Below are 144,179 nucleotides of genomic sequence, written 5' to 3' on the forward strand. Positions count from 1 at the left end.
CTTGTGACTGAAAAGTATTTAAAATTCATACACGACTGATATGCAGTGGCCTTCAAAGGATTTAACCTTTTTCCATCTTGTCACTTTACAACCACAGACTTCAATGTATTTTATTAGGATTTTATGAGATGAGCCAACCTGAAGTAGTAATTGGCTGTGCAGGGGAAACGAAGTGATGCGTTGTTTCCAAAAGTTTCTACGCGAATAAGGTGTGACATCCTTTTTCAGGAAATATAGCTGAACGTTTTTAGTGGAATGTCTTTATATGCCTCACATAACTGGATATAAAACATTTCTTTGAACTGTTTTTCTTTGCCAAACAGTTCAGGCTCAACCCACCTGGATGGAGAGCATCCTCGGACATTCATTTTCAAGTTCAGGAGCTTAGATTTAGCTCTAAGCTCTTCAATATCTTATGGTTATCATTCAACAATGCCTTTGTACTTTCCTGCTCCCCTAATGGTCAGAGTCCACAACTCATAGTTGTCTTGGAAACATGTTTTCCCCGTAGACTGTTGATCTCTGCATCTCCTGATTAATGCTTTCCTTCCCTTGACGACCATGTCTTGGTATGCAGGTATTCCATTCTTTATTTTCAGTTATCTGATTGCTCTGTGAGATATTCAAAGTTTGGGAAACATTTTTACAACTGGACCGTTCTCTAAATGTCTCCTCAACCTTCTCCCTGACCCGTGTGCTGACTTCCATGGTCTTCATGGTGCTGCTTGTTATCTGCTATCAAACCTCTCAGGCCTGTACAGACAAGTTATATTTACACTGATATTAAATTTCACACAAGGAGACTGTATTTACAAATTGAAAAGGCAAATGGTGGCAATGGATGTCATTTAGGTATAGCAGGCTAAAGGGGGCAGAGAGTTTTTTTATGTCTAAAAAACTTAATAAATGATTGTTCTTTCACTTCAAAATATTGCACTAATTTATGTTGGACAGTCACATAAAATATTTTTAAAACACAGTAGGTGTGCTTACCTTGTAATTTACTTTCCCTGTCTGTTTTTGTTTTTTATTCTTATGTGTTTTACCTTTATTTCCTGAATACTGTACAATTTGATACAGTTAATATCTTTTTAAAGTGCTTCATAAATAAAACTGACATTGACATTATATATATATATATATATATATATATTAAAAAAAAAAAAAAATTCCCCTCTCACCCTCCGTGGGTGGTCTCTTTCATCCTCTGAGCTCGGGTCCTCTACCAGAGGCCTGGGAGCTTGAGGGTTCTGCGCAGTATCTTGGCTGTGCCTAGAACTGCACATTTCTGGACTGAGATGTCTGATGTTGTTCCTGGGATCTGTTTGAGCCACTGCTCCAGTTTGGGGGTGACTGCCCCGAGTCTTCACCTTCCAGGCCTTCTCCAGTTCCTCTCTGAGGCCCTGGTATTTCTCCAGTTTCTCCTTTTTCCTGATGTTGTGGTCACTTGGTATTGCTACATCCACCACAACGGCTTTCCTCTGCTCTTTATCCACCACCACAATGTCCGGTTGGTTCGCCATTACCATCTTGTCTGTCTGGATCTGGAAGTCCCACAGGATCTTAGCTCGGTCATTCTCCACTACCTTTGGGGGTGTTCCCCACTTTGACCTTGGGGCTTCCGGTCCATATTCTGCACAGATGTTCCTGTACACTATGCCCGCCACTTGGTTATGTCGTTCCATGTATGCTTTCCCTGCCAGCATCTTGCACCCTGCTGTTATGTGCTGGACTGTCTCAGAGGCCTCCTTGCACAACCTACACCTTGGGTCTTGTCTGGTGTGGTTGATCTGAGCCTCTATTGCTCTGGTGTTTAGGGCCTGTTCCTGGGCGGCCAGGATGAGGGCCTCTGTGCTGTCCTTGAGTCCAGCTTTCTCCAGCCATTGGTAGGATTTCCTGATATCAGCCACTTCAGTTATTTGTCGGTGGTATATATATATACACACACACAATTTCACTATTGTATTGTTTCCATTAATTAAGAAATGAAATTAAAATCACAGACATCAGCAACTAGCGCTTTATACTTCAGAGCGACTAGGTATGCTGCGTTTTGGGAAAATTGTAGTCAGTGATTTTACATTAGAGCTGTGGATTCAACACGTTGTAATGCTCGTGGCTCAGCTGCACATTGTTTGAGAAAAACAGGAAGAAACCATCATGCTCCTACGACTTCCTGTCATCTTCTTCATAGTTTTTGCCAGTGGTTGTTGATCATGTGACCAGTGTGGTTCAAAAACACATAGAAACATGACTTTGCTCGAAACTGGCATGTTTTAAAAAAAGCAAATTTATTTTTGTAGTATCCATTTGAGCAATTCCATGGTTAATAAAGCAGTGAAATGAAATGTAAAGGCGTAGCAGGAGAGTTGAGCAGGGTGCTGCGCCGCAGTGAAGCTTCATTGTTTTTGCCTTTAGCTTGAACTAACAGAAGCTGCATTCAGATGTTCATTTTAACGCCTTTATTTTTCTCCCTCCTTTGTTACTTGCCAAGCGCTGATTTAAGACAGCTTAGAAGCAAAAAAAAAAAAAAAAAAATCTGTGAAAAATTGACATGGACATTAGATAAAGTACCACCTGCAGGTCCTGGGTGCCAGGCGGGCAGGATACTGGTAGACAGTACGATCAGTCATGGTAATGAGCACAAGGCTGACATACATGCTTTGAATTATACGACTTTGAGGCCTCAGCACCAGCAAACCACGGCCTCAGCCATTAGTTCAGCCACTCTCTCCTTATCTCAGAGTCAAGCTGTGAAGTTTTAACACTGCTATCATTCTCACTTTCTTTTTTTTTTCTCCTCTAAATTCCTCCACCTCCACAGTGGTGTAGAGTAAGAAGGCACACAGGGGTAAATTAAGTTTGTTTGCCAACTTATTTTGTGCGCTACATACATAAAATATTATGAGGGGCTTTTAAAATAAGAAAAGAACAAGATTATTCTGTAATATCTACAGTTAAAATGATATAACAGCACGTTAGTGAGTCCGTGTTTGTCTTATTTAGCCGGCCGCAGATGCATTTGCTAATTGTATCCTGCTTCCTCCGCCACAATTATTAATTTATCTTACAGCACCACTTTCAGCAGCGATGATCACTCATGTCGCCGCATCCGATAGTTAAGAAGTGAGCTTCCGTAAAAATCCATCATGTACATCAATGCACATTACCGAGGTAATTAAACAGGAGGTAATACTGCCAGATATCGTAAAATATCAGGGGGCGATCATACGCCCCTTAACGCCACACAGCCTCAGCGCATGGAAATGATGCAGTAGATGAGGCATCAGCTGCAGAAAATGCAACACAGAAATGTAAAGGTAATTTGTCTAATTTGAACTATCTGTACCTTTGCCTGTGAAAAATACCAATTACTTGAAATATACTGATTGCGTCTAGCCGAGAAAGTGGCATTAAAATAATTACTTGTGAGCCCTCTCAGAGTTTGTACATTTAGCACTGTACCACCATTAGGAATAATCTGTCCAATTAAAGGTTGTGTAATTAATTAAGTGCACATTCTGTGAAGAGGAGAGGGGAGAAAATTTATCAACCTGCTGAAATATGACCTATCTTGTCCAAAAGACTAATATGTTTAAACAAAAGATGAAAATTGATGACAACATTATTTGTTACAAAATGCTCACTGTGCAACTATGATGCATCTGTACTTGGACTGGGCTTCCTCGTATTGTCCTAAAAAAAAAAATGTGATGAATTACCCTAGACTGCCTGGCAATAACTTTCAATGAAGGGCGCTGTGCCTATCGCATGGCACAGTCTGTTACTTTTATCCCACTTTGTATCTAAGGTCTTTGCTCAAAGCATCACCTGGGAAAAGTAGAACATAGTAATGTCAGTGGAGGAAAGGAGTGCTGGCGCTGAGTGGACTTCCTGGTACCACCACCCAGAAGTGTAGTAGAGCAGAAAGCATCTTGCTGTGCAAAACCTGTCGGCTCATTTCTGCTGCAGGAACCGTGTGCAAACGTGCATGTGAGGAAGATGCCAAGTGCACATTCTTTCACCTACCGTTGGAGTTTGCTGCCAGCTGTACATATGGCCTGGACCGACACTTTGGAGGACAGGCACCTCTACCCGGGTACTGTTAGCAAAACTGAGAGGTGCGCACACTGGATGGTACTGTGACACGTTTATGTAAGAACCAAAACTGAGCGAATCACACAGGGGAGAAAATAACAGTTTCAAATTTAGGATCTGTTTGCCGAGAGAGTTGGAGGTTACTGCGTGGTTTACAAGTTGTGAACTTTTATGCTTTCCATGTAGGATAGACAAAAGAGAATCCAAGACTAGAAGTCAACGAAATATTTTGAAAACATGTCATATAATTTTGCCAAATTGCTTAAATTTCACCCTATGTTTTTAATTATGATTTTTCTGGTGATTTCTTTTTGTTTACAAGTCTTTCAGTTCTTCTCTGAATTGCAGCATCAATCCACACTAGAAGTTAAGCGACAGAGTGGACAGAAAGTGAAGGAGTCTCAGCCTGAAGTGTTTTGTGAAAGCAGCTGGAGGCTCCCTGACCGTCCTCTGGGTCTGTCTGTATCTGGTCATGTACAGACACACATGACCATATCACTTAAACTGTTTTCACTAATTACAATAGTTTCCATTGACCAAATAATTGTGCAATTTGAGATTTGGAAAATAAATTTGCTTGATGGAGACACGCCAATTTTGAAAAAACTCTTTGATCTCAATGAGCTGTTTTTTTTTTGGCCATATCAAAATTGGTTTATTTTGCAAAACTGGAATGGAAATACCTTTTTTCCATCACACCAGTCACATTAACCATGTGACTGGTGTGATGGAAAAAAGGTATTTCCAGTGGCAACATAAATGTTGCCATTGCACCAGTGGCAACATAAATGTTGCCACTGGTGCAAAAACCACGGAAAAGACGACGACAGGAAGTAGTTGGAGGATCCCGGTGCAGCTTGTTTTTTAATGACTTATCGTGAACAAACTTTTTCATGTGTGATTTAAATTGCGTTTCTTATTTAATGGAAACACAACAATTGCCAAAGTGAACTTTCATAATGTTGATGGACGATTGTGTTACAGTGCTGGTTGCAGTTTATAACTTTACCACCAGAAGTCACTGAAACCACCACACTGTCTCTTTAAGAGCATCACAGGTGGTCTTATCCAAAATTACGAGGCACCTAAACAACAAGTCCACATAAAACGATCTAGTAAACAACGTGGCAGATGCTGACCAAACTGCATCACACATAGGCCATAAATATAGCAGAAAATACTGAGACAGATGCCACCTGCACTGAGCAAAGAGTTGCTGTGGAGATCAGGCAGTTAATATAGCTCCCTTTAAAAGCAAAGTATTGAATAATGGATGATATTTTTTCTCACGACTGTTTAGAAATTGATTTATTTTAATGAGTGCAATGAAAGCAACTCAAAGGGCATTCTTCCCCTCAAAAACAAACACTGAGGGATTTTACAAAGATAGACAAAAAAAATAATTGAAAAGATAAACTCACCTAATACCATGTATTAATATATATATATATATATATATATATATATATATATATGATATACTTAGATGTTTTACTTAGGCACCAACCAAAAGGAAAACAGTGTTCACAAATATTTGTATTCACAAATGTGGAACAAAATAATTGTTCATTCAGCTGAATGAATTCAATAACTGCTATGAATTTAAAAAAATAAACTTATTAGATTGACTAAAGAAAAAAAGGATGTGAATTATGAGTTAAAACTATTTGGACTCATGAAAAATCCAACCATTACAATCACCAAAATCCAGTTTGAATTTAGTTAAAAACAATGTCCTTCATCAATCAGATTCCCATATTCATGCATTGCAGCTGACAGATAAGCTGTGCAGGAGGCAGCTTTGTCATCCAGTATCTGGTTAAGAGCCCAACTGCTGACCAGATCAGAAGAAAAGTATTAAAGCTCATTCTTTGATGGCAATATCCTGAAAAATGAGCTCATCACCAAATTTACTTTTGATTGATGGAATGAGAAGTGTCTAAAGTTTCACTGTCCACCTGTGCGCTTCCTGCAGAGGTAATGACTGCCATCTGCCCTGCTCCTTTACCTGACATCCATCAGTGACTGTGGAAAATTGCTGTAATCCTTATGTTTCATTGGGACGGCACCAAACAAACGTCCCGGCACCCTCTGCTTGGCCAGTCGAGATTCAGGATTCATTGCTGTGTCCCACTTTCATCCAATCATCCACAGTCCAAAACTGCTTCTCCTTAACACACTGGAACTTTGCTTTCTGCATGTCAGGCGTTAAAGATGACATTTATTGGCATAATGCACATTTTCTTCCATTGATTTCATGCGGTCAGAAACATGTGGCAAAAACACAAAATCTTATCTACTAATTTTTGTTTAGTTTCTTAGTGCACTTGAAATAAGACAAAACTAACTGACACGTAACTTTCCAGCAAAATTTAGGGGCTTGTTTTAATGCCAGTAATTTCTTAATTTTGATGAAAAAGTTCTAGTTCCATTGGCAGATTATTTCACTTATAACAAGACATTTGTCCCATGTTATAGGTGAAATAATCAGCTAGTGGAATAAGTACTTTTCCATCAGTATTAAATAATTATTTGATTATTTTTGTATTGCATTTACAACTGCTTCTGCCTGTTGGTCTTTCATTTCTCTTCTGGTGGTTTTTCATTTTGGTCTCTTTCTGCTTGTTTTTTTTTTTTGTTGCCCAAAACACATAAAAAAGACAATAATAACAAAAAAAAATCAACTTGCTGCACATCCTCCAATCCTCCAAGAACAGGGATTCCATATTCCCAATGTTCTTTTCTTTTAATTGGGAACAAGTGGCATCATTTCTACAAAGACAAAAATGAGATTAGTATTAAGCGATAATATGGCTACACCTTTTGCTGCGTATATATATATATATATATATATATATATATATATATATATATATATATATATATATATATATATATATATAAACCCCAGCAAGCTGTGGCATAAGCTCTATGAGCCGTGCGGTTGTGGGGTGCTGGACTGTGTGAGGCGGTGCACCGCTGCACCCTCCTGCACTGCCATCCAGCTGACAGCTCCCAGCCCTGCCGGGGCAGCGAGGACGGGAGGCTGAGAGGAGAAGGAGACATAAATCCTATGTCCTATATAAAAAGAAATACTATCCGTGTCAAGGAAAGGTGGGATGCCCTAAAATGAATGATAACAGACTCATTAAAAATAACGGCCGCCTAAATGATAAATAGCATGTCTGCTGAAAAGAGCTCAGGACAATGGCTTTAACAAATTGAAACTGCAGTGCTCAGCCTTAAGGTGTTATTGCCCCTCTTCCCTTCACACAAAAAAAGAAGAAAAAAAAGGCAATAACAATGTGTCCAGTTTCCCATTATGATTATCATACTCCCTCTTGGATATCAGAGCAGAAGCATTCTGTAGACGTTCGTTGCAATTTTGGAAAAGAGAAAACGGACTGAAAAAAATACTTGCAAATATATTTAACATTACCTGGCATTTGCAAACAAGCGTACAGCAGGAGAAGACACAACAAGCACACACAGCTGAAAGGATAAGCCTGGTGCTGAGCTTTAAAACCAATACTTGGTGTCTGTGACAGGTCTCACATTCCTGCTGATGACGGTAAATTAAGCGCCACCATCCTTCCACACACTCAAAGCTGCACACGCACATTTCAGGATCGTAAAAAAAAAAAAAAAAAAACATAGCCGACGTTTGTCGAGTGTAAACATTTACATCTGAGTGACCTAAACAGATTCCAGACAGAACAGACAGATCGGCTGGCTTCAGAAGTGACGGGCGTCTGATGTGGAGCGGGCCTGGCGAGGGCCGACGTGTCCGTGGGTGAACGCTCCGCATGTCTCCTCTGTAAACACCGACATTCCTCTCACACGAGCACATCGTCCGGCAGAAAATCTGTCAAAAATTCAAAGGGCCGCTCGGACAACTGTTATGTGACACTGCCAGAATGATGAGTTTTATGTTGCTATGAATTGTGAGAGGTCTGTTTGGAATACATGTAATCAAATTGGGGATGCAGTAACACAGCTGGTAGTTGAGCTTGAGGTCACGTTTTTTATATATATATATTTTGTCACATTAGAACCCCTAAATTTCTATGTATTTTAGCATCCAAGTAATGTATAATTGTGAAGTTGAACGAAAAGGATCGACAAAAAAAGACTTCCAGTGTAACTAGCGACCAAGCAGCTCATCCTCTGTCTCTGAAAATTAGCTTTCAGGTTTTGCCCCTGATTCTTAATTGGTATTAGGCCTGGACTTTGACTGGGCCACACCAACACATAAATATTCTTTGTTTTAAACAGCAGGTGACACACTGTAATCCTCCAGGCCCAACCTTTAGATGTTTCTCTGCTTCTGCACTTGAGGACTTTAGTTTGACATCTGTGAAATAAAAAAGGCGCCTACACAGAAAAAACCTTACCAAGTCATTTTGGTCTAGTTTCTTGTGCAAATATCATAGTACACTTGAAATAAAATATAACCAACTTACAAATAACATTTCACCAAGGTGTATGAGCTTGCTTTAAGTCAAAGAGTCCTTAATGTTGATTAAAAAATACTAGTTCCATTGACAAGACATTTCTTTCATATTAAAAGTGACATTCCTTAATCTGCCATTAAGGAATTATTGAATTAAAACAAGCTCCTACATTTTGCTTAAAATATAGGAGTTAAAACTAGACCAAAAATACTTGCTAAGATTTTGTGAGTAAGGCACAACAGCAAAAATACATGGCCATCCACAAACCATAGGAGAAGCAGCAGAACTGCCCACGGCGCCCCTTAGATCACACTTTACCCGACTGGTTAGGTGACATCTGAAGGAAACTGATTGTATTGGATTTTATTTAGGGGCATCAGAATAAACTAGGCTTAATATAAATGAATTCCACACTTCTCAAATTTTTTGGGGGGAAAAAGTTTAGATAAAGTATCTTTTTTCCATACAACATTATCCTCTACTTTGAATCAGACTGTCACATAAAATCCCAATGAAATACAGAAAAGTGAATGACCTTAATTCAACAGAATGTGAAAAGTTCAATACTTTTTTCAAAACACTGTATGTGGTCACAGAGAACGCGGCAGAAACCTGTTAGATAAATAATCTCTGAGCTTCAGAATACTCAGGTTGACACGTTTCTGTGGTGTTGTGATTCCAGTCTCAGTTCTGTCTGTGCCCAGTGGATCCAGTTCTTCTGTCTGTGTGTACTCACCCGCTCCAAGGACACCAACAGGAAACACAGCTTTGATCCCACTGACAGCTCGTTCCAGTGGTTTCTATATCTGCCCATGAAAGGAAAAAATAAAAGAAGTAGAAAAATCTAATAAAGTTAATCCAGCACTTGTTTTAATGTCAACATTCCTCTTTTTTAATTCATCAAATGCTAAAAGACCTTTCCGCCTCTCCTGTGGCTCATCTGGATGGTGGTGGTGCCTGTGTTTTCATATTGAACACAACAGTTATTTCCTGACACCTAGAAGCAAACCTAATCCAGCCTTCTGGGATTCAGCCAGTGTGTTTTCAGACAACGGGAGTGGACTGAGGGGCTTAGACACAAAGAGCAAACAACTGACAAAAACCCAGCTGAAGTAGGTCATCGCCTCTGAGCTCAGAACTACTCTTATGTATTGAAAGTTTTTTTTCTAGCTAATGCTTTCTGATTGCTAAAAAAAAAAAAGTGAGTCTCCAGTCTTTTTTGATGCTTGTTGACGTGAAAAACACAGTGAAGAGCTTTCAAATGTTCTTCTTTTTCCTTCTGGGTTTTGTCATTCCACGTCCTGATTACGCCGTTTAATTACAACACTGTCATTTAATGTGGCCTCCTAAAACTAAAATTTGGTACTACTGCGTTATTATCGAGAGCTCGTGATGCACTTCAGTGTATCCATTAAAATGTGCTGGTTCTGCTAACAAACAATGACCTGGAGTTTCTGGAGTGACTTGAAAAACAAAAAAAAACAAAAATCTGCTAGTTTGAGTAAAATTGTCGACTTGGAGAAGGCGAGGAGGGATGATGATGGTTTCCAGGCGATTTCAGTGCTTGTACAGCCTGATTATACATAGCGACGCAGCGATAAGGCTTCATTGAAATTTACAACAGGCAATCTCTACCATATGGAGTCACCAAATGGAGATCACAGACTGGCAAAAGCAATCAGCTTTTTAATTAACAGAATTAACAGTGCGATGTTAAACCATAATGACAGCAATAAAAACAGTTGATGTGACAATCAAAGTGCACCAAAAACATTCATAACCATTATTTTCATTAGTTGGAGGGGGTAAAGACACGGGGTGATATTGGAGAAAGATCTCAGACGTCCCACATTCCCCCCAGTCCTTTGTAATCACACTTGAATTAGCTGCAGAAACGGCCAGACTATAAAACACAGGGGTCAGCGGAGAACACTCGGTTGGGTTTATCTTGGATACTTCATTAGATGTTGGCCCATTCTCCGAGGGAGTGAGTGTTGTCAGAACCAATAAACGGCCCATATTTTCAAAACAATTCTGAGACGAGTCCCGGAACTACCAGGCTGGCCCAACTTGCGGGGATTCATCTCACAAACTGCTGCTGCAGCGTTGCAACCCCAGGATCTGATCAGCCGCTGAAAGACTTTGGGAGAGAGTAACTGTTTATTGACCATAAAAAGTTGTGCCCCGTGCACATGGAAGCACAGACGCACAGCCACGCGTTCACACGAATACGAACGCAAAATGCCTTCACACACACACACACACACACGCACACGCACACACACACACACACGCGCGCACACACACACACACACACACACACCCCCACACCTACAAACACACGCACACACACACGCACACCCACACACACACACACACACACACACACACACACACACACACACACGCTTAGAGATGAACAGTTGCACTGCAGCAAGGGCCATAGCCCTTGCAACAGCACACAAAAGAAAGTCAAATTATTAGAAATAATGAAAAGCCATCAATAAGAATTCTGCAGAGACTCATTTCATTCTGTTTTCGACAGCGCTTTTCAGCCCATTATTTTCTGTAAATGTTAACATCGCCAAGCCTGCCTATTGATTCTATTATTTTTGACCTTGCATTAGTGTCGGCTAATCTCGCATGCTATAAAATTTCATTCCATAGTGAAAAATACTCCAAGGCCCTAAGGGTGAGTTATACACAGGTTGCGGCACCCCTGGGATTCATAAGTGCAGATGCGGGTAAACAAACCGTACATTTAATGTTTCTTAGATGAGTGAGCAGCGCTGGGGCTTTCATTTCCTCGTTTTTTTTACCCCCACCCCTCCTGCTTTTTCTGTGAGGTGGCTAAAAAGGCATAAGTTAGGGACAGCTTCGCTCAAAGATGAATGCATGCATCTTCCGAAATGATACTGTATTTTCTATGCTGCACACAGACCTGAGAAGAATGCTGATCCAGTGAAGCCAAATGGCTTTTTTCCCCCCTCCGCTCTTATGTATGAGGCATCACTAGAGATTGTCACATTTTTCATATCACATTCTGGAGTGACCGAAACATGACCTGGATTGGAAAACAATGAAGCAGCACCTCCTGCACAAAGACTGTTAGTCAACTGACTCAAATGAAATCATCCTTTAGAGCTGCAGATAAAAGCAGTGACTGCTGCGTTTGACAAGAGGAATCCCTCATCTTTTACTTGCATTGTATCATGTAAACAAACTAAAAGGGCATCTTTACATCATGTAAGGGAGTTTTGTTAAACTCAACACATGTAAAACAGTCAGAAAAGACACAGAGTCCAATTTTAAGCAGTAAAATGTAAATATTTTTGTTTAGTTTTACAGTTGCAAGACTTCCAAATGTATTTTAATCTCCCTTCTTTATTGTATGTCATGTTGTAGTCTCCACACCAAGTACACTCACTGACACAAACAAAGACGTAAGAAGAAAGTTTAAGGTGCTTTAACACTTTAACATCTCTTCATGTATGTTGGTATATTTGAAAAGCATCTTCTGTGTCTGGATGTGACGAAATGACTGAATTTGTTCTCTCACATTATTGAAGCTTTTGTATTACTTTAAATGCACACCTGTTGCATGAAGGTGACATGGTGTGCTACTTTTTGGTATGGCAGTAAATTGTTTATTTTTATAGTGCAGTCCAAAGTGCTTCACATCATGAAAACATAAAACATTATAAACACATACAGTCACAATTGTGAAAATCAGTAACTTCAAGCATTTGACATGCAGAGTTGAGTGACTCTTCATCCCTGCAAACAGATCGCTTTAAGAGTGTAGTTGAAATCTGACAACATTATCACTACACAATTTGATTTATTTGTGATTTTATTTATATAACACCTATTTACATAAAATATCTCATCAAGGCATTATGCAACACTTAATGTTAATAATAATAATGTTACTACTGTCGTGGCTTCAACAATAATTATTACTACAACAACAACTATACAATTGTTTCTTCTATTACTACTGTTAATAATAATAATAATAATAATAATAATAATAATAATAATAATAATGTTTTGTGATCTGATGGTTTGCTTGACAGTAAATCAGACAGAAACTCTTCAGTTTCCAGTTTGAAAAGATCAAAGAAATATCTTTTATGTTTCCTACAACCCCAAAATTTCCAACAAGGTTCACAGGTTGCAGACAGTAACATCTAAGTAAAACTTTATTATTATTTATATAAACAGAAATTATTTTTATAAATTATCATTCAAATGTCCAAACATGACAAAAGTGTCACCATCAATGGAAAGTAATAATGAATAATAAATTTCAGGTAGTGCAATTGTGTCTTTCAGGGATCCAAAGACAGTTTGCTTTGATTTATGTTTTTGAATAATTCAGTGAAAGCAAACTCATTTCAGGACATCAATCTCTGAGACCAATCACAGATCTAACCTCTCCTTTTATTCCCAAATCATTTGATAAACAGTCCGTGATCTTCTTTCCTCCTTTTGTCTTTTGTTGTTGTTTATTTTTCTGCTTTCCAGATTAGTCCACAGATGTGTGTTTATCTATTTTTAATGTTCCTCCCACCTAATCACACTTTTCAATTTGGAACTTTGACACGAACACGCTGGAGCACTTTGCTGCAGCTCCAAAATTAGAGCGCCAGAACGGGAGCGGCAGAAGGAGAGGGAGGGAAAGACGCCCGGTGATTTTCCGACTGTGGAAGTCTGTGTTCGGGGTGTCACTTTGGTTAATAATCTCCTACCGATCCTTCAACTTGGGTGCACGTTCAGGACGCTTCTAACCATGAAAACAGCTGGCTTTATGCAGCCCGACTGTCAGAGTCTCCTTTGCTGTCGATGATGGAAATATCAAACCAGTGGGCCGTGAGTGGACGTCTCAATCTGAATCTCTTCAGCGCAGCTACGCTGAAGCCGTCCTCCCACTGGTAATTCATGCAACATGCAGCATTAGGAAAACACTGAACCGTTAATGAATAGTCTACACTTCTAAAGTCACATTCAGCTCTACAGTTAGAAAATTCTTTAGAATTTTCTAACATTGTTTAAATACAAGCTAAAGTGTCCCAAAACACACAGCTTCCACCATGTCAATTCCTACTAAGTAGCAACTAAGTGCTGCCAATAAAATTCATTGATTAGCTGATCATCAGCAAATATGAGCACCTCCATAAGAGAAGGACTTTTAGCAGTTTGGAAAGAAATCACTTCTCATCTTAGACAGTTGTTGCTTTGATGGGTTTTAGCAATTTTAAGTCAAACATGCTCCTGCAAGATAGATTAGTCTTAAAATGGAAAAAAGCTGAGACAGTAGCCAATCTTCTCAGGTCAATCTAGCAAAAAAAAACCTTAAAAGGTTGTGCAATACTTTAACTCTATAGGGTCTCTGTTATATTAAATATTAAAGGGGTATTATCACAACAATGCTTCTCCATTGTGCTGTTTACAGCTGTTTTTCTGTGTTTCTGATGAGTGAATAACACTATATATAAAACTCAAAAGAATTTATTTTACATTTATACTCCCCTTTTAAAGTTAACAGAACAATTAGAAAAAACAAAAACAGAACAAATCTGGCTTGTTTAATGCGACCCTCTTCACTCTGAAAAGACTACAGCAGCATACCTGATGTTTGCAGAGTTCAATTTGAAATAACTACTAAACTTTTGAAACTTTATCCTGTAGACAGAAGAGACTAAGGCAGATATATCTGGCCATACTGCAATGCACAGCTTCATATTTGGAGAAAACAATGCACAGCACATCATCGCTGTATGACATACCAACTGTCAAGTGTGGTAGATGAAGTTTGATGATTGCTTCCATGGCAACTGGACCCTTTCAGTCATTTTTCCCTTTTAAATGATTACCAAAGAAATGCACCTATGAATCCCAATTTATGGAATTTTTTTGTGATTTATATAATATTATCATCTGAGATCATTGGCTGCATTCACTTTGTGAGCATTGCTGAGCTAAACGGGGGTGAACAATAACTTGTAGAATTATTGTGGACAATTATTGTCGAAAATGTTCAGCTCCAAAATTTCCAAGTTTTTTGAGATTAATCACACAATTTCAGAGTTTTTCTAGCAAATTTTTGACTTTTAGACCTCAGAAATCTCCTTGTTTTTTTCTAGAAAATTTCTGAGATTAATCTGAAAAATTCTCATTACTTTTTATGGAAGTGTGCTCCTTTTTTTCTGTTGGCAATAGCCCTAATACACCGTTGTACAATTATGAACTCTTCTTTTTAGTAAAGTATTTTGAGTCAAAGTCCAGGCCTTAACTCATCCACAGTGCTGTTTTTGGATCTTAGGAGAGGTGAGTAGACACAGGTCTGTGAACGTCAATGAAATGAAGTAACACTGGAAAGAAGAATAGACTGAAAACATCCACAGTGATTGAATTGATAAAGTGAAACAGAAAATAACTACTGAGAGTTATTACTGTAGAAGCTGGTTCTGCAGGCTGATTAATCATCTTATCAGAGCAGATTGTTTCTATTATGTCCTGATGTGTAGAACTCTAGAAGTAAAAGAGGGTCTAGTTTCTTCTCCCTGAGGATACTGTCAACATAAACCTCAGTGATTTGACTTAACTTAGAATAAACAGAGTTTTATCCTGTTTTTAGCCTGGGACTTGATCTCAATGCACAACTTTCCAAAGAGCATCAGGTCAAATCATGCATGTCCACGCACATATTTTCTGTTTAGTGACTCCCAGCCTGAATGTTGTGGTGTACGTCTGTCGGAATGGTCCGCCATTCAGAGAACAAGCAGTTTGGCCTTGATATCGTCAAGTGAGCACACTATCAGCCGTTTTCAGCTGTTTCTGCTTTATCAAGCACCCATCAGCGGTTCGGCCTGTGCGTGCTCATCCTCTGCATTTGTTTTAATTACCACAGCAAACTAAGACGCAACGTGAAACGAACTGAGAAGCTCAGTCAACATACATGTCTAAACATTTCCGTGTCATTCATCAAAATGAAAACAGATCCATATCTGTTTGGAGTTCCTGGGTCTTAGATTTATTAACTACCAGATAGGAGGGAAATTAAAACCGAGCGCTGTTGCTCTGAGCGCAGATAGCAGTCGGACGCTCAGGAGACCAGAGAGAGGAATGCCATGTTTGTTTTTTCTTCTCCAGACCACCAATATGTGTTTTCAATAGATGCAGAGTGGAGATAGAAATCTCTAAGTCCCCGGGGCTCATCCAACTCTGACAAAGCACCAAGGACAGACAGCCCTGAGCCCACACAGTGTTACGCCGCTCCTCTCATGGAGACTGCAATAAATAAATGAGCAGATGAGTTTGGTTCTGACAAGTGAGGGACATGGCGCTCCCTGTGCATTTTTGATAGTGATCTAATTCATCTGGCAGGCCTGGATGTTGATTAAATCAGAATGTCAGCCACTTGACAAGACAAGACACAAGCCGGCGTGGAAACCTGTTTGAACAGCGTGAGCCGTGCAAGATGGCCAGGGAGATTTGCAGCGCTGCGTGGCCGCTGAACTCGGCACACAACCCTGTTATCATCACTTCCCATGACATGTCCGGAGAGACAGGCAGATGCACGGGGAGAGAGGGAGACGCAGAGGAGTCCGCTGAGGCCCACCTCTCCTGCTCTCTTCGGGTGACATCAGTCCGTCGACTGTCTGGGTAAACACACGGCTGAGCTCCTCTGCGCTCACATGCGCCTGATGCCTTCATCAAATCTCCCTGACAATCACAGAGCTGGAGGGAAGACATACGTACGTGTTGAAATCATCGTCCCTGTAATTAGGCGGAACAAAGGCTCTCCGAGCAGACTCACTGTATGAGAAGCCTTCAATGGCAAATCAGAGCGAAGAATGCCGAGGGCTGGTCTTCCTGTGGCAACATACAATAGGTGTGAGATAAAGGGGCAGTTTCGGAGACAGAAATTGCAGAGGCAGGTTGTTATTTAACTGATGAGTGCCTCTCCAGAATCACCGTTTCTGTGGAAAAGTATTGCTTTCCCCCCAATTCAACACAATATGGTGCCAAAATATGACAACACACATCGTATAAACACACTGGAGAAGTGATTGTGAGTCACTGTGGCCATGAGACACGAGTGATTCAGTTTTCCTGAGATCAAACCACTGTTTTTCAGTTTCATTTTTGTTCTTAATATGATTTTCAAAAATTCCTTCAAGTCTACATCAGTTCGAATTAATGCAACTTTAATATTTGGACCCCTAGATTTCTTCTGTTTTCTTTTGTTGTTGTTTTTCCACGTATTTTTCATGGCGTCAAACAACTTTTAATAGACAAATATAGTTAAAAATATGCCAGTATCAAATGATTATTGAAATTATTCAGGAAACCCCATTTTCTGCACTCTTGGAAAGCTAGCTTTAACTTCATCAGGTCTTGTTTACATCCTGGCCTGCAAAATCAATAAACCACTTAAAAAGAACCGGTCAGGCAACTTGAAGCAGGATAAAAGTTCTCAAAAAGCAATGTCCCAAAACCTATCCATATCTAGGAACATTTAGAAACAACTCAAAGTTATTGTCATCTATCAGTCAAATAGTCAAAACACCAGTTTTGAAGTGATGGAACTACATAGAACCACAGTGGAGGAAACATGTAACAGCAGTAAACCTTCACAGAAGTAACTGGATTAAATTTCTCCAAGAGTTGGTCAACAACTTGTCCAAAAAGTCACCAAAGAGCCCAGAACAACATCTAACGCACAACAGGCCTCACTTCTTTCAGTCAAGGTCAGAGGTTATGATAAATAAAATAAAATAAAAAACAGAGAATGGATGATGATTTAGATCCCCAAGATCTAGAGAAAGTATTTTATGAACTGACGAGACAGAAGTGGAACATTTTAATTGAAACTGGTGGTGGTAGTGTGATGATCTAGGCCTGTTTTGTTTTTGCAGGACCTCACTGTGACCTTCAGCTCATGTTTACTAAGCTTAGAAACAGGACATAGATCCAAAGCATAGCAGTCAACTGCTGAATGGCTAAAAGAAGAAAGTTATGGAGTTGACTGGTAAAAGTCCACACTTAAATCTTATTTATATACTTAAGAAACAGTTCTTGCTCAAAAACCTTCAATATTCCTGAATTAAAGAAATTCTACAACAAGGAGTGGCTCTAAATTCACTTACAAAGATGTGAAAGACTCACTGGGATAAAAAGTAAAAACACTAAACACTGAACTTTTCAGTGCTGTATCTACCTCAATCCCAAATTTATGATTTAACAAAATGAAACGGAGTAAAGTAGCTCCTGGAGCGACTCCTCTCCTGCCTCCCCTTCACCTTCCTGCAGCCCCAACGAGGTCAAAGTTGCATGTACAAAGTCACTCTACTAATCTCCTTTGTCACTCATAAAATTTACACAACATTTCCCTCACGGAGGCCTGTCAGTTTGCTGCTGGCTGTGGCTGTCAGAGAACACAGATAATTACTTGCAGGGATCAGGGAAGGACTTGATTATTTATGGAGCTGGATGTCTGAAGACAAAAAAAAGAGATATAAGCCTTATTGAACATTGGATCTGGTTAGCAGTAATACAAGATTATTATTGATTAAAACTTTTTTTAAATATAATAGATATGGGAAAAATTGAAAGTAAAGACGTAAACCCCCAAAAGCTTTTTAAATTTTCGACAATGTGACCAAATAAAACAAAACAACAACAAAAAAAATCGGTTTCTTCTCTTAAATGTATGAGAAGTGTCTCAGAAGTGCAAATGAGTGAACAGTGAGATACATTACAAATGTATTACATCCTGTCTGAGTGAGACTTTGTCTCGGTGTGACATGCTGTCTCTAATGGCCGGCCTTGACGTGACACGATGCCACACATGCATCATGCATTTATCCGAGCGAGCCCGGTCCAATGACTGAGCAGTCAGAGCATTTGTGGTGGTTTTTGATCACTTCCTTGTAATCTTCTCTGCTGTTTGTGTGCGATTCTCTCCCATGAAAGGAGCATAAATTGTAGGAAGCTTTGAGGGAAACGAGGGAAAAACAAGCTCCTCTTCAAGACAAAATAATGATCATGTTACAGCAACTACTGCTTTTGATTCACCACACCCTGTGATCTTGATTAGCTCTTCATGCTCTCCAAAAACAAGGAAAGTAAACAGGAGGTAATGCTAATGTGTAACATTTGAATTTCTCCTCTGCATCCTTTTGTAAAAGCATTTCTTAATAAGCATCAATTGAGTTTCATCAATTAAAATTGATAGCTATAGCTTGTATGTACATTAAAATAGCACTGAAAGCTAAATTACTGCTTTTATCCAACTCATATTGGAAAACTCATTTTATTTCTGTTAATTATGATGGTTATGATATATAGCTGATGAAAACCCAGTAGTTTGAGTGATACATGACACCAATAAAAGATTTAATAAATCAGAAATGTTGGCCTACTGAAAAGTATATTCATTTAGTTCACTGCACATGTACATGTAGTATAGGCTATACTTAAATAATAGCCTATTTACAATGTTGTTTTCATATAGCATTTATAAAATATTCAAAAGAAAAGTTTGGAAAGCTGGAAGGATGCTTCTTAACGTGCTTCTGAAATTTCAACGTATTTTTCTCTAAAATTTCTTTGTTTTTTTCTAGAAAATTTCTGAGACTAATCCAAACATTTCAGACTTTTTCTCTAGCAAATTCTCAACCTTTCAAACTCAGAAATATCCTTTTTTTTCCCCCTAGAAAATTTCTTAGACTAATCTCAAACTTTCTGTATTTTGTGGCAGAAATGTACTCCTTTTATTTATATCTACAATGACCCTAATCCAGGACACCAACATAAAGCACAGGATTTCAGCTGCTTGAATTATTAGACATGTGAGGAGCTCAATTGTGTGAGTGACCACTATTAAACCCGTTTCATTCTGTAATCATGACTCTTAAGACATGTGCATAGTTGAATCTTATACGGTACTTAAATGCCAGTATAATAAAAGATGGCAACTCCATGTGCAAATCAATTTGATATGTACAGAGAGTGAAAAGTGCACATCACATATTACGAGTCGGGATCAAGCTGAGGGCAGGTGTCTCTCCTCTCAGAATTACAAGGAGAGTTTGCAGACAGATATGAATTTACAATTAGTCTCATCCTGGCGACTTCTTAAGGTTTGTGACAGTGTCTGGGGTTTCTGTAAAGGCCATGTGTGTGAAGCCATGAATTTCTTGCGACAGGCTATGATACCAGAGAGGCTATATTTAGGGAGGATAACTAGTACTGCACGGTATAATCTGACATTTGTACCACAAGGGAGTCATACTGCATTGCTCACAAATGACAGTGTCACTGTTGGTTTGTGTCCCCGGTGGAATAGGTTAAAGAGAACAAAACATGTTTTTGCAGTGGAGTGCCGCGCTGCAAGACAGATCTAATAAAACTGTATTTGATTGTGGGGGTATGATCTGACTGGGGCTGTCATTGGTGAGTGAGCCCCCTGAGCTGCAGAGACAGCGGCAGTCTGCTTGAAAAGGAACAAAGAGTCCCTGGGAGCGGTCTCAGTAGACTCAGAAACAGGAGTCCGTGTGACTGGCCTGCTTTTGATGGCTGACTTCAGCTTCCCCTCCACTTCCCCGGCCCGGTAACCAAGGACAAAGAGAACAAGCAATGTCCTTTGTTATTCCACCGATAGCTGTAAACTTTCTAAAACCATAAGATTAAGCACATAACTTCGCTTTGTGTCAGTTACTTGTAAATATATTAACTCTGCACCTGTCGTGTTTGCATCAATCTGCAGCAACCTTTCCTATATGCTCCCCCCCCCACGTGCTGCCGAGGTTCAAATTATAACGTCAACCAGCGTATTTGAGCACCTGTCAAATCCCTTTAAAGAAAACAAGCATGATGCAATCCTGTTCAACCAGGCAGTTCATTACCTGGAGTCAAACACTCGTCCTTTCTGCCGTTAGCTGCTGCTGCTGCTGCTGCTGTCCTCCCTGCGGACGCAGAGAAACCACTTAGGTCCACATTCACCAAGGTGATCAAACCTGCGTCAGCCCACACCTGCCAGCCCCTCTTGGGAGGAACCGGGACAGGCAGCACAACAAAAGCTGCAGCGGCGGCGACACACTTAGGGGAGCTCAGCTAACGGCGTCCTCCATCACCACATCTCGGGCGTCATCTAAGGATTGTGGGCATTTGGGGAGGAAAACTCCGGGTTTGTTAAGAAGGGATTCTGCAGAGGCAGAGAGGTGTGTGGGGAACAACTCCAGACACTTTACTACATGAAAGATTTTACAGCCACAGTTCTCTACAAAAGTATTCACACCCCTTGAATGTTTTCACATTTTGTCAACGTACAGCTGCCACCTTTAATGTGTTTTAGTGAAATTTTATGGGATATACCAGAACTAAGTAGTGGGTGGAAGATATTTACATCCTTTTAAAAATAGTATTTTGAAAGGTGTACTGTTTTTTTCTTCTTCTTGTATTCAGTCCTCTTCATGATGATACCCCTAAATAAAATCAAATGCGAATAATTTCAAGCAGACCTTTGTTAGAAAACATTAGTAAAGACCAAAGAACACAACAGACAGGTCAGGGAGGAGTTCAATACATTTGCAGAAGACTTGATGACTGAAACGTCCAGCGGCAGCTCGTCTAAACATGAATCCAGTTGAAAAGGTACAACAAAATGTCTGTTTCCAGATCCTCTCTATCAATTCTGAGTCTGAGCTGTTTTGCAAAGAAGATTGGCCAAAGTCTCCAGATGTGCAGAAAATATAAACGTACCCCAAAAGACTTGCATCTGTCACTAAGTAGAGATGATGGTTCTATTAAATGTACAAAGAGGCTGAACGCAAACAACACTTTACAGATTCTTTGTAACAAAGAAAAAAACATGTCTAATTTTCCTTCAACTTATTTGTGCACCACATTGTGCTGGTGTTATTAGTAAAACTCCAACTAAATATTAAATATAAAAAACTTTAAGGAATATGAAGACTTTTGGATGTGTTTTATTTCTTAAAATGTATCGATCCAAACAAATCTAATGAAAACAGAGACTTACAGAAAAAAAATCCAAGTAAAGCCATGTGAACAGAAGCAGTAGAATATCTCAGTGGCTGCAGATTTGGACATCAGCAGTGTGCAGGATGTTTTTCTTTTTTTCAATGATATGTTTGAATTATTTCTTATGGGTGTGCATAATGGCAATATAAATCTTTCTGGGTGTGCAATTACAAAGACTGGCATGGTCTATTCCCCGCTGGGTGATCGCCTGCGAACAATGACATATTACCGGCTAGCCAGCAGTGGTCATTAAGAACTGATATGGGATTTATGGCCAGTCTTTAAACATGAGATGGCATTAAAGAGATTTGAATACAGTCAAAATGGCACAAAGGATCCTGCCTGAGCAAGATGGAGCTAATGAAGTGAGGTTGGAAAGCACAGGGACATAAAGTTATTTTGGGCAAAGCCAATTTCTCATCAAGCAAAATGAGTCTGATTTTAATCACAGGGTGTCAGAGCCTGTAACAAGCTTACAGTGTTGTTTTTCTGTTCTATTCTATAGCCATAATGAGCAAGGTTTATAACGAATCCACTATCTATATATCTTAACACTGAAATGCATTTTTGCAAAGCAGACAAAAGAAAACAAAAGAAAAACCCTCAATGTCTACACGGCGAAAACAGCTCAGAATGATCCCAACCTTTGCAAAATATTCAGCATTTCTGTGTGACGACTGAGCTTGCTTCATAAGCATTGTACTAATTTCCAAGTCGCAATTAGGAGTCTTACATTCCACTCGATACCTGCTGAGTGAGTTTAAGGAGCTTAAACATCAGATGTGTTTCATTTGAAAGAGAGAAATAAAGACTTTGCCTCATCATATTAGTGCCAGCCCTTAAAGTGACTGTTTATCATGAGGTAGTGCTCAAGGTTTTAATGAGCTCCCTGCCTGTTCTAGTATAATTCCAATTAGTCCCTCCGTCTCATATAATGGCATGATTACCTTGTGAAGCCTCCATTGTTTTCCGAACAAGCCTTGAAAGGAACCCTGACTATTTTAATCTGTTTCCCAGTGGCAGCACACCTGCCAGGCTGGCTACACCTCCTGCAGAATGATCACAGGTATTGGTTCATTAATACAGAGAATGGCAGTGTATGGATCCCCCTGCGCGGTCACACCTAGTGGAGAGATAGAAAATAGGAAGAAAAAAAAACAACATATTGTTATTATCTGGTTTTGACTGCATTTTTTTCAGCGAGAAAATTCACACCTTCCAAAATTTTATCTGAGAAAGAACAGGAGGTGGTTTCAGGACAGAGATTTGGTAAAAACACAGTATTGCTCCTTGTTTGTTTGGAATAAATAAAGTAAAATTCAGGAACATCCGACTCTCACTTTTTACTGCCCTCTCCCTGCAGGCTTAAGGCTATCTGAGGAGTTAGCTGCAGAAGGCTGGCCATAAAGGTCGGCCCATTATTCTTTGCAGAAATGTTTGAATTTCGCCACATCAGAGGGTTTCTGAGCGTAACTTGCCTGAGTAAGTTAATGCACAGAATCTCAACTGGATTTAACCCTTTAACAGTGTTTTTATCAGCATTTCACTGAGAAGTGGCCCATATAATAAGCTCAGCAGATGTGCAGTTCCACCTGGTGTTTGCTAATTGCTGCAGGCTAGTCTGAAGGAGTCGAGTGGGAGAGTCGTGTTTGAAACGGAATTTTTTTTTTTTCTAAAACATGAATGAAAGAATCAAGGAAACACTGCAGGTATGTTTTTGATGATGGAATAACATTATAGCATGATGTAAAGATCAATAACATCGATTTTAAAAATACTGCTCCTTTAAAAAGGTGAATTTCAGACATCAGAAGTGAATCAGATTTGGCCCTAATGTCTCAAGGTCTTAGGATTTTAGTTCTGTTTCATGAAAAAATAGAGCCACATTCAAAAAATATACTCTAATATCTAACATAGACATTTTTGAACACTGGGCTGACAGAGGAGCACCCTGGGAGAATCTGTGCACGCAAAGGGAGAATAAAGAGACTTACAGAAAATCTGCTCAAATCAAGGTTTAAATGGGAGACCGTCTGCCATTTCAGAAGTAGGAAAGATCAAAATGTAGCTCCAGACATTAGCAGCAGTAGTTTCCAATATTTCATTTTTACAGCCTAAACTTTCACTAAATAATAATTATGGTTCCAAGAAAGAAAAATACATGCTCAATCCCAATATTGTCCATAATGTTGCTAAAATGTATCATAATTCAATACGCTAAAAATTCATAAATATTATTTAACTTCATACTCAGACTGCATTGGGCTTCTACAGATTTAGGACCTTGCTTCCTTCAACTCACATTTTCTCCGTTTATTCACAACAACAAGCACAATAGGAGAGCATGATGATAGCCAAGACCTAAAACGATTTCTTTTTTTTTTCTCCCATATTTGACACTTCTGCAGAAGACAAGACAGGAGGAAAGAAATGGTAATCTGCTCGAAAACCCTTAAAAGAATCAATTTGGCAAGGTGTCTAAGAATGTGACTTTATCCGGCACTGTGATTCCGACTGTCTCCTGGAAGAGTGGGATGACTGTCTTTCTTCCCCGCTGACAGGCAGACCCAGGCCAAATTGACAGTTCTTTAAAGCGCCTGACAGAAAGCCGCATTAATTAAGTCATTGCTGGACTTTAATTGTGTTAAGAAGTTGAAAAAAAAATCTAATACGAGAAAAGGTTACCAAGTCCTCCGTGGTGTCAGATTTTCTTCTTTCTATGAATATTAATGTGCCTAATGAAGACAATCTTCGCTTCATCTCCCCATTGTTCTGTATTCAGGTGCCAAGCTTTCACAGCCATTGATTTGTTGTTAAAGAACAAATATGTCATGGAGGAAAATGACTGCCACGTCTTTTATCTTAAATTTATCAAGAAAAGTGCCTCTTTTTTCAGTTGAAGTGTGTGGGATTTTTTTTTTTTTTTTGAGCAAATCTAAAAAAGATTTTTAGCAGAGTGAATGTCAGACAAAGTTGTCAAGGTGCATTCGGGTGTTAATTAGATGTGGGGAGCGAACTTTGCTTTCTGCTGTTAACAAAGTGGAAGAAGAAATGTAGATTTTAGAGGCTTTGAGTCGGGCGACAAATAAAAACAAAGCTAACAAAAGCAAGCTGGTTGAAATTTGCGGCTAGTTTGGAAGCATTTGGTTATAATGTTGAAAAAAAAAAAGAATGAAATCAGGTTGAATAATGTCAAGAAAGAAAAAAGCAAACCCACTCGGAGGGTCGTGATTCGCAAAGAGAAGATCAGCCGAGGCTGAACTGTCTGCCTGTGCAGGCGGATAAAAATCATCTGATGAGATATTCGATGGCAACTTACAACTTCTTTGTGCCTGCCTCGGAGCCTGGGGGCAGAACAACACAAACACTCCCCAAACTTCAATATTAAGAGGGCATCATGATTGCCAGGCATTATTGAAGAGACAGAAATTCAAATGAACCTCTCTTCACGGCGATAAGACGACCTGAGTCCTTGTGAAAGATGAGCTATGGCTATTTCTGGAGAACGAAGTGCTCGGTCTCGCCACAGGGCAAACCCTGAATAGCCGGGGTTGGAATTACTTGAAAAGAGGGGCCTGGCTGATGTGCTTGGCACTTGTCATTAAAGGAGGGTCTTTTTTGTTCCCACTGTCACAGATCTCCATCAGAGGAAACTGTACAAAAGGGCCCCGAGTATTTATGAATCCTTTTGTGAAAAATTAACAGACGTCTTGTGCAGTTGGGAGAAGAAAAAAAAGAGATTCAGAAAATGAATTCTGCAATATCTTATCTGAATTTACTGGTTACATTTCAGGAGACCTGGCTTATAACACCCCCTTTATGTTCCTTTCATCTCCCCAAATGTCCTCGTCTTGGATGGCTGCTGGGAAAGAAAAAAGAAAAAAAAAAAAAAACAGTCGCCATGGCTAATTCATGTTGTGGGTTGGGTGTACACAAAGTGTGAAGGATGGGGAGCTATGCACATGTGGACGTGCCTTTATTGCATCTGACAGAGACGATTTCTCTCTAATGTCGTCCCTCTGTGCATGTGGGAGTCAGTGAAGTTCACATTGTTTCCCACCAGAGTGGCTCCACACAAACAGGGGCGCTCGCTGGAGGCATCGTTCAAAGCTGCTCCCAGATCAAGTACCCCACATTATCAATTTTAGACTTCCTGCAAAGAAAACTGTGCTTTCATGTGTTAGGAGAGTATACAGCCATTCATGTAATAAAGTACAGGCAAAACTTTTTATCTTAAAAATGCATATGATGTACTTCATCTCCACTAAAAAAGACAGTTAATGCATTTAATATTAGGATTTTAGTTTTTGAATATGTTTGAATGGAGTTTTCAGCTGCATGGCAAATAATTACCCAAAATGGAATGGATTTTCTCTACTTTTCCGCTTGTATCTGTCATGCATAGGCATCATATTGATTGAATATCAGCATTTTTTGTGGTATTAATCTTGTTAGTTGGAGAATGCTTAGAAAATAAATTGTAATTAGAAATCGTTACTGATCAAACGGACATTTTGCACTTCTTAGGCCATAAACAGATTTGGTGCCAAAACAGATTTTGGAAAATTCATGTAAAAGTGGAGACTTGTGGAATGATTGATGTATAAATGTGGTAAAGAAATCCAGAATTTATTTAAAAACTATATGTAGAGATTCGTGTTGTGTTTTTTTTTCTGAGTAAGAAACCCAAACAATCATTTTAATCTCTCACTTTGATCTGACTGTTCCCATTAATCATCAAATGTCAGCTGAGTGTCGCTTACATTTATGTAGCCTACATATGTAAGATTCGCATGGAAAGTGAAGGGCAGCATGTCAAGTAAAACACACTACAACTGTTTAAGAAAAAACATGTGACAATGCTTTAGCTATGCTGAGGACCACCTGTTTTTATGTTTTTTTTCTCATGTTTTTTTTCTCTGTGTAGCTCCCCCTTCCAATATGGCACCTGGTGGTTGCATGACGTCATCTTCCTGAGCTCCATAGAGCACATGTGTCAAACTCAAGGCCCGCGGGCCTTATGTGGCCCGCCATGTCATTTTATGTGCCAACCCCCCCAGCATTTCATAGGCCGATGAGTGACTTAAAATAGGTTTTGAGCACGAATTGACTACAAACTACATCTCCCACAATGCGTTCCGATTGTTACCACCCAATATTACGGCTTCTCGCCACTAGAGAGCAGCAGAGTCACCTCAAGCTGCTTATTGATTTTCCCAGCGAATAAAACTGAGACATCGACAAGCTAGCATCAAAACGTCCAAGAAAAGAAAAATCAATTTACAAGTAAGACTGTGAATGAAGATGTGTGTGAGTTGATGTCAGGGCGGCAGGTCTCGCTAGACTTTATTTGTTATCCTTTATCTTGACCGACAACATAAAAAAATCGGTCATGTACTATTTTTATCCGTGAAATTACAGTCATAATAACATCGGCTATTTAGTCGCATTTTATGCGGTTTAGTTAATATTCACCGTGAATCCAGATCCCATCACAAATTAAGCAGATAAATGTATCTACCTTTTTCTTGTAGTGACAAAAACCACTGACTGTTGCCCCAATAACTTTTAATAAATTAAATTAAGTGACTTCACTTAAATTAGCATCACTTCACCTGTTGGGGTCTGAACGCACTTCCTCTTGGTTCCCATCTGCAGAAAAATCTGCGCTAATTCATCAGTCAGTTGGATCTGTCTGATCCAAACAGATCAACTGAACTCTGTGAGTGTTTTACCCTGTGCAGTCCGGTGTGAGCTTTTACCAGGATTATTTATTTATTTATTTATTTATTTTTGCGTGGTTTCGCTTCTCCGAAACGGACAGATGTTACGTCTGCAGCTCCTCCAGACCGCCGCTCTCCTGGGTAACGTGAACCCAGAAGGCTCCATTTGTTAAAGCCGCTGGATGAGTTTCTTCCAGCGGTTTCTAATTCTTCGCAGCGGTGGAGCCGCGTCCGCAGTGGTTGAGTAGCGGACTGCGCATGTTACAGTCTAATTAACTTTTGCATTGTTATTTATTTCCTCAAGATAAACTGCCGGCTCCTCAAATGAATTAACACAACGTTGCATTCTCTTTAGTTTTCTCTGGTCTGTAATGGAGACTTGAATTTAACGCGCCATTTCAACCAAAGGTTTGTAATGCGCTTACTAAGTCTCTGTTAATGACATTTTCAATACAGTTTTTGATCCCAGGCTTAGTTTGTGGACTGAACAGACAGAAACAGTTACCGTTATACATTTTGAATTGTTCATTTTATTTTAGAACCATTTTTTTATTGTAAAGTGTTGATTTTATTTTTGAACCCTTATTTATTTTGAAGTGTTGATTGTCTGAAAGACCTTAGACATGAGTTGCCCCATACGGGGATTGAACCGACGACGTCAGCATTACCAGCACCGTGCTCTAGCCTGCTGAGCTAACCTACCTTACAAACTGTTGAGTTTCCATGGATTTAAGAACTTACATGATCTTACCACAATGAAGATTTGATAAAAGTGCTTATATTCTAATGTTTTTCAAAACAAGATACATAATATTTTATTTTCCAGAGATTTTGTATTTTAAAGTGTTGATTTTATTTTTGAACCATTTTTTACTTGTAAAGTGTTGATTTTATTTTTGAAACCTTATTTATTGTAGAGTGTTGATTTTATTTTTGAACCCTTATTTATTTTTGAAGTGTTGATTTTATTTTTGAACCATTTTTTAATTGTAAAGTGTTGATTTTATTTCTGAAACCTTTTTTATTATGAAGTGTTGATTTTATTTTTGAACCCTTATTTATTTTGAAGTGTTGATTGTCTGAAAGACCTTAGACATGAGTTGCCCCATACGGGGATTGAACCGATGACGTCAGCATTACCAGCACTGTGCTCTAGCCTGCTGAGCTAACTCACCTACCTTACAAACTGTTGAGTTTCCATGGATTTAAGAAGAACTTACATGATCTTATCACAATGTAGATTTGATAAAAGTGCTTATATTCCAATGTTTTTCAAAACAACATACATAATATTTTATTTTCCAGAGATTTTGTATTTTGAAGTGTTGATATTATTTTTGAACCATTTTTAATTTTCAAGTGTTGATTGTATTTCAGAGATATTTTTTTTTATTTTAATGTGTCAATAGGCACAAGTATAAGTCAGACAGTTTGTTCACCAAGACACTGCTCTCTGAGAGGATCTGTGGTATAAGTATTTGACATTGTTCCATGCCCATCGTTGACATTAGTCGCTAACAAAAATGTGGATCATCTACCAGGAACACTCCAAAGAGCATGAGTTTCTGTAGTGTAGTGGTTATCACGTTGGCTTTACATGCAAAAGGTTTCTGGTTCGAAACCAGACAGAAACAGATTTTGCATGTTCTATTCATCACAGGTGTTTACTAAAGGTCAACAAGGGTTCTGTGGTGTCATGGTCTGTACTCTGAATCCAGGCATCTGAGTGCAAACCTCAGTTGAAATTTTCATGTTGCATCTCACATCATCAACTTTGGAACCTCAAACTGAAACAAAGCAGAGAAGTTCAGTTCCTGTAGTGTAGTGGTTATCATGTTGGCTTTACATGCAAAATGTCTCTGGTTCAAAACCAGACAGAAACAGTTTTTGTAGGTTATGCATCTGTTGGGGTGCAGTGAGACAACAAGAGCCTTCCTCTTTTGTGATGGTTCATTTGCCAATCGACTTCAATGTAGGCTTCTTTGAAATCGAAGCTACTTTACTTCAATTACCAATTGGCAGTTCTATGGCGTAATGCACATGTGTCAAACTCAAGGCCTGTCGGCCACATGTGGCCCCCCAGCATTTTATAGGCCAATGATTGACTTAAAATAGGTTTTGAGCACGAATTGACTACAAACTACATTTCAACCAAAGGTTTGTAATGCGCTTCCTAACCAGACGCTCCAAAGCGTCCAGTCCATAACTCTTCAACACGCTGTCAGCTCCCGGTCAGAAAGATGCATTTAGTTCAGAGACCATGAGATGATATTCAGAAAGGATTTTTTAAATTAATTGATTTCAGTTGCCTCTGAGACTATATCTTTGCATAAAGTCTATAATGTCTGCCCTTGTGACTTGTTTTTATTATTTGTTTGCTTACCTTTAAACAACTGATTTAAATATTGTAATTTTTAAACTGAGCAGTAATTTTACATCCATGGAAACTCAAATGTAATATTTAAAACTTCAATACATAAAATCAATTATTTAACAATATGAGGTGGTGTTTAATTTATTTTTAATATTGTATTTTTATACATTTATGCTAGAGGTGCCCAAGTCCAGTTTCCCAGAGCTACCATCTGCAACTTTAGATGGATTCCTTCTCTAACACACCTGGACCATTGACTCATTATAAGCCTCTACAGAACTGAATGAGGGAAGTCAACCTTTTGTCTGGGGTGTGTTTTAGCAGGGATGCACTCCTGATTTGTACCGTCAATGTAGCCCGTTGAGGGTGGCCAATATGCTGAAATTGAGTTTGACACCCCTGCTATAGAGCATTGAAAAAATTATTATTGAATGAGAATATTAACTCATTAACACTGACAAGTATTTGTAATTTTCATACGGGGGTAAAGCATCGGAGTCATTCTGATGGTCAGACAGTCATAAACTATGGTTAAAATTGGATGGTGATGTCAAAGCAAAACATGTTTTACAGACACCCCACATTTAGAACAAGAAAAGAAAACTAAAACACAGTTCTTTGGTGAGGTGCTAGATGTCATTTTAATTTCTGCTTCATTTTACAGTGTGCTACAAAGTTCAGATATTACATATGAATCAAATTTGTTGGGATAACAATTATAGTTTCGAAGGTGCTGGCCCCTGTACTGAACATTTCCTGCTATTGTTTGCTATTCCTCTGATTTACACAAGATTACATGGACTAAGAAAATGACTGGCTTTTATTTAGAGGGAAGGCTTAAACAGAGACTCTGAGCCAAAACGATTACAATAATCAAGTTTAGAAATAAATCAAATCTAATAGTCACACAAATCTGATATCTCACATTTTTCCTAATGTGACTCATCTTTTAATGAAATTTGTCATTTATTATCATTACCATTGCCTTATTGCTGTCCTTAATTGCATCCAGACTGACCCAAAAAAAGACACAGGAGAACAAATGAAGAGCAGCATCAGAGGGGAAGTAATGAAATGTCTTTCAACAACACTTTGTCTCTGTTCCTTCGGCCAAGTCTGGGATACCTATTAACACTCCCTTTAAATTATTCATTCTGATGGATAAAACACCTCCACAATTAATTGCATGTGAGACACCCAGCCTTCTTAAATCAGTTGAAGAGGCTAAAATAACCACAGCACACTTGTTAAATGTATACTTCCTATCACTTGACTTTTAAACATCGTGCTAAATATAAAGCTAATAACCTCTGGGTAAATACAGAGGAATATTGCTGATGCGTATTGGCCGCAGAATGATATCTGCCTTCCTCCTGTATGAAATGCCTTTAGGAGACAGAAAGAAAAAGAAAGAAAGTCTTCTTGAATAAAACTTTCCTGTGGTTTGGATATTCCCTTTCATGGACATGACTTTAGAGGAAATGAGCACCACATGTCTCATGTGCTCATTTAAATTACATCACAACACCAACCTTGCACCATTCACTGTAAAAATTACATGCATTGTTACATATTAATCAAAAACCTCAAGTTATCAAGTTTTTTTTTTTAAGAACAAAGGTAGGGGTATCAGTGTTCTGCTGTGGGGAAGTCTTCTTTATTTTAATTTTTAGATGCTTTATTTGTAATTTATTAGTCTTTACAAACATGTTTGGTTATTTCATGTCTTAATTGTTGCTAAACTTTAGGGTTGCTCTCACATGCTGATCAACACAGTCATTTCTCGCATTCAGTGAGCGAATGGGGAGATGCTGCAGTGTTAATGCAGAATGCAAACATCCTGACGGCTGCTGCTAAACTGGTGTTAGTGTCAATATTGACGTTTTAGGACAAAGCAATTTCCAAAAAATGCAAACTTAGAAGCTGAGAAAGAGTCATATTAAAAAAAAAAAACAACCAAAAAAAAAAAAAAAAACAGCGCTGTAAGCATAGATAGAGAATCGGCCGGCATTGTGTTTTTGTAAAAGTGGCTCATCCAGGAGGGACGAGTGTGCTGCCCAGCTATTTATTGCTGCGCCGTTGAATGCTACGCCAGCTCAAAAGGCTTCAAATCATCTGGGAGATTGTTAGGCTTCTGTGAAAATTACGGAAATGCAGGGGAAATGGATGAGCAACACTTCATAACAATTAATCAGAGGCCGCTGATTAATAAAGTTCATTTTTTATTCCCGATGATTCAGGGGATTATCAAAAGGACACTGTCCTTGTCATTTTGATTAACAAACCCATCTTCGCTCGGCAAGAGGACGCGCTGAAGGGAGACGCTTTCTTTCGCCCATAAAATAAATATTGAATGAGAATATTAACTCGTTAACCTTGACAAGTATTTGTAATTTTCATAAGGGGGTAAAGCAGCGGATTCAGCACAAAAAAATGCTGTGGGGGTTTGAGAAAAGGCACAGGAAGAGAGGTGGAGGGACGACAACACACAACAAATTAGAGAGAATGAAGAATGCTACTGCATGAATCCTGTCATTTTTATGGGCTGCAATGATTAATTTGTTTGTTCAAATTCTCAATTAAGCCAGGAGGAACTGGCAGAATTAGAAAAGGAGAGCAGAGCAGCGTTGTCTTGGCTTAGCAAGCTCCCCGGGGAGTTATAGCCCTACCTGATCTCAGGTCATCAGGCTATTCTGCCGAGAGCTCAAACGAGCTTGGAGCAATGGGGTGTGATGTACATCTTCAGCATTCATTTCAAACTGCACAGAGGGGGGAAAAAAAATGTAAATCAAAATATTTCACCAGCCCCGCCCCGGCAGATAAATCTCCCTGCCTTTTGTCCAGGTCGCCTTGTGAAGGGTAATGTCCTTAAAATGTCAATTGTCAGTGTGAGCATGCATTAGGTATAAAGTACAGTTCAGCACACACACCAAAAAACAGGCAGCCAGTCGCAGTGCTATACAGAAAGAAATAAAATATGGAGCTTGCACTTCCCTTTTCCCTGGAGGCACTGTGCACTTATTATTTGTCAGAGTGACAGATGTTTTTCAAATGATGGTGTCTCATGTGTGCTGAACTTCTACCAAAGCCCTAGCGTGAGAGACTGCGGGATGCTCTGCGCCATCTGATGGAACCCTCCACGGACCGAATCCCTGTGCTGAGAGGCATTTCTGCAGGGAAGACTCACAACAGAGGAAGATGTTGTCAGGGTGGTCTGCTGTGGTGACGGCAGCAGAGGCAGGCCTGCACCATGACGGGACTAACAGGGACTGCATATGACATATGCATATGCATATAAGGCTTCAGGATCTGAATGTGTGTGGTGCTGCAAAACATTTTATTTGGCCACCATAAACAAAAAAGCACACAAGTAAATTAACGCGTAAAAGTATTAACTTTTACACATTTTGTCATGTTACAAATATAAGGGTTTTATGTGACCGACCAACACAAAGTAGCATCATAAATCACTTAAAAATGTGATTTTAATTTGTGTTTACTTTATACCTCTGAATAAAATCCGGTGCACTCAGTTTTCCCCATTGTATTTTAAAACCAGCCATTCTGTGAAGGCCTCAGAGGTGTGTCAAAGATTATTTTTGTATAAAAAAGAGGAACTTGTTGGACGAAAAGGGACACGGTTGAGAAGAAATGTAAAGCAGGAAGAGTTTATCCCAAGCGCCTAACATAACGGAGCACTGTTTATCTGAACATGTCAACACACCTAACTTATAAAAAATATGGCCGTCACCAACAGCAGTACTTCTCAAATAGTGGAGCGCGGATTTACTTTATTGTCTTTATTTATGCCTGACTGATACACAAATCTCCGGTCAATAGGTGGCAGCAGAGTTGAAATTAATCAACAGGCTGCCTGTTCAGGCCAGTAGAAGAAGTAGCCGAAAGAACGACAGTGACCACTGATGGAGGAGGATACAAGCGCGGACATTTTGAAACATATCTACGTCCTCTTTGGAAAGATGGAGAAGTTTGTGACAGTAAAAAAGAAAACTGGCGGCAGAGGTTAGTAAAGCAAGTATGATGGACTGTTAGGGGAAGACTAAGATGTAAAAGAAAATACAAGAATAAAGTCTCATAGTTTTATGAGAACTGTCATATTCTGAGAGTAGTTATTCTATCAGCAGAATAAAGACGCAATACTACCGGGAAATTCTGAGAAAAAAGTTGTTTTAATAAGAAAAAAGTTCAGTAGAATCAAAATCAGATGTGACTCAGCAAGTCAGTGGTTCTTTATTTGAACCGGACATCGTTTACACAATCGTTTCAAACTCCTGTGGTTGATAATTATTTGATGCTGATGTGTCCTATATAAATAAAATTACCTTTACCTTTAAAAGATTAAGTATTTCCTTATTTGTAACCGATGCCAAATATAGCTTCACAAGATGCTCAGTATGCCTCATTTTAACGCAGTTTGTTGAGTTCTCATAAAATTACAACTTTATTCTTGTGTTAAAATATTAAATATTACGATATTCTCAATAGCATTTCCATTTACCATTTATTCATTAGGAAGACGGGCAGAGAGAGAAAGGAAATTGAACCAGGAACAACTACATTGAGAACTGAGCCACATACCCCAAACTGTGGATTTCTGCCGGTAAGCAGCCATGTGTGAAGGAAAACTCACACTGCTCAGCTTAAACATTCAGTCAGTTTTGATCAAAGCATATCTGTATGTTAAAATGGCCCAGACCTAAATCTAACTGAGGATCATAAGACTTGAAAACTGATGTTAACCAGCGTTTCTGTCAAATCTGACTGAGCATGAGCTATTTTGTAGAGAAGACTTTGGAGGAATGTTAAGTCTATGGCTGTGTAAAGCAGATAGACATACCACATAGAACTAGTTATTAACTAAATTCATTCATTCATTGATAATGATAAATTACATTACACTGGTCTATTACATGAACTGCATTGAAGTTTGTGGTTCTACTGTAACAAATTGAGAAAAAGTTCAAGGTTGAATACAATTTATGAGTAAAACTGCAATTTCACAGAGCCAATAATTGGAAAAAAAAGTGATATGATATCTTTTACTCTGAGTGGGAGGAGAAGATCCAGGTTTTATCGTAGAGTTGAAATATTTTTGACACTGGTGGTTATAAAAAAAACAGTGACTAAGCAGCAGAGATGGTCATAAGGTCATTTATTTTGGATTTCCTACTAAACTTGAGCACGATAAAACAGAAACACACCACTGAAGATATTCAGATCATTTTCCAATACTTCAGAGACTCTATACACTCAAAATATGAATTTACATACTGCAGACTAGCTGATTGCTTTAACCTCGGCTTCCCGGGACCACTCATGCTATAAAATGCATGGACTTAGCTTAAATATAGTCTAAAGAACATGTACTTTTTTAGTTTATCTGCATTTATGTAACATCTGCAGAACACGTAATTCCCCTGTGTTTTCATTGTAAATGCCCACACTTTCTTAACTGTAAAGTATCCCTCTTAAAGAGAGGTGAGCAACTGAAATGTGGAAGCAGAGTTTCTCTTTTTGGTTTAATGCATTTCAAATCAAGTACTGTGTTTACATTTTTATGACACAGTGTAGATATTTTGCTATTGACCGTTGTGAGAAATCTTTTTACTGCTGTTAAAAGCGCTGGCCACATTTTCTTTCATTTTCATCCAAGGTGTCCTCTGATAGTTTGTATATTTCCATAGCAGCAGCATTGACTAGAGCTAGCGCTTGTGAAACGAAAATGCTTATTAGTCAAACAGTCCCCATCGGAATAATGCCACGGTCAGCCAGTGGTGAGGGATAACTCTGCACGGATGACACACTGGAGCTTATTCTGTAGGGGATCTGCTCTAGTACAGCATGTACAAACATGATGTATGGACACACAAGCGGAGAAGCATCATGGGACCATGCTATGGCGGAAGAGCTGTGGATGAGTTACTGTTGCAAGAGCAGGGCTTGCATAAAATATGTTCTTCAAAACAATGACAGTGTGTTCTACTTTCTGCTTAATGATCCATTTGCCCCTTCAACCTTGATCAAAGCCAGTCGACAAAAATAAAGTCATTGGAAATAGTGAAGGGCTGATCAAAGATAACATTACATTCTGTTAGAAGCTTTTATTCTAAACATAAGCAAGGGAAAGTTGTTTTTAAAAGGACATTAACAAGGCAGTCTAAATGGGTAACATAATTCTAAAAAATAAATAAAATCATTGTGTGCATTTATTGTTCACTTTGACAGACAAGCCTAAATTCATATACAGTTTAGTTAAATTACTTTTAAAGTTACATGTTATTTAACCTTTCTGCATAACAAATGGAAAGATTCACAAAGTAAAATCCATCAACAAAACAGTATGAACTTTATTCAGAATTAAATTCATCTTTGACTGAGCAAGAAAATCTGATTAAAAACAACAAACAAATATGTGAGTAAAACAAAGATAATTATGTTTCTAGTCAAAATGTGCAAAATTAGCTCAGATTTAGGTATATTTGCCCTGATAGCTTAATAAACCGCAGTGAAAGCAGAAATCAAGGCCGTTAATTATCTGAATAAGTAGACCGAAATTATACAAACAAAATTCTTTGTCTTATTTCTGGTTTCAAAATTAAAATGTTTGACACCGCTGAGGCAGAAGGATTTAGGATTATTGTTTAATTCCCTGTAAAAACAAGGTTCATTCATGGAAGACCTGAGAAAATTCTTGTTTGTTTAGGTTTGTTTCATGAAACAGATAAAGGTCACTGGTTTGGAAGAAATAAAAGAAACAGAATTATTACGTTAGGACAAGGACTCAAAAGATTCACACAAAATCTGGAGTCAACCTTAACAGAAAATATATGGTTCAATATCTCTTTGAGTGCATGTAACAGTTTTGCTGTTTTTTCCAAAGCAAAGAAACATTTCAAACCTCAAACCCTGCTGTTGTGCTGAGTTTGTGCTGCTTTAAGTGAGCCTTAACAGAGTTATATCCAATCTGACTTTCATTGCCGGGGCCCTTCAAGTCCAATATAAAGAGGTATGTCAAAGCATCATATATTTACGTGCTGCGTATGGGCAGGGGAAAAATCAATTTCCCACTCGTCTTGATAATTGATCTTTTGTTCTGAGTGTCCTGGAAAAATGGCATGGCAGGTCTATCATATTTAGACTTGTAGTCAAGCAGCCTGTCTGTCTGTCTGTTCTTCCATAAAACTGGACGAATTCTGGTCCACTGTTTTGGTGTGGACACACTTTAATTCAGGAGCACTGGAGATTTGTTGAGGATGAATACCTTGTATTTGAATCCAGACTTTAACTTGGTCACTCCAAGCCTTCTTTGGCTCAAAGAACCTGACAGGTTTGTGGGTTTTGGATCATTGTCCCTCTACATAACCCAAGGGTGCTTGAGCTTCATGTCTCTGGACCTGATTCATGGTTCCATTAATTATGACCAGTCATCCATGTCCTGAAGCAACAAAGCAGCCCCAGACCATCAGTATTCCACCATTATTTTATTATTGATATGATGGTCATTTTTCTTAAATGCTGTGTTAGTTTTACACTAAATATAAGGCTGGATACTTTCCAAAAAGATCCACTTTTGTCCCGCAGTCCATAGAATCTTCCCCAAAGCCTTGGGGATCATCCAGATGTTATTTTCTTGTAAATATATGTTGGGCCTGTTTGTTCTGTTTTGGTTCCATTGATGCTATTCCTGCTCAGACTCTTTCCTGTTGAATCAATGTAAGCAAACAAGGCCTGGAGGACGTTGCGAATTATCCTGGGTTCCTTTTGAACCTGATTGCTAAGTTATTTGAGCCAGACTCTCCTGAAAGGGTAAACTACTGTTCTATCTTATCTCCATAGTGGATAATAACTCTCGTTGTGGTTCACAAAGCCTTAGAAATGGCTTTGTTACCCTTTCCATATAGCTAAAAACAGTTTTCCTATAATAAATTGTTTCTTTGCCTCTAGCACATTTAGCAGCGAGTACATGAAGTTGATTGACATTGTGAAGACCCTCCTCCTGGCTGTGATTGGTCGTTTTTGGTCGGGAGCGGTGCATTTCTTAACTCAGGGAAAAAGTGGAAGAGTTCATCTTTTCACAGATTGTCTGTCTCATACTGTCATGATATTTGGACACACAAACATGTACAAAGCATATTTTTTATAAAAGTTACATTCTGTAGCTTTAATAAATGAAATTGCTCTTTGAAAACGGTTTCGTTTTCACTCTGGTTTACGTTGTCTAATATTAACATTCTTTGACGGTGGGAAACAACAAAAAGTGTGTCAGTAAAAGGAGGACTAGAAGAAATCTGAAAGGGGGCAAATATTTTTTTCCCAACCCTGTGTCTATAAATGTGGATAAAACATTTTCTAAAACTAAAACAGGGCCAGGTTTGTGTACTTCTCTGATTTAATTCCTCCTCTCTGCTCAGCAGCCTCAGACACCTCGTCATTAGCCAGTAAACCTTCTCAAAATAAATCCAATCTCATAAATCTACCTCTGAAGGAATCTGATACTTTTTAAAAAGTGACAGCACTGACCTTGAGATTTATTTTTGTCACACCAGGAACTGTCTCCCTCAGCAACGAGAGATGTGCCTGTCCAGATGGTTTTGTGTGGCATCGTCTTGCTAATTGTCAGTGATGCCATCAAAGGGATGTAGCAGACCTGACAAGTTAGCTGATGAGCAATAAGAAGAGTATGAGGGGCGAAATCAGAGCCAAAAACATGTGACAGTTATTTTGTGCAGCCTACCTATGCTTTTTAGCACGCTAAATCCTTTTGGCCTCCTTTGTTTTCTGCATTGACTGCAGACAATAATAGAAAATTTTTTTCATTGCGGTTGTTAAAATAGGATTTAAAGCAGTTTGTACTGAATGCATTATGCTTGACAAAGATATAACAGAGCAAAAGAAAAGGATCTATGACAGCTTATTCTATTAAACAGGCCTCTAATAACATGTTACATGATTCCTGCAGCTATTACCTGTCTGCTTTCCCTTTAAAGTGGAACCTGCTGCAGCCCAGAGGAGGAGCAGAACGTCCCCAGTGGCTCTGCTACATGCAAGACAAAACATATGACACAGGGGATGATCCTGACCTGAGACTGACATGTGCTAAAGTACATTATAGTCATTGCCGGGATAAAGGTCACATTGACTTCTGTTATAAATTGGACAGGACAGCTCCAGCATACATGGAGTGTCAAGTGTGAGGAGGTCTGAAAGAAAATCCCTGGGATGTTTCAGGACACACGCTCGCACACACATGCAGAGGAATAAAAGTGTCTGCGTCTCGCTCTCACTTGTGATTAGCACACTTAATCATCACGTTAAAGGAGGAGTCCGAGCTAAGTTCATCACGTAATGGAGATTGCAGTAAGTGAGATGTAGGCCTTTGTTTTTTAATGCCTACATTAAAGGGGCAGTTCAGATTATCTTCCTGTTGTTTTTCACTCATTTGAGAAGGGAACAGATTTTCTTCTCCATCGCTGCCAGAAGATCATCTACAGTCGCTCCGTCGCTGCCAGAGGGAACCCAAAGTGTTCCCTCTGGCAGGTTCTGGATCTGCCCCGAAGTCCCCTCTACGTCAGGTGACCCCAGAAAATGTCCACAAGGAGGCCCCTTAGATCTTCTTTGGTCTACAGTCCGTATCTCCTGACCGACTGTCCGAACTGACTGAGAGCTGTGATCTTTACCTCTACTCTTTCTTTTCGTGTCAGACTTCATTTGTGCACTAATAATAATAATAGTAATATACATATGTGCATATTATAGACATGTTTACATATTAGAAACCAGCCTAAACAGTAAATAAACATGCTAATCAATATTAGTCGTACACCTCTATGCGTACATTTGGTTAAATTATATGCCGATTGTCAGAAGTGCTAATAAGTAGTTTAGATCTGCAGCTTTTATTAAGTTTAACAGTGAGGGAAGCCATATTGAAAATAGGGTTGCTTTGTGACCTCAAAGTCAGAATGCCGACTTTAGAAGATGTTCTTGTTGTATTTCCTTTTATGACCTCCGGAAATCCGACTTTAGGGTACAAATAGAAGAATCTGGACTCCTATAAAATGAAGACACCAACAGATTTAGCTACTGTAGGAAAGATTTCAACTGCTTATGACTTCCTAACATAAACTCACTTTTAAAAAATTCTGAATTATCCTTCAAAAGGCAGCTGGTGTTCATAATACTAGTGGTGTGATAGCAGTGTTGCTCTTTATAGCTAATGAGTAAATTCACTGTTTCAGCTCTTCTGCTGCAGAAAAAATAAATATTTACATATTCATTGGAGGCACGAGAGTCTTTTGACTAAGAATACCCGAAACAACAACGAGCACAAGAGCAGACTTTTTGCTCTCAGATACAAAGGGAAACGACTTGAAAGGAAATAAGCAAATGAATGCAATGCCTCATTAGGCGGGTTTTATTTGACCGTGGCCAATTAGAGAGCATCTGTAATTTAAAACAGTCATCCTAAAAAAAGCCTCGACAAAAGAATATTATTCTCTCATGGGACACAATCCTTCGCCTTGTTTTCAGTCAAATTATTTTTCACCAGTGACATTTTCTATTTGAGTGCATATAAATAATACACAGAGGATGCAAAAGTTCAGAAACATGCAAAGGGGTTAGAAGTTTGTGCTTTCGCATAAAAATGCTCGGTCCAAATGTTTTTACACAGGTCAAGGATGCCTGATCCAGGTCATTAGCTTTGCTCTTGGCCAGCTGTGCCTGGTTTGGGTTTTCTTGTTTTTTTTTGCCATTGCTTTGTGATCAATACCTCTCCCTCTGTCTTAATCAACGACCCGCTGAGGTATTCGCAGGTTGTTACCTCCACGACACAAAGGTGCACTCTGAAAACAGAGCTGCAGTCACGGCAAGACTGACAGCTGGTTTAGGCACGAATCGCACCTGAGTGCAGATTAGCGTGGCGCTCCTCACAAACAGAGACGGTGATGAAATATTGATGCAGAGAAGTTTTTTTTTTTTTTTTTCTTAGAGGCTCGTGTGAGTTTGATCCACATCAAAAGACATGACCAAACCAAGACGCCGTCTGCTTATTTCGCTTTGCAAGGGGAGCCTTGTGAAAAATAGCAACACCTGTATTGCTTACACTGGTTGTTAAGCATTGGAATAAAATTTTGTGCAATATGCATAAGCAAATGCTGGAATAATGAGCCATCTGTACGTGCGGTCCCTTTCTTGGAGATGCCAAGAACGACGCCATCTGTGATGCAGCTACCAGCTGTTTTCCTTCTTATTACATGTTTATTAAAAGCTGAAGTTGTCCTCTTTGAGAAGAGGAAAAGAGAGCATGGGTGGCAGTGTTGGTTATCCGATTGCCTCCATCTCCATTAGAAAGAGACTTCAGCTCCTTTCCTGGTCCCATAAAAAAGCACACTAGCAGTTTCAGCAGAACAGAGGGAGTGCTAATTAAATACTCCTTCTTTTTCATCAGCGACTCGCAGGAAATTAAGAGAACAAACAGGCGACTGACTGGCAGCAAAGCAACAAACATGAAAGAGGATGAATGAATCTAATCCGCCAGGACTGGAAATAAATAAATAAATGATGTCACCTACCCAACCTTCACTTAGCCCTTTGGGCTTGTTTTTCAAAATCCCTCAGCGGGGTTTGCACATCTGTTCTATTTGCATTGTTTTCAATTTTCAAAACCTATTAGCAAGATATCGATCGACCGCAATTGAACATTTATGCACAGCAGGCAACCTACATCCCTCAAGTCAGAATCACATCACATCTGCCGTAATTGAGGGTGGCAGAACTGCAGACCACCCTCTGCAACTGTCAACAAATTTCAGGAGCTCAAACTAAGATGCGTCAGAGATGCATCCCGCTCCCGAGTGATGGACACTGAGAAGGAGAACTGGAAATGTCCATCAGCATCCTCTGCCATGAGCTGAACAAGACAGGTCAGGTCTGAATAGACACTGACAAACCCAGGGTGGACACAACTGTCGACGCGGACTAAAGCAATAGCAAGGGACAAGTGACAGGCTGCTCTGATGCTTTACCTAACTGTGGACGTAGCGGCGAGGGCGGCGCGTAGCTGTTCGGACCCTACAAACAAAAAGACCCAACGCCCTGGCAAAGGGGAGTAAAGGAGGAAATACTGAAGAATCAGTATTTAACCCCGTTCTTTTTCCACCCAACTCTCTGCACCTTTGTTTATCATCGGGTTATTATTGTTCATTTGCTTTGCCTGTAACCATATCTGACAAGTCTCCCATACTGTTTCCCGGCCAAAATGGGAGACTCTTTCCTGCTGTGCTCCTATCTTTGTATTTTCTTGTAAATTTCTCGCATTATAATATAAGGACAACATAATGACGTCTCCAACCTCAACTCAAACCCTTTCCCCAAACCACAGTAATAGTCAATATCCACAAATGGAGAAAAGATGGACCAATGGAGTGGCAGTCTGACCAAAATTACTCCAAGAGTACTTCAACAGTGAGCAAAAATATGGGCAAAAACGGCCACTATGACAGGAGTTCCAAGTCCAACAAGGACACAATAACGCATTATGGTGATACCTAAGATATTCTGTGGACTTATCAGAAAAAAGTGAAACATTTTTGCATGATGTGCGTCTGGTTACATTTGAAGAAAAAAACCCCAAAAACAAACGTAGGATTTCAAAGTCTGAACGTTGTCCCTGCTGTCATACATGGTGGTGGTAGTGTGATGGTCTGGGCCTGCTTTGTTGTTCCAGAACCTGGATGACGTGGCGTAACTGATGGAACCATGAAGCCTGCTCTCTTCGTGGTTCCATCCTCACTTATTAGAAAATCCTAAAAAGTGAGGTCTGTAATCACAAATGCTTGATGGTACAAGCAGTTATTTGCTTTAGGTGGCAATTGTTGTTTCACACCGGATCATTCTGTGAAAATGTTGAATGTTTTTTTTTTTTTTTTTTTTTTTGCATTTACTAATTTTATCTGATATAAAAAAAAATATATCGTGACCTGAAACATTTAAGTCTGACACACAAAAAAAGCCAAACCTGTGAGGGGCAGATACTTTTTACTGTATGTGCAGTTTTGGGTGCCATGAAAATTACAAGCACAGAAGACTCTCAAACAATGAATTGATATTTATGACGAAGCGTCCATTTCTGAGCTAAGCGCATTCACTCTGCTCAGTGCTCAATAAAACAAACAAATGCCCTCTATTTCTCTGTAAACAATTACCTGCCAGAGATTGTAACCTTATTGGATCGAGAGAAATGTTTGAAATAAATCATTAAAGCCGCTGACAGCGCATTTATCTTCACTCTTGCTTTAATGCTCTGTGCACAACACGGTGGACGAAGTCAGTCAAGGCTGTGTGAGGTTTTTCTTTTTTTTCTTTCTTCGGAGCAAGTGGGGCCCCAGTGTGGCTCAGTGTGTGTGCTTGTAAGAGCACTGCTGTGTGTGTCAATCCTCCCGTGGAGCCATGTTCTCAAAGCTCTTCATTTTGAAATCAAGCATGAATAATTAAGCTATTTCACAAGGCTGCTTTAACGATATATTACATGAGAAGAAATAGGTCAAGCAGCATTGTAGGAAAGGGTGTTTGTATGGGTGGTATTAGGTTAAATTAAAAAGGTAGCCATTAATCCTCCATGCATGTCCCATTTGCTTTTACTTGTTCTGAAAAAGGCTGACAGACTCAGTTTCAAACTCTTATTTATTTTTACAGAAAAATGCTTTATGACGAAGCGTGGATTGTGTGTTGTAAGTTGTGTGCCGTACTATTACATGGGTCATAGTGTAATTTCACAATAGATGGAATGCCTTGCCAAAGTATCACTACCCTTTGGACCACATTTTGACATATTAGAGGAACAAACTTTATTGGCTTTTGTTTGGATTGTATGCAAATACCAAGTAAAGGAAAGTAATACCTGGTTTTTACTTTTAAAAAGGAGGTTGAAGCATCAGTTATGTCCAGATTTGCACATTCAAAGACGGCCCATCTTTCACTGCAAAAGAGCTCAACCTCACATGGGTTGGATGGATTGAAAGCTAGCTGTGCTAGCAGGCTTGTAGCATCTCTCGGGACTATAAAGCAGTGGTTGTTATCTTGATGCTGTGGTGCATATCTCATATAAAACTAGAAGAAGTAAAAAACAGCAGAGAGTACCCCCAGTCATTAACAATTAGTTACCATGGAGACAGGTGAACAAATACTGACCAAGGAGTCACACTGATTTCTTTGGACAGATCCACTTCTCGCTTGAGAACTATTTGTTTCTTAATCTGGTATATTTAGATTTTTTTTTTACATTTATGAAACTACAAAACACAAATTGTTTATCAACAAATTGTGGATATTAAACATATTAGCTAAAACAAATGAGATGGGATAAATGTATTCATTTTCATGCCATTTTTAAAATTCATTTCACTTAAAACCCTCTTTGTCTTCATATATCATTTATCAATACAACAGTTTTGCTCAAGAAAACATGTTTTGTAATCCTTTGAGGTGCAGTAAATATGTATATAATTTCTATTTTGATTCTGAGAAGTTTTACTCCCACAAAGGGCAGGAGGTTTGTAACCGCAATTAACCTCAAAACGTTTCGTTCCCTTGGAAGATTTAGTTTTAGTGATGAATCAACCAAGAATTTTGTTCCTGGCATCTCATTAAAATGATTAAAATATAATAAAACAATGTTAAATTTTAATAGAAAAATACAATTTCTCAGTTTTTAATAAAAATTTTATTTACATTTGATTAAACATCTTTGAAAATTTATTACACCCCTCTTCATGATAAAGAAAAAAACTTGATTGTCCTTACAGTTATCAAACCGTTACTTTAATAGTTTATCTGTGGTGATCATCTTCAAGTCTCTCTGCCATAACGCTAATCTCCAACTACTTCCACATATTTTATTTTTAAACTAGATTCGAGTCAAACTGCAAAAGAAACCACTTAGCTTTTAGTGTCAATTTAATATGTAACATTTTATTTTGAACATCGGGTCTTTTTTCTGTTTCCTTTTACAATTTTTAGGATCTAAAATGCCGACATCATTATAGCTGTTGTGACCATTGTGTTTCACAAAAATGCCTTTTGCAGTGTGTGCTGGGATTCTACTGCTTGGATAAAAATTGCACACACATATATATTTATATATCTGTGCAAGTTCCCTTTCATGACGTACAGACTGCTTGCAGCAGTATAGGATCAAAAATAGTCACCAAAACAATGGAATAAGAGGAATGAGTGAGACGTATTAGCATGTGTCATGGTTAGAGCGACAAGCAGCTCCTTGTCAGCTACCAACATTAGTTACAAACAGCGCAACAAATATCACAACGGTGTCTGCGTCTCCGTAGTACACTATAAAACTGGGGAAAGGAGAGAGTTGTGACTGATGCGAAAAAAGCTCCAATGATCTCTGTCATCTGTTACATTCAGCCCTGAGGACAAACATGCTGAGTCCCACAAAGCTCCTTTAACTGCACTTTCGACAGCAGCAACACTCACTCTGGCTTCTTCATTCTCACCAGCTTTCAGCGTAAATGCGTTCTTCCTACAGGAAGGAGTCCCTGCAGAACCGGGTGTCTGAGCAGAAATACCCATTTCTTCTCAGTCCAACTGGACACTTTGCATCATTTTGCAGACGCATGAAACATTTCCTCATACTGCACCTTCCACGTTTATTCCCACGCCTGATATTTGATCTTTTGTCTCTTACCACCCTCTTTACTGTAAACAAACTTGAGTTTGCTTTGAATTTGTGTTTACTTTAACTCTAACTGTAGTTATGGGCAAGTTCAGGCTGGTAGTTATTTTCACATAGTCATTACCTGAATTATTCAGATCAGAGTTGGGGTGTAACTAGTTATATTTACTCATTTACATTTACTTGAATAACCTTTCAGAAAAATGTTAATTTTTGGAGTATTTTTACTATGCTGTAGTTTTTGCTTGTACTTGAGTAAATAAAGTATCTTCAAATAAGATATTTATGTTCTTTATACACAAGCAGTTTTTGTTAATGTTTCTTTTGCCCGATTTTGATATTTAGTATTTTTACTATTTATATTATTTTAATTTTCCACATAATATTTTAATCTGTCTGATGATGTAATTTTAAAATATGAAATGATTCTTTGTTTTTCAGTACCTGAGTAGCCTTTTTACCAAATATGTTTTTACTTTTACCTGAGTAATTTCTTAGAAAACATCTTTTTACTTTTACTTGAGTACAATATTTAATCTGATTAAAATTAGCATGTTCACTTGTTTTTTCCCCATTTTGAAAAAAAAAAGTCAGATTTCAATTCAATGTCTGATTTTAATTTTTAAAAGTTGCATGGCAGGAAATATTTTTTAAAAACATTATTTTTATTTCAAATATTCATGCTATGGGTGAACCTAAGTTCAAAGTCAAAATAAACAGAAGCTTGATAAAACAAGATGGTGGGGAAAAAAAATTATCTGCACAACAAATGGTTATAGACGATGACTGGATCTTCACCAGGGATCCAGTTTATTACGAAATACAGTTTATTAAGAAAAATCCTGTTTACAATAATTAGAATAAATCACTACAGGTTTGTGATGATCTACTGTATTCATCAAAACTATACGTCGATGACAGCAATTCAAAAGCACTAATTGTTTGTTTACGGATCAGTCTCATCTGGTCTCATGTTCTTTCTCATTACACCTCAATCTTAAAACATGTTCTTATTAAGCCTTTGTCTTTAAATTGCTGCAACGTCGTCCTGCTTGGGGATTTTTTTTATTTTTAACCACCTGTCAATCACGCAGCTGGAACTCTCAGATTTTTTTATAAGACATAGAATTTTTAACAGCTCTTTGTTTTTAGCACTGGTAAGGTTTCACAAGCCTTAACAAACTGAAATCAAGCTGCTGCTTTTAGCTGTAGGTGTATGTTGTCGACACTTCTTTGAATGTTATGAAACCAGACTTCAATCACAGGCTGTCTGCTGTACATAGAAATTCATCGTTAGAGAACAGACAGGTTGGATTTTTTTTAAAGCCTCCCTCCTTTGATTGTGACAAAGGTATTATAATTAGACTCCCTATTGAGATGAGAATATAACAAATTTTTAACCACGCAACGTGAAGAGAGCTTTAAGAAATTAAAAACTGTGGTGAATTTCAAATTTGACCAGAGAGGATCCGCCAAAGGCTTTACAGGTGTTTAGGATTCAGAGAGAGCTCAGAAATCTCCTCATGTGAGCAGCTCTATGGTGTCTTGTATTTTTCTGTGAAAAAGTATTTTATCTTACGGATTTCTTCTGTTTTTACTTTTTCTGTACCTACACTAATGCCTGATTACATTCAAATCTGTGTAAGGTGAAGAGAACCTGTCTGTCAACATGAAATAGGCCAAAAGATCTAATAATAAAAAAGCAACGTGAAAAAGAGACCCATTGGCCAAAAATGGAGAACAAATCAAAAAATCCTTCACAGTATCCAAATTAAAATAACTCCAAGAGCATATCAACAAGAAACCTGAAAAATAAAAGCTTTGCTGGTCTCACTGCCTTATTTAAGGCCAATTGTCATCAGACGAAAACCAGAAAGAGACATGGCAGAAATGTTGTCCAGGATAGAGCTCCATAGCCCCATCTTACATTAACCAGAATAATATAATATAATATAATATAATATAATTATTTTAACATAATATATTTTCATAATATAAAGCGCATTGAACTACCTTGTTGCTGAAATATGCTATACAAATAAACTTGTTTGATTTATAATATGATATAGAATCAGAATTCCTTTTATTGTCATTGTGTGTTATAAAATAGGCTATAGTATTCTATAATATGTACATTTTAAAGATAACATATTATAACTGCTATAGCCAGTATGTTGTCTTAGCAGCAGTAGAAACAAATAGATCATGTTAGATTCTTTTTTTTTTTTTTTTTCAGTTTTTGTGATGTAATAAAATGCTGGTATTTTTATACAAGGTTATCGTACAGAGAAATCCCGTAAGGACTCATACCTACTGGAGAGTTTTCCAAACCACACATCTGTAATGAAAGGAAATGTAGCCATTTCACAATTGTTCAGTTCCTAATGACAGTCTGAAAAAGCTTGACACATTTCACATCAGATTTTCTAGGATACCGTCTGAATTCCTTGTTAAGTGCACATGAGAGCTCATATTCGTCCAATTAAATTCGTCTGAAAAGCTCGATCGGGAGGAGACAGGCACAAATGTCAGAGATGAGGAAAAAGGAATAACACAGCTTAATTGCTGCATTGTCCGTCTTCTGAATGCAGCAGCTGAAAGTAAAGACGGTTTCAGACGGTGCCCTTACTGCATAAAGAGATGTTAGAAATACAGAAATCTTTTGAGAAAAAAAGAAAATATTTGTTTTTATCTGAAAATTTTAAAATAAAGACATCAGCCCATAAAGACAAAATGCTCCTACAAATATGTTGGACAGGTGCCATGATTAGCATAGAAGGAAATCCCTTTGTCTTTATTCATTCAGGAGAAATGCTGCAACATTAGTATTCAATTGCAGTTGTGTTTTTAACTACCTGATGTCAATATTCAGTCTGTTTTTAGGTCTGTGCTGCTTGCTTCCAACTCCTAGGGGAAATATGTGTCTAAGCCGCTAAAGGCTTTACTATGTTTCCAAGCTAGCTAGTTCCAAGCTGCTGCTATGACCTGGCTCAAAGGCCAAAACAAGAAGGGAGACACAGCAGGTATGTAACAGATTCTGTAATATAAATGTATTCAACGCAAAATAAGGTTAAAATCAAATCTTTTATTATGAATTGTGATTTTGCTTCTTGTGCAATTTTAGAGGGAGTGGATGTTTTTCTCTTTTCATATCCAATGTCTTTGTTTAATTAGCAATACACTTTTAGTAGCTGAGAAGGAAATATAATTCATGTCAGAGAGACTCAGCACGATTCTGCACACCAGGAGAATTGAGTCTTGGTCAATTTACCTCTTTTCAATTTACAAACTTATTTGTATGACTCTCTTGCTATTTTGCTACAGCAGTGCTGGATAAGGCTGAAAATCACATCACGATATATCGTTTCATATCAGTCAATGTCAATAACTGATTACTTTTTTGTTTTAAATATCTAATACACTGCCAAATTAGTGATGCAACCTTTTTTTGTTTTATCCACAGTTTTCACTCCATGCTGTTTTTTAAACAGTAAAGAGGAATGGTGGAAAAATGTGAAATGGCTGCTGCACGTTACTCAACAAGTTGTTGCTAGGTAACCAGTGAGTGAGATGCTAGGTAACCAAAGAGGCAGTGAGTTAGTTGATTCCACCAAACTTGCAGAGCTGAAGCCTTTCCACTGCCTACATCCCCCAGAATGCCATGCGGTTCTGGATTGGAGTTCTGTTAAATGATTGAATATTCTATCAGACGTGTTATCTATTGATGTTGATCATGTGTCTATATATCGTTATTGATTTATTGTTCAATCTCTTTTCATTTATCTTCCATTAACAGGTGCACTTCACACTTGCACATCAGTTTGTTTCTCTTGGCAACTAGCAACTATTTTAGCAAACTATGGTAAATATTGCTGAAATTGCTCAAATCTCAGTTTTAACTTTGTTTAATTTAATATTACCTACTTATTTTTTCATATTATACCGTGTTTCCATTTGTTTTGGTTCTGATCGCTATTTTCGTCCAGTCAGCTTGTTCTACATTCTGGAGATTTGGACCCCTACCAACACAACTCTTTGGGTCCTTTAATAGTTTTCAGTCTGCTTAACACTGACCAGAGTTTATTTCCTAGGATTGTCTGCTTTGTTTGGACAGGTGTGAAAGCTCATCTAAACTCTGGTCCAGCCCAAACAGCCCTCAGCTCAGTTGCAAGTGAAGTGTGATGGGGTTTGCTTGCAGTGGGAAAACAGAGGAAATACTGTAGAAGTGATCGGGACATTTTTAAGTCCTTGCAATGCCTTACTCTGTGTCTGTGTAACCACAACATGTCTGAATTTCTTTTTTTGAACTGTTTTGTTCAGTTTGCTGAATAGCTTGTTCTGCTCATACTGGGCGGCCTCATGGGTTAGGGCTGCAAACGAGCTGCAACTGCAGAAAATTGTCCAGGTGGTTTGGTCTGCTTACAGAAGTGTAGCGTAAACATGAACAAAAACCAAATACATTTTTGATTGTAGATAATATTTAAAGTGGCAGTATTATGTAAAGTTTAGTTTTTGGAGCTTTCCATCATGTTATAATTTTATTCCCTGATCAAAAACATACCTGGAGCGTTGCCTTGATTCTTTGATGCATGTTAGAGAAATTCATTAATCTACCATGGCAACCATTCAAGTGTGTAAAAAGGTTGGTGGAACGAAGACGCTCCTCCTTGGATCTGCAGTTTCCGCCTCTCAGAGTATCCCTCCCCAAAACTCCCTCACTCAGCTCCTTCAAACTAGCCAGCAACAATTTGTAAAGAGTTGGTGGAACTGAGCACCTGCTGGGCTCATTATAGGAGCTGCTTCTCAGTCCAGTGCTGGTAAAAACGTTAAATGTTAATAGAAGAGTCATGTTGTGATGACTTCCTGAAGGCGGAGTTTCAGAAAGACCAGGAGTTTTTAAAGAGACAGTGGCACAATATCAAGAACATTAAATTTCTTTTAAGACATATTTGATATCTGTATAGCATTTTTATAACAACTGAAGATTACATAGTTACTTGATTCAGCTTTAAAATGACACTTTGTGCCTGATAAATACATAATGCTGCTCCTTTAACAAATGTATACATATGTAATATTCAGGACAGGTCATGTGTTTTAACTTTAAAATTATAAATAAGAAGTATCATAAAATTTTTATTATGTATCTAAATCAACTTGTAGGCACATACCAGAAGTTATAACCCTCTCAGATTATTCATTCTTTGAAAATAAATGATGTACTGTGTGAAACTGACATCAAACATTGTCACCTTAAATGTCTTCAAACATATTACATTTCTTTTGTTTGTTTTTTGTTTTCGTTTTTAGCTTACCTACTGAATGTTGGAGTTACAATCAAGGGTAACTCCACTACTAACGTTAATACTAATGGGTACGGTTCTGCTGTCTAAGGACAAAGTAGACTGTGAAGACGAGTCAAACTTTACCGTACAGCAAACATCAGAGGTCAAAAGTGTGCAAATGAAAGATTTGCTCTAAAACCACCTTGCTGACAGTAAATAAAAGGCAGATTTTGTTCGTGCTTCCGAGGTGTTATGGCTGGTTTTCCAAGGAATGAGGGCACGCTTACTGTTCCAGAACTGACTCAGGCTTACATACAACACCCTGTACCACTCTTTGTACACATAAAGAGAAGCCTTAAGTTGATAAAATCCCCTTTTGTTGCAATTACATGAATAAATAGTGAACGTTTTTGCTGCAATTCTAGCTTTAGAAATCTTTTATTTTCCTCCATTATGTTTCACCTAACTGTATGATGCCAAGATAAACAGTAGTGTTTGGGAAAAACCACTGGACAGTCTGACATTACTGACTGATTTTAATTTTGTCAGATGAAAAATAGACATTTTGACCGACCTGCTTCTCCTTTAACCTTATTCTAAAATTAGTTTTAACTCTTGAAAACGCAAAACTTTTTTTTTTATCAATCCGTAATTCCATTTTTTTTAGTGATACTTACGAGTTTGTCACATGTTGGTTTACTTAGTGACATTTTTAAGCATTTTGAACCCTTAAGGACACTATTTTGCTATTTTAAAACATATCTGTGGATATTTTCAGATGTTTCCTGCTATACTTCAGGCAACTTCCTAATAAATTTATGATAATCAAAAATAACTTTTTCAGCATTCTCAGTAAATTCTGCCTGGAGCTGGAGAGGTTACAGCTGCTGCTGTTATGATTCCTACTGGTGAAGAGGAGTGACACGTCTGCCAATAATGAATCTGAGAATGATGTAGGACATGAGAGCTTTAATGAACAGGACTTTGAAAACGACAGCAGGAAGTTGGAGGGTCATTGTGTTCTTGACTTCAGCGTCACTTTTAAGTAGAGTTTCATAGCAACTTCCTGCAAATGTGAGGTAGTAAAGATAAAAGTGGTTTGAGGGCACACTTGTATCTTTATTGTATCTATGCTTTTTTTTTATTTACCATCATTACAGTACATGATAAAATATGCAAATGACAAAGATGGCTACAACACCCACTGCAGGAACAGCTCTGGAAAAAATAAGACACCACTTAAAATGATCAATTTTTCTGACTTTACTTTTTATAGGTATATGTTTGCGTAAAATGGACATTGTTCTTTTATTCTGTGAAATATCGACATGTCTCTGAAATTCCAAGCAAAGGCTTGGTATTATTTGCAGAAAATGAGAAATGATCAAAATAACGAAAAATATGCAGTGCTTTCAGACCTCAAATAATGCAAAGAAAACAAGTTTATATTCAACAATACTAATGTTTTAACACAGGAAGAGTTCAGAAATCAACATTTGGTGGAATAACAGTGAAGTTTTCAATGGGGTTCAGTGCAGTGGTCTCTTAATTTTTTCTAGAGCTGTTTATATTCCAAACTGTAACTCAAAAGTTCTTGTGAGCACTGAAAACACTGCCAGTGTTTTTGTGCAGCCATTTTCATTAACTCCAATATCCATGTATGGCATGTTCTCTTGTCTTACCCATTCTGAAGAGCGGTTAGGAGGACAGGCCTTTGTGCAGTAAGTGAAGGATCACTAAATGTATACAGACACTAATCAAATCCTACAATTATCAGGGACGAATCTAATTTAGAAAAAAATAAAGAAGACATTTTGTAAGGTGAAATTTTCATCTCAGAGAATAAAAATGTTAAAGTAAAAAAAAATAAAAAATCTACGTGGAATGTTTCTGCAAAATAAAGATCACTATGTTTTACTGCTTTTTTACAAATCTTTATCAGTGGTCCCAAAAAATGTGCAGGGCACTTTTCATGCAAATTATGGTCAAAGTGTTGTTTGTTGTTCTTTGTTAGAGAAGCAGCTCTGCTTGCTAATGAGTGTGATGAAAGCCACAGGTTCTTTCCACCAACTATAAATGAAAAAAAAAAATCAACTAAAAAGGAACATGTTGAGTAAAATCCTAACGCAGCCAGGTATGCGAATGGCAGGCGTGTGATTGTAGGAGAAGCTCATCAAGACTCAAAGGATGACAGACTCCGCCATCTGCACACGGATGTCACGCATGACTGGCCGGTAAAAAGTTGTAAATGATGAGAAACTTTTTATTTTTTTATTTTCACAGTTTGGGGAGTAAAGGCGCGGAGAGGCAGCTGTGGGACGAATACAGCGTGGGTGTGGGTTGCAGTGGAGCGAGGCCTTTCATGGAGAGATAAGGTGAGGCGGCGGTGGGCACCGCTGCAACGGCTGTCACGCCGCGCGTATGCTTTGTGTACACACAGGGTGTTAGGAGCTGTCAAACAGGTAAGGCTCAAGCTTGATCTGAGCCATGATTGATCGCACAAGTTCAGGTGGAGTTCACGGGAGGTCTCGGGTATCATTGGTGAAATGAGTGACAGACACAAAATAGGGTGATGGAATATTATCAGGAAGCCATTTGTAATGCGGGGCGAGCCTGGATCTCTGAGGGGTGTTGTCTCTCTGAAATGAAGTCATCCATCACCTCAGCTTCATATTTGATTAGGTCATGAGAGGCTTTTAAAAGAGAAAGCGAGCCTTTGTGGGGCAACAACCACATATGGAGGATGTGGTGTGAAAGAATGCCTTAGAAAAATGTTGTTTTAGGTGTAAAGAGTATGAATAAAACAGTTTTAGAATAAAAGCATGGTGTGGAGTAAACTGAAACAACTTTCACTTTCTTTTTCCGTCACTTTTAGTAAAGGAGTTAACATTTTATAGCTGTGGTAATCCTTTGTTTTATTTTCCTGTATGCATGACTTTTGATTGGCTTTGCTTTTGGAGTTTTGGTAAATTCCTAAAATTTTTATAGATATAAAAGTAAAGACTCTGCTTGACTAGTTGTAGTTTTTGGTATGGGTGACATGACTCAGTGCCCAGGGTGGCATCATGTCAGGGGTGGCACACTTGAAACAACAAAAACGTTATCAATCTTTTTATTCTTGAACACGTTTTTGATGGCCAGTGGTTGCCCCATTAGTCTGTAAGCACTAAAGCGCTAAAGAAAATGGCCTTTTATTGTTATAACAGACTTATTTTTAAAAAAATCTTAAATATTTAGCCTAATCAAAGATAATTGTGAAGTCAATTTCATACGGTGTTTTGTCTTTCACAATAAAATTTTGTTTTATAACCTAATACAAATAAATGGTCCGGAGAAACTTGGACAAAGTTATTTTTAATGATTTGTTAAACTTTTATTTATGAAAATGGGTAATCCTAGTGTTCTACTTTCATTCTTGGAAACCAGACATATTCTCTCCTCTCTTGTTGTAAGTCTTATTGTTTCACCTCAAATAAGTACTTAAATATAAATATAAGTAATAACTTGCGGATTGTTCGCAATGTGCAGATAAGTGTGAAGGTAACAGTCATTGTTGTGTGTAAAGGCTGTTAAAAGGTTAAACATTTTTGTATTAAAAGTCATTTTAAAGTTCAGTTTTTAATCATGTATTTAGATGAAATGTCAATTTTTTTTTATCATATATGCAGTTTTTCCTTCCACTCAACTTTCTATCCATATAGTTGCAACACTGTGTGCTTCCACCTTCCTTAGCAATTACGTTTTATAGATCAGTGTGTTCTTATAAAGTATTTTTTTCCCCAGGTAACTTCAAAGAAATGTTTTGAAATATATAATTGTGTGTGAAATGCATTTGACGGAGTTGCATTTTTGAGTTGTAATGAATATAAATTAGCTTTTCAGTGATATTTTAATTTATTGAAATGCACCTGAATGTTCTTACAACCGGCGTGTGATTCGAGCAACTTCATTCATTTTTCTTTCTTTCTTTTCTTTTTTTTTTGAGATATTTCAAACTTCTTCCAGCGAGCAGAGCGGAAGCTCTGAGGCAGAAATGCCAGAGAAAAGCAGAGAGTGACAGAAAGCAGCCGCGGCACACACAGCCCCGGCTCCCGTGTCTTTTCTCTGGCCTCTGTTCCTTTAATAAACTCATGGTTATCTAGTGTAACAAATGTCTCGCTGCCATCATCAAGTCCAGGCGAGGAGGGAGGAGTTTTTAATGTTCAGTTTGTTCTATGGATCGATGTCTGCTGGCATCGCCTCTCCCCCTCCGCCTGCACCGTGCGTAATCCACCGTACCATTACCAGAACGCCTTTTCTTCATTTTTACGCGCACATTTTTATCCACGGACGCAAGAAAACCACAACAGCCGCTCTGCCCGGACTCTCTGACTGACTGACACACATCGATCAACGTACGAGGCACTGATGGACAAAAGCGGATGGTGAAAAGAGACGACTCGCAGCCCGGAGGAAGAGGAAGAAGAGGAAGGTGAACAGAGAGAGCCCGCGGTTGAAACATCTGCTCCTCGCTTTTGAAAACGATCCCTTCTTTGGATTCTTTTCTTTCTTCCTTTTTCTTTTTTTGTTAAAAAAAACGCACCGAGCAACTCGGGGAGGGAGAAATAGAGACTTAACACACACTCCGCACTCTCTGCTCCGTGTGCGTGCGGTTGAGTGTGTGTGTGCGCGCGTGTGTATGCGTGGACTATCGTACAGACCGCATTCAGATTTCACCTGGACACAGTGAAGTGAGCTGCGACTCCAGAAAGAGAAAGAAAAGCAAAAATGCCACGGAGGAAGCAGCAGGCTCCCAAACGGGCTGCGGGTAAGCGACAAAAAGAAAACCTTAACACGAGTGGGATTTTTTTTCTTTTCTGTGTGGAAACCGGTTTTAAACACAATTCAAACTTTAATCCAGTGGGACCCCCCCCTCCTCCTTCACCCCTCCGCCTCTTTCCTCCTGTGTGTCCCAAGGAGCCCCCAGCTAAGCAGGAATTTTGTAGTTTATTCAGGACAGAGTTATATAACTGTAAATAATCTGAACGCAGACTCCGAACAGCTGTATTTTCTTCAGGGACCTCCGGATGGGACCCATCAGGGTTCACTTTGGGCTCAGGTCCAATGTTACAGCAGCAAGGTGGGGGGTACATGTAGCATGAAATAAATTATCCAAACAGTTATGAGGGGGGAAAATAATATGATGATAAATAAAGTCATGAGCTTGGTAAACAATAAATACAATGCATAACTTGATCTAATTGTTTTCTTAAACCTAAAGCTGCTAAAGTAAATAATACTGATTTATACTTTAGGAATGATATATAAACATATAATGTTTATTCATTGTTATTCTGATTAGGAGGATTAGACTTAAGCAGAAATATAAAAACCTGATACAGAACTAAGTGATAGTTTTTTTGCAGAATGTCAAACAGTTATGTTATTGTCTGTCTTCTTGAGCAGCAGTGGAAATATAATAATATGCTATTGGCCGGGTAATTAGTTGGAATATCTGCTGCTTTAACCAGCAAGCAGTTTTTAGTTTTTACTTTCACAATTGTAAATATTTACAAAATTAGAATATTTGTTTTTTTGTAAGTGAATGAAAAGTGTAGTTCCCTTCTTTTAGCCAGCTGACTGGCAGTGTGCAGCAGCAGGCGGGGGAGGGAAAGGTTAAGGTTTCTCTTTTAACGTGCAAAGTCGGGGAAAAAATCTGGTCACTTTGGTTCTTTCTCTTTCGCAGATCGTAGGAACGTATTCAGAGAAAATTTAAGTGATTTGAAAAGTTGATACCTGAATACCCGGCCCATGTCTAAAAAAAGAGTTAAAGGCATAATTGTTGTTTATTCCTTCCTCTATGATGCTAAAAGCAGCCGCAGGCCGTTTATTCACTCACTGTTTAGAAACTTTTTCTCACAGCTGAATAAAAAACAACAAAATCTCTGAGGGTGTTTCGATTTGACCCGCATGAAGAAGAGAGGGGCTGAAAGATGTGCTGCTGCCGCTGTATCCGTAGCAGATGAACTCTGTATGAACTCTTCATAATCTTATGGACAAATGGAGAACGGGTTGCACTCCCTCACACACACAGACACACTTACACACTTACTTACGTGAGGTTCATCCAGGAGAAAAAGAGTAAAGCACACCTCTACAACACACCGGATTTGTTTTTTGTTTTGTTTGTTTTTTTGTATTTTTGTACAGAAGGCCACATCGTTTGCTTGTGGAACTCATCATCTTCATCTTCTGATGCTTTTTTTATGATCTCATGTTTACAGCAATAGAAAAAAAAAATGTAGAAAAATTCTGACCACAGTCACACAACTCAACGTAACACCGCCTCTTTCATTTCCTGCACTCCATTTTTCCTGAAACTTCCCTTAAAACAAACAGCTTCAGCAGTGATGGAGCTGCTGGATTAAACCCAGATTGATCAAGGGCATTCCGGCGTTCTGAGGATGCAATTACTTGGTTGTGGTGCGTCGAGGAGTTATCAGTCTTTATTACGGCTGCGGATGTAGCAACCAGATGGCGATTGTTCTCTGCCAAATAATAGCATCTCTTTGCAGCCGCTTAAGATACTGAGACCCTTATCTGCCCGACACACTCTCAGTTTACACACACGCTCCCTCACATCGCCATACATTCGCACAGTAAATATTTTTCTACCCCCCCACCTCACACCCCGAGGCTTCGGAAAAGCCGCCTTTTCTGCGAAACAATGCCCCCAGCTTTTATTCGGAGAACTTTTGAGAAGATGCCTAAGTGATCCCTTTACACGCTCTCAGCTGCCTCGCCTGTACTCTGGTAAATGTGTCAGCCCTACAGAGAAATAAGCCTTCCAGAAGAGTTTCTTCATTGTTGAGGTAATTGTCTCCTCTTTGACAGGCACATTCATCAGTGGCTTAATGGTCAATCAAAAGTTGGCAGGCAGAGTGTTTTCATTCTTTCCTATCCACTACATTAGGAATACTTAATCAAAATGTCTCCCGGTAATGGCTGTGAAGAGTTCATGACTGACTGATCCGTTGTCTGTGCCGATAGAAAATTAACAGCTCGGCACCGGAGAGATGTGGGCCCGCAGATAAACAAATTGTGCATTAATATTTCATCTTCAAGACCTGGGATGTGCTATCAAGCGGTGGAATATTCCTGGGCTGTGTTGTCATTTTTCTCGCTTTTTTTTTTTTGCCCCCCCTCCCCTTTTCACTCCCCCCCACTACCACTCACCCCTCTTCCCCCCTCCTTCTCTCCTGTATTCTTGAAGGCTCTTTGCAGCTGTAACTCATTTCACTTGATGACTTTACTGGGGTTACAGAGAGTGACGACAAATTGATTACCTGGCAGAGCAAGAACGGAGCGAGGAGAGGCGCGGGCTGACAGTCATGTTATAATAATATGTTTAATGATGTGTGGAGGGGGAACAAGGAGAGAGCAGTATTGGAATAAGAGCATGGAAGATGCAAAGGAATAGGTTTCATTTTTTTTTCCCTTTTTTTTGTCTTTGGCGGCGCTCTTAAAGATGCAGCATCTCTCTCTTGGTGAAAATTGTTTTGTTTTTTTTTCCTCCAAAACGAACCCCATTCCCAGTTGAGACATTTATCCTCCGGATTCAGCATCCTGTTTGCTTGTCCTTTTTTAGGGATTGTAATATCACGACCCTCCTCCTGCCCCCACCCCTTCCACAAATACCTAGAAATATTTGTGAATGCTTGCACAAGTAAAGGCCGGTTATTCACAGATTTACTTCCTTTGCAAACATGGTCTGTATGGTAATTTAGAATGCCAATTACTCACCGGTGCAGAATAGGCTGCACTAAAGCTTTGCTTTATTACTGGGCAGGCATCACAAAGCCAGAGGCTAACAGGCCGCCGTGTCCAAGATGGAATTTGTGTATCAGGTTTATATACGGTGTAAACACGAAGCCCTATAAGTGCTCGGGATGCATTTTTGAGTGAAGGGGGCCATATGTTATTCTGTGGCCGTGGGAGTACTCCCCTCACAGTTTTTTTTTTTTTTTTACAATAGCTCCGTGCTTCAAGCCGTTAGCCCAATTTGCTGTTAACAAGATAAATTGGAGAACAGACAAAGGCATTAAGTGTTGCAGTGCCAGCGAGTGACTGACAGCAGCTTGTGGGAATTGGCTAGCAGAAACTCCTCCTAAGTGGTTTGTTCAGGAAAAACATCCTACGATCAAGGCAGATGTTGTTTATCCAGTTTAAGTAGGAAAAGGGAAGTAGGCTCGGGATGAGAAAATCTGTGGGGAAACCAGCAGAAAACGTAAGGCCTGGAAATATCAGATTAGGACTCGTTCAGTTGTCTCTCCTTTTCTTTAGATCAGAGGTAGACTAAATTTCAAAGAAGTTTGAGAAAAAAATAAGCAGATAAAAAGTAATCTGCGTGTTTAGAAAAAACTAGAAAATTAGTTTTGTTATTTTATTTTTTGGTTTCTTTCTTCCATGTAAATATTCTCAACAGCTCCTGAGTTTGAAAGGACCTTATGTTGACTCTAAATCCACGTCTGCTGTGTCCGGATTCTGCTGGGCCTGTCGGGTTCTCAGATCGTTTATTTTCTGTTCTCACGGCTCGTATTGAAGTGGGCATGATTTCACAAACAATTTGGGTTGAATTACAGTGGAAAGTGAAATACCTTGGCCACTTTTGAATGAAAATCTTTCAGTAATCTCACAGTTCAACTCTTGTAAGAGACTTTTATGTATATTTTTAAGTATTTGCTCGAATGAGGCCTGGGCCAGCATGGGATCCTCATGCTATGATAAACATGGGTAGCATTCACGCTGCTGCAGCAACAAGCAAACAGTGATTCTTACATTTAAATCTCCAATATTTATTTTTACTTTGATTGTGATACACAGATTTACAAAAAATATAGAACTCTGGTTAAATTCAATAGTTGCTTATTGCACAGTATTTACTTTATTTATTTATTTTAGCAAATTTGTTCTTTATAGAGTAACTCTGGGATTATAATACAGGTTATTAGTCAGTCTATTTGCCTAGATAGCTAGCCTGCAGTCTGCTGCTTAACATTTATGCCAATGGTAGTTTTCCACCTGTAGTTTTATAGCATCAATAACATTATTAGACACTAATAATAATGGTTGTTTTACTTTCCACGTCAGCTAAATTTGAGTTTGTTGTAAACACAGGGAATGTCTGATAGGGTTCTTTCAGTCAGCTGATTGGAAGTGAGCAGCAACAAGCGTGGGAAGGGAAGATGTATTCATCTATTTTCCTCCGTTCACATTTGCACATTGTCTTCCTATATTATTGCCAGTGCCATAAAGGTGATAGAAATTGTGCTTCTTTTTAAAAATAAATAAATACTGTAAATGTGAGAAAACATGCACAGTTAAAAAAAAATAAATACATTTTGCAGCTACTTTTATTCCTTGTCACATTCCAACGTTTGGACACACCTTTTTTTTCTTGTCTTTTTTTGCATTTGTTTTATATTAGGGTTTATCACAATTCCCAGTGGGCAAATTGAAATCACAGAGGACTGCTTGGAAGCAATATTCGGTTGAATATTATATTTCAACCCTCATGCAGTTCTGCTATGCAGATCGATAATATATTTGACCACTTGTATGGACTCCTATTGCCCTTAATGGCCAAACCTACTGTATATTTTACTGTCTGAGGTGGTAAAGCTCACAGAGTGGAGAGGAGGTTTTGAAATGGCACAGATAGAAAAGAGCCAGAGGAATGTAGGTTAACCACAACTGGTGAGATCATTTTAGAAATTGTATTAGATGTTTTCCTGAAAATTAAGAAGTTGTTTTTACTTTTTTATATTTGAGTTGAAATTAAATTTCTGAGTTTAAGGCAGAATTAATTCCTGCTGTTGGTAAAGGGGATTGTTTTGTTCTTATTTATCTGATGTTTCTACTGTAATAATCCTTGCAAATTCTGTCAAAACATAACAAATGACTCATTTATTTCTTTTTGATGTTTGAAAATCCTCTGAATTTAGGAAGGAATCCATAAAAACAAGAAGGCAAGCCTCCCGTTTGGCCTTGAAAATCATGCTACAGTTGAAGCAGTTTTAAGATGCATTTTTTATCAGCTCTGAAAAACCTGTTTAACACCAGATCACATACCTTTGGGTTCGTTAGTTTACTTCTTTCATAGCCTTAAGAGAACTTTAGATAAAGTTACAGGGGCGCGTTATCATTAGCAGTCATTAAAAGTGTGTGTTTTCTCTGAGCTGCAGCTCTCTGAATTCATGTCAACAAGGCGAATGTTTTGTTTTGATCAAATCCAGTCTTGAAATTTTTTAGTAGCTTGTGAGCAAAAGCAAACTTTCACTTTGTTGCAAAGCTTGCAATTCTCCAACTTTCAAGCGCGCCCATAGAGACGCTCCTTAATAACTTTCTCCTCATCAGCTAGTTTTGTGTCTGCAGCAGGGAAAAAAAAAAGTAGCATGGAGTCAGGTGGCGTTAGGATGATCTCGGTGCATTTTATCATACATAGGTGACAGGTTTAGATAGCGAGTGGTTTGTGGAAGCCTTTTGTTTGCGCGCGAGGCCAACGAGGCGGTGCGCTGTCTAGGTGATAAGAAGCGAGACTCCCGTTGCCCTCCAGCGCAGTGATCTTGCTCTCCTGTGTGGAAAAAAAAAAAAAACAGCCTGTTATGATGGGTCTCAAGGCAAGTTTCCTGCGCCATGTTGCACCTCTCTACAGCAACCGCTCATTCACCTCTCCTTCCCTCTGAGACCTGTACTAGTTTCCAGGCAAATGACACAATTTGATATGCCGTCGGAGGTGATTCATGTGGATAATGTTTCCGTGTGATCATTGCTGCAGAAAAGCCACTATTTCTTGTTATGTTTTTCTTTTTCTTTTTTCCTCTCTTTTACTCATTAAGCCTGACAATAACTGGAATATTGGGAGAGTTTATTGCAGGGAGGCTGAAACTCATTATTTCTGCCAGACATTCCAAGTACAAAAGAAATTATGTTATGGTATTTTGTCGAGGTCCCTACAGATATAATGATTTACAGAGGAATATGGGGAGGAGACTTTATAGCTTAGATTGTTCATTTATGTGGATTTAGAGGATAAGAGTGCAAGGCAAGCTTGCAGTTAATACAGTAGCACAGTGGGCCTGCTATTGATTTCCACAGAGCAGGTATGGTTTGTCGTGGTTTATGGTAAAACTCACTGCAGCTCATATGCTTTGTGTTATTCCAATGATATTCATTTCCCACTACAGTTTAGAACTTGGTAATTTATATCCTCTGCAGTTGTGTCAACACGTAATCTGTGTCCATACAAAGTTCAGATGATTTAAGTGAAGACATCCATCTTGCAGTAGTTGACCTACATGCGTAGTCAGGCAGAGGGCATGTATGCAGGCCATATGGTTTGGAGGTTTCTCGAAAACAATCACAGCCGGATCAGGTTAGCCTAACCGGAGATGTCTTTTTGAAAGCAGTCCTTAGGAGCTTTAAAAATCAGGCCTCTCTGATTTCAGACAGGCAGCGAACGGGCTGGCTTTCCTCTTCTGCTTTTACTGAATGCATTTCTCCAAACTGCAATTAAAATAATCAGGACTTCAATCTAAAAAAAAAAAAAAGCATGGACCAGTTACCTGTAGTAAACATGCCAAGCTTTTAAAAATACCCACGGCTTTGAAATTTTCCATCATGCTGTTCCTACAGTTGATTCTACAGAAGGTTCTTTTATGGAGGTGCCAGAGGAAGTTTTCTTCTTGTTTGGAGCAGATTTGCCCTGGACTGAACCTCCCTTACCTGTTTTGGCTAGGCATGTAATAAAAGCACATTTTAACATCATGATTGGCCTCACTGTGTGCAAATTCATCACAGTTCTAAATATTAGCTTTGCTAAAATGTGTTAAATTTATGCAAGGAGTGTTATTAGAGGCTGAAGTTAATGCCCAAAGCAGCTTAGATGTAATCAGTTTTATTTTTATTATTAGTAGAAGTAGCGGTGGAAGTAATAATACCATATAGTATGTTATTTATATTAACAGACAAATTACCTTTATTTAATGATGTCACAGACAATTACAGTCTGCAGCTGAACACACATTGAGACTGTTGAGTTTATATGAGCAAAGAGGAAACTCTAAGCTGTTTCATTAGCTTTTAAATATCTTATACGTGCAGTTCATTTATGCGTAGGGCTTTTCTTGTGGAGGACTGCAGGAAGTTTTGTCTTTGTCTCTTTGATGAATTAATGCGATTAACGAAATAGAGGTAATTCAGCTAAAAAAAAAAGTGTATTATCTTGGAGTATAAGCAGACCCAAGCTGGGAAGAAATCCAACAGGCAAAGCTAGTTTATTTGTACAGGACATTTTAGCAACAGGCAAATCAAGCTGCTTTACATGACGAGGAAACAAGAAACTAAATTTTTCCTCATATGTTGTCATCAGAATAATCAAAAATCATCATAAAATATCGGAATGAAGACTGGCTTCAATCTATGTTCCAGTTATTAAGACAAACACCACCACATACATCCAAACAGAAATAACTCACCTTGTAGCTGTTTTGTGGCAGCGGACTATTCCTGTAGTTTATGTACGTACATAGTGAAGGCAAACTGAATTTTCAGAGTCTTCCTTGGCAGTTATGAAGTCTAAATGCTGCTGTGTTGAACATTTAGCACTCATTGGCAGTTGTATGTCCGTTATCTACTCGGCCCTAGAGATACTGCGTTTGATAGATGATAAAAAAAAAATTGGAGTGTGTAAAACCATTGTTCTTAAATATGCTTTTAATGGCGATTTAATTTTAAAGTGATTATATAAGAGTCGTGAATAGTTTAATACCTGGTTTCAGGAAACTGTTAGTCATTCCTGTACATTTCTGTAGTTAACCAGAAATAATGTTGGTTATTTGGAAAGTTATGGGTGGGAGGTAAAGGAGTGCCTCCCATTAATGTTATGACTAACTTGGCATTTCTATTATGTTACATCAGCAGATAGCTCTGCTAACGACCAGTTAATACAAGTTTTTTTTGACTCTGTGTTATTCTACACAGGCAGCAACAAATTCAAAATATTGTGAAGCTCTGCACAATAAGGCTGTTGATTGAAAAACTTCCAAAATTGGCTTGTTACTCATTTTCCTTGAGTCAAGTTATAGATAACATTTTTATAATGTAATTTAGCAGCAGTAATTAGGAATTGCTGCTATCCTGTGCTAAATAAAATGAAGGAAATCATGTTACATATTCATTTTTATTTTTACCGTTACCCTGAGAATCTCACCCCAGCCTATATTCCTACTGCTAAAGTTAAACTTCACCTGACGCACGGCGATGTTAAACTTCTGCTAATGAACGTGACATTTCTCTTTAATACGCGAGCGCCTAAAGACGGAGAAAACATTAATCTTAAGTTATCCGGCGGTGTACCTGATTTGCTTCTTATCAAATCCTTAATGAGCTTCAATTAAGATTTATTATGCAAATTAACCCTCAGTTGCTGCAGACTGCGGGAGCAGGAGCTATGACAATATTGTGCTAATGGCGTGATCTGTAACAATTACAAAGGTAAACTGCCGTCGCACTGCATGCTCCGCGAGTCTCTGGGAGGTCAGACTGCTAAATATGCAGTCAGGTGTTGTGGAGGTTTAGAAAATTATTTATCAAGTCTCTGCTGAGGTGCGTTGTTGAAATCAGCAGATCTAGTAGTGAGTATTAAATTGCACATACAAAATACACACCAAATCTAGGATGTCTTCCGCTTATTATTAATGAAAAATAGAATAGCTTATTGGACTAGCAGTGACAGCATTTTATCTAATTGTTGTGTTTTAATAAGCAATAAACACCAACTCCCAACCAGTATGGGTTTTCTGATTGCTATGGTTACCACAAATGATGAGGTCACAGCCAGACTCTGAGTTGCTGGACGCTTTGCTCTCCCACTGTATGAAGTTGTGAACCTTGCACCTTTTGTAACTTCATTTAGCACCAGGCTGATGGCTTCCTGACAGCTTTATGGCCGACATGTTTTACGAGTCGTCATGCAGTACAATTACATGGAAGCTAATTTGATGAATCCAGTCAATGTTCCAGCGTTGCTGTTCACCTCGATGGCCTCTGATCGTCTGTCTCTCTCTTCTGGGGTCAAACAGAGGCTTTCACTCTCTGTACAATCCAGCCACTCTCTGGCAGCGAAAAAAAATGTCTCCCACATTATGCCTTTTAATACTGCCAAGCTGCCTTTGGTGAAAACTAAGTCCTATGATAGAGATCATCAGCCAGTTACAGCAGAACAATGGCACCAAATCAGCAGGTCTCATGTCTCAACGAGTTTTAGCTGTACAAGTAAAGCTGAAAAAAAAAAAAAAAAAAACTCTGTACAACTTTCTTCTTCTTCTTATAGCTCTGGGAAAAATGTAAGAGACCACTTAAAATGATCAGTTTCTCTGATTTTATTTTTTATAGGTATATGTTTGAGTAAAATGAACATTGTTCTTTTATTCTAACTATTGATAACATGTCTCTGAAATTCCAAGCAAAATTTAGCACTTATTTGGAGAAAATGAGAAATGATTAAAATAGTAAAAACAAACAAATAATCAGATTTACTGAGATTAAACATCCCAATAATATATCCTGACTTTATATCATCCTGATATATATTGTGTGATTATATTTGAATTAAGCAAAACAAGTGTGGACGAGAGTTTAATGTCTGATCTAAATTTATTGTAAATATTTATCAGATATTTCCATTTAGACATTGATTGATATATTTTGGGCTCTGATAAGTTATTTTATCTTGTATAAGCGTGTCCACTGCTTCGAATTGAAACGTTGCAGGCACTCATGTCAAGGTAGCGTTAATAACTCAGAAGATGTCATGTGGCTTTTGGATATCAAATAATCACCACATATTTTCTGCTGGTCTTCTCCTCTAATTTAAAGTGAACAAACAGACTTTAAATTAGTTTGCCAGCTGCCTTTGACCAAATGTCTTAGCTTCCAAAAGTTTGTTTAATAGTGAAGTAAAGACTCCTATGTGCCATAAAACCAGCACAATAAGTTGTGTGTTGCTGCTCTTCTCTCTATGGAAGCTCTGCTTTGAGGGGTAAAACTTCAGCTTTCTAATTAGCAGAGCTTTCAAATACTGACTGCCTCATTTGATAATTTTTGTTAGCAGCAAACAAGCTTTAATGTCAAACTGAATGTTAAGTGACAAGAATTAGTTTTTCCCCATAGCAGGGGGTCCAGTGGATCATGCACTCTATTAAACACATTATTATTCTGCCCCATGCATCTCTGAGGTGCACTTTGAATTCAAAATAAAGAAAGTTGCCACTAAAAGGTACTTTTTTTCCAATAAAGTAATCTCTGAATGCAAACATGTAGCACATTAAGGGGTTACCTCTTATGTGTTTGCATAATAGATCAATTTTACATTTATTATTATTATTATTATTATTATTATTATTATTATTATTATTATGCAAAGCATTTGTCAAATAATTTATACCATGATGTACCCAGGTGTAATGTGGGTGCAAAAATCTCAGCTTTAAACGGGACAAAAGCCAGAATAATGTTAAAACATATTAAATGGAGATTCTGCACACCTCTTCTCAGATTTTTTTTTTTCTTTGTTCCAGCCCCGATGCCGAGCCTAAATTATGTCTGAGGCCCAATGTGGCTCGGTGTTAAGAAGCCTCTCCTTAAGGCTGTGCCTGCCTGTTTGTGTCTGCAGTATGTGCTGAGCTAGTCTGTTGAAACAGCTTAATTGATACTCATTAAACAGCAGTGACAGCTTAGGTGTCCGTGATGAATGTAGAATAATTCTGTTGTACTTACAGCTTGATTAAGGAGAAGCACACAACATGTCGGTGTTTTGTAGCCTATGGCTCGGACTGCGTGCTCTTTGCAGCTACTTAAAGTGATTTCTTGTCAGCTGCGCTACCTCCAAGCCAAATTTTGCGGTTAATCTGAAGCAAAAGTGAGTGAATGAAACAAACAACTTTTCAAACTCTGCTTTCTAATGCAGCACTTATTTGCATGATGATTGAAAAAAGCTTTTCTCTTATTCGATTTGGATTTTAATAGATTGTGTGCAGAGTGCAACACCTACCAGTAAACTCCGTCTCAAAATGCAGAATATGATGACTTTTTTTTGTGTGTTTATGCAGCGCCGCTCTGGCATTTTCATACAATAATAAAGTCAATGGATGTCAGGCGGATGAAAAATGTGCATCTTGCATTATTTCAGTTAGAAATTAGAGGCAATTGGAATTGGTTCAAAATTGACTGTCTTTGTAATGAGTGCATGACGAATGGTCTAATTTAGAGAAGAAAATGAATGCTGGGAAACCAAAAATATTATTCTGCGGCATTTTATATGCCATGATATTCCATGAAGATGAACTAATTTCACTAAATACCCCATAAAATCTTCTCATAATATTTTTTCACATCATCATAGCTCACACGTTGAAGATCAGGTCGCTGGGGGTTGCGGTAGATTTTCAGCTTATCACGTTGATCTGATTTGCCTTTTCTGTTGTCTTTTCTTTGACAAAACGCCGCATTGGAATTGTTATTAGCCGCATGTTTCAAGGCCAGGGTGGCTTCTTTCATACCATAGCAAAAAGAACCCTCTTCTCCATTTGGAGAACACATGAAAGACGGGGGGAATTTCCGCAGGGGATGGATTTACAACTTTATCCTCACATGATTAATATTACACAGGGAGGTCTTTGTACAGGAAGCAGCATGTCTAATTATGGCCCAACTGCGTCTCGACTGAGAGCAAACACTGTGCCAAAGGCTGCCGGTGGGGAGTACACCGCCACGTCACATGCATGGTTCATGTGGGCGTGGGGTGATGTCATCGTCACCCAGATTTCACGACGCTGAGGCCGCAACCGACTGAGCAGCGGCAGTGGTCAGGCTTTTAGTAAAGTGCATCCATCTGGCGTTCGGTTTCTGGCTTCCCTGAAGCGTTTTGGCATCTCTTTTTTCATTCTTTTTCAAGGTTACACATCCTCTACCAAACACATGATGATACCCCGTGACCTCACTGGTGATAACTATAGTGTGTCTGCACGGTTAAGAGCAGATGCAGATTCATCACCCTCCCCACTTTTACAAGAATTTCAGGGACTCCGTGTCCTCCCACGATTGCCTGTTCGTCATATATCTCAGGCCAGACATCCGAGAGGTTGCTAGCCAGGCCAGCTATAAGTCATGTTGTCTATCAAGATGGGAGCATGTTTCTCTTGATTTTCAGCTGTTACTTGTAAACCAGAACAGCATTCTTAAGATTAACTGAGTGACAGTGAGGCCTCTAAAAGCAAACTATAATAGTGCAATATGTTACAGTCATATTTTATGGCTCTTAGTTTGTAAGGCCAAGTGTTTGTGTGTGTGGGTGTGTGTAAACAGATTGGATTAAGGATCTAAGGAGCCTGCATCGGCCCTCGGGGAGTGTAGAAAATAATGGTGGTGTGTTGCTGCTGTTTTTCATTAAGGGGATAATGATAATGCAGGTGTACACATCACAATAAAACCTGGCTGGGCCTGGTCATTGTCACGACTGTGCCTTGCATGTGAAAAGTTTTTGTTCTTAGACATCCGATCCAGTGGTGGATTCTTTTTGTGTGCAGTGACAATGAAAACTTCCCACTGCTGGATTTCACAAAATTCTACTTTCTTTTAAGGCATGCTAAAGAAAGCAATGGCAAATTGGGTTTTGTTTATTTATTTTTTTGTTGATGACATCACAGGAGGAACAAGATCAATAGTAAAGATTACGACAGTCGAGCATCTAGAGGAGTAATTCTGAGGAATTTGACTTGGTGTTCAGGCCTATTTTTACTCATTTAAGCCTGGTCTTTTCCATCTGGTTTTTTAATGAGCCCTTCAAGTCGTATCACTCTCAGTAGTTAAGCAATGTTGAGACGTTAACAGGTCTGACGTTTGTAATGACCTAAATGAACATTTTCACATCGGTTGCAAGTCTGACCAAAACATAGAACTGAACCTAATTACAAAACTTTTACTTTTTGGAACTTTCAGTTTTACATCCAATGAAAGAACTATGGAATATTTCTTTTTTAAATATCATAAAGTGTAAATTCCAACAAAAATATAAATGAGCATTTGTTCTAAAAAAAATACTTTGAGAAATACGTTAATGCTGAATCTGAGTCAATCAAACAGAAAGTTCTTTTTTTTTTTTAAAGAACCACAAGTCTTTGCCTATATCTCTGCAGGTAGAGAAGTTTTATTTACTTCTGAAATAACTCAAAGTTACTCATTATAAAGTTCAGCGTAAGAGGAAATTTGTTTGGTTATTATTACTACGATGCTACATTAAACATTAAGAGCTTCTTATGAACCATTTACAGCCCATGATCCACAAACATTTCTTGTTAATAAATGAAATGCTCTTTAACGGGCGAAAATGCACATTTCTCTCAGGGTAGCAATTTGTGGCTGAGTTACTGCAAATGCCACTTGATGGGATTTAATGCTATGAAATAAAAATAGAGGAACTTTTAAGCCATGTCTATGTGCTTTTATTGACACGTTGTCAAGAAACACTACAGAGAGCTCATTATATTCTGAGCCCTAAATTTCTGTGAGTCGTGTGGCCAACACTTTTTTAATTGCTCCCGAGACTCAATATCTAAATCTTGAATCCATTTCAGGTCTATGTCAAGTCTTGAGTCTTCAGGCTTCAAATCTAAGTCAAGTCTGAAGTCTTGAGTTTTGAAACTCAAGTGCAACCACAGTCTGAGTGCCAGACTCAAGTTCTTTGTGGTATAAGCTGTTCTGCAGGTGCAGACATAGTGGGACTAACAGCTACAACTGGGCTTCTTATGAGTCTGTCTGCCAGGCAGTGAGCAACACAGCAGTTCTGGAAGAAACCGCGTTGGGACCAAATAATTATCTTAACTATGCAAGGCATCGAAGAGACCATAAGGTTTTTATAGCGAGTTGGGTCGAAATGATCGCTGAAGATTTTAATAATCACATCTGGTCATTCCAGAGTGTACTGGTGCTTTTCACAGGCAATTTCCTTGTATTTTATTTCCCAAATTACCCAGATATCCATGCAGTGTTCTCAGATACTGTTAAATGTCTTGCTGAATGCAGGCAAACATATCTAAACAGTGGTGAAGAGCGCTAACTAAAAAGTTAGTTGTACTGACCCTGAACCACTAAATTCAACCATTTTCTTACTTATTATGGGTTAGTGACACAGCATGTGTTGCAACATAGCACTTCACAGGATCAAATGTATTATTACATAACCACCTGTATGGTTTGTGCTTCAGGAAGTGAATGTTTGGAACAGATCTTTCACTCATGGTTTCAGTTTTATAGTTCTTGAGTACTGCTAACTTTGTGGCTGATTTTGCATAATATACCATGGTAGGACTTCGTAAAACACGTAAAACATCGCTAGATTTTCAACTGTTTGCTGTAGACCTATAGGCTGCATTTTGGGCACAGAATAAAAGTCATTTGCTGCACCGCATCTCAGGTGGAGAACGTGACATGAGAGGAAATGGAACTACTGCATAAACCTTCTTCACCCACTTCAAAATAAGAGCATGGATATAAATCTCTAACTACTTAACAGCTGATGAACAAAACTTTAACACAGATGTCAAACTTTATTCAACTGAAAGTTTATAAAACAGCCAAGTAAATTAGTGCTGTAGAAATTGTCCCAAAAGAATTAACTTGGGGGACATTAAGTGCGCCAAATGCGTTCAAAATGAGAACAAACACTAAATTGCTAAACAAAAATTAGCTCCTGGATTAGCTGAAGTTTTCCCACCTGTGTATTTAAAGGGCTGATCGGATTAAAAACATGAACAACTAGAAACACACCTGGATTTTTTAAAGTCACCAGAGCCATTTCTACAGAAAAGTTTGTTTTTAGGGGGGTAGATTTTATTTTAATTAACTAATGATTTAAAGGACATTTGCAAACAAAATGAAAACTGACCATGACATTTTGCCTGTGGGTGGCAACATTTATCAAAATGGTTGATGTTACAAAGAAATCTTTCTAGTGGCTTTAAAGCATGATTTCAATCTGTCGCTCCATTCTTTGAAGAGTAGATGTTTGTCTTAAGTGTGTGTGTGCGTGTGTGTGTGTGTCTGCCTCTGTGTCTGCCTCCCAAATGTCAGTGATATAGAACTAACTGTCAAAATAAGTCGTGTTCAATCCAAAACCGCTTAAGGTGTCAAGGACACATTTTCCTCCCTCCCATATCCTGACAAACATTGAGTCAGCAATTGTCTGTTGTATTTTCAGTCACGGTATCTCTCATGCTCCCACCCCCCAAACCCCTGGCCATTTGGAAGTTGGGAGAAAGTGGTCATTTTCTCTGTGGCGGTAGGAGGTCAGTGTTGTCGCAGTCAGCAAAGCTATTCAGTGAGAGACTGAGTCTGCTGGGAACCTTAAAGACGTTTTTGTCTGGGGGAATCGGCTCTCGCTGCCTCTGTCTTTGTGTGAAAATCTAAAAGAACCTGAATTATGTGGGATTATTTTCAAGATTCTTTTTTTCATTCTTTGACACACCTTAAAACTAATCAGCTGTCAAATTTAAATCCTATTAATCAGATACATATAAATGTGTTTTGTATATTGTGTCCATTTGCATGCCCTTCCTCTCTATCTATAGCCATTTGTCCTTCTGTCAAAGTAGTTCTTGTTATATTTAGCTCGTATTCAGTCTGAATATCTACCTGTCCTTCCAACTCCCCGTCTCACTCACTGTGTCAGTGACTGACGTGTCATCTCTGCGCCGTGTTGTGTATCCGTGGTAACTGTCGCCTGGGGCCCACTCATCCCTAAAATGTAGCAGAGGTCACGTGCAGATCATTGCTTTTGCCGAAGGCCCCGACTTTAACACAGAGTGACCTGGGCAGGACGCAGCGGTGCAGTGGTTGGTCCGTGATGGATCTGGAAATAACAAAAGTACAATCTCCTCCATCATCACTACCACACTGGTGGTTTTTACTCGTAAGAGGGAATGGTTGTTGGGGAAAGAACTGAGAAGTAAGAGTAGGATTATCTTGTCAGATTTAAAGGAGTCACAGGATTCATAGAAACTCTCGTAATTCTGCTTTGTTTTTGCGCTTTTTGCTTGCACAAAAGGCTGTAATTAAGACAAGATTGTCAACATGCCACATAATTAGAACCTTTAGTGGAAGAATAAAAAAATAGAAGATGAGGGTTAAAATAAAATGTTTCAAATGGTTCCTTTCACAGTTAATGTTCATGTTTTAAGACCAAACCTTTAATTTTAGTGCATTTATAGATTTTCGGATAAATCCAACAGCAGGAAATATATCTTAAACATGAAATCATTTGTTAGACGATCATTAGCACCATAATTTCTTTTTATTCCCATGTTATTAATTAGACTGCACATTTTCTTCTCATGCAACGTTTCACAAGGTTGGAGCCTGAACTCTGCTTCTTGTATCCAGATCATTCTGAGTCTGGGTCCCGTCTTCTCCTCAACTTACCCCCCTATGACTTGGGTCTGATAACTGAACAGCCTATGGCAGAAGGTCATAGTTATGCAGACTTAAACTGGGCATACATTGTGCCTTTTTCTACTACAATTTTGGTATTAGGCCAAGTCTCTGGCTAATCGTGCATCATGTGGTATGTGGCGGGTAAAGAGAGGTGATTAACACCAGACAACCAGATCCTGATCAGCAATCACATGGTTACACAAAAAGCAAACTTTTTTTAACTCTTGCTCATCCCTCATGAAGGTTTTGATCTGTTGACTCAGCAGCAAATTTACCTGAACCTCTCACACTGCAAATATGCCGACACTGAAACTGAAGTGAAAAAAGGAGCTTCTTTTTTAAACATTTTTTATAACTTTCTATTTTCTTGTAGCCATTTTCTGATTGATAAAAATCAACACTTTTATGTTTTAATTGGCTGCGTCTTCTGTTGTTTTTCACATTTTGAGAGCTAAAAAGACAATAGACGTGAAAGACGAAGGGGTGACTTAATAATTAATAATTCCTGGATGCAGATCTACTTAAAAAAGAAAAATACAAGTTACATTTATACTATCAGAATACAAATAGGGAGGTTTTTTTAAATTAATTATTAAACCTCAAATCTTGAATGTCACCTAAATAAATATCAACGGTGAAAACAACTGAGCTCCTGAAAGAGTTAATGTGTCTCCAACTTGGAAAAACATTAATCTGAAATCTGATTTGATGTCACTTTTCTTATGGCAGGTTGTGAAACACAACCAAGTAAAGGTTTAGAAATCCAAAAATGAGTTAAATAGTTGGATAAAAATACCAAGATGTTCATTTTCTAGACTTTTATGTGTTTTCAGATTACAACCCATAATATTATTGTAAGATTTGTTAAGATATCAAAGTTTGCCAAAACTTTTAAAACTTTAATCTGTGCACTTTATTGCATACGTGGACGACTGCCTTTAAAATTAAAGTGGAAATCCTAATGAAATTCAGAATTCCCCCCTAATGGTCAGAACTGAAATAAATTATTAAGTTATTAATTAAATCTGATTTGCTAGTAGTTGTGAATTCTGAATTAAATTAAAATTTTATTTCAACAATTTCTAAAAAAATAAAATGCGTTATTGAAAACAGGCAGATTCTAAGGGCAAGGCTTCTTTATATTCTCTCCATATTTTCTATTCAAACTGAGTCAGAATAGTTAGAAGATGGAAAATATTTCAATTACGACATGTGTGAGCAGTTCGTATTCAGATTCTTTATCTACCTTCAGATAAATATGCTTTAATTACATTTCCTGTTTTTATTATATTTTATGAATCATATTGGAGGGAGAAGCTGAATGACTGTTTTTGTCTGAATTTAATCAATTGAATATTTCGGTCTTTTAGCTGTAATGTCACAGACTCAACTTGTAAGAAGATTTGTTTAAAACTAAATTTGAAGTTTTGACGTCAATAACTGAGGATGGAAAGATCATCTGGTGTAAAACTAACCTTTGTCCGAGTTGCTCTCTATAAATCAGTAATATGCTCATGTGTTTTCTCAAGTCCTGACATAAATGAATGCATACAGTTTTCAAAACCCGCTTGGACTTTAATATTTTTTTGCTTGTGACTATTTTTAAAAATGCAAATCGTAAGCTCATTTGCATATTTTGGAACATGGCATGTCCTTTTCCTCTCTGTGGAGCCGCTCCTCGTGCTTTCACCGTTGTGCAGATTGCTATAATCCCTAACTGGGTGTCCTCCTCTCCCTGTGTGAATAAGTTCTGGATGTGTGAGGGATCAGTTTTAACCCACTTTAAGGAGGGAGACATCCTGACTCTCCAGCCCCTCTGTTGATCTTCGACCGCTGGCTCGGTGTGTCTAACCAGTTTAATTTTCTTTAAGCCTCGCCTGCTCCATCCCGGCACACCGCAGTGAGGCGAGTAGCACTTGCTGGATCCCATATGAGTATTTACCAAGTGTGATAGCCGCGTTTATCTCAGCATTCAGAGATTTAAGGCAGGAAGTGCCACACTAGGCATGTGTGTGAGTTTTACTGTTGTACTTTCATAATGTCCCCTTAGATTAAAATGTTTGTCACGTCCAACCGTGTGTCATTTTTATAAGCACCATGCTTCTGTGTGTTTTATTAAGCTTTTATGTGATAGACCAACACAAATTAGTTGGAATTGTGACATAGAAGAAAAAGAATATGATTTTTTACATTTATAAGCAGACATCTGAATTTGCATTCTCACCCCACCCCTGTTTTCTCCAATTACAGCTGCAAGTCTTTTAGGGTATGTCTTTACCAGATTTGCACATCTAAACCCAGATAATTTTGCATCTGCAAAATAACAGTGATTGCATCAGGATGGATTGAGAGGATCTCTAAGCATTAATTTTCAAGACTTCTCAATTGGATTTAAGTCTAGACTTTGACAGGGCCATACTTTTTGGCTCTGTGGACGTTTAGTGTTGTCGTCCTGCTGGAAAATGAACCTCCTCTCAGTCTCAAGTCTTTTACAGCCTCCAACAGGAGATCTTCCAGTATTGGCTTTATTTTTCATGGTGTGTTGGACTCTTTCTGTGGTTATTTTCACTAAATTTATTCAGTGCCTCAGCCCTCTCCTCTCCTCACTTGCACATTAACTCACCCGTGTAACATTCAACCTCCCCAGCGTAAACAGTTCTCAGTTTTGTCAATCAGTGTCAGATCCCTCCCAGTTGTCACCTGTGTGTCCTTTCCCCTATCCCCTTATATCTGAATTTGGGTCCAAACAAACAAAAGGTCCTGACCGTATTTAACTCCAACCATCTTCCGTTCACTTCTCTTCCTCCTTCCCTGTAAAAGACAAACACCCCCACAGCATAATGCTGCTGCCACCATGTTTCACAGTGTGAATGGTGAGTCTATTTGTGTGTTTTTGCACTCAAAGACAAATACAAACTATTTAACTGAACCTGGTTATTTAAAGACAAAATATTTGTCTTTAATCCAGTGATGTTTTGCTCAAAAAGCAAATTTTACTGCACCCAAATCTGCTTTTAATACACTTGATAAATTTAGCTAAATACTGTAAGCACTTTCAAATAAAGAACAACTTAAATCCTGATTTTATTGATCTGAATTGACTAAATTGTGTTCTAATTTTTTCCCAATTGATACCTAGAAAATTTGCAAAATTACTTTAAAGCAGAACCATTTTTATGATTTGGATCTAGAATAATTTACACATTCCTTTATTAGCTTTATCTACATTATTTGTTTAATTAAAGTATTACTGTGCCGATTCTTTTTGAGTTGGAAAACATCTTTTGGCCCTCAGGTCCTTTTGACTTGATGGTTTTGGCCCATGTGACAAAAAGTTTGGATGCTCCTGCTGTAATTAAATCTTAGGATCATATAGTTAGAATATTTATTTTTAGGACACTCATAGTGTTATTTCTCTGCAGTAAAAAGCAGCAAATCCATCCAGCCTCTATCAGCACATGCTTTTGTTTATGTGGCCTTTCAGTTCATGTCCCCCCCCCCACCCTCCTCTTTGTGTTTGTCTGCTGTTTGCATGAGTTTCCTACATGCTCTGTGGCAGTCCTCCCACCCTGGCAGCGACCCAGCTGAAAAGTTCCGGTACTGTCCAGACGCATCCTTTAGGGACCTCATCAGCCCCTGAATTTCCTTCCCCTCACGCCTGAGGGTATCCATATTCATTTCCTCCTCTGATTTGGGGAAAATGATGAAAGGCTGGCTTTTTTCTCCCCCCCACCTCAGCCCCCCCCCCCCCCTTCCAATCTCTTATTTCCTGCCAAGGTTGCCTGCATTTCAATGCGACGTAAATCTGCAAAGATGCGATCCCATTTGGTCATGACCAGCTCCAAGTCGTTAGCATCATGACGTGTGAAATAAAAAAAAAAAAAAATCCCAAGGTCGGTGATATAATACATCACTGTAAGACTTTTTCAAGTGGATCCCTGTTTACTGCAGTGTGTGTGTGTGTGTGTGTGTGTTTGAACAAACTCATTAAATGACTGGAATTCCACTGTCGTCTGTATTTACCTCCTGCAGAGTGCTTCCTCTGGCCTTTTTCTTGAAAGATAAATATCACATCCCCTGTCAAGTTATGGGGGCTTGATGAAATTATGGAGATAGCTGCACTGGTTTGAAATAAACCTGTGATTACACTGGTGGGTGGGTATTTACTCTTAACCGGAGACGGGAAATGAATGTTAATGAAAACAACAGTCACGTACAGTAATAACCCAGCTCTGTAATTATTGGCATGCTTTGATGACGCCATATGTACACTACACACACACACACACTCGCTCACACAGGGTGCCTACTTAACTAAACCTGTGGTAGACTGGCAGGATCCTGCCTCCTTCAGGGTGGAGACGCCCGGCCCGACGTAGGAGACGACTCCCCGTTGCCGAGACGACGCCAAACACACATGTACACAAAGGGAAAAGCCAAGCTGTAACAGAGAGAGGATCATCTCCACCTCTGGCTGGATAAGGAGCGGTGGCGCTCGGCGTAGAGGAATGCTCTCCTGCCCACAGCTGAAAGGAAATCCCACGCTGGTCGTTATTCATGACCCCCGCGCATGAAAAGTTCTCAACAAAATCATAGCAGAAACGGCACCAAACAGAAACCGCAGTGATTGCACGGTAATAAATTATGCATCACCGAACAGTTCGTTTTGTGTTTCCTTTTTTTTTGTGTTTAATTAAAATTAAAAATTCTTCAACCTGAAAAAGTCTCTGAAGAGGCGATCTGGACAACTTTACATCAGATAACTCTCTGTCCCGCCTCATTCTGACGGCTCCCTGTCCCGTGAATTTAAAGAGCTCAGAACTTGCATTGTTCTGTGTTAAATCTGGGCCGCGTCTGATAGCAGAATTATCCCCCCGTACAGTAAGCATGTGGGTTCTCATGCTGCTGCCTGTCGCACGACGTCCGCAAGCTGCAAAGGAACTCAGTGCTGTCGCTCCCAGATAGGTCTAAGTTTTTGTTTTGTTTTCTTTTTTTTTTTTAATTTTGCAGCTTAAACTCCACGCAGAGAGTGGGCATGTATCACTCTGACCCAAGCACACTTTTCCTGCTGACGAGTGCAGCAAAGTAGTTTGCGTAGCCAGCAGCCAGCGCCTCTCGAGCCCCAGAGTGCAGGTTATATTTTGATGGGCACTGTGTCCTCTGTGCATTTATGTAATGCAATTTGTGAAAATGAATACAGTTCATGTAGCTGCAGGGGATGAGTGTTAGTGAGAATTATAAGTGTAATGTTTTTTTTTTCCTTTGCCAAACCAACAGTTTATAGTCTTATTACTCTTTCCATGAAGCCCTGCTGCAGATTGATACAACTCTGGGTCCTGCAGGTCTCTGTGTTGGGCTTAGGGAACTTTGTATTAGACCATCTGGAAAATGCAGGCTTTAAGGAGGGCAAGTAAAACTCAAGCTCTGCGACGGGACAAGGTCCAGTTAATTGTAAACAGCTGGAGGTGATATCACCCCTCAGACTGTAGAAAAAAGGGGGCAAAGTGTCCCTCAGGAAAGCTCCTGGATTAAAAGAAAACTAAAGTGTGCTCTGTCCTGCTAAGGAAAACAAATGTGTCAAATTTAGCTTTAAACTGACTATTCTTAAGTAACAACACTGTATTTTTAGCAATCATGCTTTGCAGGATAAAAATCTCCTCTAAAAATGAGAAATGGATTTATCAGAAATTTGAGACTGATTTATTATCCACAATTTTTGTACATAGGTGTAATTAGATTACTAGTTACACCTATGTATGGTAAATTGATGACTTGGAAAAAGATCTGATTTTAGGGCTTCCACCAATCAAGTTGGCAATTGACCAGTTAGAGTAAAGAGCCCAGTTCTTGATCCATTTCTATTCAAAAGTTACACACAAAGGCATCAGATGTGGCTAACAGCAGATAAGCATCAGGATATTCATTAGGAGCTACAGTAATTTCAGTATGAAAAAACCGCATACTATGCAAAACTAGTCTGTATTGATTTTGGCTTTTTTAGATCTGGAAAAAAGTGAAACAGATGAATCAAAGGTAATTTAAAATGATTCATCAAGAATATTACTTCAGATTACTCCATCCTTGATCTGTCCGACGGTGTGTGTTGGAGTTGTGCTCCTGTGCTTGTCTGCCTGGATGGTGTGCAGCTCTCAGTGTTGTGACCCGGCACCATCTTGTGTCCCCAGCGCCAGCAGCATGCGCTTCAGTGGCAGCGCACCCCACCAGCTGCCTGCAGGGGCGGGGGGTGCGGGCGGGCAGGCTGAGGGAAGGGAGAGGTGTCGGGCCCGACCTGTCACAGATTTGGGTCTGTGAGTTACCGACCCTCTTTGATAAAGCCCTCTGAATGACGGCGGCGTAATTCAGCCTAAAACTTTGGACTGTCAACGCGATGAGCCAACTGTCCTCGCTGAATATATGGGCGCAATTTTCGAAATAGGTTTTATAGCGATCCTTGGGAGAGGAGGGCGAGATAGCGATATTACTGACTTTATCACTGCAGCTGAGCAGCATCTAGCACTTCTGTATCTCTCTATTGCTCCACCGTAGAGCAGTGAGGGATCGCAGCGCACACAGGCATTGTGGGTATTACTAAAACAGAAAAAAATAAAGGAGTCCAGCTCCTAAATGAGGACAAGAAAATATGTCATTATTACTGTAATGCTGCATTACCCACTCTCTTATCTTCCAGCGTACATGTTTCCTTCCCTCTGCTTGGATTGTACATTCACTTTAGTAGCATCATCAACATGTAGCTTCTCATTTTGTAAATGAATGTTGTGTAGTGGCTATCTGTGTGTTGTGTGTGCGTAATTTCCTCTGAATTAGTATTCATGTGCAGTTTCTCAAGTTGCCATTAAGGCCTCACTTTGCTGGGTTTTGCTCCTCAGGTAATATCTAATGTGTAATTTAAGGAAATCAAACTTTTTCAATCTAATCTATTTCCTTCTCAGTGATTATCTCCATATTCGTCCTACTGTGACAGTTATGGCTCAAAATTAGTGGAAAAGAAACAGTGAATGTCGCTCCGTAATGGGACTTGTTAAAGCAGCAGGCAAAATAATGACTCATCCCGTCTATAAACGGCACCTTTAATCCCATTTGATTTTTTTTTTTTTTTTTTTTTTTTTTTTTTACACGCTGGTGCTGCATTTGTTTTGCACTTTGCCAGTGTAATAAGAGGAGCTCATTGTTGAAGGCCTTTTTATTTCATGTGTGGGGACTGAATCTAAACCTGTAAGAATTAAACGTACTTACTGGGGCCTGCTATAATGCCATCCCATAAAATTGATTTTGACCCAGCCTTTGAACAAAAGGAACACTGTTGCGTTGCCATCCACAGCTGATGCCACTCCCTCTTTGGCTCATGCTGAATACTCTCCTTTAATCGTGGGATGGGTGGTAGCTGGCTGGAAATTAAAAAAAAAAGAAAAAAAAGAGTGCTTTATTTAGTTGGTTGAGGAGCAGTGGGCAGAGCGAGGATGGGGTTTCTGTGACTGTCACCGATCAATCATGCTGTGAGAGGAAGTTAATGAAGCAGGCTATGCTTTATTAAAGGGTTAGCAGGGAAAGATTACAGCAGAGCTTCTGTTTCCCAGAAGCTGCAGGAAGAGTGCACCCCTAATGGTTAGAGGGCCAACCATAAAGCAATCAAGGTGTTTACTCTTAGCAGCCTCTTGTTATGTGACCCAGGTGTGAGTTAAGAGTCTGTCTTGTTGAGGAAGTTAAACATTGAGCATTCTCCACAATGATTCACTTATCTGAGTGCGTTTATTCCAAGTGGAAAAAAACTCTGACATTTTATTTTAACAAATTCACTGGAAACACAATTACTTCCTTCCCATAAAATAAATGTAACTTAAGTTGTTTTTCATCCATCACTTCATGCTTCCTTTGGGATGGGATGAAACAGAGGCTGTTTTCTATTATCCATTCTTCAAACTAAGAAACAATAGAAAACTTCCCATTCAAAGTAGTCTGATTTGAACCTCATAAGATACAAAATGGCTACAAGAAATGAACTTGAGTGAAACAAAACGTGAATGGAAAAGCGCCTGATGGTCACTGTTAGCATGACGGAGGCTCCATCTGAAAAACCTGGTCGCTTCACTCAAATAACCTGAAACAAGTTTGTCATTAGGCATTTAGGAATCGTAAGGATCCAAAAGTATTTATTCACATATTTGAATATGCTTATACTGTATGAAAAAAATCACATGTATTTGTTTTTTTACAAAATGACTCAAGAGACAGTAATTGGCACCCTATTGGTGTCAATAAGAGTCATTTAACCAGACAGAACAACATTTTGGTGCAGCCATTCTTGTTAGTGCTACTTAGATAAAATTGCTATAATATAAATTATGCACTTTTAATTAGACCATCACAATTATTCCCTGTCTTTCTGTTTACCTATGTTGTAATTATGACATGACTCACAGATCCATTACTCTAAGCCACTTTTCAAATTGAGTGAAATTAAGATTAAGTACATGGAAGAACACCTAATGGCCACTGTGAAGTTTGGTGGAGATTGCATAATACTGTGGGCCTATTTTACTTTGGGAAGTTGCTGGAAACCTCATTAAATTATATGGGATCACAAACCTGCTGGCCTCTGACAGAAATACTGAAAGTGGGTCATCAGTGGATGTTTCATAAAAATGATGCTTCAACCCACATGATCAAATTGACACAAAATCAACTTTCAATAAAAAGTGCCTAAACCCTAAATCGTATTGAAACATTTTGGGGTGAGCTCAAAAGTAGAGTGAGAACAGAACAGGACCTGCAGTTGGGACATTTAAAATACCGTGCAAAGATCTTCTCTTGTAAAATGTTATTGGAGAAAACTAAACTTTGCCCTATTGGCAAAAGAGCACCAACAGAGTAGTAATATGTTAAGAAATGATTATTTCTTAACATAGCATTTATTTCCCCAATGAATAAATGTTCTCAAACTTAACGTTGGATTTTTAAAAATTGTGCTACCCCAATAAAAGATTAATTTCCTAAAGTGCAAAGCTATAAATACATTTCTACCAGAGGATTTAATAAATATTGAGGGGGGCTGCTGCTTCTTTAAAACTAAGGCACAACTTTTCACAATAAAACTCAGGCACTGTAATGATTCAAGCCGTAGATGGTTTGCCGTTTTGCAGTGTGCGACCTCGGCGACTCTGCCATTGTTTTGGCATGTGAAAACACAATCCTGATTTAATGCAAACACCCGTCGGATGAAGTCAGTAAAATAACCTTATTCTGAGGAAATATGAGCACAATGAAACCGTGGCACTCTCTCAGATAGTTTGAAAGACAAATGAGTAGCAGGGGAGTGAAAAATGCAAAGCAGATGTTTTTCTCACCGTTTTTAATGGCAGCGAGACATTACTGATGCCATTAGAGACCTTTTATGGCTTCTTTTAATCCCCTGGCCTGCCTGAGGAAAGAAACCCCTGGTGTTGCAAAGTAGCCTCTTTTACTTCAGAACGACAATTTGAACCTATTTCCAAACCACTTCCCTAATCTGCCACAGGGTCGTACGTGGCTTCCTCTGTAATTATTGTGCACCGAAATCAAAGGTAAAGAGGCAGTGAAATGCATCTCTTAGGTAAACATGTGTAGCTTCTCACACAGGACGAAAGCATCCCAAGAAGGGAGTGTGTGTTCTGCTTTAAATGACTTATTTTGATCAGTTCATCTTTTCAACATGGTGGTTTGCGTTCGCCTTGACGGACGCCGTCTGCTCTGTGCATCAGTCCCAACCGGTAAAACTCAGAGGAGCACTTCCAGGGGTCTGGTTAGGGGCTAAAAATGAGGAGGAGATGAACTTTATGGCTCCATCTCACAGCCCAGCCTTCAGTATATCAACGGAATCGCATGGTTTTGAGTGTGTTTGTGTGTGTGTGTGGGAACACTCTGCCCATAAATATCCCCCCCGTTCTCCACTCGACACTCGTGCTCACCACCCCAAAGGGGCCTCTCTGATGGTGATGGCGAAAGGATGTCGCTGTCTGGGTGATTGAGTGCTGCTGGTCCTGGCCCTGGGCACATCCCCGCGCTCTGAGCCCAAGTGGGAGGCCTGCCGCTGAGCACTGGCCTGGAGGGACTAGCCTGGAGGCGAGCATCAGCAAGATGCGTCCCTCCGTCTGTTTCTAGCAGAGGGACACCGACCGCAGTCACATCGGAGCAGGCTGCAGAAAGTCTTTAATTTGTTGAGATGTCTAATGCGGGCTATACGTTCTGTCTGTGTGTACTCGGCCTATTTGAACTTGCACCTCATCTCTTCAAGTCGTTGTCACCCTCATCAGTCAGAAATCTGAAATAATCAAGGCGCAGTAATTAGCCTCGCTTGCTGCATTGTAATTGGGGGCAGAAGAAGGTTGCTCAATCTATATTTTTCCCCCCCTGTTTGGTAATTGCAGACTTTAATTTGCCCTCTGTTTAATTTCTTTTTTTTTTCTTCATCCTCCTAAGCTTTTTTCCCAGAGATGCTGGTGTTATTTTAATGCTGTGGCTTTCATCAGTCACCAGAAGCTGCAGGCTTTTGAGAGAGGGGAGAATTCACTTTGGAAACCCACTGTCCTATTCCCTTTTTGGGCTTGGGTGCCGTCAGCCCCGTCCCACCGCCTCCACCAAAAGATCCTTGACACTGTCCAGGTCCGTCCTACTTGGCAAGAGGGAGAGCTAGAGAGAAAGGCAGAGTTTATTTCCTGTTCTTGTGAATCATATATCAGTACAATTCCCCTCTGTGCTGTTTGGCAACGACGGAATGACGGGTGTCATTTATCATACGGACTGAAAGAGGCTGTGGGAAAAGGGATTTGAATTCTTCTGGAAGTGTGTGGACTCTCCTTAGCGGTGAATCATTAAACGGAGGAGTTTTTTCAACGGGGAGATGAGTAACTCCTCGCCACGGCGCTTTGTTCTGCCGTCTCGCTGGCTGGATCAGTCATTATACGTCTCAAAAATAAGATTTACCCCACGAACTGTGAAGGGACGTGGCATTTTCCCTCGTAATTAGGGATTGTGTCCTGAGGAATTCATTAGGACGTTCCTCTGATTTCGGCTTGATGCAGATCCCCGCTTACTCTTTCTGTGAATTATTTCTGAGCTAATTTAAATTTACAAATGTGATTAAGGCTTCTTTTGTCAGCTTCTTGTTGTCATTCTAAGTGATGACATTTTGTTCTTCACTTGCTTTTAATTCTTTAAAGGGACAGTTCAAGATTTTTGGAGTGAAATTATGTTAAAAATGTGCAAAAATATACATTAGATAGCAGTTTAAGCTAGCCATGATCCAGTTATCAAAAATGTATGGTTTCAAAGCTACTCAAACTTTCTGTTGTTGAGGTTGGATTAAAGGACTTTGAGTAGACTGTAAAATTTTAAAATTATGATGTAGAAGCAAAAGAAAGTGAACATTAATGGTAGCTAAACATTAGCTATTACTAACGCTAACGTTAGGTTCATTTTCATAGCTTCCTATCTCCACTTCCTATTGGATATTTCAGATTTTTAAAAGAGACTGAGCTACATTTGATCATCTTTAGATCTAAATTTAAAAATAGATTGTTTCTATTAACACTAATGAAAGTTTTTGTGCAGTTATTTTGTCTCACATTAGACTGAAATGAAAAACCAACATATGGACTGATTAAATCAAAGGAGATAGAAACTGTTTGAGATTTCTGAAACCTTCACTCTGCTTGTGAATACCAATTTTGGGTTTTCATAAAAATATTTCTCCTAAACCCAGTTTTGTCCATGTTTTCATTAGCTGAAAATATCCTCACACCCCATCAACTAGTTTGCACTGGAAGGTAATTTACACAAAAACTGAATATGATTTACACAGGAAACAGAGGTTAGAGGCGGCGTCCCATCAATGATCTTCCTGTGTGAAACACATACTGAAAACGGAACATATTCTTCCGACCAGGGTAATTATCTTCTAGAAAAGTAAAAAGAAAAAGCAAAAGATTTGTTTTAATTTTTACATAGTTATCCATTTTTCCTCTTCCTTTTGACAGTAATGCATATTTTATTTTGACTTGTTGAAATATATGTAGGCAATAAAATAAAAACCAAACTTATACAAGTGATCTAAACATCTAAAAACAGACACAAAAAAGTGATAGCAAAATTTGCGGAATATATATGTTTAGATATTTTTTTATTACTTTTGCCTCTTCCATAATGCAATTCCTTTCAGATCAGCAGCTTTTAATGGCTTTTTGGACAGCTAATAGCTAGCTTATTTACTAATTATTTGGAAATGGTTAAATAATTATTGGTGACACCTCTCCTACCTCCTTTTGCCTTTTAAATATTTAATAAACTTCTTTGTGAATAACTGCTGAAACACATGGAAGTGGTTTAAATGATCACACACATTAATTATGTTAGATTTGAGTTGTTTAAGGACAGCAGAAATCTGCTTTGGCTCCAACTAATCTAGATTTATATCAAATGAAGAAAGTTATCATCTACTGTACAATCTTATAATAGAACCTCCCTTCAAAAATCCTGAACTATCCCTTTAAGGTTGGGCTTTATAAACATTTTGTGCTCCTTTAGATTTTTTTCTTCACTTGTCAGGGACGGTTACCACTTCCTACATTTGGAGCTGGGTGATCAAAGAAAACGACTTTTGATAAGGCTGTCACCGGCTCCTCAGCTGCACCAGGCAGAAATAAATGTGTCAAGCTTTAACTTATCCTCTGCAAAACATACTCCTAACCCCTGCTGCTCTAATTGAGAGTAACTTTCAGAAACCTGTGAACACACATGCAAAGCGGAGTAGATCATAAATCAGGCTTCTATAGACAGCCCCACCCTGCCCAGAGCCTCCCCTACGGAGCTACTGGTTTCCACAAGCTGGCTGGAAGTCAGCCTTCTCCTTATGATATTTTTGTACCCACCATCTCTGTTTTCTCTTTCTCTTTTTTTATCTGAAAGAGAGGTAGAACGTGTCAATAAGGTATTGTGTAGGGAGATGGTGCGTTTAAGCTGTCAGTAACCGTTAGCTGTCTCTCATGCGCGGATCACAAAGTTAAACGTGCTGTCAGCAAGTCCTGGGCTAGAAATAGACGTGTTGAGGGTTAGCCAGAGAAACACCACCACCCCCTGCTGCCCAGTAGACCGTGGAGCCATCAAGCAACATGAGCGTGGATCAAACCCGAGCAGAGAGGTGTAATGAAGCACATTTTCAAGTTCTAAGGTGTTGGAATGTGCCATGAAACAAAGTTGATCCTTTGCCTTCTTGTTTTGTGCATTCTCACACGCCCTGATGTTGACATGGTTTGGTCAAATTTTGTGCGGCGCATTCGCCACAGAGGTTGGGGCAGCCTTCCCTCCTTTCAGTCAAAACTTGATGCTTCCTGAACCCAACCTCTCTCGGAGGCAAAGACTGGACTGGTATCTCGACATGTTAGCCTGCCGTCTCCTGCTAAAGGAGAGCACGGATGCCCCCGAGGTAAATGAAAACATTTGGTTCTTGCCAGACCTGCTCACATCTCCGCTGGGCCACATGAGCTGGCAGGTGACGCGTGTACTGAGGAGAATCGGAGACCGCAGTGGTGGCCTACTTCTTTTCTTCCACACAGGCCGCCCAGGCCACAACCCACAAACACTGCATGAACATGTTCTTTTTCTCAACCGGAGCTGACAAAGGCTGACCTGCATCTGAGTGAATTGCAGCCCTTCCATATTTATGGTTTTGTTTTCATTCTCAGCCTGTGATTCTGTGCTGCTAGTTTAGTTTTCAGCTTAGAGGTTCTTCATAAACTTGACAATATAAAATCTAAGTGTTCACTTGGTGACGGTGAGTCCCCTCGTCTGGTTCCGTGGTTGTCAGGAATAGGCTTGACACCGGGTCACCATCTCATATATAAACATCTGCAATTACTAGACAATCCACATCCAGCTCCCATGGGGAAGTATGATTGCAATTAAAATCACAGGGCAAATGTTAATTAAGTAAACTACTTGAATGTGGAAACGGTGATGGCTTTTAATGTTTTTACTTTTAACCTTCTTTGGTTTGTACTTGCATAAAATCAAGGTTTTTTCTACTCTATTTAAGGTTAACATAGACAAAAATAAAAGCATTCATTGTTACACAGATTGCTTTGCAAAATTGTTTGATTTTTGTATGTTTTATTTCACACTGCATCCTTCATCCTTCATAGTATTTAATTAGAAACGTGTGCAGTAGAACAACAGAAAGTATTGGAAGAACATTGATTTCTTAAAAAAAAAAAAGAAAAATTGAAAGTATAAAATAAGTTGTAGAACTGATTTTCTTTTTAAATCACAGCTGGAGTTCTTTTGGATTATGTCAACTTTGGACATCTACAAATAAAGATTTATGTCTTATTCTTAACCGTTACACTGTAGCTTTGGGTGTATGTCCAGGGTTGTGTCCTTAGTTTTTTACAGCCTGTATTCTGTACAAAATTACCCTGAATAGAGGAAACCTGCATATTCCCGGTTCATCCTTTGTAGATTCACGTAACCCTCCGTTATTAGCGGAAAACTTGCTTTATCCTAGAAAATATCCAAAATATTTGAAAAAAAAATGCAGTTTGCAAAGTTGAAATACGTAGGTGCAAAGCTATTGGACGTCTTTAGCAAAGCAGTCAATCCAGAAGCGAATTTTAGCTGTTTGCCGGTAGCAATTGTCCCTAACTCCTACAAATAATATGGCAAATAATGTGGCCCCACTGTATTTTGCTTCATCCGTCTTCCCATGAACTTTTACTACCATCCATGTTTTTGCTGAAGAAAAGCATCCCCACAGCATGATGCTGCCACCACCATACCAGAATATTTTCCACGTTGTTTCTTCAGGTCTAATCAGTAGAATGGCTTTAGAGTGAATGGGGCTGAATACAAAAGCAATATACACTTTTCATTTTTTGTTTTGTAAAAAAAATCTGAATCCATTAATCTTGTTTTGTGTTAGTCTATCACACATCTGAAAAAAAACTACGTTTGTGGTTTTAATGTCAGAAAACATGAAAACGTTGAATGGGTATGAATACTTTGGCAGGACATTGTAGTTGTGAGCTTTTTGGTGAATGTATAGATGCTCTTCAGTTGACTGGATAAGACTGTAGTTCACCGGGTTATTAAATCAGAGGGAATAACAGGCCAAGTTCTGGCCATTCTGGTGATTGATGAGCTGAGCTTTATTTGCTGAGGCGGTGTGTTTGTTCCTGTGTAATTGTCTACCAGATGGCTTAGCTAACTGTTCTTAAATGCCTTCAGACCTGCAGGGGTCTTGGGTCTTAACATTCTCCTTGCTAATGACATTATGCCTGCAAACATCGAACTGTTTTTTTTTTTTTTTTCCCCCTTCTTATACTTTTCTGATCTCTAATGTTCAGGATCAAAACGGCTGTGCAAGGCATTTATCCCCAATTATTTCCTCTGTACGATTCTGTTTTTAATTTGTCCAAAGGAGATGTTTTGAAGTCGCTCTGTTGGTAAACTCCTTCTGTGAAAATGAGCCCTCTCAAATTTTTAGTGGAGATGAGAGAGAAAGGGAGAGGAGGAGAAGGAGGGAGGACTGTGCGCTACCTGTGAGGAGTCAGATTGGAGGGGAAAATGGATCTAGGTGGCAGCGCAAGTCATCAATCACACCCCTCAAGGGGAGCTGCAGCTAAAGCTGCTCTGAAGTGCTATCTGTCAGCTGCTCCGATCCAGCTGGGGGGCTGGGGAGAGAGCACCTAAGAGGGGGCCGTATCGCCACCCATCAGCTCACACCGGCACACAACTGCCATGTAAACATGTGCAGGTGCTTCTGTCAAAATAAGCCCCGTCCCAGTTCACAAATGATCGGTCCTCTTTCTCTTCCCAGCGATCTTTGTTCTTAGGAAAAATCTCTCCACATGCTGCACTTCCTGGTAATAGATTTTGGATTGCTACCACTTGTGGGAGAGCGTGCTGTTTTTTTTGTTTTGTTTTTTTCCGCCCATCGCAGCCCCCCGAATAAAGCCACCAAGTGCTTCTCCGCCGACGTTGGGGCCGCGTACGTCGATACCTCTCAAGATGGATAGTTGTTCTGCATGCTTATTGATTCGGCACAGGCACAGAGATATAAGTATCATTTGTCATTTCTGGAATTATTTGGAGTCCTAGTTAAAACCCAGAGTGGGGGAGGCTGGAGATAGCTGTGCCCCCAGGGGGGAAATGGGGAGGGTTTGATGGGGGAGTAGCGACTTGTCTTGGCTTTGATGAACGACCGCATGGGTTTTTGGTTTTTTACTCTGAGCGCAGGGGCCCTTTAGCTGCTATTTGCTTTCACCATGATCCAAGAAAAACAATGCGATGGGTCCAAGGACTGAGCCGCATCGTCCTGTCATGGAGTGCAACGCAGCGAGCAGGGTGGTCCGGGCAGAAGAGTCAGGAGGAGGGTGGGCCTTGGACACTACAAGCTGCTCTTACAGAAGACCCAGCAGGGTTTGAAGGCGCTCTGTGCTCCCGGCTGACAGCCTTGAAACGCACGCAGTGAATTTTGAATATTCACAATCTACAGCATAATGACAAGCAGATTTTACCCTTCAAAGAGCATTCAGTGGGGAAGTGGAGGGATGTTGAGCAGTAACAGTAGCTCCGGCGTGTCCCCTGCGGCTTTGATTATGTCCCGTTTCGGGCGTCAGGCCAGCAGCAGAGCTGGCTTCATTACTTTATGGATCATCTTTTAAGACCATTTAAGATCAGCTGGAGCTATTGTCCGCTAATGACAGAGACTCCAAGAAGTTCATTATGCTCCGAGCATTTGATTCATTCAGCCGAGGAGTCAGTTCTCACAAACGTAGAGGTGTGAGGATTTAGCAAATCTTCACTTTCTCATCTCAACTTTAAAGTTTGAGTCGAGGTTGTTTTGGAGTTTGGAACGGGAAGGGGGGAGGGTGCGAAGGAAAAGTGTTTAACAGAGAAACATGTTTAACAACAACAAAAGAGGCGAGAAGAGAAAGCCCAGACATGTGAATGACAAGTAATTATTTCCCTTGTCCATCAAGCGGTTTTTTGATGCAAGGATGCGATCAGACATGATATGAACAATTTCAAGCCTTCAGATGAAAATGGCACTGGAATCGTGTGCTAGCTTTTGTGTTTGAGCGGCAGCATGAATCATTCAGAAACATGCAGACGGGGCAGGGTGGGTTTTTGCAGGACCAGGGTTACCGCCATCGGTCTTTCGGCGTTCAGCGACCACCACCAAGTGTTCAGCTCCCATTTCAGCTCTGTGTAGCAGAACGGAAAACTGCAGCTTTTTTTCTGCACAGACCTCCGGTTTGTTTAAACCACTCATATAGACAGATCTAAGTATTCATTTGTAATGTCACGAAAGGGGATATTTGCATTAGTAGGGCAGCCCTCTTCATTCTGTTTGCCTGAGCAGAGAGAGGGACAGGCTGCAGAGACCCTGTTTAATCCCTTTGGAGAACTAGTGCATGAATTGATACATCCTCCTCTCTGAATACCCCCCACACCCCTTGATCTTGCTAATGTCTATCCTTGAACTTGAACAAACAGCCTGTGCGTGTAGAACACACAAGACAGATGTTTAGGATTACTCTCACCTCATTGCTCTATTGTGTGCACTTTAAGGGAGCTCAGCTGATGTGGAATGCCACTCATTCAGCCTCTCCGCTTCCTGAAGGGCTCCTCCTGCTTATCAAAGTGCCATCTGCACTAAAGGCAGAGCAGCACCACGGTTCCTGAGAAAGAGATGTTGGGAAAACAGATTAAAAAAGTCTCTATTTGCTTAAATGTCCACACAAAGTAAAACTAAAGAGTAGAAATCCACCGATCAAAGATGCTGATTGTGAAGTTCTGACCTGCTGATTCAGGTTCAGCCGGTTCCAATTTATGTTTTGTCAACAAAGTATTTTATGTGGTTCATGGATACATTTAAAAGGTGGGGGTGTTAATTTCCATGAAACACATTCAACAGTTTTAATACTGAAATATTTATTCTTAATAACAATTTTTCAAAAGCAGTCTAAAGTTACAGAGCTGTCTTTCTGAATCATTGAAGGTCTACAAAAGCAGTAAAACCAGAGCTGTCTGTATATTAAACCAGCATCTCTGTTGTTTACACCTTCTAAAGATACTCTAAAAGATGTTTCTACATCTAAAAATAATGATTTTTTTAAGAACCATTAATTCTCTTTCATCACTGTTTCATTTTAGATTTTTAAACAATTCATTAGTTTATTATAACTATTACAGAGCTTCCAGAAGCCTTTCCATGCTTAAAAAACTTTTTTTTTCAGGTTGATAGCTACATCACACTGTTTGTGAGAGAGAGAGGTAGATGTTACAAAGCTCTGCAGTACAACGACATTCCACTAATATGACATTGTCAAAAATCCCAGAGTTAACAAGTTTATTAGTTTTTAGCACAGTTAGCATTGCTAATGCTAATTATCAATTCCTGTATTAGTTGCTGAGTTAGCTATCTTTGTTCCTAGAAGATTGCAAACATCTCCTAATTCCAATGGTTAGCCTAAAACAGTCTTACATTAGTATTTAGCATGATTAGCTCATTTAGCACTGCAAGCTGTATGTACACTAGTTCAAAAAAACAAGATTGCGTATTTAGTTTCTGGCCAGCCAATCAGTGATCAAGTAAAATCTGGCATAAAGTCGACCAACTCACCTGTTTATTTTTTGGTGCATCCCTACTGAAGAATACAGTGGACCCCGACTATGGGGGCTTCACTATTTGTGAATTTTTCTGCGGAACGCAACTCTAGAATATTCCAGAATATTTTCCATTACATATATCTAATATATTCAAAAGAAAGTACACCTTGGGAAGCTGAAATACCTGTTACTTTTGCAAAGCATCCAATACAAGAGCACCGTTTATTGGCTGTACCTCCCAAGGTAGAAATCAGGAAGACTGTGAATATTATTGTTTGTGTTATATGCGTGATCTCAATTATTCACAGATTTTAACCCTCACAAAAACCAGGGGTTCGCTGTATATGAGCTGCTTTTTCATCCTCAATTTGCAACAGATAAGGTGTAGAATATCCATCACAGATACTGTAACTTAGAGACATTTTACAGTATTTATAGCTTCCACACTGAGTGTCAACACAGCTCAGTAGTCCCTCAATGTAAAAACACGCAATTGTACCAAATATATCTAGTCTAGTTTCTAGATCTTAATACACTTGACTGAAGACAAAATTAATGTACAAGTCACTTTTTAGCAAGACACATGAGTTTGTTTTAAGTCAATAATTACTTAATATTGATGAAAATGTATTAGTTCTATGTATGAGATTGGAACAATGTCTTGTTATAAGTGAAGTAATAATAACACGGCATATTTGAGTTTCTTAGACTTGTGACTGTGCAGATATAGAAAGTTACCTTACTGATACTGAGTTCACTGGTCAGGCATAAAGTCAGTCAGTTACAATCTCTACTAAACATTACCAGTGTGTGAGTATTTTTTTGTATCTTTATTTATTCCTTCTTTTATGTCCTGTCTCTTTCTCATCTCAGACTTTTGGCCGTACAGATGTAGAAACAAATGAGCCGGACTCATCCTGATATTGTTGAGGGGTGACATTATCTTTTAGCAAGGCACTTATCTAATCTGGCTGCTGTTGGAAGCTGGAGGAAGTGGCTGTGGGACACGGGCCGGGGATGCTGCATCTTTAATTACCATTGATATCGCAATAGAAAGAAGAGAGGGATGGAGGCACAGGGGGGAGGCAAGAGGAGGAGAAGAGGGGAGTCGAGAGAGGGAGAAGACCCGTGTTCACTTTTTAATTAAGGCTCCGTAGTGTAACTCGTCAATGTACATTATTGGAAGAATGAACGTCAATGCCATTGCTTTTTCTCCCCCTCCTTTATCTCTGTCAATGATTCAAAGACATGATTTATGGTTCGTCTCCGTCTTTCAGGATCATCCATCAAGCGCCGACTCTGCCGCAGCGCCACCCGTTGTAAATCATTCTGAAAGCCTGTCACTCATTTCCATTAGCCGTTCCTCTGTCGCTCTGGTCTCCGCCTTCCTCGGCCTCCTTCTCCCCCACTCCACTCCCCCATTCCTCCCTCCTCTTGCTCTCCTGTCTCCTCCCTCTCGGTGCACAACCTACAGCCACGCGGGGTATCAGTTCCGTTCGGCTGCTTCGTCCGCCTACCTTCTTTTCAATAAATTAACCATTTTTTCCCATGCAATGAATAAAAGGGCTCCACAGCCTGCTCCTCCTCCATTAAAGCCGAACACCTCAGAAATGTCACGCCGTCGACTTGCGGACTAAATGACGATATAGTGAGAGGTGGAAAATATTTCCTCTCTCCATCAGCAACATTTGACCAGCTTTGGTATGTTTGCAGTGTTACATTAATGCTACACATATGGCCCTCCTGATCTGGTTTTATTGCATTTCCTTTATTGTAGACTTGAGGATAATTTGCCTTTTACGCATTTTATTCTAAAAAGCACTGTGCTCAACTTTAACACGTAATGGAAACATTATTATAGCTGTGATTAGTTCATGTAGTAAAAGCGCCGTTAAGTAGGCAGCGCTCCCATTAACTGCTGTTGGTTTTCCGTAAACTCCACCAGCAGCTTAATTCAGACACCCCAACAATGACTGGAGTCTTTAACCAGTTTTAATAGAAAAAGGTCTCATGAACACAAATAATTGGCTCAATGGAGCGACTGTCAATCTCTCGCGGTGCTTTATGTGCCGGCTCTGGGGAGCCCAATTCACTGGCTGCTTTTTTCATTCTAATCAACATCGAGATATCAACGCGGCGGAATAACCACAAACAGCGGCAGGCCCGTTTTTGAGGGGAAACTTTCAACTATTGGGTGCCAACACATTTCACTGTTTGGGCAGCCATTGTTCTCCGAATAGCCTGTCAATGTGACAAGGCGCGGCAGGCAAATCCAGAAGTTTGCACTTTTCACAAAAACAGTGGGCCCTAATCATTTCACGGAGGACACTTGACAACAAATTTGCCATTAAAATGAATGTGAATAAGGGAGGGAAGTGGCTGTTTTGAAGCTTTTCTGCCTCTCTGGCTGCTGCTTGTTTTCTCGTCCTGCTGAGCTCCAGGTTGGGCTGGCTCGCTTTCTCTCCCTTTATGTTTGCCATGAAGCAGCCTTTGGTCCCCCCCCCACCACCACTGCCACCCTCTAGAAACTGACAGTACCACGCTTCAGCTGCAAACTCTCACTCTGTAGCTTCATTGTTTTTAATGAAGGGAAAAAGTAGCAATCTTGTATAATGAACTTGAAATGTAAAAAAACAAAACAAAAAATAAAATGCTTCTTTTTACTGAAGCTGCATGTTAGGGAAAAGCTTCTGGTGGAGTCCGTCCAGAACGTAATGAAAGATTCGGACCAGAATGAAGCGGGTGGGAAGAGTTAGTGAAATGCAGATTGTTCTAATAGAATACACACATTCTCCTCCAGCTGCACTATCAGATTTATCAGGGCTTGACCTTGATGGAGGGCCCATGTTGTTTGGGAGGGCCTGCGTTTAGGGTTCATGCAAAGTTTATGATGCAGGGCCTGTGAGCACTGTATATACATCCACAGCTCTCAGGGGGAAACTGAATGCAACACAGCAGAAAGCCAAGGAGGCGGGCTGCTTCATTCGGTACTTTATAATGAAGTAATGAAAGCGCAAACAAGGAAATAAACATTTGAAGGCAGTTAATCAGAATGGTGTAGCTCTGATCCAGAAATGTTTAAGTAGAAACTGAGAAGCGCTTTATTTAGTTTGCCTGGAAAACAAACAGCATGCTAGGTGGCTGCAGGCCATCATACCTTTCACTCATAAACAGAGAACAAAGGCATCATGTGTTCATGGCGGTGTTCCTTTAAATGATGGCCCACTTTCTACCCCGCTGTCACGCAAACATTCCTGACTGACATTCAATCAGGGAAATTTGAACCGAAGCAAGATGGTCTTTTATTAGTACCACCCTGTTTGCTCGACTGGTCAGCTCCAATATGCGAGGCGCTCCTGAGTGGCGTGCAGCGAGATGATGGGTTCACTCTCTGATAAGGGTGAACGAGGGGTAAACTGCTATTCTGCAGAAAGGAACCATCAGACCTCATCATGTCGCTCGTGGAGAGCCGTGTCACAGGCTCTTCAGAAAGCGAGTGACAGAGCGGCGCGCCGCTGCTCCCCTCCCGCTACGGTGGAAGATGCACTGCAGCCGACGCTGTCCTGCTCCTGCTTCTCCAGCTGGAACTTTATCCTCAGGATCATCCATAAACTCCTCCACTGATGTTACACTCTCCTACGCATTCATCAGATTGTTTAGAAAAATCTCTACATGTTGGAAAAATGGGACAAATAGGAGACGGACAGGCTGTGTTCATGTTATATTTATTACTGCTCATACAGAACTTCATACACAGCTCATTCAGCAGTCGCTAATTTAAATTATTGACTAGAAAGAATGGCAAAAACAACCATGTTGCTGCCATTTTATGCAGATTGTTAGTGGATCTGAAGACATGTGCCTCTGTGAATAGTGTGAAGTTTTCATTGTGGTGCTTAGAGACCCTTTTTTTGAAAACTGAACGGAAATTGAATATGAGCCTCAGTCTTAAACTATGCCACACATGACCAAATATAAGAGGTGCACTGAGATCTTGTGATATGTACCTCAAAAAGCTCTATCCTTTTGCTGTTAGCATGACTTTGTCAGTCAACATTAGCTTCAACAAAACTCACTACTTTTAAGTTGTTTCTAGGATAATTTTGGAGTCCTAATAGAAACAGTCAACATTGACAGACCAATTCTACTTGGTCTAAATGTAAAATAAGCACCATAATAATATACTGATGTACAAAACTGGTTGCTAATGGAAGCTAACTGTATGTCTAATCGCAGCTAACTGGAGCTGGCTAATGATAAGTAAAAACTGAAACACTCACTAGTCAGACCAAAACAAAATGTTTACAGGTCAATCATTTTCAGTGTGAAAAAAAAAATATTTCAGTTTTTTGTGTGTGTTTGTTGACATTTCATTAGCATCGCCAGTAAAGGATTTTTGGAGTTGTTTTTTGTTTTTTTTGTTTTTTTTTTTCTCTTTTCCAGATCTTCCCAAAATGTAAAGAACTCAGTCTGATCAAACCTGAACAATTATGCACTAAGCAGAAATATGTTAAATAACATGGTAAGGAAACATTTTATATGGGAAGTGCTAAATTGGTTATTTTAGTTTGCGTAAGGATGTTGTTATCCTCTTCTGATGGACTCAGTTGTGTTTATTGCTGTACCATGCTAGCAGGGTTATTGTATAAAAATAATTTGGAGTCATAATTTATGTTTTGAAGGCTTCAGTAGTGGTACTTTTGATAAACCATGGTGATTAATAATTTGAAAAATCCTTGAATCCCGTGTGTAATTGAAATTAATTGTAATTTTTCCTGAAGAAGAAACAAGCTTTATGAAGAGATCTTATTACATTACATCACAATTTACTTCAAACGAGCCGTTATTACTGTTGCCACGCGTTAACAAAATCCAGTTTATTTGTGAAAACAAAGACGAAGAATTTTTTAGTTTTAATTTTCCCGCCTTCGTCCATTTATATTCCCTTTTTATACCCATATGACTACATTTTTTTCCATCTTTCTCTCATTTACTACATAAAAAAAGCATTTTCACCTTTTAACTTATTCTGTGTAAACCCTGGTTTGAGGAAGAGAATGATACGCGATCAAACCAGAAATTACTTCAGACAGACTCCTGCCCTTAGATGTTATTTATTGTAGTTGCACAACTTCATAGCCTTACAAGTCCTTATGTTCAGATTATTCAACATACATTTTAAATCCTTGCTTGTTGTCAAAGTGACTTTGAATTGTCTCACATTGATACATTGTATTTTATACAAAATCGAGGTGGCACAGTTTGACTAGAATTTATTTTCAAAAGTTCAAAGTAACTAACTACAGATTTAGACACATGTAGCTAACGACCTTCCTCTCATTAGTCCAATCAAACGATGAAACTAGTCTATTTCACTGGGTGGGACTGTTGGACATATTTTTCTCTTTCTCCACTGAAAAGACTCTTTTTGTTGCAGGGCTACACCAGGTAGCAGCATGCAATGTGTGCCAGCAGTGGCAAGTTTAAAATGATGACTTAGGTGCTGGAGTGCAGATCGCCGTGCTCTCCCACCGCTCACTTCCAATTAGACTGAGGGGCCGACTGATGGGTGCAGAAGCGTCTAGCAGGCATCAAAAGGAGCAGCGTCGCTCGCTGACATCACGGAGTGAAGGAGCTCCTGGAGTGGAGGTGCTGCAGCCTGGTGTGGCTCACTTAATGCCACCGTTAGCTCCTGTTCGGCATACACAGGCAGGCTTTTAGAAACCAACAGAAAAATGCTCCACAGTAACTGAAAGTAAGCACGCCTAATGTTAATGTGTTAATTGTGTATTCCAGGGTTCTCCGTGTTTTTAGTTAACAGAGTGCTGGTTGTGAAAACACTTTTGATTAATTGCCATAATTATTGTGATCATTTTTGCCCAAATGAACAGCCAGATGGCAGGATATGGTGTCATATTTGCGATCCTATCTTATTAATCTGGCTCGGGGTCCATCTGAGCACATTGTGCCATTTGTTGTGTTCACAATCTGTCCTCAAGTTGTCCATTTCTTTTTCTGTTTTTTTTTTCTCCAAGCTGCGACTTTTCATTTGATTATATTAGTCTATTAAATATTAAAGTTGAGGGTGGGTGAAAGCGAGGCATTTATCTGCATGAATAGCTTGTGTTTAGTGAAGTACGTAATGCGCTTTAAGTAACATCTCCTTCATGCATACAAAAATTAACTGAGAGAGTTGTTTCCATCTCGTGGTTTTGTACTCGGAGCTTTAAAAAGATCCAACAAAACCACTTTCTGGATGCTCGTGGCTGCTTTTAAACCCACTTTATATTATCTAATCCTTCTTTTTGTTTTTTTATTTTTTCCCAGAATACATACTAGTGTGCTGTTAGAATACAACAAGAGGTAGACTCAGTTACAGTTTGTCTGCTCCGTACTGAGGTTTATGTGTTAGAAAATAATACTCGTGAGATCTTATGACACACTCCTGTTTAAAAGCAAGTCGAAAACTCTCTCTCTTTGTGATATCAATTAACCCCCGAACAATTTTTGTCAAAGGGTGCATTCTGAGTTTGATGGTTCTGTTGACACACCACAGTGTCCTTGGGCTCGGAGTGCCTTCTGCCTGACAGGGAACAATCCAGAGAGGTGTTTGTAGATCCTTAAAGATGGCTCCGGGGCTCCAAATTAGGTCTTCACCATTTCTCATGTGATTCGGTTCAGACTTAACTTCAGACATGTCATCAAGGCAAACATCTGGATGTCTGACAATGCATGCATTTGATCGTGACACACGCTTCTTGCAGAGTTAGTCAGATATCACTGTCAAATATTTAAACCTGGTGGCATGTGATCCTCATCCTAATGATAGCTCACGGAAGAAATCACATCAGGGTGACTTGATTGTTTTTTTGTTGTTTGGGTCTTTTATTTTTTGGGAAGCATGCCATCCTGTTTTCAGTGTTGCAAGTGCGGAAAAGTTTGTTGGGAATAATTTTTTGCACACTGAGTACTTTTTGACTGACATTTCACACCTATTTATAACGGCAGATGAGCGCTGTGACTAAGAGTTTCAGAACGTACAGGCACAATTAGCTGGCTCTATAATTTACACGAGAAAGAAGAAACACAATCTCAGATTTTCTGAGACAGCCTGGAGACTGACCTGTGTTGTTAGTGTGTGTTCTGCCCATCCAGCAGGCCTCCTTTTCTCTCTCTCTCCTCTTTTTCTTTCTTTTTCTTTTTTTCTCCCTCTCTCATGGCATAAATCCGGGAGATGAAAATGTCATGGAGCAGGTTCATTTTGCAAAGAGGTTTTGATTGCCATGCCCGTGTAATTGATTGTTCCAAGGACAGGGGGAAATCTAGAAATGTCATAACAGTCCTGCTTAGGTTGGTCCCACCGCTAGGCAATCAATGAGAAGTAAAAAGAGATATTGATTTGCGAGCAGCAAAAACTGTAGCTTGAGACAAGCGGAGAGCGGTGGGGAAAGTGGCACAGACGTGCAGACCTGTCACCGGCACCTATGAATTACCCAATCTTCTCTGAAGATAGTGTTACCTCGGATGCTTACGGAGTCCTGCGATGGGGATTGTAGCTGTCCGTTAGCCACGCTCGTCACTGTGCTAACTCTCTGAGGCTTGTCAGATTAATGAAGGAAATGTTGACCTTCCAGTGGCTGCATGTTGATGTTCTCACCATTACAAAAGTTTCTCCTGACGTTGGAACCGCTCTTTCACAGCTGTCATTCGTACTTATTGACAGGCCTGCTAAAGATGTGTAAAAAGCCTTAAAATAGAATCACACAAGCTGAAAATGTTAGAAAGATTCAACCGTTGGTTAAATTTGATTTGAAAAGGAAATGCAACTGAAGTATTAATTTAGTTTATACTTTTAAAAACACCTTAAATTTAAATCCATCATTTATTGCAATAGCATAATTTCATAATTAAAATTTTTGGGGAAACAATCTTCAATTTATTCACTAGTTTTCAAACAGCATAATGCAAAAACACTTTTTGCAATTCAAAGAAAGTAAGTGTAATTGGATATTTTTTTTTAAATTCATAGTCCACTGTCTTAACCCTCCTGCGGTCTTTAGACATGTGGTTATTTGACCCCACAAGTTTCTTACGCTTACCCCACATGTGCTTTTACGAGTTTTTCTTCTGTGTGGTTTCGGGAACTGACGGTCTGACAGGAAAAGCCTGTCTGTCCGTTCTCCTGAGGACGGCTGTGTTAAGAATACAGGAGGGTTAAAGTGATCAGTCTGGACTCTATTTCTTTTATGGCCTCTTAAAATTGGAAAACACAAGAAAACATGCCATACAAATAAGGTTTCTGAGGATTAACCTTCACAAATCAGGAAATGGGTAGAAAAATCTAGCATATTTTACAGTCGGAGCCAATATTAAGAAGTTTATTTAAAAAAAATAAATTATTATAAGTTTATCTTCTCACTACAGAGTGAGCAGAATGATAAGGACAGCATTGCTTAATAACAACTATTAGATGTTATATAGCTGCCAAATGGTTGCTTGGGATGCATCCTGGGAAAAATCCTTTTGTGTCCTACCATTACAAATGTAAATGTATAGTTTACCAAATTCAACTGGGATTTCAATTTTTTTAGTGTAGGATGATGACTGGGCTTCAAAGGAACAAAAAACGCAGAGTAAACCTGATGGAAAGCAAAATTTTCAGTATTAATCATGTTAGAGGAACTGTAATGTGGCTCGTTTCTATACCAACGGCTGTGGGAATCTTGGTAGAGTGAATAGCACCTTCATCTGTCTGAAAACTGAGAATAGATCTATTTTACTTCTTTCAGTAGGATGATAATCCAAACCACATGGCCAGATTAACAGAAATATTTTATCAGACACAGATTTGGCATTCCTTCATAGCCTTTCCAAGGCTAGACCTAAGTCCAGCAGAACACTTGTGGCATGAGCTGAAGAGAAGTGGGTAGGACCCAGAACTCTTGGCAGCCATTAGAGATTTTACAAAGAATAATAGTCAAAGATCCATCTGTCCATTTTGCTCCAATATTGTGAAATATTATAAAAACAGGTCTATTGATAAGGGAGTCAATGTGTTAAATATAGAAGTGCGAATGGGTGATGATTTTTATATAAAAATAGATCCCCAGTGCATATGAATGTACTCAAATTAAAGGTCACATTTTATTTCTTTTTTTTTTCAGTGTGAGTTTTAGTTTCTGTAATTAAAGATTACAAAATGTATTGGAAGCTTTGTATGCATCTCTGCCGTGGAGTACCAATAAGTGTCGAGGGAGCTGTACACTAGAAACCCTTCAAATACTCTCACTGGAAAGGATAGGAGATTGTATTCTATGAAGATACTAATGCTTTACACTTGAGGCATAAATATGTTGTCATGTAAGCCTTTTAGCACCAGTCCAGTTGGAAATGCAGTCATGAATCTGTAATTTTTATGCGGCTAGCTGGTCTCTCTGGATGTAGAGAAAAAGTCTTTTGGCCCAGAATCAGGCCGCTGCTTCTGTAAATCCAGGCCTCTCCATGCCAAGAGTCTGTTCTAACGGATAAAGGTTATAAACACTTCAGCCGTCTGATTTACGATCGACACCTCAGGTTTTTTGACCTTTGCATATCTCTGTCTGAAGATATAAATTTGTCGTGACACAGATTGGAGGCTTTACAGCAGTTTATGACATGCTAAATCTCAGGCAAGCATGCCAGCCTCTTGTTTTCTATGGCCGGTCAGGCGAGGAGTTGTCTTACTTGGCTTTGTTTTCAAAGCAGGCATTTCCTTCTCTTTATTTTTGGCAGAAATATAAAAATACCGGCTGTTGACTTTTATTTTATCAGATTGTGCATGAATTCTTTGATCAATGCTGCTTTGTGAGCCTCATTGGTTGTTTCCTCGCTATATTCAGCAATGATCTTAGGTTGGTGATCTTTGTCGCTGTCTTTGAGTCTGCTCTCTTGTTTTTGAGCAGTGCAACTGGGACTTGCTGCAGCGCCGTAGTAGATCAAACGCTGGCAAAGCACTGTTAGAAACAGAGCGGGAAGCAGAGTCAGGCATGCGGCTTTCTCGGAGCAATCCCTTCCAGAAGGTTAATTGGTGCCTCTGGATGTCTGCTGCTTAGGGCATCTGATAGAAAGGCACAGGACAGCAGGAAGGGCAGCTGTTAATCTCCGTCAATTCCACTCTCACATACCAAGAATAGGACAAACATACATATTAATATCAATAAAAGTTCATGTGACTAGCCAGGAAACGAAAACCTTTCTTTTGTATATTGCACTTTTAATTTGCTTTACTTTGGCTTTTACAGTCCTCTGCAAATATATTTGCTATGGGTGGGGAATATGGACTTAAAGTTCTATCATGATATTTGGTGGTACCATTGTGATAATGATAAAAGTGATGATACAATGATTTTTTAGGTAAATGTACGACTGTGACTGTGTGTTACAGCAATTATTGAACCACAAACTTAAATAATGCTCGAAAACGACACCCATTTGTAACATGCTTCTTTAAGGCACCAGTCACATGAAGAAGTGTGATTTGTATCACTAAGCTACTGTACTTTCAAATTTATTGATATTTATGAATTATTTCATTGACAAAAATAGTAAAACTATCAATCCTGACAATAAGAACATTTTGGGGGGATTTAAATGTTATTAATTAGAATTTATTGTGACGATGATGAATCAAAACTCTTATCATGATGAGAAACTTAAAACGATAACTGATAAACAATACAATAAATGCCCAGCCCTCCAATTTGCACATTTTGTTACAACTACAAACTTGTACCTGTGATGTAACTAACTGCCATTTTATGTGAGGCGTTTTACATGAGAGATTTGTTGAAGAACATTAATGAACAGTTTCATGAAGACCAAGGAACAAAGAAATGTGTAATTGCACACATGGTGCCAAAATGTGCCAGAACAACACATTTGGAAGGTTTTTCTGGACTTTTATCAACCAATACCTTTCCAAAATGTCTATGCTTAATTTTTTGGCATGAAATTTGGTACAGTAAATGATCAGAGCCTGTAAATGTGGATTCCTAGAGGTACTGATTGAAACTGCACACCTCCAAGGAAAATATAAATCACAAAATGTGTTCTATTAAATTTTTGTTTGCCATATTTATGTGGTATCACTCAATAATAGAAATGCTGACTTTGTTTAAAACATCTTCAAAAAAGGAGTAATTGGGAACAAGAAGCAAATTGTGCATCTTTTTTTATCTCTATTTTTTGTTACAACAGTCAAACCCTTCCAATAATTTTGCACATTTTCTCTGCCACAACCCTAATATTTACCTCCCTCTGCAAAAATGTCAACATTATTTCCAGTAAAAGACGAAAGTTGGTAAAATTGGAAGATTACTTTTGGCCTAAATCTGGGAAGAGTATGAATAATTTTAGACCTAATATACAGTTTCTGATTTGATTAATCATAAATTGCTAAACATCAAACACTGCACATCTAACTAACACTCCACATCACTCTGAATACATCACCCACACCATGAAAAACAAATAGTGGCAGCATCATGCTATGGGGTTGCAGACCAGAGTCAAGTAGTTAAATGCAGGACAATCCTAGAAGAAAACATGTTAATGATTGTATAAAACTTTTCACAAGAGACAAAGGAGCACAGTCCAGTCATGAATGTACAACAGAAAGTTGTAGATCAAAACTTTTAATTTGTTAGAATGGCCTAGTCAAAGCAGGGACCTAAGAAGAATCACAGTTTCTCTCCAAAGCATCTTGTTTAAACAACCTTTTTTTTCCCCTAAAATCATGTAATATTTTCATTCCATTTAATTTTTATGTCACAAAAAAAAACAATAAAATGCATATTTGTAATTCTAACTTTACAGCATGTAAAAAGACTTGTATTATACAGTTTTGCAAGGTACTGTATTTCTAAGTCTTTCATCCAGAAGATGGGCATAAGAAAAGAGCCACCAGCGTACGGGATGTCCTCCCCGCTTTTGGTGAACATTCCCAGCAGTCTTTCACTTTTAGGGCAAACTTTGAAGAGGGAGGACATCAACCTGGAGCTTGTCACAGCCATTTCTGTTCTCCTTCACTGTGAATACTATATATAAGATTATAAATAAAACATATCTCTGTGCTCTTGACAACTCTCTCCCTTAGCATCAAGGGTGTTTTGGGTTCCATCCCTGATCTCATCCAGCCAATCAAAACAACCCTTTGCAGTTGAGCAAGGTCACAGAGCATCTATGCTTATGAGTGTGTGTGTGTGTGTGTGTGTGTGTGTGTGTGTGTGTGTGTGTGTGTGTGTGCGTGTGCGTGTGCGTGCGTGTGTGTGCGCTTACACGCTCTCATTCACTGGGCCTCAGTTGGCCCATGTTTGTTTTTGAAAGTCCGAATCCCATCTCCATCTTCATCCATTAGCCGGCAACCAGTTCATCTCCAGGGTTTCTCTCGAGGCACTTGTGAAATATTGATACAGGGGGAAAAAAGTCTTATTTTCAGAGTGATGGAGACGTTCTATGGGCTGCCCGGTGCGGGACGCCTGAGTGCTCGGCTGCAGCCATCCCCTCTGCGGACAGTCTTCTATTCAGCTGAGAAATATTAACCACATGAAATGCATAAGTGCCTGGACAGGGCTGTTATGTCCTATTCATATTTAACACCCAGCACATCTGCCATGCCTCTCCTAAAATGCCCGTTTTTCCTGCATGGCCATGAGGTGGAAAGTATCTAAAAAGATGTGCGACAGTCCTGACAAACTGCATTTATTGGCAGATGTCATTAAGAGATGCACTGCTATTTAAAAAAAAACTTTATTTGTTTGTTGTCAAAACTTAGTTGTTGCAGAACATTAGACTAGTTTTAGTATTAGTTTTGTATTTTCTCTTTAAGGGCCCCTTGCTCACATTATGTTTACAATTGGCAATAGATTTTCAGACAAATGCAAAATTTCTCACCCAGACCAGCTGGGATGTAGGTGGAAATGTAATTGCCCTTTTGTTAAATCATGAATTTACTGTCATTAACTAAACTGTCTTGAATCATCTTCCCTACCCTCACCAAAGCCTTGTTACCGGTAGAATCAAGAAATTCTTTAAATAGCACTTGTCTAACAACTTGAAGGAGACTAATTTCCAAAAGCAACACAAACTAAAGATACTCAACAAAAAATTAAAACAAAGTCATTTGCATTTCAGTTAGAAAGAGTTATACAACCATTGCTGAGGCTTTGGGACTCATGAGCCAAAGTGAGAATCATTATCCACTATTTTCATAAATTCATAAAGGTATAGCATTTAAATACAGGTTAGATGCTCTAATATGATCTTAAACATGCTTGAAAATATTTCAGTTTACCTGAATTAAAAGTTCTACAAACAAATGTAACATGCTTTTTCCACAGCAAGGTAAAACACTCATTGGAAATTCTTGATCTTATTAGGCTTCTGATTCTGTTTTTAGATAGTTTTTCCATTAATAAATGGAATTGTTGACTGTTTATTTGCCCGTGTTTGGTCTGCTTTTTGTGTGTAGTGGAGGTATATTGGTGTGATTTTAAAATTCATTTAATGATCTTAAACATTTAAGCACAGCAAAAAGGAAAAAGAAGATATTTCTCAGGTACTGCATACATTTTTACAGAACTGCGGTGTAGCGTTATCAGGGATATATCATTGACAGAGGCTATCAGTGGCTAAATTTCAAATAATCCAAACATGTAATGAGAGAAAAATGTTGTTTTAATCCATATGAAGCCAACGCTGCAGCTGCAGGAAATTCCTGCGGTGCTGAGTCAGAGCCTCCATTAATTGGATGATGGGAAATGTGTCAATTAGAAATTCTGTTGTTTAATTATCTGTTAATTGAAGCAATAATGTTTGTGCTCCAAGAGTTGGGGGAACAAACATATGAATAATGAAAGAAGTAATTGCTTTTTATGAGACTGTCAGGGAAAAAATAATGACGTGACAGATTGCCAGTTATCTTCGGAAATTTTGTACAATGCTCTCTGATAACTGAATCAGTTTCTCAACAAGCTTTTCCGCATCAACAACATATTAAAATTTTCACTGTCAACAAAATATTAAGATCTTGTATTTGTAGCAGAACATGAAGTACTGTTTTTCCCCTTTTGTTCATGCAGGCCTATTAGGTTATTTCTGGACTGATGCTGAACATTAGAATAACTCGGCTCGTGTAAATCCATTCCTCACACGTAGCTTCAGGGAGGATGAGATGTTTCCCAGAACAGAAGGCTCGCATTTCCATTGCAGTTTTGAGGCATCCATAATCACAGTGGAATAGGTCATTTGCAATAACACTTAACAGGCCCCAGAAGAATCAATTTCCTTTTGTCACTCAGTAGCCAATGATTGTTGTAAACATCTCAACTTGAGGCCAGGAAACCCTTGGACACAGCATTAAGTCAATGACGGGTCGTGAATCAAATGGTGCTGTTACAGCAGCAGCAGTCTGTTAGTAAAAGCATTATGTTAAGCTATGCTCTCCTAGCTTCCCCAAGCACAAAGCATCTAACGTCATAATGTCTTCAATGGCTACTTACATGATACTCCACAGAATGTTTAAATGTTCAGCAACCTCTACGCTTACTGCCGCCAGTGATAAAGATGTGTAAAAAGTCTAGAAACAACATATTCTGCGCTGAATATTTCAGAAAAATATTTTATTTGAGTACATTGTTCTGTATGAAAACCGTCCCATATTAAAAAAGCATTTTCTAAAAATTCTTGGCATCTTACTAACAATTACTATAAGTAGTAATTAAATAAAACAGAATAAATAAAACTTTAGTCTTTTTATCAACAAATCAAAGAGTTTGGGAACTGCTAGATAGTAATCAATGACTTCCATTGAATGAGGACCTGTTTTTATCTATGCTCCTTTAAGAAAATAATGGTAACGTCAGTAAAATGAAACTGACAAAGAAAAGGATGAACATGTGGAAAGCGCCACTTTTTTGTATAGTAGAGACTACTGATGCTGTGGGCCTGTTTTCTTCCAATTGCCCTTCTGAACCTAATTACAATGCGTGGCATCATGGAGTCACAACCGTGTCTTTCAGCAATATAATGATCAAATGTAAAACCAAGGACTCAAAGCTAAATAGGGCGCTGTTGCACACACTAAAAATCTAAGCATAAATTAGATGTTGTGAGGGAAACATATTTTAATGCACATTTTCTTTGTCTTTTTCTTTTTTTCAGTGTACGAACCAGATGAAGATGCTCCTCTCCAGGAGTCCATTCCAGAAGAGGATGGTGAGATTGAAGCTCAAACCGAAGAAGAATGCTCAGAGAAGACCAGCCCCAAGGCATGCGAGGACAGAGAGTTGGACAACAAGAGTACCAACACCTTCAGCAACCAGAACTCCCCCATTAGCGTGCTTTCCAATCAGGAGTTGGAGCTGGAGTCTCGTCTCAGCGACAGCAGCGACAGACTCTCAGACTTTAAAACGTCTTCGCCACCAGAGAGCCAGAGGGATGAAGAAAGTCGTGGTTCGAAACACAAAGAGGAGTCAGGCAGCAGTTTGGAGAAAATGAGAGCAGCCTATGCAAACTTTCTATCAGATTCCTACTGGACGGGAATCGGTGTAGACTTAAAAATGGGCAAAAATACCAGCAAAGCCAACTGCGACAGCACCAATGGGAGTAGCAAGAGTGAGTTTGACTGGCACCAGGACGCGCTCTCCAAGACCTTGCAGCAGACGCTTTCACCGAAACCCGCATCCAAGCCCAACCTGTTCAGTTCCGTTCACCTTTATAGGCAAACCACCAAACCTTGTGGCTCAGTGTTCACAGGAGCCAGCCGCTTCCGCTGTAAGGACTGCAGCGCTGCATATGACACACTGGTGGAGCTCACTGTCCACATGAACAAGACCGGACACTACCAAGATAATAACCACAGCAAGCAGAGCAACTCCTCAGCCTCATCCTCTAAATCTAGAAAGCGAAATTTGCAAGACATGGAAGGGAAGGAGGATGCACAGAAAGTTTTAAAATGCATGTTTTGCGGCCATTCTTTTGACTCGCTGCAGGATCTAAGTGTGCATATGATTAAAACTAAGCATTACCAAAAAGTGCCTTTAAAAGAGCCAATTCCAGTGATTACACCCAAACTGCTGCCGCCAGCGAAGAAGCGGGTGTTTGAAACCACAAGGCCCTGCTCTCCAGACTCCACCACTGGTGCATCTGGCTACTCTGAGGCACAGCGGACCGCCACCCTTTCAAACGCCAACAACAATCGCTATGGATATCAGAATGGAGCCAGCTACACATGGCAGTTTGAGACATGCAAGTCTCAAATTCTCAAATGTATGGAGTGTGGGAGCTCTCATGACACACTTCAGCAGCTCACCACGCACATGATGGTCACTGGGCACTTCATCAAAGTCACAAACTCTGCATCTAAAAAGGGCAAACAGCTAGCACTTGACCCACTGGCTGTGGAGAAGATCCAGGGCGTAGCTGAGCCTGCAGCCAGCGACACTGAAGGAGAAAAGGTGTCGCCGAAAAACCTCTCCCCTAGAAGCAATGAGAAGGATAGCCAGGGGGAAGGAACATCAGACAAAATGGAAGAAACTGAAACAAAAGATGACAAGCAGGAGAATGAGGATCAAAAAGAGAGCAATGGAGTCTTTAAGTACCCCTATCTTCGTGAGGAAGACCTTGAACAAGAGTCAGGTGGAGGAGGGGACATCCTAAAATCTTTAGCCAATACAGTGGCCTCCGCTATCAATAAAGCTCAGACAGGGACACCAAGCTGGAGTGCCTACCCGAGCATCCATGCTGCCTATCAGCTCTCTGGCATCATCAAAAACACCCCTCTCTCTGCGTCTCCCCCTGCACAGCTAAAGCAGACATTTAACCACAAGCTGAGGCCGATTGCCCCAAAGGGGAAACTGTACCACAGCGCTTTGGGAGTTGAGCTTCCCCAGGGACTGCATCAAAACGTGGACATCAAAAAAGAAAAGGTTGGCATTAGCGATGGTAAAGAAAGTCAGAATATTAAGTTTGATCTGCTGGAGAATGATGACAGCGATTGTCAGGATGACTCCTCTTCCTCTTCAAAGCTCGATGCAGACTGCATGAATGAAGGAAGTGAAGCGATCAAAGGGAAGTTGAGCCCAGATTTCTCTGACAGAGGCAAGACGCCGAGCCCCGCTGCCAGCAACGGACGCAGCACTACATCAGAGCCTCTCAGTGACACGCCAGATATGCTTGGCATAAACCCTCTTAGTGCTTTACAGTCAGTTCTGAACAATCATCTGGGCAAAGCAAATAAACCCAATAACTCAAGAGCAGATAAACTATCGGCACACGCCCAGTCAATTTTTGCTGAGTTTAACCGAGGAAACGAGAAGCCGCCTTTAATGCTCGGAAGTCCTATAAGAAACAGACCTGATAAGACTTTCCTCATGGCTAATGATGACCAACCAATAGATCTGACAAAATCTAAGCACAGCAAGGCGAGCACCTTGCTGCTAGGGCCTTCTACACCAATGCCACAGAAATACGCTCTGTCTGACATTGCTGACATGGTTAAGGTTCTTCCAAAAGCCACAACACCAAAACCATCCTTACCGTCAAGGATTCCGACCATGAAGTTGGAGTCGGACGTCAGACGCTTTGAGGACGTGTCTGCTGAGGTGTACTCCGTCCACAAACGTAAGGGCAGGCAGTCGAACTGGAATCCTCGCCATCTTCTCATCCTGCAAGCTCAGTTTGCCTCCAGCCTCTTCCAAACATCTGAGGGGAAGTACTTGCTCTCAGATCTTGGCCCTCAGGAACGGATGCACATCTCCAAGTTCACTGGGTTGTCGATGACCACCATCAGCCACTGGCTGGCGAATGTAAAGTACCAGCTGAGGAAAACAGGAGGAACCAAGTTCCTGAAGAATATGGACACTGGCCATCCGGTCTTCTACTGCAATGACTGTGCTTCCCAGTTTAGGTCGCCAACCACGTTCATTTCCCATCTAGAATCCCATCTGGGTTTCCAAATCAAAGACATGTGCAAAATGCCGGTAGAGCACCAGACAAAGGTGGAGGAGCCAGAAATGCTGAAGGCCCTCAGCATCAGAGCCACCGACTCTCTGGTGTCAGAGGAAGACATTGACTCAAAGTTTAAATGTAAGCTCTGCTGTCGGACATTTGCGAGCAATCATGCGGTCAAGCTCCATTTGAGTAAAACTCACAGCAAGTCCCCTGATAACCATTCACAATATGTGGAAATGGACAAGGAGTAATGTTTTATATGGATATTCTAACTTTTATCCTTTTCTTCCTTTTTCATTTTATTACACGGGTCAGATATTTCAACCATTTTTCAATTAGCGTTGTATAGTGTGCATCAACATGACTTTCAGAAAAAAAAAAAACTCATGGAGTTCAGCAGAGACACACTGGTTAGACGTTGTGTGAGGAAACACTAAGAGATACTTTTGCACCCAGCTCAAATGCACCACCAGTAATGAAATGTATTACTGCTTGAAGAAACATAATTGCTGATGTTTGCATGCAATAACCCTGGCTATGACTACTATTTATTTGTATATGTCAAGTTTCAATTGTATTTTAAAGTAAAAAAAAAAATAATAATAATGAGCTAATTGAACTACTTGTACAACCTCTGTGATACAATACATCTGCACAGATGTGCAGCTTTTGAAGCAGGTAGCCTGAGAAATGATAACACACATGCAGAACTGTACAGTATATCGCTATGTAAAGATGTTTCGTGCTGCAATGATAGAAGACGATAAAAAGCACTTTAATAAATGTTTAATCACCAGTTTAGACACGGATTATGTACATTTCTCTAAAATGATTAGACTGTTTGGAAGCAAGGACATTTCACATGTAAATATATTTTAGGAAAACATAAAAAGTCAGTTTCATGCAACAATGAGAACAACATGACACCTGTGATTACCTGCACCTTTTTTTACTTATTCAAATAAAGAGTTAACATTTGATAATGGCTTGTATTTGTGTTTTGTGAATGGGATTTGTTTTGGGGTTTTTTTTACACATTTTTTCAGCTGACATGCAAGTTTCTGTATAGATTTGATCAGTAATAAAAACATACTGTAGGTGTACACAGTACAGAAAAATCTAAATTTATAGCATTGTCCTACTGGTTACTTTTAGAGAAACGAGAAAAAAAAACTAAACTTTTTTTCAAAAGTGAACAGAACAAACTTGCGTGTATCTGATTAAAAAGGAATGTCATTAAAACATAAACTTATTTCAGTTTAAAAAGTGAAAGTCATATTTATCCTCCATGTTGATTTAGTCATCTTTTATTTTTATTAACATAACAAGACTCATAAAATGCTTCTTGATTCCTGAGAAACTTCTCTCTTTTTTTGGTGGTTGGGGAGTGGTATTAGTTGTATACTTTAATTATATATAAAAAAAAAGTGTACTTAATATTTCTCACTCTGTAATGGATATATATAAAAATATAACTAACTTTTGAATTGATTCAATGAAATAAATCTTTTGATGATGGGAAAATTTATTGAGATGTACCTGCATTTTCTTTTCCATCTAGTTGTATTTTCAAAGGAAAATAAAAATAATCATTAAAGTGCAAATTCAACTTTGCCTCTAGCTGATCAACATTAGTTGGTAGTGAGGTTTGGATTCCTGATGGACACCTGACAAAAGGCCATGTTATAAAAAAATAATTTCTGTTGTGTACTAAATATTTTTGCGGGTATTGCAACAAATTTATTGTTTATGTATTTGTTTAGTTAATTTAAGGGAAAAAAATTATACCTAATGGTTATGATGACAGAAACCACTTAAAAAAACTAATATATAGCATCTCAAAATCCAGATGGATAAATGATTTAGTATCTGAAAAAGGAAGAAGCCTGAAACATTTGCTCATATTTGCAAACTTCTCTTAAGTTATCATCTGCATTTCTCATGATGAAAGAAAAATATTTAAAATAAGCCAGTTTCAAACCAAAGGGAAACACAACAGTCTAAATAATGTGGCTACAAATAAGTCAGATTTTCAGATTCTGCCTCCATATTCTCATTAAATTATTTTCATTTAAGGTTACTATATATTACAAACATAATTAAATACAAATTTTCTGCAGTTTGTAGTTTCAGTTCAGGAAGTATCTCCAACTTTTCTCAGATTTTTTTCTTAAAATCAAAGTGGATCTGTTTGTTGACGAGTTCTTCGGACCAGAAATTGTGGAAATTTAAAATATTGACAGATTTAATAAAGATCACCGGTCAGAACTTTTTTTCTCCAGTCGCTCACTGATTGCTCAGTCCATCACTAAGTAAAAGCATTAACCTGAAGCTCACAGTATCTGTCTCATCGAGCTTTTGTATCCACTGAGAACTTCCAACATATAAGACAAAGAGCACCATCCTCTACAGCACAGCACAATCCTCTTTTCACCTTATGACTTTTAGATACACTTGAAAGATATATCCTCCTGTCAGACTTTATTGCTTCCCCGTGAAAGCTGCCGCCGCGGCCGCTGCAAGATACTATCATAACAATTAAACATATTTCCTCCAGCTCTATTATTTCAAAGCTATTAAAAATAATTGCCTCCTAAATTCATAAACATTTTATGCAATTCATCTCTTTTCAAGCAATCAAGTCCTCAATTACCTCCACCCATCAAATCTCTGTTTTATAACAGGCAAGTGACATTTGATGGTAAATGGGGAAAAGCACATGGGCTCTGTGGTGATTTGAATGCTGTGACACCGACTTGCCCCCTATTGTTGGAAATGAGGAGGCAATCACGTTGTTCATCAGATGACTCCTAATGCAGTTAAAGTATTCAGCTATAATTTCTCCCTGCATTTATAATTACTGTCAAAGACCACACACCTCAGTGAGCAGATTAAAGCTATAAATTATTTAGTGCCTTTCTTTGCCGATGGATCTCTGATTTGTCTGTAGGGCCATTATGTTTTAGAGGAGGAACTTATTTTATATTGAAGCAGGCGTTGTTCTTAAGCTGCAGCAGAGTGCTTGGTCGAGGAGCGGATCACAACTGTGGCTGTTACTGGTTATTCATTTAGATTTAAAATCCCGCTTATGCACCAGATACTGAAAATGAGATGCACACAACATATTAACATTAATTTTTTGTTTGATTTTACTAAGAAATAAACAATCATGCATAGAGGATTCGACACAAAATGTTTTCAAATGAGAAATGTTACTGTTTGGACACAAAACAGTGTACAGGTGTAAAACAACAGCATTTATGTGAATTATTGAAGCAATTGTTTCAAATATAGTAGCTTGATCTGCCCCTCAAGTGAACACATTCCCTTCTTCAGATTAAACATTGCATAAAATCAAGTGAAATAGGCTCATAATTCTCACTGTGCTTTATATTAATTGATTTAGGATGTTCGGATATAAACGCTGTTAATTGCACCATTTATAAAGCATGTCATGGCTAATTACAAAGCACAGTCAGCCTCCTTTGGGCACACAAAGGCCCAAACACAAACTGATTGCCATCAATAACAGACATAAAGCAGTTCAGAGGAAACCAGGAAAATGGATCCTTTTTTGCAGCCACGGCAGAGGATGGACAAATGTATGGAAAACAAATACTGTCAAAAATAAAAAAGAAGGAAAACACATAAATGCTGTAATGAACAAATACATTTGCCAATACATTCCAGAAATGATGCAATGCATAACTAAGCCACTGTATTTAGTTCAATTTGTATTTCATTTTCATTTTTTAAAAGTAGTCATTATAAACTTCAAAAACACCCTCAAGCCAATATAGTTATTATATATATATATATATATATATATATATATATATATATATATATATATATATATATATATATATATATAATGGCGAACCAACCGGACATTGTGGTGGTGGACAAAGAACAGAGGAAAGCCGTTGTGGTGGATGTAGCAATACCAAGTGACCACAACATCAGGAAGAAGGAGCATGACAAACTGGAGAAATACCAGGGCCTCAGAGAGGAACTGGAAAAGGCCTGGAAGGTGAAGACCACAGTGGTGCCTGTGGTCATCGGGGCCCTCGGGGCAGTCACCCCCAAACTGGAGCAGTGGCTCAAACAGATCCCAGGAACAACATCAGACATCTCAGTCCAGAAATGTGCAGTTCTAGGCACAGCCAAGATACTGCGCAGAATCCTCAAGCTCCCAGGCCTCTGGTAGAGGACCCGAGCTCAGAGGATGAAAGAGACCACCCACGGAGGGTGAGAGGGGAATTTTTTTTTTATTTTTATATATATATATATATATATATATATATATATATATATATATATGAAGTGAAAATGGGAAAGTTTTTGGAAACGGTGTCAGACATGTGAGGATGGATGTTATTTGGAGTGAACAAGAGTCAAGCAAAATTTGTGAGAAATATGTGAAACTCTAAAATTAATTTAGGTTTACTTCATTGTTACCATGTCAATAAATCTGAGCATTTTCAGTTTCCCTTATATGTTTATTCCGTTTTCTTCTAAAGAACTGAAATTGACATCAACAATATTTTGTCTACTTTGTGTAGAAATTAAGCTTTCATTAAAAGATAAAATCAGCTGTCTTTACAAAATGATTTTATTGAACTAAAACTACTTTCTTCCAAACAGCTCAATTTTACAGAGATACTTTAAGCATCAACAATATTTTGTTTTTAAATGTATATTTAGGAAAAAGCTCTGATTTACTATAAAATGTTTTGTATCTAGTCAATTTAGAACCCTACAAGCTAGGAGCTTTTCCATAGTTAAATTGCAACATTTACATTAGACAGAGTGATGACACACTATGTGTTTTTAAAAAGAGCTGGTGTTATTTTTAAAGATAGCATGATCATAGAGGTGACATTTTAAGCTGTCTTTGACATCTTATATTTGCAATTAAAGCTGTTAGCATTAGCAGGTGAATTCATCCCAGTTCCTGTATGTATCCCCTGGAGAATATAGATCCTTACCTTTACCCTCAGATTTCCAAAAAGCTGTCGACATTTCCAGATCCAGCGAGATCCACGTCTCAGAAGTGCATAAAAACAAAACCACTTTGCCTCAAAATGTCCAGCCATCTCCTGCTGAATGTTTACTACTTTTGTGGAAATCTGGGTGAATATTAGATAAAAAAGTTTTTTTTTCTTTTTCTAGAAGATATTTACATAGTTCATTTTTAAATAACCACCTGACTAAAATTAGCTTATTTCCTAAATAGCTTTCTTAGATTTAAAGAAAAAAGATCGGATTTGTTTTGTTTCTGACAAGCAGATTCCCAGTCAGGCCAAACCACCTGAAAATCAACCAGACATCAAAATTGTGGTACAGGTTTAAATTTTGAACTGTTTGTACTTCTGTCAACTGGTATCTTGATATATTTATTTAACCCCTAATTCTCCACAACCTCAATTTCCTCACTCAGCTGTACTCTCCTACTACTCTCCAGTATGTTTCTTCCAATTATTGCTCCTAAGAACTTTCTGTTCTTTCTCTGTTTTTTTTTCTTCCATTGAAAGTTACCAGGTGTTTTTCTGCTTAACCATTAACATTTCCTTGCTAACCTGTACTTTTTTTTCTTCTTCTTCTTTTTACATTCCGTTAAAATATATAAGTTTTGTTATTTATACTGAATTGGGAACAAATTTATCTTTTTCCAACACTGGCTAACTTGCTGTTTGAATAATTCCAAACAAGCCAACTCTTTGCTGTAGCCTACTGTTAACATCATCAAAAATAACTTTGTACCAATCAATCAGTGACCAACACTAAGCACTCTGTTACAGTGTGTTAAATTAAAACCACAGCGGTGCAACAAGAAGTGTCATTTGGATAAATCTGGTAGTTGACATTAGTTTGAGAGATCACATCACCATGATTAATAACTGGAAACCAGAAATACCAGTAAACCCACAAAACAGACTCCTGTGTGTTTATGATATAGAAGTTATGCCTTCAGTAAATAGAAAGAAAAGACAGAAATACAAATTAAAAATCATATACATTAAAAACAATACATTGATATAAACTTTTACGTTCTCTTTCTAAGCTCATTTATATGTCCCTGTTAGTTACATGGATGTTGTTGTCATGTTGTCATATCTGATGAGAAGCATTTTTTTAAAGATGTATTTTTATGATTTCTTCTAGTACTCCACAGAATATGGATTTTACTAAAAAGTACACAATAAAATAACATTTAGATCAGAAACAGCTGGTCTATAGCAAATATAAAATTTTCTTCCAAATGTAGAGAAGCGCAAAATTGTTTATTTTCCCCATTTGTCCCATTGATTGTATCAAGGCCAAGACACATTCCTCACTTTCAAAACACAAGAGCTCTGACAATACAGATTGTATTTGTGATTATTTAAAAAAAAGGATCAGTAAAATGAATAGAGAAAGTCTGTATTCTGCACCACACCTTATGTTGATGATGTTGATGTCTTGTGGTGTACCTTTAAAACTTCTAAAATTTCCCATGGCCTAACTCAAAAACATAAAGCTGTTTCCAATAAGTAACTTTTCAAAGCCATTTTAGCTGCCTAGCTGAAAAATCAGATTATTCACGTGGCTTTTTCTCGCTCTGCAGCCCGAGTTAAACCCAGTCTCACGAAAACTGACGGCGGCTCGCATCTGCAAATCCTTTGTCAGTCTGTCATTAAAAATACTATCAAATAATGATAAAGTGTACACTCCGTGCTTGCACTAGCATGCATCCGGCTGACGCTGATGTGCTGTAATAGGGCAAATGTGCATCAGAATTTGTCTGCTTGGATACGCAGGAAACATTTACACTGAGCCTGACTTAGCTTTGCCCTGTGCCAGACAGGCATGGATTCACTGCATCATCTGGCATGTAAACCGGAGGTGGGGCGGGAGACGGGTTCAAAATGTTCATCACGCTGCAGCAGGGTAATGACTAGCTCATGTGTTTAATGAAGGGCTTTAGAACTTATAGCTATAATGACCCACATCCTAACTCCCCTTTCTCCCATTTATTCTCCCTAAAGTCCCCAGGTTATTACGCCCCTCTGAGAAATATCCCAGAAAGAGCATTAAATCTCTCTGTTCCTGTTCGCAAAGTAGTTATCTAACATTTTATTGTCCTAAATTCAACTACCGAAGATGGAGTGACATCATTTTTAGTCACAAATGTGGCTGAACAAATACAGTGGAAAACCATATATTTTAATGCTGCTTTGTGTTTAATAAGAAAGTGTACAAATCTGCTGTATAATGTATTCTCCCGGCTGGAAACAGGAGCGCCACGAGACAAAGAGTTCTGCATGTATGTCTGCTCTTTTACATACATCATATCTACCAAATAGCCCATAGTCCTCCCATGTTAATGGTGTTGCTCCAAATATGCTAATTAAGCAAAAGTAAGTGATGAATGGAATACATTTGATCAATCAAGTAGGCCTAAGCCCCTGGTGCTGCATATTCATTGTACATCATGAATATGAAACCCAAGTCATTTATCAAATATCAGTTGCACATTTGTATCTTATTAATCATACATGCTGAAACTTCTGTCTTGTCAGAAAAGCTGAAGGTTGATGAAGCACTTGCAAAAAGGATTAAACTAGGGGAGCCAGGGGTGGGGCTTCAGCTATAATGCATGAGATATTTCCAAACTTCCAGAATCTTAAACAGTCCATCCATCCGTCTGTCCTCGCTCCCGATCGTGTTCAGATGACTCAGACCCTCCGCCTGATTGGCTTTTTAATTATTTCTCCTCACTTTTTTTTCTGGCCTTTTGCTCCTCTTGTGTAATGATTGTTTAATAATTACAGATGCTCACTATTGCCACGCTTCGAACAGGGATTATTGATTAATATTCTAAATTCTGAATCATTGCCAGTAAGCCCGATTCTGAGGGCTGCATTTCAATTTGCAGGCCCTTTTTATGTTCATTTACTGTTTTTAATTTAGATTTGAATGCCATAAACATTTAATAAATATTTCTACCACTTGAAATATGGATTTGTTATGATGATCTCTACATTAGTAACATAAATGGCCAGCTAGTAAATTAAACAGACTCAGCTGTATTAGTAGAAGACAACAGCTGAATACTTGACATATATTATAAGTTTTTACAACTTTTATTATTCAGTTGTCTTCAAGCTTGTTTATCACTATAATTATATTCATTTTCATGACTGAAATTGAGAAAAGTACAAAGAAAAAGTACAAGGCAGCTGAACTTTCCCTAAAGACTTACACGGTCACATTGAGCATAAAACTCAGGCATGAGTACAAAACACAATGTCCACACAAGGTAAAATTAGTGACTGCAAATTCCACAGCTCAAACTGTAGCTCATACAGTGAAGATTTATAACTTGACCAGGAGGAAGCCAGGAGAAATGTAGCTTGAGAGTAGTAGGTTGGAGACCAAACAAACCGGCATCCTATAGAGGAATTTAAAAGTGTTTTATCATTAGCCCAGCCTATATTTTATTCAACCACAAAGAAGGATTGTTTTTTTCTTTTGCTACTCAAAACACAAAACTTATGGCAGGATTAAGATAGACTTAGTTACTCTGGTTCTGAATAGGCTTGTTAAGGTGTATCATCATATATTTCTAGAAACCTGAACTGTGAGCCACATTGTACAAGTTTGGTTCAGTTCTGTAGCTGTTGAAATATAATTCAAAGATGTCTGTTGTGTCACTGGATCTAGAAGTCAGTTTAGACACAACATGTTATTTGGTCCTAAAACATCACTTCCAGCTAACAGCAACAATATAGTGGATGTTAGGCATGTTGAAACACTGCAACTGCAGTCAAACTCTGTCATTCATTTGGCTCAGACACAGAGAAAATAATGTCACAAGTGCAGTTAGTTAACATGGCTTTGACACGTAGGAGGATCATTTTGGGAGACTTGTTATTGATTTAATTTAATCTCTGTATATTAGCAGATGCTATACTTTCTTCCTATCTGCTGACGCTGCATGCAGGCTCGGTATGAGGGCTTAATGCTAAGTTATCGACTCAATATATTCAACAGTCCACTCTTGCTACAGGTTCATTCAGGAGAAGTGATTACTGCAAGTCAGTAGCTAATCTTTGTTTCAGTCATCTGAGTTTTTTATTTATTTATTTATTTTTTTTTTTTATTATTTTTTATTTTTACCAGTTGATAATAACCTAAACTTGGCCGTATGGTAATTAGGATAAATCTGGAATGCCTGTAGCTGACAGCTGATTAGTTTAATTTCCTTCTTTTGTAAAGTGTCTTGTTGTGAATAGCTGCTATAAACAGTCATTAATAAAGTGAGACTGGTTTCTCAGATTAAAATTCCTTTTAAAAAAATCAAGTAGGAATTAAACATACTTTTATAAAGCCCAGATTTCTGTGTAACATTTTTTTTTGTCTGATGTTGTAGACTAATTTAAATGTCATGTAAGCTTTATATAATCATATATAACAGAACCATAAGCTTAAAAACATCAGTGTGTAAACGATCTGCTCAGTGTTTCACTTTATCAGTTAAGTTAGTGAAATAAAAGAACTTTTCAATAATACTGTAATTTGTTGTAAACAAGCCAAATTGAACTGCAGACAAAACTAACATAAAAAGTAAAAATGCCAGTAAAAGGAAGCACATTGTTATGTAATAAAGAAAACGCTCAACAGCTGTGGTTGTGACAGAGGTCTGTCTGTTTTCTACCCACTCAACTAACTATGTAGCCTGTTGAGTCATCTTCCCTCAGGTTTGTTCTTTTCCATAAATCCAAGATTCCAAGTACTTTATAATTATGGAAAAATAAATTGTTTCCAAAATAGAGGCTGTTTACTGTGTGTGAGATGAAATCCATCCTCTTCACCTGTTTACTTCCATGGAGCTCTTCCACATGTCCTTTACAGCTAATCTTTAAAGGTTCTCATTACATAGTTTTCTGCTGCCACGGCGCTGTGTCATGCGTTCATTCAACATGTCTCCGTTGTAAAGAAAACACATGTTTTTGTTGTTTTGCCTACCAGTTTTAGTGAGCATGACTCAAAAGCCTCTTTGTATTAGACAATAATGTTTTAAAATTTCTTTTCTGTTAAAAAAAAACAATAGAAAACTGAACGTGGTTGATTTATGATTTATACTTTTAATATTTTGAGGTTTTCTGGTTGTAAAATGTGCTGATATGCTCACCCTTAAAATGTCCTAACATCCTTGTAGGCATCCCACTGTCACATAAAGAGCATGAAATGCTTGCATACTGTATATAAATGCTAAACTGAGGGACTTTAACAATATATATAATGCGGAATAAAGATTGTGAAACAGCATGAAATTGCGTGTTTTTCCTTATGGGAGAATAGTGTGACAAAAGCAAAGAAATGGCTTCTGATTTGCAGCAAAATAGATGAACAAAAGGTGACTAACTGAATCCAATTTCCTTGCTTTTTAACTGATTTATTACATGAAATTCAAATAAAATGATGTCGAACCTCTGTTTAACAATGTGTGCAGGCTTTCACCGCCGTCGTATAGTGGATGAGAGAACTAACAGTTGATTGCCAGCAGTTCATCAGTGCATCCTTCATGTTTGTCACCCAGCCTGCCTCGAGGCAGTGTGCTAGCTCAAATTGAAGCTGACATCCTCCAAATATGAAAGCAACAAATCACACATTTTTATTGGGCTTAATCTCCAACCCGGCCCCTTGCAGACGTCAGCACAATCATGGACGCTGCTCTAATTCTTGCCGACTGGCTGCCTGTGCTTCTCGAGCATCTGTGGACTAGCAGAGAAAACGGCAAAATGTCCAGACACCAGAGACATAGGTGACACATTCCCTTATTACAGGGCTTCGTTATGATATTACAAACACATGCAACTCATTTAACAGGCCTGTGCTTTGGGTAATCCATAAATGAGCTGCAAATAAGTGTTGTATCTGGATGCATGTTTGATCATATTGGATGTCGTGACAGGAGCAGAGAGGACATTCAGATCTGACTCAGTGAGTCACTCACTTATTCAAACGCTTTACACTGAGAGGTGCAAAAAATAAAACCCACAATTAAACAGCTACACCTAGAAATGAGATGGGGAAAATATTAAACAAGCAGGTCGGTTTGTGAGCACCTGGTGCTAATTAATAGTAATTAATTTGTTCAATGTGTTTTTATTTATTCTTGCAAGATAATTCCTGAGCGCTAGGAGCGACAATTACTTGATTTATTCGTATTAAAGGAGACCAAGCAGTTCTTTTTAAATCATTAAATATAACAGAAAATATAAGATTGTCCTTACAAAGCCCTTTGAATCACAACAGGCAGAGCAGTAAGATCTAATAAACTGACTTAAGTTAGAAACTAACTTATAAGTAACTTTTCAGCAAGAAATCAGAGCTTGTTTTAAGTCAATAATTGCTTAAAATTGATCAAAATATATTAGTTCCATTGGAAAATTGTTTCGCTTATACCATTGGAAAAATGTTGTGGTATAAGTGAAATAATGTGCCACTTTTTGATCCATATTAATCAGTTATTAACTTGTAACAGCTCCTATATTTTGCTGAAAAGTCATTTGTAAGTTAGTTTTGTCTTATTTCAAATTTACTCAGATTTTTTGCACTAGATCAAAATTACTTGGTTAGATTTTGTGTTTTTGCAGGGCAGCTAACTTGTCTTTTGTCTGAACTGCTATATGAGTGTGAAAAGATCGAAACCTGATCTTTTCTTTAGGCAATAGTTAAACAGTATAGCTCAAAATTGTCAATAGATCTGCATTATTGGTGTGAATATCAACTAAAAAGAACAAAATGGTCGGACTATGTTAAGCCAACCCAGCATGAACAATCACCACTCACTAGAATCTAGATTTTTTTTTTCTTATTTGCAGAACTGGAATGTGTTCAGTTCAGCAGCAAATGCCTCTGCAGTCATTTTGGTTATCTATTAACTCTAATCAGTGTCAATAAGAACAGAGGATTCATGCGTCCCTCTAGCTCAGGCTTTCCGTCGCTTGATCTCAAGCTTAAAACTGACAGCTAACAAAAAAATTGTCCAGAAATACACAAATAACAGTTCACATTTAATATGGGCTCAATTTGGACCTCAAAATATAATCTTGTTCAGCGCCTGTAAGCCTGTAACGCTGCTGAAAGTGGAACTCTAACTTCGAAAGCCAGAGTTTCTTTATTTAATCAATATTTATTCCATGTAAAGAAAGCAGATTAATTGACTCCACAATAAACAATCTATTTGCAACTGAAAGTGTGTATTTCTTTAAATAAGTCACACACAGCTTCTCAGAAAACGTTCTGCTAAATTTTATTGCTTCACTTTATACTGCTTGGTTTTCTCAGTTAGTGTCAGATCATCATGTTCCATCCGTCTCCTTAGATCTTACTGCTCTACCTACATTAAAGAGTTAATGCAGAGTATTGAAACTCACTTTAATAAAGGACAAAAAAATGCCACAAACTACCAGTGTGCTGGTGACAAAAGGGATTTAAATATTCTCTGAGGATAAACTCTAACTTCATAGTTATCTGTTTGCTGTTTGCTGCAGGAGAAATTCACCTTTTGTCACCAGTCATTATCACAGTGGTAACCCAACTGATGTAGTTTTGTTTCACAGAAATATGTGAAATGACGATGACCTCCTGACCCTTCGCTGCTTGTCTTTTACTAATGTGGTTGCAGTGATGAGTCCCACCCTGGGCATCAGTAGCCACACAACGCCCTCTGAGCAAAGGTCACATTTTACATCCCGTTTATTGACTAGACTGCAAACATCGAGTAATGTTATCGTCATTCTTGTAATTTTATTGCGACTTAATGATTCTTAAACCTGCACTGGTTCTTCTGGAAGCCAAAGGTAGGAGAAACTTTTTAAATGACTTTTCCTTCCAAACACTGAAAAAACCCTGCAAACATCCTGGTCTCTAGATTAATGACATCAGTATCCAAGAACATTGATCAAATCTACAAATGGAAAGAAATGCAAGAGATTTAAGAATAAAAAAGCAGAATTTCACAAGCTAAGATTCTTTTTGCTATTGTAGGAAAGAGATAGCACTGCTTTGAAGTTGATAACACCACAGATTCCTCCTTTTTTATGTCCTTTGAGGAAATCAAGTGAGGGAGCATAAAGATCAATAAGAGTCATAAACAGGATTAAGTAGGGTTGTTCATATGGCTATGTCAACACAGAGTGATAGACCTATAACTAGATGGAACCTTTGAGTTTCAAGCAATGTCCAAAGAAGACTTAAACACCATCCAAACTTTAAGCTTCTGTATTTTTGGGGTCAGATTTCAACCCCACTTTCTTCAACACGCTGCTGGATTCCATTATGTTATTTGTTCAATATTCCAGCTTCATGGAACAGCCGGAATCATGCGGAGAGTAAATTTGATGCAAACTGACTCTTTTTATTAGTTAGTAAGGGAGGCTGGATTGCAAATGCATACCATACTTTTTTGATGTGTAAGATTTTCATTGTCTTTTACAATTGTGCAAAACATGTTGTTTACATAGCACATTGAATCACATTAAACATTAAATTAAATAAACAAGACATGATGTGAAAAAGTTCAAGGAGTGTGAGTACTTTTGGAAATTGGAATTGGATGTCAGACCCCTGCCCCTCCAAAAAAAAAAAAAAAATATATGAAATCATTATTTTTCAGGCAGCAACTGCTTTAGAGATTGTTTAATAACTGGCAATCAGAATTACAGACTGATTAAGGATCAATTAGATTTCAATTAGATAAACAAAATGTAGCACACATCTAAAACATGTTTCAAATTGTCATTTTTCTACAAATTGTTTGACAACATCACTGCACACTCAGGTAAAGGGGGAAAACATGCAGAAAACTGGCTGAAAATTTGGTGCACAATCAAAGCCATCCTGACTGTGAAACTAACAACCGGAATTGGACGGGTTGGATTCGGTCCCCTCAGACGCCGTCAGGAGGATTCTGGTTTGTTGGCTCTGTTGTTGCCAAATGTCAACCGGAGAACATCCACCCTTTCTTCTTGCAGCAAAAAAAAGAATTTGTAGGCTGGCAGGAGCCCCCCTCTTATTTTGGTCTGTATTTTTCCTCCAAGAGTGTGAGCTGTTCACACCTTCCTATTATTAGATTATTTCCTTGCAGCTTTGCTGGCCTTAAAGCCAGAAACACCTCACCACTTGGGTTTGAGCTGGAGTGTAATTCCCACAGCACCCGGCACTCGGGGAAACAATAGGCCTTTTTGATTGACGAACAATTCAGAAATCAGGTGCTTTGTATATAAGCTGTGAAAATATCGAGATCATTTCCTCCCCTCCAAATGCAACACTGTGCAGTTACAAAGTGGAGCAATGCATCTGCAACATGTGACCAGTGACTGACAGAGCTGTATTATTTTAACAAGTGAATGCTCTCATTTTCCCTCGTCTATCAGTCAGTGTGAGTGGATGGTGGCCAAGAGGGGGATGGGTTGATGGATAGATGGAGAGTTGGAAGGGGGGACTCCACCTTTTGCCCTCTTCTACAGTCATCTGTTGCCCCACAGCAGGCCAGAGGTTGTTGCCGTTTTGCTCACTTGTAATCCGTCTCAGTGTCTGGCTGCCGGCTCCTGGGTCACCTGCCACTCAGTTTGACATGAATCAGCGTTGACGCCAGCAGATTTAAGCTATTTCTCCCAGCCTGTAAACAGAGCCTGGGTCTGTGGGCCCCAAGCAAAGGGAAAGCTAAAATACCCGCCCATCTCTTACCCAAAGACTACTGGATGTTGTCAAATGACCCATAAGAGCGTGAGAGAGCCAGCATTAGAATACGGTTTTTTTAATGCTTTTTTTTTTTTTCTGGTGTGATATAACTCTAATTAAATGCGGAATGACAATCATGTATGGTAATGTGACATGACATCCTGCCGCTGCTCACTTTTCCAGACCCAGATTCACACACCGCCTGGCTTTAGAAGATTAAAATGCATCACATCTATCTGGCATAGCATGCACTTTCTGTCAGAGTCATCCAAAATAGAAATATTGATAAAGATGACGTTTTGTTCAGGTTTTAATTTCTGTAATAGATTATAGACAACATGAAATCATGATTCTGGTTGGGAAACTTTCGAAAAACAATCAGAAACCAAAAGCTCACTCTCCATCGGATAATTTCAAGTTAGTGTTTGACTGAAAGTGTCTGATCATCCGTCCACAAACCTGTTTACATTTATGGAAAAGCCTGATTGGTGATCGGTCAATGCATGACAGAAACCACAAAGCTTCAACTCTTCCAGAAAAGAGTCCTTTTAATTTTTAGAAGCTATTGTTTTCTTTCTGTTTTCTAATGTGATTGTTTGCATAAGTCTACTTACTGAATCAGTCCACCAAACCTAACAGAAAAATTCAAATCCAAAAACTGTAGCTTTTTAAATTATAATTTCTATAATTGCATTCCACAATTACAACAAACATACCCTCTAATCTTAAGCTGCATCAGTGGCGACACAAATGTTTTGCGTCTGTCTAAAGTTAAATAGATTGGAATTAATTTCATTTTTATTTGAACATGACATGTCATTACATCAAACTAAGGCTAATGCTGAAAATATAAACATCAACTAAAGCACGAAGTGCAGAACAAGTAATCACTGTGGTCAAGACTCAGAGCAACATATGTGCAGCCCTAAAAAGCCAGCGACTGTGCAGACAGGGAAATCAATACAGCATTTTGTTATCTATCTTTATCTTACAACTTAAAAGAGAAGGATTATATGTCATAGAGTGAGCCCAGGCAGACTTGAGCATAGATCTATCATGGTAGAGTCACAGGCCTTTTCCTGTGTAAATCATGTGTCACATGGCCGGCGAGTTCATTCTCCGGCCATGGAATACATTTAAGGCTTTGGACACAGTCGCCCATTTTTCACTTTTGATTGAGCGCTACCTTGCAGTACTGGACCTGTAAGTAGATTATTTTCTAACATGACGCTTTCATTGTTCGTTTAGTTATTGACGCCTCTATCAGATCAAACGCAGGGGAAAAAAAGGCCCAAAACAAATGATTGATACCTTTTAATTAGTCCACTTCTCTGAGGAGAGCGGCTGTCGGAGCAGCCGAGGTTTTAATGTGATGAACGCTTGACAGGAAGACAAGAAAGGCAAATGGCACACCTGTGGAAAAGTTGCGAACAAACTGAATTTCTCCCACCTGAGATGTAAGCTGTGCTCCAGCCGGAGCCTTCGATGCTCCGGCTGGATCCCAAAAAGTGGAAAACTGGAACTGAGCTCAGACAGTGAATGATCTGAGTCCATCGCTTACAGGACCCTAACCATGGCGGGTGTCTCTGAACCATCTCTCATGTGGAAAGTAATGCTGACCGTGCGGGGCGGTTGAAGTGAACAGTAGCTACAGAAAATATGAACTGCCAAACGCTGTAATGCATCCTCACAGGACCAGCTATGAGGCTCCGCAGAGCACTTTCTGTGGTTAAACTGATAAGAAAAGGAAGTCTTGATATTCGTCTAAAATATGCCAGCGGTGAATGATTTTACATTAATGACCGGTATACAACAACCCATAAAGGCATGAGGAATTGAATCCCCACCTCCCTCACCCTCTGATGTAGCTCCTGATGTAGGAGCTCTATTCCACAGGTGCTGTATATTCACAGTTATGAGTACAGAGATAGACCAGCAGGTACTCATTCATTCAAGACATCTATATTACATCTGTGAGATGGGGTCTTCCAGAAACAATCATTCCTACAATAAAGTTCCGGCATGCAAGAATCGTCTTATGCCATCAAAGTATGTGGGCGCTGAGATTGTGAAGACAGCTCCCACTTCTAGCTTTCATCATTTCTTCCTGAAGCATGTCGATTTCATTTAAGTGCAAGGGGAAATGCTTTCATTTTGTTTTAATGAAGTTTTCAAAGTTGGCTGATCTGTAATGTAAGCCGCAGCGACGAGGCGACTTTCACTTACCTATCACAATGTTCTCCGTTTGATTGCCACAAAATGCAGTGTGATGACCTGTCAGCTGTCTCAACATGTGGTATATTTTTGAAGTTCACTTGGAAGTTAATGATAAAAACAAAAAAATATTACCTTCAGGTTGAGGCACACGAAAAAGATCCAATGTTTTGTATCAGGATGAAACAAAAATAGTCTTCTGGGTTTTACATCTTAAACTAAGATTTTGTTGTCTGCTTTGAGATGAACACCACATTTAATAATGTCATTGTTTGACTAACACAAAATAAAGAACCAGAATCAGATCACGGCAACATAATGCATTCAGGCAGGAAGGAGTTTAAGCGACGATTCAGGAACCACTGATTGACGTTCAGTTTTCAATGTTCAGTGTTTCTTTTTTGGCCTCTTACAAAAGACTGAAAGTTTGGTAGAACACGGCGCACAGGCAATGTCAATCTCAACAATAAATAAATGTAAACAGGTTAACAATAAAAATCTTCTTTTGATTGATTTTCATTCACAACCATCTCTCGGGCTTACATAGATTGGTCTGCAAAAAAAGAAAACATATCCAGTGGGCAGCAGTTTTGGTGATGTAAAAAATCAGAGCAGGCAAAAGTAACTCAAATGAACATTTTCTACCACCACGTTATGTAGAATACCATCTCAAGGTGCACAAGATGTCTAAGTATGCAGACTTTGTTCCAGTGGGGACAAAATTTGTAACATTTGATACAGTTTCAGCTGGTGCAGTTTGCTTTCACACTAATTGGTTTATTTGGTGTCAAATAAACCAAACATTTTGAAAAAACCTGTTTACCCCTGATCTGTGAGGGCAATGCACCAGGAACTACTGAAGGAAAGGACACAAAAACCTCTGCAGAAAACACTCAGTGCAACTCCCTGCTTTATGAGATGTAAACAAAAATGGAGTGGTGTCAGACTTCAACAGTCTTTTGTCTTTGGCAAAAGACCAAGAGCTATTTCTCCTGCTAACGCTAGACTTGCATGTTTGTTTTGGTTGTATTTAATCAGAACACCCTGTGCTGTAGTCCGCTTCTTGCTTTTGGAATGGTGTCTGGTCCGTTTGGCATTCACATAGGCATTCAAACTGCACCAGGGTTCACTTCAGCCAGGCCAAGACCTAAGTTTTTAGATGGACCAGAGTTGTTGTTTTTTTTTTTTGGTGAGCATCACTTTCTAGGCAAATGAGCCAGAGTCTAATTAAAGCAGACTAAACAGCTGTTATGTTAATAGATCTTCAGAGTATATCAGATAGGTCTTTAGAGGGCCACACTGGGAAATAAAACACTGGATCCAGGTGAGGTGTGTGTTGGTACGTCATTTTGGAAAATAAGGTATTTTTATTCAAACTGGTGCAACTCTGAGCCAAAGCGATATTTCTTTTTGTAGAGGAGAACTTTTTCAGTTTGTCTCAGCAACGCATCGTCTTACCTTGTGATAAACTTGCTGGAATTTCCACTTCAGGGGATAATTGGCAATCATCTTGGATGATCTTCAGTAGTGGTCTTTCTAGTTGAATAATTGACCCTGAATTGCTTTTAGAAATAGTTTTTAACTTGTTGTACCTTCCTGTTTCCCTCTCTTTTTACCTAACATTCTTCCGTACCCTTCTGCCCATCAATATCCATTGTATTTTACCCCAGAATCCTGATACTGAATATGCAGTAGAGGAATTCTCAAACTCCCACATTTCTGAAAGTGACCCAAGATTATAAGAAACAAAGACGAGGTAAATGCCGTCATCCACCCGAAGACAATGAGTGTTTTGTCCGGTCTTATGGCATTATGTTTGAGATTTTAAACAAAGAACTGAACCACAGACAATATCTGCTGGGAAACAGAGAAGGGTCTTAGCTGCCACATCAAAAAGGAGAAAAAAGGCATAGCATTTGAAAGCCTAAAGGCTTAAACTAATACAAAAAGTCTAATCAGACTAGCAATCCCTGATGTTAATGAAGGTGTCACACATTGCACAAAGAAAGTTGTGCCTGGCAATCTTCCATTTTTCGGCTGCCTACACCAGTGACATTTCATCTCACATTCAAAGAGCACTGAGGCCCCTTAATGAAATGCATAATTAACATATTCTAATTGTGCTGAGCACAGTGATGGTTTTGACAGAGCTCACTTTCCATGTCTAATTCAATGCTAATTTAATCTGTTCTTTTCCCGCCGACATGACCTTTCTTGATTGAGTTTCACCGCAAAGAATTTTTTGATGGATTGATTTATCAACCTCTTGGAATGCAACAAAAGTGCCCGTTTTAGACAGACGATATGGAGGGGGAACCGGCGATGACGACTGCAGATGAAATCAAGAGTGTGGAGGAAAACAATTTGATATTTTAAAATTAAACGGAGCTAGGTGAGCTGTATAGAATTACAGCCCATGATGCATTGTGGTATTAAAAGAGTACTGAGCAGAGCATAGCATTTTGAATCCTGCAGGTCTAATGACAACATTTGTCAGTCAGTAGCAGAACATTGCCTAAGCCACTCAGCTGGCACACCTTTAACATGAGGATTAGGAGGAATTTAAAGGCGTCTTTATGACAGAAAGAGCAGAAGATACCAGCACTATTCATGGACCTTCTTAATCTGAGTATTTACCAAAGGTTGATGCTGGGTAGGATGCTAAGACTGTCTCTGCCCACTCAGCTGTTGCAATTTCTGTTGTTCTCCAAAATGAAAAAAGGAAAATTATATTGTGGAAACAAAAGGACTCTGACCTGGCATATGGTGACTATTGGTAAAGTAGAATATCATCAATAAAGTTAATTTATTCCATTTATAAACTGAAGCTCAAATATTATAAAGATTATTAATACAAATATGTATGTGTTAGGCATCCATCCATTCTTTACAACCACTAAAACTAGGCAACATGGTGCCACAAAGGACTCACTGAAACGAATTAAGATAACTTTTGATAAAGAAATGTGATATCATAACTCTACATAATCATTAGAAAGTCTGGTGACATGACAGATGTCCATCAGACTTTAGTTGATACCCTCCAAAGAAAAGGCAAACCTCAAAATTTGCTGTTTAAAGAGGGCTGGATTCAAACATATCAAAGGGAAGTTTAGTGGAAGGATAAAGTTCGATAAATAAAAAAGACCATTGGGTTTCCAGGAAGTCTTAATACCAGTTCACACTGCCCAAACGTACCAGTGTCTGTTTAGTAACGTCGGTGCTGGATTGACCAAAAACTCACTGGTTTAGAGTTGGTTTTGAACCACAACAAATGGAACAATGACCAACATGTTTGATGTGTAATGATGGTTTTAATGATGGGACTTGACAAAATGCAATGTCTGTTACTGGTTTTCACAATCGTTGACTGTATGATGTGTTTATGATGTTGTAAAGCACTTTGAACTTGCCTTGTTGCTGAAATGTGCTTTACAAATGAATTTGATTGATTGAAATGAATAATTTATGGGAGGAATATTAGCGAGACAAAATCCAACAATGCAGATGAGTGAAATGGAGCAACTGCTAATTGCTCATTGAAGTCATACTGCATTGCATTCTGGGATTGTGTGCTAATTCGCAGCTCTGCTGAAGGCAATGACGACAGTGAGAAGAAGAGAAATAGGAAAATATATGTAAAAAGAAAATTATTTGTTGCCTGATTGGTTTATTTTTGTGACACGTGAAAGTAAAAAAAAAAAAGAAAAAAACTTTTGATAGATTTTTATATGCATTAACTATTTAGGTTTAGAACTCCTCTATAAAGTGGACCTCTGGTATTCACAGGGATTGGGGACCAGAATGTGTTGCAAATAGCTGAAAATCCACAGATATATAAGCCAAAATATCCATTAATACACACAGTGGAAATGGCCCTGGCTCTTCCTCAGAAGCTAACGTACAGAAGCTCTTCCACAGAAGCTAACGTACAGAAGCTCTTCCACAGAAGCTAGCGTACAGAAGCTCTTCCACAGAAGCTAACGTACAGAAGCTCTTCCACAGAAGCTAACGTACAGAAGCTCTTCCACAGAAGCTAACGTACAGAAGCTCTTCCACAGAAGCTAACGTACAGAAGCTCTTCCACAGAAGCTAGCGTACAGAAGCTCTTCCACAGAAGCTAACGTACAGAAGCTCTTCCACAGAAGCTAACGTACAGAAGCTCTTCCACAGAAGCTAATGTACAGAAGCTCTTCCACAGAAGCTAGCGTACAGAAGCTCTTCCACAGAAGCTAGCGTACAGAAGCTCTTCCACAGAAGCTAACGTACAGAAGCTCTTCCACAGAAGCTAACGTACAGAAGCTCTTCCACAGAAGCTAGCGTACAGAAGCTCTTCCACAGAAGCCAATGTACAGAAGCTCTTCCACAGAAGCCAACGTACAGAAGCTCTTCCACAGAAGCTAACGTACAGAAGCTCTTCCACAGAAGCTAGCGTACAGAAGCTCTTCCACAGAAGCTAGCGTACAGAAGCTCTTCCACAGAAGCCAACGTACAGAAGCTCTTCCAAAGAAGCTAGCGTACAGAAGCTCTTCCACAGAAGCCAACGTACAGAAGCTCTTCCAAAGAAGCTAACGTACAGAAGCTCTTCCACAGAAGCCAACGTACAGAAGCTCTTCCACAGAAGCTAACGTACAGAAGCTCTTCCACAGAAGCCAGCGTACAGAAGCTCTTCCACAGAAGCTAACGTACAGAAGCTCTTCCACAGAAGCTAACGTACAGAAGCTCTTCCACAGAAGCCAACGTACAGAAGCTCTTCCACAGAAGCTAACGTACAGAAGCTCTTCCACAGAAGCTAGCGTACAGAAGCTCTTCCACAGAAGCTAACGTACAGAAGCTCTTCCACAGAAGCTAACGTACAGAAGCTCTTCCACAGAAGCTAACGTACAGAAGCTCTTCCACAGAAGCTAACGTACAGAAGCTCTTCCACAGAAGCTAGCGTACAGAAGCTCTTCCACAGAAGCCAGCGTACAGAAGCTCTTCCACAGAAGCCAACGTACAGAAGCTCTTCCACAGAAGCTAACGTACAGAAGCTCTTCCACAAAAGCTAGCGTACAGAAGCTCTTCCACAGAAGCTAACGTACAGAAGCTCTTCCACAGAAGTTAGCATACAGAAGCTCTTCCACAGAAGCCAACGTACAGAAGCTCTTCCACAGAAGCTAACGTACAGAAGCTCTTCCACAGAAGCCAACGTACAGAAGCTCTTCCACAGAAGCTAACGTACAGAAGCTCTTCCACAGAAGCTAGCGTACAGAAGCTCTTCCACAGAAGCTAACGTACAGAAGCTCTTCCACAGAAGCTAGCGTACAGAAGCTCTTCCACAGAAGCTAACGTACAGAAGCTCTTCCACAGAAGCTAACGTACAGAAGCTCTTCCACAGAAGCTAACGTACATGGCCTTCTGTATCTCAGCTCTTGGGAGTATGAGTAACATTGTTCCCAGGTATGTCAACTTCACAAGCCACATTTTCTTTAGAATATTTTAAATATCCTTTATGACAAAGTCCTTCAATAGGAAAACGTTTTGTGAATAATTTGGAGTTACATTCCACAGGAAAATCCGAACCGCAAAAAGGATGAAGTTCACTGCATAATTGAAATGAATTACCTCTTAGACCAAATTTTGATTCATTGACATGCATAGGCCTCACAGATTGTTTGGTTTTTGTTGTTGGCAGTGCTCTTCCTTCCTCTCCATTATTGTTCCTCAGGTTTCAGACAATACATTTTTTATGCAGGATCGTGAATGAAAACGGAAATGACAGTATTCCCTTCAATGTCTGATTCCGTGTCCCAATGTGAGGCCAAACATAGGTGGAGAAATTAGGGGAGAAAGCTGGGGATGAGGAGGAATGTGGAGCTGTCAGTCAGTCAGTCAGTAGGAAGGGGGATTATGCAGAGCTCAGAGCAGTAATTGAACACCGTCGGGCCCGCCCTCATTTACATCTCAGCCTTCTGCTGCCTTTGATTGGCAGCTGTACATGAAATGCCACATCAGTTGAAAGTATGTTGTGAGCTGGCACTAACAATCCCGTGGCTCCGGGGAGACCTGCCATATTGTAATTTGGTTATCAGGCATGAAGGAAATAATTCTAAGTGCCAGGAAATGTGAAGCAGAATAAATGCTTCATTGCTGCAAGTTGCCCAGGGTGACAGTTCTTATTTAATGTACAAGCGCGTCCCGATGCCTGTAGATTTAAGCAGCAAAGGAGGTGAAGAGAGATGTAAACTAGAAGGTGGGGAATTTTCATAAGAAATAAAAAGCCGTACGGACAAAAACATACAGATAATCAATAACAAATTTGCAATTCTTCCAGTCGTTCTTTGTCTGAGTGAACAGGAGAAGCAGGCATGTATTGGGGTATTTATTTTCAAACCCCATTTTCGGGCTCATACAGGGAATTTGCAGACAAAGGAAATGAGCACAGAAGTAATGCAGATTTGCGCGTGCCGTTGCATCATTTGCTTGACATGTAGTGAAAATGGGTCCTGAGCCAGCCACTTCTCTTAAGTGGCTCGGGCCTTATTTGTTTTGATGCACTGTTTTTGCACAGGGAGTCTTTTCTCTTGAGATGGAGCTGTCACATTGTAAAAAGAAGCCCCCGATGCTGGCAGCAGCCCCCGGGCAAAATGAAAACAAGTAAGTGGCATAGATAAATCATGCCAGCCAGCGTCTTGTTGATGAATCAGATAAGACCAGAGCATCTCAGGAACGCAGGGCTTAATGGAGGTCCCTGTGGCAGCTGTGGGTGGGTTTATAATGGCTGCTGAGTGTTTCTTTTGTTTACTTGCAATTTTAACAGATCCAGCTTTAGACAGTCAGACAAACAGACACATAGACAGATAGATAGATAGATAGATAGATAGATAGATAGATAGATAGATAGATAGATAGATAGATAGATAGATAGATAGATAGATAGATAGATAGATAGATAGATAGATAGATAGATAGATAGATAGATAGATAGATAGATAGATAGATAGATAGATAGATAGATAGATAGATAGATAGATAGATAGATAGATAGATAGATAGATAGATAGATAGATAGATAGATAGATAGATAGATAGATAGATAGATAGATAGATAGATAGATAGATAGATAGATAGATAGATAGATAGTCAAATTTTAAGATTAATCAAAGACTACCCTGAGAAAATATGAAACTGTACTTTGCAAAATATGATTTTTTTTTTTGTACTAACTCTGGCCTTATTTGAAGAGTGACAAGTGTCTGAAGCTCATATCAGGAACAACTGAATATGTTTCTGTGGAATAATTTTGGTTCACTCTCCTTTGCAAAATTGTTTTAAATCAGATACAGTGGAGAGATTTGAGTATGAATGGTCTGTCTAAAGCACAACACTTGCATCTCAGTCAGGTTTAAGTCCATATTTTGACTAGACCACTCTAAAATGACATTCAGAGACAAATGGAATATTGTGCTTTGGATCATTTCCCTCTTGCATAACCCAAGTGCCGCTCAGACACAAACTGATGGCCTATTCTATAATGGCAGAAGCTGAGGTTATATAATTTATGGCAAGCTGTCAAGATTCTAGTGAAGTTTGGCAAGCTCAACCAACATACTACCACCATCATGCCTGACTGTTGGTGTTATTCTGTTTTCTGAAATACTGTTTAGTTTCCCAAGATATAGCAAGATTCCTACTTTCGAGAAGAAATCTGTAAGGGGTACAATATGTTTTTTTTTAAGAAATTCAGGTCAGATTAGCTCCATTTATTCCAATATATGTCATCCTTATAATTACATTCAAGCCAATGCGATATGATAATTTGAATTACTTAGACTTTTTAAAACTGAAGCTAAATATCTGTGTCTAAGTATGTAAGTACCGGTTTTTGTTTTGGAGAAACAGTGGTGCATTCTAGACAAAGCTGTTCTTTTCCAACAGTCATGAGAATTTATGAGGCCATTTCTAGACTATTTGCAGCTTCATATTCTACAGTATAAAAAATGTCCACAAACATTTAGAGTGCAGGTTCCAGTAAATTAATTTTGGCATTCGAGTGCACAGAGGTCAGAGACATGCCAAACAACCTAGTATTGTATTTATCATGATACAAACTGTCAGTGTTTGTATGTTACAGTTTTTCTCAGCTGCTCAAGAATAGCTGGAATCTGCAAATACTTGAAAACTCCTTTAAAAATGCATATAGCTGCCTATGGTAATAGTTCAAGCACCAGATTTACCTAAACATGCATTAGTACACACAATGGAAACTATCTTGACCTTTCTACACTTCTACACTCTTTCTTATCTCTTTTCTTGGGCGTATAGCCAATCAGCTCCAAAGAAATGAATTGAGATGCTCAGTTATGATGCAAAGTGGTATATTTGGTAAAAAGCAAACAAAGGATACCAGCACAAACATCTTTTGCGAACTTTAGGGCACAGTGGTGGAAGTTTCATGATTTGGGCTGGTTTTTCAGCCAGGGGGCGAAAGTACCTTTGAGTCACCAATTGGACCTTCAAATTCTAATAGTTCAATAGTTCTAGTACTAAGAAGTATTTGAACCCTACCGTCAAAAGAGAGACCATCAGTCTGACCTTTAGAGGTTAATTGGATCATACAACTGGAGGACAATGAACCCAAACAGAGAAGAGTAACTGACTACATAATCCATTGCTACAGTAGTAGAGAAGATAGGTGGGTAGGTAGGTAACTATGTAGACAGATGGATGTTTGGTTCTACACAGGTATTTATTCATAAACTAACAGGGTTAAGGAAAGTGGCCTCTGCCATCATTCCTCATGTGAACAGACTGACGGAGAGTCCTGATGGCTGACATCCCCTGGCAGAGTGCGGATCATTTGTCCACAGGAACAGGGGCTGCTCGGTTCCAAATGCCTTGGTGTGTGGTTCCCAGACAATGGGCTCAATGCTGGGCTATTATCCCCTGTGTCAGCAGGGATTGGCCTCCCATTTGAAGAGGTCCACTCGTCTGCATCCATGCCACTTTGAGGAGCATCATTAGGGGGGCCTGTCAATTTCCAAACCATGTGTTATCTGGATGCTATAAATAACATGCATCATTCCCCTGTATATTTGTCTTCATACTGTCCATCCAGCTGTGTACAGGCCGGAGCAGATCTCAGCTCTGTGCCAAATGATCTCTGCTGTTTCTTTCTTAATTTAAACTGATGGTGTAATTTGTTGTCAGCAAATTATACATTCTGAAATGCTGGTTTTATAAGTCTCTTTGTCCCTGTTTTAATAAGCTTTTAATCTCAGCGTGCGCTACACTGCAGAATGCATTGACTGACAGGTGACAGGTGTTGTTCTGCAAAGCTGATGTGCATCACATTTAATAACATCTGTGTTGATCATCTGCCACAGGTAACGTGCATGAATGTAAACTGAATTACACGTCACGCTGGATTCTTGCTGTTGCTGATCAAAAAAGGCCTCTGAAGGGCCAAGACAGGCCTAGGCCATCATTATTCCACTGTGAGCTAGCACTCTACTAGTAGCTTTTCTCAGCTCATGGCCAAATTGGCTGGATGTCAATCCGTCTGTGTGTTGTGAGGTGTTAAGAAGCCTAATGATGTCTGCTGTTGGCTCCTCCATTGTTTGGATGTTGATTGTCCTCTGCAGGTGAGGCTGGATGAGCTGAATGTCCTCTGTAACATCACTGATGAAATTCTTGATTTAGTTTTTTATCAATGTGAAATGAAATGCTGGATGTGCATTATTGGCTAAATAATAAGACGGGAAAGAGAGCAGTCATGGGTTTTAGAGCAAAACCTTAACATTTCAGATTTATGCCTAAATTTTGTAATTTGCAGAGATGAGTCATTGCACGAAGGTGAAAGAGGATTTTATGTTGTAATTTTCTGTTTGCAGAGATTTATATGTGATGTGCGCTTCTGACACGTCTTAGTCACTCTTTTGGCTTGTGTGTAAGTCTCCCTTTGGCGTTGCCACTCTGGGTTATGTGGATTGCCTGTGAAGATGTTATATCTTGGAAGCACTTAGATTCCCCCCCAGAGAATTGGCCTGTAAGCCATCATTAGGGATCGAAGGAAGCGTTAAGTCTTTAAAATGTTTGATCCGTTTGACGTGCCGTATAACTCGTTTTATTCTCAGTGACAAACCAAACCATCGAAGCTGATGTATGATCATGCTGACGGAAATCCAATTTACCCTCTTTGAATTTATTTTTCCACTAATTTGGTAAATTAAAGATAACATAAAGCCAAAGCTCTAAATTTTGTATTGCTAATTTGCATGCCCAGTGAATGGGGACTGAGCAACCCTCTGACTGTACGTTGTGCATATTGTACATTCTTAAAGAAAATACGGATGTTGATAAAGTTGGTTTCTGATTGGAAGTTTCTAAAGATTTGCTCAATTAAAGGGCTATATTACAATTTTTGTAAAGAATCTAGGCTGCATTTCAGTATTTGAAACTCAAAAGCCTCAAAAGCTAACATACTTTATTTGGTCTAACTTGAATTGGATTATTCTAAACTGAACAGTAAGAGTGTAATGATGCATCCATATCATTAGACACATTGACACAAGATTGTTAGCATTTTTCTCCCTTTTTTGCAAACCAAATCATAAATAATATAATCAGTGTTGGATAACAGTTCATATTTGACTTGTACATACATTTTTGTTATGCCTTTGTAATTTTAAGGCCAAATTTCGTATTAAGACTTTTAATACCAAAAGACGTCATGAAATTTTGTCAGTTTTAGCCACATACAACCCAGGTAACAGTTGTTTTATATTTTCCAATTTCTTTTATAATTTTTCATTTTCAAAATTACAGTCACAACTTCTTTAACTATGGGAGAAAAAGTGTTTCAGTTAATCAGAACCAAACCTGCAGAAGCAGCATTTAGTTTTTCTGTTCCTCTAATCTGGAAGAAACTTCCAGAAAACTGAAATTATGCTGAAATACTGAGTTAATTTAAAAAAGACAAAACCTCATCTACTCTGAGTTGCTGTCAAGTAATAAAAATTGGAACATGTTTAATTATTCTCTATTCAAAACTTAATTGTTTTTGCCATTATAAAGTATTCAATCTTATATTGTTTCATATATTCATCATGTAAAACAGTTTGAATTGTCCCTATGCAGATAAATACACTTGAAACTTCCTTGCAAAGCAAAAACCCTAGCTCTGTTAGAACGCATGATTAACTGGGTTTTTCAAAGTTGCTATAATATTCTACCAATGCTGCCAACAAAATATGTTAAGTGGTATAATTTTTCCATAGGCCTAGTTTTTTCTAGTACAGAAAATTTTCTTTTTCTAAGGAGTAGCTGACTCAGCACTCACAACCAAGTATCGCATTCTGATTCTGCAGAGGCGCTAAGCTAAGTTGTTTCCTCTGTTTTGTTGTGATTTGTGAATATATTTTTCTGCAATATATTTTCTTTGTGGTTCCACTGAACAAAACTCTTCTTTATTTACTTTATGTGCTTTCTACATCTCCATGTAAAGTGTGTACAGTGCTGCACCCAGGAGTCTCCATCATAAGTGCCGGTTTGTTGGGTCTTCCAGTTTCTTCTCTCAATCAGCATCTCTGTTGATTTTCCTTCCTCATTGGATAAATCACTGGTATAAATGTAAATATAAAGCCAAACTTTAACACCTCAAATCTGTGCTACTTTTGCACTTGGATGAGACTCGCCCAGTGAACAATTTATGTATCAACCACAGCTGCCTAAAGCTTTAACAATGTCTAATTCTAATTGTGTATGAGCTGTGCAATGAAAGAAAAACAGATCTGGCAAAATAATAGATTTTCCCCTTATCTTTTATCTTATGGACTCTGTAAGAAAGAACTGCTTTGACTTTTGATGCAGTCAGGGAGAGACAGAGTTTCACATTTAAGTTTGACATCTTTGACAATTGGGGAGAAAGGCAACCTTCACAAGTTTCAAGCACACATGAAACTTCAGATCAGCTGTATGTTTAAAAGTGCAAAGGGAAGTCACCACTCTCGACTGAATCAACATTTCAAAGTCGTCTTGGAGCCCTTGACTTCTGTGGCAGATCACAGAGGAGTGTATTGGCAAGGCTCATTTACATTGTTCAGAAAATCTGGTGCCTGGTCTGTCTCTCAAAGGAAAATACCCTTTTGCGGAGCTTTAAGTGCAACTTGCTGTCACCTCCTCAGCGAGGGAAGAAAAAGGCAGTCGATTAATCAAATAAATAGTTAATAAAATGCAGTAACTGAAGTAAAAATTACTCAAATGGAGATGTTAATTTGCTTAATTTCCCTGCACGATAATGTTTCTTAAAAAGAAAAGAAGTTTGAGTGACTCCTTGAGCAAGCCAGATCTGTGGATCTGTCAGTTGATTAGTCCTCTTGATTACCATTTATAAGAGGCCCCAGCGCTCTATTATTTGCATTCCTATTTAGCCCTGATTTTGTGGAGGGCACACCGTGATTAAACTTGTCACGAGTCTTGATTGACAGGGTCATATCTTCACATTCCACTCTGCTGAATTAAGAAAAAAAGGAAAGTAAAACAGACACAAGATGTGTCAGTTTCCTTTCGCTTTCCCTTCTTCCCTTCCCTCTGCCGAACTCTGCATACTCCCCCTTTTTTCCTTCTCCCTCCCACTCTTCCTCTCTTACAATCTCGGTCAGGAATGTTTTAATTTTAGGGATAGATTCTGCCTGTCAAGCGAGACTGGATGGCTTGTAGTTCAGACGATGAGATGTGATGGGTGTAAAACAATAAAAAAAAGGAGAAGGAGATGTGAGAGAACAAAGAGGAAAAGAGCTCCCTTTTATTGGACAGATTTAATTACACTGAATAGAGATTAAGGCAGGCAATCCACTGAGGTGTGAAATTAACCCTTGATTACTGATGAAGCTCTGAATGAGAGGCTGAAAACAACAGTTAGAGAAGATTGACCACTTGGTAGCAGTAATTATTTCAGATATCACTTTTTCCCCCCTAACATCTGGATAGGTATTGCTGGCTTGCATAAATGAATGAGGGGAATGGGAAGCTACATTATTAACCAGGCAGAAAACGCTAACAGAGAAAGACTTGACATGATCTGAAATCTAGCAGCTTGCTTGCATCAGAGATTACTAACCTTTCTGTTAGACTCGGCTCCGTCCCTGGAGGGAAGTGGAGCCACGGAAGAAAAAAAAAAAACAATTAAAAATGCAGAAATGAGTTGATGCAATCTGCTCTCTCCAAATGATGTTGTGGTCTTACTGTTTGGATGTTTGATACGCATCACTGTATCTGTATTAACTGCATTAAGATGGTGGACGTTTGAGCATTGGACGTTTATTTTACCCATGCATTCACACGTTGATTCACATTGCTCTTCTGATAGAGGATCTCAAAAGTGCACACACTCCTGGTAAATTATTTGGTTTTTCAAAATAGAAAACTGTTCCTGGCTTGTGTATTTATCATATCTGTTGAAAACAAACAAACAAACCAGTTAGTGGAGAAAAAATGTAATGGTAAGAGCACAAAAGACCAAAATTATCCCATTTTCTCAAGGTAGCAGTCAGGGGAAGGGTACAAATTTCCTAAAGGTTAACAACACTGAAAAAAGCTGCAGGCATTTCACTGTTTTCACAGTGGCAGCAGCACCTTGACCATCTGTATGCAGATCAAACCAATGATGACGATGTCATCTGCAAACGCCAGTTCACAACAAATGTCACCTGGAGGCATTTTACAATAAAACACGATTTCAGTTCATTCACCCATACATTCCAATTGATACTGAGCATTGAGCTCAGTTCATTATTGAAATTAGTTGAAAGTTTTTGACTTGCTCGATGCAAGTCAGATTGCATCGAGCCACTGACATGTAGCATTCAGTAGACAATCTCTTGAGTTGTTGACTTTACATGATCTGAGCAAACATGCAGTAACAGTGGAGAGGAAAAACCCCTCTGTAACAGGAAGGAATCTCCAGCAGAACCTGACTCACTCTGAGCGGCCATCTTCCACAACCAACTGGGGGTTTAAGAAGACAGAGCAGATACACAACAAGTAACAGAACTGATGTCGGATTACTTTCTGTGTTAACCAAAAGTAAAAAGTTAATAGCAGGAGAGGGTGAAAAATTTTTTAAGTGATTTTTGGGATTTTTAGGAGTAATCACACCTGGATCAAAAGATTGTGAAATTGTGTTTTATCACATTTATTCCATTATACTCCATTCTATTATATTTTTTTACAGAAAGCCAGGCTGCTTTGAATTGCTTTTCCACGTCATAAATGAAATCATTTTTGAAAACGGCATACTGTATTCATTTTATTTAGTCAGATATCAGAATCTGTTTGATGATCAGAAGCATTTACCCTATCCCATTAGCAGTTATAAGCGTGTAACAGAATAAAAAAGCAGCTTCCTGATGTCCTTCTGAAGTATTCCTGTTGGTTAGTTTCACTTTATTCTTTAACTGTCGGCTTCTCAGCTTAAACAGACGTTTCCTTTGCTCTGTGAAACTTTCCACTCTCCCTTAAAAAAAAGAGAGAAACTGTTCAGAAAAATGTGTTATAATGGGTTGCTAGGCCGAAACGCCTCCTCCTACTTCTTATCCCTAACCGTGCGTGCATGACAGCATGCATACAATAAAATATGTACGCTGTCTTGTACATTTCATTCCCCGTGCTGAACGGACAAGGAAGGAGGACAGAGAGGAGAAATAAAGTGCCATAATGAATCTAAAAGGCATAATTCATTCTGATCAAACGCGCTCAGGGATGAGTCATGCTCCGGTGAACCCTTCTGACCACTGATGGCTCTTCTACAGCAGGAAAGAGGCTGAGGCGGGATTGACGAGCACACATAAATTCTAATTATTCCCAACGTATGCGATCCTGCAAATGGCCGTCCTCACAGTGGTGGCTCATGACGGCTTTCTCTAACAAAACCCCCACTCCATTCTCCAAATGTCCCCTCAGACTTTTTTTTTTCTTATGAAGAGCTCTCACTGGAAACCTGGGAGAGGGGACGCAGAGCAGAAAGGAGAAAAACACAGCAGCTCCGACGCTGTTGCTAGGAAAAAGAAAGGTACGATGATCAATTAATCCAGGCAGTAATTGGATGAGTGTGTATGTAAAGCGGTAATGCTGTAATGAAAGTCATCCATTGTGCACATTCTCTCTCTGGCCGGTGAACCATCCCCCTCATCATCCTTTGGATCTCAGGTGCTTAGCCATGCAAATCTGTCTGACAGCCCAGTACATCTCTGTCTGCCTAATTGGACAGTATAGAGTTGTTTATGGATATTGCAGACATTTAGGACTCGGTTGGGGGCTGCTCAAAAATCATTAGCAAACGGCCCCTGTTACTGGACTGTCAGCCTCACTTCACCAACGTCAAAGCCCTGCACAAAAAAAAAAAAAAATGTTTTTCTCTGTCAACAACAGGGAGCTCCGTATTTTAAAAGGAGCAGTAGACTTGCTGAACATTCAAATATCATCTCTAGAAATGGCAGCGTGTGGATCTTACAGCTTGTTTTATTACTAATCATCTGTTGTGCAAGGAAGATGGTGGCTTAATTAGAAAAAAATATTCAGCTGTGTTAATTGCTGCAGGTGTTTACATACCGTACCCTGCAAAAGTATTCATACAGTATGAACCTTTTTACATTTTCACCTTTAAGCTTGAATGTTTTAACTTGGATTTTATGTGACAGACCAAATTTCCATTAATCTCCAAATGAAAAATTGATGGTAGTGTGCATTTGGGTTCATTAACTACCCCTAAATAAATCTAGAGTAAACACGGTCATGGCAGCATCATGCTATGCAGATGCTTCTCTTCAGAGGAAACAGGGATCCTGGTCGGAGTAAATAGAACAATGGATGGATCCAGGAAGAAATCCAGAAAAGCTTTGAAAAACTTGAGATCAGTTGAACAAAATTAAACTGAAACAAAGAACCGAAACATGAGTTATGTTTTTTTCTCAGGTTTGTGCTCAATTTGAAGATGGAGCTCTGCAACTGTTGCAGTTGTGCAAACAGATGTGCAAATGCAGTTTCTTATTGTCCAGATGATATCAATAAAACTATCCTTAAAGGACGATACCAATTATTGCACCATATGTGACTTTACATCATTTTTACAACTGTAACCAGCCCTCTTATCATTTTTTATGTGCAAAAACATACACCATGAAAAATCATTTAACATTTTTTTACTGTTAATATTTTATATGTCATGTGTAGTTTAAATAAAACATTTATGTTTGAGGGGAATAATTAATGGTGCCGTTGAAAAGGTGTGCTCAACTTTACAGTAATCATTGGTCAGTCTTGGTAGTCGTCCACAACAAAGTTTTTCAGCTCAGATGAAGTTGTTGTCCACAGCCATCTTCTGGTTGCTCTGTGGATTTCCAGGCAGACTTAGTTGTGGTTTTTGGTATCGGGTACTCCAAATCCTTCATTTTCTTTTCATTAACTCATTCTTGTGTTGATTTGGGTGTATGCATTCTCCCATAAGGAACTAGCTTGAATGTTTTAGCTTCTGTCTTGCAGCCCTGCTGTGTTCCAGAGACATGGACCAACTGGTGCATATTTTGTCAACTGGCAACTCAACCAGTATTTCCCAGAAAGTTCTGGACTGTTGTTGTTGGCGCCTCGGCAACCTTCACGACCAGTTTCTATCTTGTCTTTTTATTAGTTTTCAAGAAACGTCTGATTTCCAAACACTGCTGTCCCGTCTTGTCCACGTCTAGTGAGCATCTGCTTTTTCACAATTCAGTATTTGAGGATTTCAAAAATTAATTCCAAATTATTCAAAGTAAATCTCCCTATCTACAGTTTTTTCGGTAGGACATATATTTGAAACAAAATGCAGCTAATGTATTAAAGTATTTATACGTTTTGGTTCCTAACACCTGTAAATACTGGGGAACTGTGTGTGTTGCGCCTTTTGTTTTGGACAGATGATTTGGCTTCAACTAAAATATAAGAGTGGACAAAAGTCTGGAAAATCCTACCAAGAACTTTGTTTGAAGTTTATCTAAATGCTAAAACTGTTGCAAAATGAGCGACAGAGTGAGTGCTTAAATCTCTACACACTTATATGACCAGATAACTGCACATTTTTTATTATTATTATTTTGTACATTTCCCCTAACAGACTTGTTTTTAGATAAATTGTGCAGCATATGGGCCACATTATAGGTGGAAAAAACTGGAATGATTTCTCCTGGTGTTAAATTTTTGCATCACAAACACCACTGGAGTTTTATAAGGGATGTTTACAGTTTTTATGTCTCCTGTATGTTGTTCAGCATGATTTTGGCTTTGCAGATGTAAAAGTCTTCCAAACCTAATTTTATTTCCCCTCATCCTGCAGAGAATTGATTTCAAACTTTCCTCTGTTAACAGGCTGAATGTTCTTTCTCCTGGTTGGCATGAGGGACTCAGCCCCATCACCAGAGGAAGAGCTGCTACTTTGCGTTTCTATGAACCACAGTTCTGTGTCATGACAGCGTTTCTCAGCCAGCAGCTCCCACACTAAGGACCAGGGAAGAGTTTTGAATGCCTGTACTTTATGCAAAATCATGATCTTTTCATAAGCCTTTTGTAGCTTTTTCTTAACCAAGCAGTTTTATTTCTAAACTTTGACAAAGTATATTAGTGGCAGTTGTAGTAGTTGTAATTTTTTTCCCCATTTGTTTTACTTTTGAAGTTTTCCTTTTAAATTGTTTATTTCTTTAGATATTTTTGTGAATCAGAATGAATGCTTCAAAGTCGAGGTGAAAATAACTAGTACAGTTTTGCGCAGTAAGCTGTACAAAACTAGTTTTCTGTTTGCCAAAAATAAAAGAGTAAAAATAAGAAATGTAGAAATCTGAAGAGTTGTCAAAATGTTGACAAGTTTTGGGAAAACGTGGATCCTTGTTTTGACTTCATCTGCTTTTCATTTGATTTATGCAATTAGTTTTTAGTTGTGTCTTTGGCGTCACCTTTTGAGCACTTGATGTGTTGCATTGGTGCGACTGCTGGTTATTTTTGCAGTTAGCCATTTTCTCATTCTGAAGTTTTATCAGGTATGAAAACAAATCATCAAACAAAAATGTCACCGACTGCAGGTCAGTTTGTTCCATTTTTGGGCGCTTTTTGTCTATATCGAAAATAACTTCCGCTAATCTACACACATTCTGCATCAAAGTATAAAAAATAAACAAAGCTCAGTATCATCTGCATAGAGACAACATTTCTATGTTGCATATTGATAAGAAACACATAGGTTTGGTAGGCAGGTTGTTTTCACGCTCTGTGTGAAAAGTTGTAGTGATAATGACTAACACAGGCAAGGACAGAAATATCAACTTTGCTAAAAGGGGCAACAAAAA

At 38.9% G+C, this 144,179-nt stretch overlaps 1 protein-coding gene across 2 annotated transcripts; it reads left to right on the plus strand.

The window, feature by feature from the left end:
* The first annotated feature begins 33,589 nt into the window (after positions 1–33,589).
* tshz2 (teashirt zinc finger homeobox 2) lies at positions 33,590–109,861 on the plus strand. 2 transcript variants are annotated; one of them, XR_015763784.1, is made up of 4 exons: positions 33,590–33,728; positions 34,239–34,326; positions 52,989–53,080; positions 106,089–106,177. XR_015763784.1 is itself a non-coding variant. In XM_014979739.2 (2 exons), exons 1-2 carry the CDS (start codon positions 55,473–55,475, stop codon positions 109,127–109,129), a joined length of 3,081 nt encoding a protein of 1,026 aa, XP_014835225.1. In that variant the 5' UTR covers positions 54,254–55,472; the 3' UTR covers positions 109,130–109,861. The 2 variants fall into 2 exon arrangements, 1 of the variants encoding a protein (XP_014835225.1); XM_014979739.2 differs by lacking the exons at positions 33,590–33,728; positions 34,239–34,326; positions 52,989–53,080 and adding an exon at positions 54,254–55,512 and having other exon boundaries at positions 106,089–109,861.
* The last annotated feature ends 34,318 nt before the right edge of the window (positions 109,862–144,179 follow it).

Source organism: Poecilia mexicana, unplaced genomic scaffold, assembly GCF_051168715.1.
Source record: "Poecilia mexicana isolate PSO_F unplaced genomic scaffold, ASM5116871v1 scaffold_7, whole genome shotgun sequence".
Taxonomy (NCBI): Eukaryota; Metazoa; Chordata; class Actinopteri; order Cyprinodontiformes; family Poeciliidae; genus Poecilia; species Poecilia mexicana.

Excerpts from the sequence above, each read along its gene's own strand:
- tshz2 (XM_014979739.2), top strand. The coding sequence starts at position 55,473 with ATGCCACGGAGGAAGCAGCAGGCTCCCAAACGGGCTGCGG. Across the intron at positions 55,513-106,088 it reads GGCTCCCAAACGGGCTGCGG|TGTACGAACCAGATGAAGAT; the intron begins GTAAGCGACAAA and ends TCTTTTTTTCAG.